Source organism: Eumetopias jubatus, unplaced genomic scaffold (assembly GCF_037043125.1).
Source record: "Eumetopias jubatus isolate StellerSeaLion01/CBP00866 unplaced genomic scaffold, mEumJub1_p1.0 scaffold_16, whole genome shotgun sequence".
NCBI classification, from domain to species: domain Eukaryota; kingdom Metazoa; phylum Chordata; class Mammalia; order Carnivora; family Otariidae; genus Eumetopias; species Eumetopias jubatus.
Window position 1 is genome coordinate 19,055,846 of NW_028274822.1, and position 144,179 is coordinate 19,200,024.

The following is a 144,179-nucleotide window of genomic DNA, read 5'->3' on the forward strand; positions in this document are numbered from 1 at the left end:
GCCTGGGGTCATGCTCGCAGAAACAGGAAGAAAACAGGAGGCAAACACAAAGGACTGAATCCCTCTTCCCTCCTTCTGCCTTCCAGTCTTCTTTTAGCAAGCCTTTGGCAAAGCCTAACAGGGAGCTGGCTGGCAAAGAAAAAATGTGCTTTGCAGAGTCCCAGCCCAAACATCACAAAGCAGAATGTGGGGAAGTGAGGGGCGGGGTGTTGTATAATAAAGAATATGACTGGCCTTTGTCCCTGGCTTCCGGAAGGAAGATTCTGAATCCTTGGAAATTCCCAAGTAACAGGAGTGTCTTTGTTATTCAAGAGCCCCTTGGATCACCCCTGAATTTAGGCTATCAGGATGACTCAGATGGGGACTGGTCACCAGAACGACCAACCGCGGGATGAAAGGGTTGGGACTTCAAGTGAACTTGACCTCCAGAGAGGGGAGAAGGGCTAAAGATTGAGCAGTCATGTGGCCAATGATTTAATCCATCGGGCCTATATAATGAAACCCCAGTAAAAACTGGGTACCAAAGCCCCAAGGAGTTTTCTGGTTGGTGAACACATCAGTGTGTGGGAAGGGTGATGTGTCCCGATTCCATGGAGAAAGGCACAAACGCTGTGTGTTTGGGATCCATTCAGACCTTGCCTCTGTGTCTCTTCATTTGGCTGGTTCTGATTTGTATCCTTTATAATAAAACTGTAATCATAAGTATGGTGCTTTCCTGAGTTCTGTGAGTCATTCTAGCCAATTCTTGAACCTGAGGGGAGTTGTGGCATCCCTTGGATTTATAGCCAGTTGGGTCAGAAGTGCAGGTGGCCTGAGCAACGCCAAAGTTGCAACCGGCATCCGAAGTGAGGGCAGTCTTGCTAGGGACTGTGCCCTTGAACTTGTGGAGTCTGGCCCTAACTTGGGGTGGCTTAGTGGTCAGTTGAATTTCACTGCAGTGTCACAGGGGGAGGAACAGGGGATGGATCTGAAGCTTTGAAGCAATTATTAGATAAATTAGCCCAGCTTGGAAAACTACTGATTCCTGTGACATGATTGCGTTCTCATGATTTATGCCTGTGTAACAAACCACCCCAAAACTTATGGATTTTTGTGAATCAGAAATTCAGGGAAGGCTCTTTGCTGCTCCATGATGTCTGGGGTCACAGCTGGGGTGACAGTACATAACTATAAAGCACAGAGCTTACCTACATGCTAAAATTAAAAGTGCGTCTTTTCAGATTTTTTTTTTTTAATCACAAAATTTGGAGTTAAGTCTTCCAACTTGAGCTTCTCTCCTTTCTTGGTTGCCCCTAGTGCTCTTTGCATGAGTTCGTGTGGCCTTTGGGCAACCCTGCTCTGCATGTCAGTAGTGCTTGCTGGCTTCTCTGCGCGCCAGCCAGTCTGGGGAGCTCATGATTTTGGAGCTGCCCTTTTGGCATCTGTGATATTGATTACAGTATTATTACACTCCTCCCTCAAATTATGAGAGCCCATCTCTCTAAGCCAGGCCCCAAATACAGAAGCAGAGCACCAGAGAGTATATATACATTGTAGTGATTGAGGAATTTGGAGCCAGATGGCTTAATTTTTTATATTCCAGCTTTATCACTTACTAGTCTGTGTCCTTGGACAAGATATATAACTTTCTCTGTACCTTGGTTTCTCCGTCTGTAAAATGGGGTCCTGACCTCAGTTCTCATCTGACTTTGTCACTAACCAGGTATGTGACTTTGTTCATCTCAGTTTTGTCATCTAGACGGGATGGTCTCTGAACTCCCTTCCAGTTCTGCATTTCTAGATGTGAGAGTGTTTTGCAAACAAAGGAATAATGCATTATAAGGCATTTGTTATTTTCTGCTCTGCTCCCTAGTCATTCCTGAACGCAGGTGCAGCTGCTGAGCCCATCAGTTGGGGCAGCCTCCTGATGCCGCAGTAAGAGTGCAAGCTCTAGAGCTAGATGGGGTTTGGATTCTCATTCCCCTGCCTGTCTGGCTAGCAACATTATTCAGCCTTTTGAACTCTGTTTCCTCGTATAAAATAATATGTGTAACCTGGGATGCGTTTGGCCACAAACAACTGACTGATAGTGGCTTCCCAGAGGAAGGACATGCATTATCTCAACATCATGTTTGACAAGAAGCCTGGGCATAGGTGGTTCTAGAATTGGTTCAGTGAAACTAGATTGGCTTTTCTTGGTTTGTTCCTTGTGGTCACAAGATGATGGCTATAGAAGGATGTCAGCAGACAGGCAGCATGGGGGAGGGGGCTTCTTATTGTTTAAAGGCAGGAAACCCTTTCCAGAAGACACCAGCAAAAATTTCCTCAGTTTCCAACGGCCGCGGTTGGGTTCCATGTTCTTGCCTCAGCTGCAAGGAATGCTGGGAAAGCCCACATAGGGCATTTGCAGCCTCCATCAAGTGGAGAGGAGCCCTGCCTGCAGGAAGGGAGAGGAGGAGTGGCTTTTGAGCCAGCAACCAATAGTGTTTGCGACAAATATCTAGCTCGGAGGATTGTGAGGATTGGATGGCTTTATTTATTTAATTTGTTTAAGTTAATTTTTGGCTTACCAGATGCTTATATAGTAGTTATTCTGTGCAGACACTGTTTAATATCAACCTATTTACTCCTAATGCTGTGGGGGAGGTACTGTTAGGATCCCCATTTCCCCCCATTTTAGATGAGGAAGCTGAGGCCCTGAGAGATTAGAATAACTGGCTAAGGGCTCACAGCTCAGAAGTAAGTGGTAAAGGCAGGCTTCAAACCTGGCTCCTGAGCCTGAGCTACAAATCCCTGCACCACACTGTCTCCCATAACGTGTGTTCTAGCACATGCGTCAGGCTGCCTGGTTCCCATCCCTCCCCTGATGCGGCCACAAGAACAGATGGATGCCGAATGGAAGGGGCAAGAATTAAAGCAGAATGTTCCCCTTTGAATGCCCCCCTTCTTCCATCCGTTCCAGTTTCTTGTGTTGAGTTTTCCTCCTCTGGTGGATTCCTCTCTGTTTCAAAAGAACCTGTGAAATCTATTCTGAACTTCTCTTTATTTAAGGTGCATATGAAAAGGGTGATTTTTCCTCCTGATTTTTGGAAGCTGGAACCAATGGGGAATACAGATTTTCTGTTTCTAAGGATGAGTAGAAATGGGTTGTTGGAGAGACCCACAAGGCCTTATGGGGAGTCATCTCTGAGTGTTCCCTTTTCCTGCACAGAGGCAGCTCGGAGTGTTGTGAGAACGCTGGAGGGGCATTGTCTTACGGCGAGATCCCTTTAAAATGGCCTATTCTGAGTACGCTGCTAATTAACCCGACTGGGGTGGCATTGAAAAAGGATGAGCCTTGTCATGGTTTGTGCTGCGGCATCAACATAAAGATAGAGAAGCAGCGATGGGGGTCATTTTTGGAGGACCCCCTTCCTCAGGACTTGGAGGAAGTGAGCCAAGCATTTGTGACACAAACCAGTGACTCAAGAAGGAACAGGAAAGGACTATCACAAGTTTCCTAGCTTGGGACACTGAAAACACAAAAACAACGTCACGTGTCCACACAGTGAAGAAAGGAGTCTCTGAAAAGAGAGGAAAAAACAGCCAAATATAACTCCACATAAAGACGATCAGAAAAACATCCTCGCTGGTTTGACAACCAACCAAGAATAACATATGAGTTCACTGAGCTCCAAAAATGGGGGGAAAGATAGAAGCATAAGCCAGCTAATTTAAAAATCAAGAAGTGCATTTCTCATCTTCATGCAGAGGAATGTTCCGGAGCAGATCCTCATAGAGTAGAGCTAGCCCCTTAAAGCGGGGGTTTCCTGTAGAGACAGAGCAGCTGCACCTTTGATGACTCCTTGGATATTAGCAAAACACTTGCTAAATATAGAGGAACGTCAACAAGTCATAAATAGGGGAACAGGAGTGGGAAACTCCTTACAAAAGGTGAGTGGGCAAGAACAAAGACATCCTTTTCTGCCAAGGCAATTATCACGTGCAGCGTCGAAGCATTAATCACTGAGTCATTTTAAAGTTCAAATGCCAAATAAGAATAAAAGTCTCATGCAGGAAACTGTCACATATCAGGGCACTGGAGGCAAAGTACCACCTAGTATCGGGCTCCAGCACTCTATTCCGTGGAGTGGAAAGAAAGCTTGACATCGGCAAGGAGTCTGAGGACGTTACAATGGCCAGGTGGCAAAGAGCTACTCAGGCTGCTGATGTTTTTACCTACCTTAATTCTTTCTCTGTTTAAGTTTCCTTTACTCTAAGGGAATCCATAAAATCTCGATCTTCATTTCCCTCAGGGATGTGGGATTCGAGCTACCTAGACGGTGAGCGTGAGCAGGTTGGACCACATCAGTGTGGACCATGCTAGGTCAGAGGAATGTTGTTTTCTCAAAACAAGCCAAACATGTGCCCATGGATTTCTGCTCTTCCTGTCCACCCAGATTAAATCCATTTAAACTCTGAAGAGTCTATACTTATTAAGTGCCTGGGTAGGTGGTGTGGCGCTTGGGTCTACATCATATATCACATCCACATCATAACACATCAGACACAAATAAGCACGGCCCCACTTCTAGAAAGTCCTGGTCTAGGGAGGCTTTGCCATAAGCAAACGGAGAGCTGTTGAAGCCACTCCCACGGTTTAGGTGATTCCTGCGGAACACAGAAGAGCATCTTACCTTGATATCCCAAGGAAAACTGGTATCCAACCCCACAAACACAGCATATAATTTCTAAACTGTAACCTATCAAATAATTCATAAGCACTCAAAGGATCTGTAGAAACAAATAACTCTTTTTAGAAACCTTATCTAAAAAAAATATCTTTACATCATTTGGTCAGTCCTCAATTTAGTTCTACACATTGGTGACCAAGTTACTGAAATGAAACTGGTAAGCCAGGTTGGGGCGAGTTAGTGAAAGAGGGAACCCGAGTAGTTCTCAGGTGTGGGTTTTTCCAGACAGTCACTTCCAGTCTTCTCTAGGGAGTGTGGCAGCTTTTGATCTCTCTGTTCTGGGACCTCTGCTTTTCTCTCTTGTCTGATGGGAATCCCTGTTGAAACTGGATGTTATATGCCAGAGAATCTAAGAAACCGCCCATGTAAAGACAATCCGTTATTTTGCATTCTCAGAAAGAAGAAACTACTGTCAAACTATGTCATGTCTTAGATTGTAAATGCATTCTGATTTCAGAGATGTTAAAATAGCAACAAAGAGTGCATTTATGATTTGAGGGAATACATATTCATCATTTTCTTGGAACATAAGGAAATTTGGGGTCTAACAAGCATAGACTAAACAAAAACACACCAGGTAAAAATCCTTCTTTGGCAAAAACTTCCTTTAATACCTGTGTCCCCCAAGTGCTCAATTGAGACTTCAGGACAAGATTCTTTGTGGAGACTTGTTTCAAATGTCAGCCACCGTAGCGGTTATTAAAATGCGGCTGGTGAATCAAGTCAACGAACATCAAACGTTTCTGTTTTTCAACCTACGACATGGCAGAAAGACGAGCAAAATCGATGACAGTAGCAAGAACAATAATGCGTCAGCCCCAGTGAGAAGCACGTGTGTGGGCACGGGGATCTCCCTGCTCTCTGGATGCCACTGTCCCCAGCTCTGTTCTCCTCCCAGCTGTGTAGTGAGGAGGAAGCCACATGACTTTTGGAGGACAGCTTTGGAAATAACTATTTAAGATAAACTGGGATAAGGTGTGAAGGGAGGAGATACTTTGTGTTTGTACTGTTGATTTGGCCCTCACACATCAAAGTTCTTTAAAAACCTTTTTAAAAATGTTACATACATAATAAGTACAAGAGAGCGTGTTTAACATCTATTGTATAATTTCAAGAATAATAGCAAAATAAATCCAGTCAAAAGAAAAATGGTACTGGTATTTTTGAAGCCTTGTGCATGATATCTCCAGATGGTATTGACCCCTTCTTTGCTCCAGAGATATTGACCACCCTGAATTTTCTGTGAATCACCTTCTCGCTTTTCTTTATGTATAGATATTCCTAAACAATATATGATTTCATTTTGCCTGTTTTGGAAATTTAGGGAAATAAAATTATATCACATGTAGTTTTTTAAAACTTGCTTTATTATTGTTCAACATTATACATTTTAGATTCAATCATGTTCGTATGTAGCCATATTGCATTCCGTTGTATGACTCTGTCATAATTGATTCATATATTCTCCTGTTTGCGGATGCTTGGGTTGTTTTGCTTTGAAGAACAATGATACTATGAGGATTCTCATACATGTCGCCTGGTAAACACGTGCATGAGTTTCTCTCGGCTATACATCTGCGAGCGAAGTTGCTGAGTTGTGGGGTGTACACATGTTTAATTTTACTATGTGATGCTAAATAGTATTCTAAAGTGGGAGGAACAAAGTGGCAGCTTACTCCCAACAACAGTGTATGGAGGGGATCCGGTATTCCATAGATCTGTTCCACATCTTACTAATTCTTGATATTGTTAGACTTGAAAATTTTAGCCACCAGGTGGGAAATGAATGGGATCTCATTGTGGTTTCATTATATATTTTCCTGATTGTTAACGAACATTTCCCTGTATGTAATGGACATTCATTTTTCTCATCTATGAAATGCCTCTTCATCTCTTAATACCTGTGGATTGTTTGTCTCTTCCTAGGTTGTTTGTCTTTTTCCTATTGACATAGAAGTTCTTTATTTTCTGGATATTAATGCTTTGTTAATTATAGGTATTGTAGATAACTTCTCACAGTTTGCATCTTGTTTTTTCTTTCTTTCTTCTCTTCTTTTTCTTCTCCTACTCTCGTTTTGGTGTCTTCTGACGAAGGGAAGTTAATGTAGTTGAATCAATCACTATTTTTTCCTTCTAGTTTGTTCTTTTTATGAATTGTTTAATAATCTTTCCCTATCCTGAGGTCAAAAATGTTTTTCTTTCTCTTTCTAAAAGTTGTAAAATTTTCCCTTCCATATGTCAGGGATCTATCTGGAATTGATTTTAGTGAACAGTGTGAGGAGTAGATCTGCTTTCTTTTCTTTCTTCTTTTTCTTCTTTATCTTTAAAAAACATTTTTTAAGAATCACTAATGTATTGTCCCAGCACCATTACTTAAGAGTTGCTCCTTTTCCACTTATTTGTACTGTCACTTCTTCCATAGACAGGTGCCCTTCTCAGGTCTCTCTATTCAGGCCAAGAGACTATTTTTCTGTCTGCGCACCGATACCACTGTTTTGTTTTCTGTGACTTTATAATTCTTGTCTGGTAGGGCACACTATAGTTGTCAAGTCTGACTGGACTATGAATCGGTCTATGCTGATAAATAGAAGACCTCCTTTAAATTCAAAAATCTCAGGAACATTGACTCTAAAATATGCTGGCATTGAGTGTTATAAGAAAATAAAAAGATTAAAAAAAAAGTCTTTTCCTTCAATGGCTCTATTTGAGCCAAATGTACATTCTTTTGCAAATATACAGCAGAAAGCTAGGATACACTTTGCTGAAGTCTAGCGGTGTTGCCTATTTTTATCTTTACAAAGGTGTGAAGATACATTTGGGTTCTCTTCTTACAGGATCCAGAAATCAAACAGTCGAAATGTAAAGTGTTGCTGACATACACACTCGCACCTTCATGGACTTCTACTCCCAAGGACATTCATTTCATGCTGCCCTTCCGGTCACTCCAGGCTAAAAAGACACACCTGGGCGAGGAAGTCCTGCCTCTACAGAGAGTTCTGGTTCACCCAATTTGATCCCATTTTATTTTAATGAAAAAAAATATATATATAACGGAATAGATAATAAAGTTCTCTCAAAGATGCCTTCTTTAGAGTTATCTAAAGTTTATCAGCAAAATAACTTTGACTAAGTTAAATGGCGATGTGTCACACACCCAAAACGTGTGAAGCAATTTGAAAAAATATTTTAAATATGCCATGGATTTGTAAATTAATGCAGGGCTCACTGTGCTTGAATTTCCATTTCTAAACTGCTTCATTTGCATGCAAAGAGTGGGCAATTTTTGTGTGTGTGAAAATTTAGCCTTAAGAAATGAAAATCAAAAACTCAGCAACTTGAAAAGAGCTGTTAGGCATAGAAATTGTTTAATCGGTTTCCAGCAGGGCCAATGGTGTTGGCATTTTGAAATACCAGATTGGATTGGCATCCTAGAAAAAAAAAATCCTCAGCTCAGAAAAAGTCGCCTAAAAAAGCCACCATCTACAGAGTGGTGAAAGAAGATATAGCCGAGCTCTGACAAATGCCAATGGAACGAGTCCTGTGATCGAGAGAGAGCCCGAAGTGTGAAATGAACAAATGTTAGATGGGATAAAATTGCTGTCAGTGCCCCCCCAATCATCGTTTCTGACAAATACAATGCCTGATCAGAAAACCAGGTGCTTTCGTCCTAGAGAGTGTTCGACAGGGATCTCTGAGGAGGACCCAACGCTGGGTGCTGTGTCTTCAAGCCCATGCTGTCCTTTTGGAGTATATTTAAAAGGGGGCTAATAATTCTCTCCATGACAAGGGTGAGATCCTAACTTAGATTTTTCATTCCAGGGTTTTTAAAATGCAAGTTTTAAAATAAGATTTCATTTAAACACAGCTCTGCAGTTTGTGAGGCTTTTGTAGCGCAGACCTTGAAAATTAGACCAGAATACCACATTTGGTTAGAGACCAAGTTTCTTGATTTACAGTATCCCAAATGAAAGGTGCAAAGTTAGATCTTCCTGTTTATAATACTGATGATCATGAAGAATACAATAAAAATAGGAATAAAACCCCCAACAATGATAATAAACACTATTTACTCATTTACTTCGTACATACACACATCTTTTGGGTGTGTGCTCTGTGTTGGGTACTATCCTAGGTGCTTGGGGATGCAAAGTGCAATGCAAAAATGAGTAAGAAATATGTCCTGTGCCCTCAAGAAGCTCAGTGTTTTCAGTGAGTCTCTTCCTAGTGGGTTGTACAAAGCAAGCTGTCTCATTTACTATTTACTTAGCTAAGTTTCTCCCAAAGGACCTGCTGACTACAAAAGGTCCAGATAACAAGGAAGGAGATTCTATCCTTTCTTATTTTTTAAGTCCATATGGAAGAGTAACGAGCTCAAGGAAAGTGATGCTGTTGTCTCACAGTATTTGAGCTCGATGCTTTGCTCATACTGAGTCTTTTCCTGACAAGACGGCAGAGAAAACAGGGCATCAACAGCTCAGGTTTCCCTTCCCAGGGCCGGGGATGGAATTCTTGGGGAAGAACAAGAGGATACCGTGACTTCTTCATGCAAAGATCCCCTCTATTTGTGTTGTCACTGAAAAAGAACAAACGTCGCGGCCCAACCTCTTCAGACATGAGTCCTCTTTCCTAAGTTCTCAGCGCCACGCTCTGCACACATCAATGTTTGTTGATTGAACAAAAGGTTTCTGTGTAAGAAAGTACTGTAGTATAGTGTTTTCTTTTGTAGTATTGTTTTAAAAGAGGGGAATCAAACAGCAGATGTTAATTTGTGCCTACCATGAATGTATTTTTTTTTTAAGATTTTTTTATTTGTCAGAGAGAGAGAGAGCAGGGGGAGGGGCAGGCAGAAGGAGAAGCAGGCTCCTCAATGAGCAAGGAGCCCAATGTGGGACTCGATGCCAGGACCCTGGGATCATGACCTGAGCCGAAGGCAGACGCTTAACCGACTGAGCCACCCAGGCGCCCCCCATGAATGTATTTAAGACCAATTCTAGAATATGCTTCTAGGGAGGTTGAAAGAAAAGCATTGTAGATTTGCAGGGGAAACATTATAAAGATGGGCCCTCTGTAGAGATTCTCAGGCATTGTCCCCTTTTAAAAAAAAATCTTTCTGTGGACAATCTGTAGATTGAAGTGTTTATGGTGTATATCGTTCAGACTGACTTGAAGGGCTAAGACTTGGGTTCTGTTTCAATCCTTATCAACTTGCTATTGAGTGCTTAATAATCTTGTGACTTACCAACCCATGGTGGGTATAAAATAAGTTTTAAAATAGGGCTACACATACGTGGGATATATGCCCTCAAAGAGTCAGAATTTATTCTCTTTGTTGGCTCAGAAGCCCATACTTCAAATGAACACACACTCAAACCACACATCTCTGAGCTAACAGCTCCTATTAGTTAGGAATGTTTCTGGCTTCCAGTAACAGACAATCTGATTAATGGTGGCCTAGGCAATAGGCATGGAAGTTTTTGAAACAATGAGGAATATGGAGGTAGGTACTTTTAGGTTGGTACAATGGCTCAGCAATGTCTTCAAATATCCATGGGCCAGGATTTCCCCAAGTCTTGTTCCTCTATCCTCAGTATATTTGTTTTTTGCCCTCATGGTTGTCACCTCATCTTTGCAATGTAGCTGCCACATCTCCTGGCATCTCGTGCTCATGCCAGCATCCTAAGCAGAAACTGAAGGCCAGAGGCTAAGGGTCTTAGCCTCAGAAGTTCTGTCTTTTTAGACAGTAAGGAGAGACTTGAGAAATCTCCCATTTGCTTCTCATTGTTCAGAACGGTATCATACAACCTCCCTACACAGTCATGGGGACAGGGGAATGAGATCACCGTGAGTTGTTGGATCAATTAGTACTTACTTCGTGGTGCGGGGGAGAGACCCACCTTTCCTGAGACCTAGTGATATCTGCTTGCTACCTGAATTCATTGTCGGAATTCTGTGGTCAGGGAAGAAGGTCATGGGCAGTGTATGTGCAGACTGTGGGATGTGATGGTGTTTGGCATTGAAAAGACGAGAGAAGCAGTTATAAAGAGGCAGACTAAGGAGTGGGTTGGACCATGAGCTATGGAGACAGAGCACCCAAGACTGAATTTTGGATTTGGTGCTTACTAGCTGTATGACCTTGGGCAACTTACTTAACTTTCTGCCTTGCAGTTGAATTGTCTGCAATAATCCCTACTCACAGTGTTGCTATGAGAATTCAATGAGATAATAAGGGCAAAACAGCACGGGGCTCTGCATGTGTTAAAGTGGAGGTGTCCTTTACGGGGTCAGAGTCTAAAGGAACCGAATGGAGGGCTCTCTGGTGTTACAGGCCCATGAGGCTTTGGACTCACTTTGTGGAAAGCACTGCTGTGAGGGACAAGAGGCCACGTTTGGGGACTAACGGCCGTGTCATTAACTTGCTAAGTGTTTCAGACTAAGTTCCATTCTGGGCCTCAGTTTCCTCAAGTTTAAGATGGGAATCATGGTCTCCAGGTTCCATTCGGTTCCAACATTCTGATGTAATGGTGACCTTTTGGTAGCGGACAGCTGGTGGCAGGGGTCCTAGAGGGTTTTTAGGGGCCACTCCCGTCATACTCGCTGAGAAGACTGGAGACTTCCTGTGTTTTCTCTAATGGCACTGTTTGCTGTTGTCCCTATGAAAGTGGCATATAATTGAGGGGCTCATACCCTCCCCGTGGCCCATATGCTTTTTAAAATTAAAAGTAGCCACTGGAATAAGCTAGAGGCCTCATCCTTCAAATGACTAAAGACCTTTATCCAAAAGTGACTCCCTGGTTCTGAAATCCCAGTGGGGCTTCTGTCCCCCCTGTCTCTCATGGCTTGATTTGATATTTGAACTCAGGATTTTACATAAATAGGGTGTTCGGAAATGTTCTTAGTTAACTTTGTACTTATTTAGTTTCAATAAAAACAAGGCAAATGCATAATTAGCATTTTAACAATAAATAAATTAGAACTTGAGATTGCTGTAACAATATACACTGTTAGAGAAGAATCGGAGAACGTAGTCTAAAAATAAAGGCGAACTCATAAACACACTCTTCTTTCTCTCTGGAAATCCAAAACACACCAATGGTTTTCTGACAAAGGACGAATAATGAAGGGAACTGAGAACTTTTCTTTCCACCTAATAGTGGGAAGGTAGCTGTGTGGAGTTGGATAAGGAGCAGTTGTATCCGGAACAATAAACTTGCCCTCAAAGCCTTGATTATTAGTTCCACTCAAAAAAAGCAACAACAACAAGGATAAATGTAAAACCGATGTTAGGAGATTTTAAAAAGCTGCAACCCATGAAAACTAAATAGTCTTTTGCAAAATACTGTTCCAATCAACAGAATTGTTTCCTTCAGAAGAGCTGTCGGATGCTCCCCATGCTCCGTCCTGGTACAGCCTGGAAATCGTTCTTTCTTCCTGTGGGACATGGAGTGGTTCAAATGCTTCATGGAGTCTGTCATGCCCCGAAAAATTCTGAGTGTCATTGTGGAATACTCAGGCTCAGATTTAATGCTACACATTTTCCAAGGCCTTTTGCAATTAAGGAGGATTTGGGGCTAATGACAAAAGCAGTCTGTGCCCAGACGAGGTGTGCGCGCGCCATGAGAGCCCATCAGTAGGGCGGGACCCACCGCTCTCGCCAGCCCTTGGCATTGGCTCAGGCTTTTGGAACTCTGGGTGTTCCATACGCACTCCGATTTAGGTACAACATAGCACGGGGGCAAGTATTAACCTGTGTTTTGACTTTCTCTAAATTGCTTCCTGCCTATGTATCTTGAGGCCTGTATGTTTAAGAAACAAACTAACAAAATGCACAAACAGAAATGGGTAAAAGAATTCCAGAGAGTGTGAAACGATCCATATTCTGAAAAATATTCTTCTGTGTTAAATAATTTATAGAAGAAAATGGATTCAGAACAGAGATCTTGAAAGTATTTTAAAATTTGGAGATACGTGTATGTGTATATGTGTGTGTGTTTGCATGCATATGCACACATTTGAATTTTAACTTCCCTGATCTTGGGGTGAATCTGATCGTGACATTTCTCCTGACATGAACTTAATGACTTGCCTCTTTCCTGTACATGTTTGTCCCTACCCTGAGCCACCGGGCCCTGGCCCCTACTTTGGGAGGAATTTTAGAAAATGATTGTGCTTGATTAAGATCCATGGAAGGACACTTGGGTATGTTTAAAAAGTCCCCATAGCCTGCAGTGAAGGGGGAGTTGGGTAAAAGAGTAGAAGCAAATTAGTAATGAAAAACTGGTCCCAGGGTAAACAATAGTCTAGGGACCTAGGCACAGGCCAAGGGGACTGGGAGACAGGCAGGGTACACTTGGGCCAACGCTCACTAAATAGAAACGGATCAGAGGGAGGAAGAAAGCAAGTGGCTTGGAAAGGCAGGGGAGCTGTGCATCCACAGGGGCTGCAGCTGGCTCCGAGCACTTTGAACCCCATCATAGAGACCCAGATGCAGTCACCAAGTCCCGCCCTGTCACGTTACTGATGAGGAAACCAAGGTCGAGCGCTTTGCCTAAGGTCCCAGGCAAATCAGAACCGAAACAGGGCTGGCACCCAGGCCCCCCGACCCCGCTCTCAGCCTGGGGCAACCCCACCCTGGGGCAATGACCTGCTTCTTCTAGATTTGGTCTCTCCTGCTCACTGAAATTCTCCTACTAGGAAATTAGAAAAGGAAATAGAGGAAACCAGATTTTACAAATGACGGAAAAAATGATGCGGGAATAATAGCAAACAAAGGTAGCCGTATGAAGCCCGAGTTTCTCAACACTAGCGGCACACTGGGACTATCTAGGAAGCTTAAAAATAAATACAATGACAGACGTCCATGTCAGACTAATTTAATAAGAATTGGTGTGAGTTAGGCTCTGACACTGATCATTGTAAAAAACTCCCAGTCGATTATAATGTGCAGCCAGAGTTGGCATGAAAGATCTGGATTTGAATCCTATTGTTAGCTGTGTGCCCTGAGGCAAGTGACCTAACCTCTCTGAGCTTCTCTGCTCATGTGTGAAATAGAGCCGATAGAGCCTGCCTTTTAAGATTGCTATGAGATTAGCTGAGATAAAGCATATGACTTGCCTGACGCAGCGTTGCATATTTGTCATTAACCGTTTTTTTTTTTTTAAGATTTTATTTATTTATTTGACAGAGAAAGACACAGTGAGAGAGGGAACATAAGCAGGGGGAGTGGGAGAGGGAGGAGCAGCTTCCCGAGGAGCAGGGAGCCCGATGTGGGGCTCAATCCCAGGACCCTGGGATCATGTACCTGAGCCGAAGGCAGACGCTTAACCGACTGAGCCACCCAGGCGCCCCTAAATGTTTGTTTTTTTTAATAAGAATCTGAACCTTAGTTCAGTGGTTAAAATTAGAGAATCAGTTTTTATTTTGTAAACTATTAGTGAGTTTCCCTTTCTAGTGTGTTCCTAACTCCCTGAGCACATTCTTAATAATTCTCATCAAAAATTCAAGAACAGTTTTCAATTTCCAAAATAAAGTGAAAGGGCAGAGTATGTAGCCACCAAGAAAGTAATGCTCATTTCACAGACAAGTGGGATTCTGGTGGGTTGCCTGGAGGAGGTGAGCCTCCTGGCTGGTATTAGAGGGTAGCATAGGGCTTTCCAGAATGAAACCACATGGCAGCTGATACACAATTACAACTTTAAATGGCATCAAGTCACATGTTGAGAAAACCATTGCCTTCTCCATTCTCTTTCAGTACTACTTCTTGTACTATGAAGACATTTTGCTTGCTAGTATCGCTCATTAAACAGAAGAGACCGCAGAGCCTTTTTTTTTTTTTAAGCATTTAACATTGTTTCACCTTCATTCTCCTTCTGTGTGTGTTGCCTTTTATTTATGGCAAGTGGCGCTGGTTTTCCATTCAGAATAATGAATGTTTGTAAGGAAAAATGGGCCAGGACTCTTCAGCAGACAATGTAGGAATGATAAGCAGATTGGGGGAAAGTTACAAGGGTGGGAGAGTCCTGGGTTCTCACCATGGCTCATCTGTGAGACCTCAGGCTGGAACATAACACAGTCTTCCTGGGACTCAGTTTCCTCAATCCTAAACTGAAAGGGGTAGACTTGACAATGCCTACGATTGCTTCCAATTTAAGCATATCTGATATTCACATTCCTCACATTTTGGGCTTTTAAGGATAATCTTGTTCATTAGAGATATATGTAAAAACACGCCATGAAACAAAGGAAATGGGATAGAAGTGAACTTTTTCTCTACTTCATATCCCCATAGAAGAACTTGTGGGTTACTGGTTCTTAATAAAGTCATCCTTTGCTGGAATCTGTGCTCCTCTACCAGTTTTCTTCTCTTGCTGAAAGACCCTTATTCATTTATTTTAAAGACTGTTGTGATCTGGCTGATTACTTGCATTCAGGTGTAACGCCCAAGCCAGGTGTATTCTGTTGTGAATTTCCTAGGCAATTAGATCTGTGGATTATTGCTGCGTTCGCGTATTTTCCTTCTTTTTAGCACTCTTGAGAAATCTGAAATACAGGACAGATTCTCGCACTGCAGAGTGGTAGTAAAATGTTAATTGGTATAAACCAGCATTACTTTAGTGGTTTGGATAGGAAGGCGGCATCAGTTCTTTGCCCGTTGCTAATGGTGTGAGTTTTGGTCGGTAGCACACAGATGCTGACGGCACAGGGATTGGTGTCCTGGGCGTGAAGGACGTGGACCCTCTAGGTGTTCAGTGTCGTTCCCCGAGGTTGGTGCCCACCGGGACGGACCCGAACCGGGCCGAGGCTGACAAGGCATCAGGGTGCAGAATTTTCATATGTGGTCCCAGGTTCACAGATGGTCCCTCTGAAAACTGGCCGAGCGCAATCTGGGGTTTTCTGTCAGCACTGCTCTGGGTGGGGAGGACCTAATTCATCCAGCCCGGTCGCCCTCCTCCTTCCGTCCTCTCCACTCTATGCCTTCACCCCTCGGCTGCACGGTCATTGTCAGCCTTCAGGGAAGGCCTCCCTTCTCCTTTCCTAGTGGGGACTCCTGCACCACCCTGTTTTGTGTGGTTCCCTGGGATGACAATGTATCCTTCTTGTATCCCAAGCATTGTTCTAGACCCTTTCTGGTGCATTATTGTATCTAATCCTTTCTACATTATTTTCCCCACCTCTGCAAAGGGGAAACCTGAGGCTGAGGAAATAACCTAGTTTGCCCCCAGCTGATAATGGGTTCTGAAATATGCAATTTTACATGACTCCAACCTGCAGAAAGTTCTTTTTTTTTTTTTTTTTTAAATAGAGAATGAGTGCACGGGTAGTAGGGGAGGGTCAGAAGGAAAGGGAAAGAGATGTTGGGGCTCAATTTCTGAGATCACGACCTGAGCCAAAATCAAGATTCAGATGTTTAACTGCCTGAGCTGCCCAAGTGCCCCCTGCAGAGAGTTGTTTTGGCATTTTTCCAATAGAGGAGAAATGTTCAGGGAATTTCTCCAAAGGCCAAAGTATCTGGGATGGGTGTGATCTTATTTTGATTAGGGCTGGGAAAATACTAGTGACAAAACACCGTAATTGTTTTGGTGGCAAAGGCTTGGAAGAATGAGAAAGAGGTGGGTGCCTTGTTGGGAGTCGATTTTGAGTCAGGGGATTCATGGACCACACAGCTGTAGGCAGCCTCAGAAAGGGAACAGTGTCCTTGGCCCTGGAGTTGCAGGTGGATCCATGACTGATGGTGGGTGGCTCTGGGCACGAGACTAAATTGTTTGGAAGCCTGTGGAAATGTGGTGGTAAGGAAATAGAGTTTGTCAGCAATGTATTCACTCACAAATACTTGGTGAGCATCTGCTAAGTGCCACATGCGATTCTCAGCACTGAGGATACAGAAGTAAACCACCAGATGAGAGGAGAGCCTGGCTCTCTGGAAGCTGGAGAGATAAACCAACATTGGAAGGTGGAGCGGAGAAGGAGTGTGCAAGGAGACCGGGTAGGAACGACCAGGGAGGTGGCTGGAAAACGGGGAGGGAATGGTGTTAGGTAAGCCTAGAGAAAAGAGTGTTTCCAGAATAAAGACGGGCTAGAGCTTTATCAGACGGTATAGAAATCTAAGGTGAGGGGGCTCTCAAGAATCTTTGTATACCCTGCCACCTTGCGCCTTGACAACTTACAACTTCTCCTTGGCCTTTTCTTGAGAGGCTCTACTCTAATGTTCACATCTCTTGAGAGCAAATGATGTGCAAGGTAAGGAGGCATGTATGCATTGATGCATATGCTTCTAAGGGTGCTGGGCTCATGCTGCATTCTTCTGGGAGGCAAATTTTATTGCCTGTGGTGGTGTGCTTTAAAATGAAGCATTTGAAGTGGTATTCTTTTTTGGGGTCAAAACAGATCTGAGCACCATACGTCAGTGTGCCGAGCTGTGAACAGAGCAGCGATTTCCTGAGACGAGGTGTGTGTCTGCCAGGATCAACCACAGGCCCTGCCAGATCCCTGTGGGAGATGAAATGCCAGGGAGCAGCCTGCTACCACAAAGAGAAGCTGAATGGCAGTGACACCTCCAACGGCAGAAAATTAAGAAAACGTTCCCTGGAAACCAGTTCCTCTTTGTGCAATCATGACAATACCAAGATACCAACCCATTTGCTCCAGAGAATAGTTACGAGTGCCATTTGTATAATCTTTGAGAGTTTATAAAGTGCTTCCCAGGATGTTATCTTATAGATTGGATTTGACCTTGGAACATGCGGTCAGCTCAGACGAGGAGTCCTCATGCGCCAGCTTGCACGGTCCCTTGTCTGGTTTCCAAAATGGAGCCATGGAAACTGTGGCTGCCCCCCGGGGGACTGGTGTCATGCCTTTAAATGACTTGCTTCCCAACAGTTTTGGAAATAAGAAATCATGACTCTGAATCATGAGAGTATGGGAGAATTTCTATTTTCTCCTGTATATCTTAGAGTTTTCCAAATTTTCTGTGATAAGCATGGCTACATTTGTAATGAGAAAAAAAAAAAAGTTGTTTAAAAAACCAGGGGAAGCAAGCTTCTGAAATACACCACGGGATTGGCCATCTGCTTTGGTCGAGTTTCCTAGGTCAGAAGAGCCATTGCATTTTTGAAGAGGGGCTGTCGAGGTCACGTAATCAAACCCACTCGTGCTCCCGTGTGCAGAGAACACAACCAGGGGAAGCAGTGTCCTATTTCTTTAAAATAGATACTTGGAAAGCTTTAACACCAGCAAAGCAAAGCCAGACATATCGATCCTCTTAGAGGAAGTGAGATGGATTCTGAATGTGCTATTTTCTCTTTTAAATAGTTTTTTTTTATTAAATAATATGTGCTTCTTAAAGAAAATGTGGCAAATAAAAAGGAAAGGAACAATATTCTATCCATTAAAGATGATCTCGAAATCCGCCCCCCCCCAATCTTTTTAAATGGAAGTGGGTGGGTATTTTGTTTTTGTTTTGCATAATGGTATTTATTTTTATTTGAATTTCTGAATTTCCTTTTCCAGAATCATTTCTTTAAATCTGACTTGCGAGAGTAACAACTCATTATAGAAGCGTTTTTGAAAAGCTTCATCCAGAGAGAAAGGCCACTTTCCACAGGTACAGTTAGGTGAGAGTCTTTAAAGAGATACCCCACTAGATAGCTCATCAGTTTTTTTTTTTTTTTTTTTAGAACTTCCCTGTGTTGAGTTCCTAATTTGAATTCTAAATTTTTTTTTTTTAAAAGGCAGATAAGTGACGTATCACCAGACCCCTTGCTCTCTAAGACTATATTTCTGTACCATTACTCAGAAAGATGACTTGGCAGGGTATAATATGCTTTTTTACAACTTTGTCCTCAAAATATGTTATTCATTGATTCATTGTTATTTAGCATTTAGTATTAAAAAGTTAAGAGGCCAGTCAGACTTTCACTTCTTTGTGTGTGTAAACTGATTTTCTTTTCTGTCTATAGGTATGTAATATGTAAAACTTTATCTTAGTATTTATGCATGGTTGGGTCAGCCCCGGTGGTTTCCCCCACCCCAGTGATTTCCTTGGAACACGATGAGCTGTTTGAACAACACACTCCTATTTCTTTTTCTTTTTCCTCTGGAGGAAGATTTTCTTTAACTCTGATTTTGGATATTGTGTTTATTCCAATTGCTATACTTTTTAAGTTTGATCTCTATGTATTTTTTTAAAGGAATTATGTATTTTTTTTTTAGAGAAAGCGAGGGAAAGAGTGTGTGTGTGCGCGAGCAAGAGACTAGGAAGAGAGAGAGGGAGAGAGAGAATGTCAAGCAGACTCCCCACTGAGCACAGAGCCTGAAGTGGGTCTCTGTCTCACGACCCTGAGATCATGACCTGAGCCAAAACCAAGAGTCAGATGCTTAACCGACGGTGCCACCCAGGCACCCCTCTATGTATGTTTTTAATATTTTCTCCCATCATTTTAATTTTTGTCTGGATTCTAGGAGAAGTACTGGAATTTGTCCTCTGTATTATTGATCAATTTTCTTCAATGACAGTTATGTCCTTTGCTGCCTCCCAATTATGTTCCATTATTACTTTTCTAATTTTCCTAAAGTCTTTAATATCTGACCCATGTCACTTTTAGTCTCGTTTTGCTGGCTTTTCACCTCAATTATTTCTCTTGTAGTGATGTTCTCTTTTTGCCCCATGGAGTGCAGGTCGTTCTCTATTTAAATCCTAATCCCAGATCATTTCTTCCTAATTCCAGTTTTTGTAATAAATATTGTTCAGAAGTCTGCTCATCCTCTGAATTTTTGTAATGACTTCTTTCATATTTTGATCCAATTTTCCCTTGTTCTTTATGTTTTAATATTACTATTTATCCTCAAAGAGAAAGGATATTTCACTTACTCTTGGCCTTGTTCTCTGGTGCTGGTCACATCTCTTTCTCAGAGATCGAGCTTGATTTGATTTCCAGGGTGACTCTTCAGGACTGAGATGAAAGTTCCTTCCATGCTTCCTGGTTTTAACATTCTGAAAAGATGGAATGCACAGACGTGAAAGCTCCTAGTATGTACTGCTCCCAGAGCTCTCCATGTCCCTGCCCCCACCCCCCTTCTATTACATCATCTGGAAAGACGCTATCTCCTCTGATACTAGGTGTTACTTCCAGCTTCTCTGTATTTCTTGAAAAATATCTAATAGGGGCTGTGGTATAATCTAATGGCTCCTTGCTGAGAGCATCCTAATCTGGGTATATGCCCCAGTTCTACCTCTGGCCACCCTTGTGAACTTTGCTGAATTACTTCATATCATTGAGCTTTACTTTCCTAGAATGAAGATAATGATACTGCTATTATTTTGTGTTGCAAGGTTAAAGAGAGATAATGTTTACAAAGTGCTTAGCACGGTGCGTTATAAATAAATTTTAAATATTAGCTGCTGTTATCATTATTAATATTACTATCCTGTCTTTGAATATAGGTATAAAGAGAGGCATTGATTGGAGTGGAGGGTATGAAACAACCCACTGATAGCTTTGAAGAGAGGCACCCCGTGGTGGAAAGGCAGCTGTCCAATTTTGTCATTGACACAGATGTTGAATTCCTGAATCTTGGTGGACAATAGGGGAATATTTCCAATCAGGCACAGACATGGTGAGTCACAAAATGGGTTTTCCAATCTGGTTTTATCTGCTTCTTAAATAGTAGAACTTCCTTAAGATTCTGATAAGAGTTTGATTGCAAATCACAGTTTTCTTACTGCTGTGATGTTTCGTCTTCTGGGTCTTCATAGGTATTTTTGTGGGAAGGCTGATGGTGGTGTGTCCAGAGCTATTATCCAGTTGCAATGTTAAATTGGAAGTCTGCAGGTATATTTCTCAGTTTTCAAATACAGAGTACCAAATTTAACCAGTTAGATGCATGAAAACAAAATATGTTGCATGAGTGATTTCTTTCATTTCTTACAGCTCTATAAGTAATTCTGTTTTTATCCAGATTTTACTTGTTAGAAGTGTTCTAAGTCAGGGATGATGGAACCTTCTCTTTTGTTTTGTTACCATGTTGATATTCTATCATTCTCATATCATACAATAATGAAATTGCATGTTTTGCACTCTTATGTACATTTTAACCACTTATTTGTGATTCCTATAAGCATTCTTCAGGATCAAAGACAGAGTTGAATTCAGTGCCCTTGGCATTGAGATTCGAATATATTTGAAAAGAATGCTTTAACTTCACTGTATGATATAGCACTCCTGCTGAATCCATTGTTATTCTAAAAAAATAGTTCTTAGAATGTGGATTATCTCTTTATATTGTGGAAAGATAGACAAATGTTTAGTTGTAGTGTTTTTTTTTTTAAAGATTTTATTTATTTGAGAGAGAGAATGAGATAGAGCATGAGGGGGCGAGCGAGGGTCAGAGGGAGAAGCAGACTCCCTGCTGAGCAGGGAGCCCAATGCGGGACTCGATCCCGGGACTCCAGGATCATGACCTGAGCCGAAGGCAGTTGCTTAACCAACTGAGCCACCCAGGCGCCCCATAGTTGTAGTGTTTTTGAGATAACCTCGATGTGGCTAACTAGAGTTCAGATTGGAAGCTGTTCTGTTTTTCTGTTGATGGAGAATGCTGGGAGAAGCTTATTCGGTAGTGATGGAAAGAACAGTGTCCCGCTGGGTAGGGGCGGTACTGCCCAGTCTGAGTTTTGCTAAGGCTGTGTCCAATTACCCCCTGATAAATTTAGCACCAACACGGCACTTAATTATAAAATGTTTTCAATTCTCTGAAAAACTCTCCTCAGACGTAGGTCATTACCATTATCACCCCATTGTTCACAAAGTGTAGTGTAATTCCATATGTCCCATGGGTTTTTGGTTTCTTTAGTCAATTCATTTCCATTAATGTTTACTGAGGTGACATTTGGTTGCTTGCCCCATGACAAATAGTGAGGTTAGAATGCCTTGTTCTGTGGTTGGGACATTGGGACATTGGGCATGATGCCTTTCTTTTGAGCATAAGAAGTGCAAGGAAACAAACCAATTAGCCCTTCAAGTGAGTGCTGAGGATGCCAGGGACATGTGGTTAGGTTACATAAGGATGAGAAAGTCAAAAGAAGTACCATCCTAGGGCTGAAGAAAAGAGGTCGCTGTTTGGGATTTGGCCTTATCTTCAGGTGTGCTAACGTTCACGGGACCTGTGGAGGCTCTGGTATCTCAGATATCTGTCCTGATGATAAATATATCAGTGGAAAGTTAGGCACTAACTTAAACTAGAAGGACTCAATATGGCCAAAGATGTTTCCAGCAACATTATGCTGGAAAGTGGCCGTACCTTCTGCCCCCTTGTCTCTTGGTCTAATCTGCCAGTTACGGAGTTCCTTTCTTCTTAAAAAGTCCATGGTGCAAAGCACCATACCCCTTAGTTTAAATTAAAGCCATGTCCCTGGAATTAAAGGCTTCTCTGACCTGTAATCTGGGAGTCTTAGGGGAAAGGGGAGGGAGGAAAAGGAATTGACATTTACTGTGAGGCCACATTGTGAGAGATGAGGCACTGGGTGCTTTTCAAACATTGTTTTGTTCAATTCACACAACATGCTCCTGCTGTGACTCCTCTGGCGTCACCACTCCTGGGATGGTTTTATTATTATCCCCTTTTTCATCGATGAGGAAACTAAGGGCAGGAGATGTGTTTCACCCACTTAAGGTCCCATGGTGTATGTGAGTCTAGTTCAGTCTTGGTGAGCCAATGGTTCTCAAACTTTAGCAGGTATCAGCATCACCTGGAGGGTTCATTAAACCACAGATTGAGGGGACTCATTCTCAGAGTTGCTAATTCAGTTGATGTGGGGTGGGGCTCAAGAATTTGCATTTCTGTCAAGTTCCCAGGTGATACTGATATTGCTGGTTTAAAGACTATTATTTGAGAACCTCTGTTCTATACTGTACTGTATTTTCAGAAGCATGAGTCAAACTGGAAAGGCGGGCCCAGTTGACTGACTTCCTTGATGTTAGCCCTAAACATCAGGCCTTGTCCTCTTCAAGGAACCGAGCCTGCTATTGCCAATGTTCCCTGGGTTCCTGTAGAAGTTCTGCCATGGTTTTGGTCTCCAGTTCTCAAATTAGTCCATTTGGTATTAGATGTTGCCACCAAAGTCTTTGACCATTTAATGAATGAGATGTATGCTTATGGAATATTGTTGATGACTAGATTGATTTGCTTGATCTGGCCTTGGATGAGGCTTTTATCCTGGCAGTTCTGCCCATCTAAATCATAACACCCATAGGGAAGTCACATGAAATTGAGGTGTAAGAACTTGGAGATGAATTCCTGGGTCGTACCCAACCCAGCCAAGGTAACTTCATGATACCAGATAAGGGATCACAGTGGTCCTAGGATAGAAGATCTCCTGTATGATCCACAGTGGCCAGTGATTTCTGGATTTACTACGTATGCTTGTTAATACACATTCTGCATCTTTAAAAGGGAAGTGATTTGTCTTAGTCCCGGGAATGGCTCTGACTGTGGCAGAGGATTAGACTCTGAGTTAAATTTCAAATTCAGGTGGGACCCTGACTCTGACATTTTGCCATCAAAATGGATGCCTATTCTTTTTGGGTCATCTCACCTACTTTAATGGACTAAATTATCACCCACAGAACTCTAGGTCTGGCCTGATCTATGAGATCTAGGCTTGACATTTCTAACTGTATATTAGGTACCTTTTCTGTATGTGTCTCACTGACTCACTACAATGCCCTTTATTGTAGTTACTATGACTGTATAACAAATGAGCCCAAAAGGTAGTGACTTAAAAAAATGTCAACCTTCCTTTTGCCCCCAGATTTGCAGTTTGGGTAGGATTTAGCAGCATTGGTTTATCTCTGAGACAGCTCAAAGCTGAGGGGCTAAAACTATCTTTCTGGGAGTTGATCTTAGTTGTTGGTTAAGCCATAACTGGGACTAGCATCTTTGCTGGCTTGTTTCCCAGGGTGAATGTATGTATACAGAAAAAGAAAACCAAAGAGACTATTGGGCAGAAGCCATGTCATATTGTCTTTTATGACTTAGCCTCAGAAATCCTACAGCATCACTTTCCCCACATTCTCTTAAGGAGACAATTAAAATCCTACAGCATCACTTTCCCCACATTCTCTTAAGGAGACAATTAAAATGCTTATTCTCTCCTCAGATCAGGAGGAGAGAATAAGCATTACCTCTCAGTGGGAAGAATGTTAGTCATGCCATGAAAAGAGCATGTGATATGTATATATACATATGTATCTATGTGTATCTATGTATGCAGCCATCTTCAGAAAATAAAATCTGGTGCGCATTTCTTAGTAAGTCACCAGAAATGGTATTCATGAGCAACGGGATGGCCAATCAGTCATTAACATTTTGCACACATTCTGAGATGCTGAGCATGTATACAGAGGTAGAGAAAATCAAAAGAGAAATAGACTTAGCTCCTGACTTAAGAAAGTATTCAATTAAATGTCCAAAAGGTAAAATAAAAGGAGAGAACACAGTCATTATCCTTTCCATCACAAAACAAACAAAGAAGTAGGAGGAAAACAAAGAATCGTATTTATGATAGTGCCATGCTTTATTATTTACAAAGAATTTTTACATACATCATCCAATTACAACTTCATAAAAATTTTGTGAGAGTATTATATTAGTATATAAAACATATTCTTTTTTAAATTTAATTTATTATGTTACCATGCATATTCTTAACATGTTAAGAGTTTTGGGGGGATTTTAGTAGTTTATAGAGTTAGGAACAGTTAACTTAGATTTCATGAGAGAGGATTCTTTAGTAGAATCCCAAAAGATTAAGAAATGACTTGAAGAAGAGGCCTTTGAAAGTCCTTTTGAGGAAAAGAAATAAGCAAAAATTCAGAATGGGGTAAATAGTTCAGTTTCAGGGAGAGGCAGGGAGAAGCAAAAATGTAGGCTGTTGTGGGCAGAAAAATGGAGACCAATGGGTGAAGAGAGAGGACATTTAAATAGCAGCCCAAATTCCTGATGAGGGCTCTGAATGAACTTCTGAGGCAGTTGGGTATTGTTATAGGGCCATCCAAAGGACCATGATGTGATCAAAGTGGCAGCTGAGGGAGGGAGGATTTTTACTGCTGGGTGTAAGGCTTGGAAGCCCTCTGTCTCAGATCCATGACAGGTAGTAGGGAGGTTAGAGTCCTCACCATGATGTGGAAATGGAGAAAAGTGTTATAATTGAGAAATATTATTGAGAACCTAGCAAAATGGGTGATGAAAGGAATATCCTGTACTTTCTTGAGCTAACTGAATAATTTAGACATCAAGATTCCCTTATGTCCTATGGCAGACACAAGTTTATTACAGACAGTAACATGGATTTGACATTTGCTCTTCAATTAGCCAATCAAGCCTGTTCCTTGAGGGCAGAGACCTTATCTTACACAACACAGTGTTAGCGCATGGAAAGAGCTGATAAATGCTTTGGATTGGCTCCCCCTCCAAAAAGAGACTGAGACAAGGATTTGAGTGCAAGTTATGTGTTTAGGAGGTGGGTCCACTCAACACGGGCTGGAAGTGAATAATAAGTGTGACTTCACGCTAGTTTACCTCTGTGGTCAGCTGCAACTCAGTCTTGCTGGGGGACTTTTAGAGATATCCAGAGTTACCCATATTGAGGGGCAAAGAAGGTAGGGGCATTTATCCCCTACCCCCATTCATAGTCAGTGAGAATTGTTTCTGGGGCATTAACGTGCCCACATTTCTCATTTATTCTGCGGCTGTGGCCAGAATATGCCCTCCGTCAGAATCAGAGAGCAGGCTTCAGGGTGTGGAGAAGTGAAAGCCAACACGTGGTACTGGCAGGTATCAACTGTGTCTGCTATAATAAACACTGAACGGATAAATGAAGGAACAAGAGAACACACACACACACACACACACACATACACATGCGCATAGGGCTCTTCTTCTCACCCACCATTTCCTTCCAGAACACACAGAGTCTTTGGCTTTTTTATTTAGGCCCCTCCTTCCAGACTCTCAAGGTGCCTTCCTGTTACTTCTCTGTCCTTGAGCGTGTTTACAACATCTCCCAATTTAGTCTCATTTGCAAATTTAATTAACAGGCTATTTATCCCTCTTCTGGATCATTAATGAAGATATTAAATAAGACCAGATCAAACAACCATCCCCGAAGCACTCTTCTTTTTCCTCACCCACTACCCCTTCCCCTTGCCTTTTCTCACAACTCAGCGACCATTCACTGTCACGTTGGCCCACGGGTCTTCAAGCCATTTCTTGGTCCTTGTCATAAGTCATAACCAAGATAATCTGAGTGAATTTATCAAAGAACATTTAATGAGCTTTGTGTTAGATGTGCCACTCTAATCACACAATATTAGCTGCATTTCCTTTGCCCAACTAATTTTTCAGTTTTCTCAGCAAATAGTTTCCTGAGGCAAGTATTCAAACAACTTCTAATAAGTCCTGGCGTTGGTATGGTTGAGCTTTATCGTGGGGAAAAAAACATAATGATTTCTTCAAATTTCACTTACTTTGTAGCCACATTTCTATGAGGGGTGTGAAAACACACAGTTCTATTTTCTAGGTGGGATTTAAGACATGCAGACCAACATACAAGTCCTGACTCTATCACAGACTGACTCCCAACCCCCACATGTCTCCACCATGCTTGAGGCCTTTTGACATCTCTAACTGTGGAGACAGCCCCCTTCGGTAACATCTTGACTTCACCATACAGAAGAATGAATCACCCCAGCTTTAATTCAACATACATTTCTTTTTTCTCTCATAACAAAGGGAACAAGAAATCATAAAAATGATAGTTCATTAAGGCGCTCTAGCGCCAACATTTATGGAATTTATGGAATTACAGAATTTGAGAGTTGGGGAGGACTTTAGAAGTGACTGGCCTGCAGCATCTTCCTGGGTTTGTGGCCATCTTAAAAGTGTGTACACATTTGTGTATTGGGGTCTCAGTCCCTCTTTCTATGTCTTTGCATCTTCTAGCCTCTGTTGAGCATGGTGATTGCTTCTTCCAGCATAATCCATCCCATTGGTGGACAGAAGGAATTTTCAGAAAAATCTTTTTTTTTAAATTTCAAATTGAAGTTAATCCTTCTGTAACTTTCACTCATGCCTCCTTCTCTAGTCTGGAACTAGTAGGAAGCCATCTAATGTCTTTTTTCACACAACACAATTCTTGGGCAACTTCTCTGTCCTGCCGAGAGAACTCTGGCCTAAGTGTCTTTGGTTCTTGCCACAGGTACTCATAGGCAGTTGTTTCTGTCATTCCACTGACTGGGCTGAGCTCTCCTGGACATGCTTCCATTTTCCAACATCCTCCTTAATGAGTCAGTCACTTGGAACTCTTAAGCCAGGTGTACTCTAATCTGTAAATGTGCAGTTGATTTTTAAAGCCTTTAAAAAATCAATCAAGCAATCAGCAAGAGTTTATATCCCTTAAATGCTTCATATAAATACTTAAATATAAAGTATGAAGGCAAGACAAGCTCTTCAGAGACTTGGGGATCTATCAGTATGCACAAGTTTAAGGGGGGGAAGCAATTTTATTAAATCTCTATCTTGAAGCTCTCATCAAGAAGGAAACATGTGGTTTTAAAAAAGTGTGCAGAGACATATAAAACAATGGGACTCAAGTGTGGGAGACACTGCTGACACCCTAGCATAGATCAAGTCCCTGGGGCCAAAGGGCACTGGTAATCATGGTCTTGGCTGTTGTCACATGTTCGTGGGGGGCATTAGCCAGTTGTACTTACGGATGTTCTTAATGAAGTAATACAAAATTATGAGATTTTGTGAATCTCAGCTCTTGAGTATATCTTACCATTTCATAAAATTCAATGAGGAGGACACAGGAAGCACTTCTGCTGGTCGCTGAAGTATTACCATCACCTGGAGGAAAAGTCCTCATGAGATTGGTTGAGCTGTGAACTGATCGAGTTGCTTTTTCATGGAATACTGTTTTTGCTTGAAATAATGACTGGCAGAAAAACTAGAGTTATTCAGATTTGTGTATTTGGCAGCCACTTTCTCAAAAATGAAAAAAGTGAACCTGTCACTTCAAGGGAAACAACTGACAGTGTTTCTTGCCTATGATAAAAATTTAAGCTTTCAAGTGAAAATTAGAATTTTGGAAAACTTCTATCCACCACCATGAACTTGACAGCTTCACAATACTTAAAGACTTCTGTGATAAGATTGGTGGTGATATTAACAAATGCAATTTTTTGATATTGTATAATTAAATGTGTCAACATTTGGGAGATCTATACAACTTGGGGAACGAATATTTTCCAAATGACGAATGCTGATGATATAAATTCATGCATGGGCACTCGATCCATTTAATATGCAAGATAGACCAACTGATTTTAATGTACCAGATTATAAACATTTGACTGATATGGTTAGACATTCCGTATTGCAACTGACCTCTAAGAATCTACTCTTGTTGAGTGTTGTATAGTGTCAAAGAAGAAAATTCATACTTATCAGAAAAGGCTATGAAAATACTTCTCCATTTTCCAACTGTATTAGAAGGTCAGATATTCTTAATTTTCCTCAACAAATAGAACATATCTCAACAAATTATATGTAGAGGCAGATATGATAATCCCACTGTCTTCCATTACACCAGATACTAATGAGATTTGTGAAGATATTTAAAAAAAGTCACTTTTCCACTACCTTTGTTTTGGTTTGAAAAGTATAGTTAATTTTCATGAAGATATGTTATTTATGTTGACACTTAAGAGGATTATGATTGTTACTTTAAAATGCATTAGTAAATATTTTAAAATTTCTCAGTTTTAACTTCAAATACATAAGAACTGATAGATATAACCCACATAAACAGAAGCTCATTGGCATCCTAAATAATTTTTTAAGTGTCAAGGGGTCTTGAGATGGGAAAGTTTGAGAACCATTGAACCAAAACAAGAGTGGATGACGAATGGATAACTGAATAGGAGGAGGGAGTAAATCCACTGGAAAGGATGTGGTCAATGGTGTCAAAAGTACAGGCAGTGAAAAGGGCTGGGATAGGAGAAGGGGAGGATTAGTGGTGATTGGTCTGCAAAGAACATGTAGGGAGGACAGAAAGGATTTAGGACAAAGTCCAGAAAAGAGACTAAAGGACTGGAAAACACAATTTATGATAAAAGGCAGAGGCACTTGTATTGAGAGCTTCAAAAATGAGAAAATATTAATACAACTGTTAAATTGCTTATGCCCCTTTGTGCTAATGACTAAATAGACTTAAACAGTAGTGGGGGGATCAGAGTCACAGAGAGGGAATGAAATGAAGCTTATTATTGGACTGTTGAGATATTTATTTAGTAATAATAATAATAATTTCTCATTTATTAGGTGCAATCTATGTGCAAGGTAATATACTAGGTGTCTTTAATTTTCTTCTTTTTTTAAAAGATATATTTTTTTTTTTGAGAGAGAGAAAGGGAGAGAGAGAGAGAGAACATGTGTGCATGAGCACGGGGGAGGGGCAGAAGGAGAGAATCTTAAGCAGAGTTGGTGCTGAGCGCGGAGCCCGATGTGGGGCTCGATCTCATGACCCTGAAAGCATGACCTAAGCTGAAACCAAGAGTCAGATGCCTGGCTGTGGCAGCCAGGCATCCCTTTAATTTTCTTCTTTAAAAATTTTTTTATAGCTTTATTGAAGTATAATTGACAAACCAAATTGTAATGTATTTAAAGTATACAATATGGTAATCTGATATATCTCCACATTGTGAAATGACTACCACAATAAAGTTAATTAATATCTCCGTCATCTCATAGAGTTACTTTTTGGGGGGTGTGCGAAAATGCTTAAGATCTACTCTCAGCAAATTTCAAGTATACGATACAGTATTAGTAACTATAGACACCATGCTGTACATTAAATCTTCAGAACTTTATTTGCTTTATAACTGAAAGTTGGTGCCCTTTAATATCATCCCACTTCCCCAACGCCTAGTTCCTGGCAACCCATACTCCACTTGTCTTTCTCTGTCTGCCTTGTTTCATTTTGTATAATGCCTTCAGCTTTCATCCATGTTGGCACAAATGGCAGGATTTCCTTCTTTTTTATGGTGGAATAGTATTTACATATATAGACAAAAATAAACTCAAAATGGATTAAAGTTTTAAACGTAAGACATGAAACCACATCTTAAAATGAATTTATTTTCGCATATGTGTGATTATGATAGGTTTCAACAAACTTCGTTTGAGTGGAGTTCAGTCAAGAAAGGTCAAAGTCTTGTATCTCCTAGACTTGGCCTTAGATGGGACTTCAAACTCATATGGACACTTGTCCTAAAACATTTTTCTTTTTTCGGTTTTAGATATTCTTCCTCACTTTTTTTTTTTGTGACATTGTTTTTTAAGCCTCATTCAAATGATGCAGTTCATGGAAAGCATTAGATAGAATCCTTTCCTGTCTGTTTTACTTGGGTACTAGGCCAAAGTCCTCCACTTGAAGGTGTGTCTGATCATTTGCCCTAAGACATCTTTTCACCAAGCCCTCAATCCTGCTTTTCCTTGACCCCTGCTTTTCCTTGACCTAACAGAGCCTTACGTGGAGCTTCTCTGTCAGGACAGCTTTATTTTTTTATTTTATTTTTTAAGTAGGCTCCATGCCCAGCATGGAGCCCAATGCAGGACTTGAACTCACGACCCTGAGATTGAGACCTGAGCAGAGACCAAGAGTCACACACTCAACCAACTGAGCCACCCAGGTGCCCCTGTCATGACAGCTTTATAACTCACCTTTCTTCTCAGTCCCAATTTGACACATGACCTTCTGTCCTTAAATTTGGGGCATATTTCTTTCAGTTTTTTTTTCTTTGAGTAAAGCATATGAGAGTTTTGTGAATCTTTATATTTTTTCTTCATGTTGCATGTATCTATATAACTCTTGATTTGCCTTTTCCCTCCAGCCACTTCTTTGGACCATCATTTCTTCCAGTCTCATCCTTGTAAAGTAGTATAAAATAATCTATCCTGGTGAAGAGATAGACTTTCACTTTCAGCCAGACACTGAGAATAAATCTACAAACTTGGTGATCAGTGGTTGGGGGTGGGGGCAGGCTGGGCACACCCTGGGAATGCTGAGGGCACCGAGACCTCTCAGCAGAAATCACCCACCTGACCCACCACCACTTTTTTTCCTTTAAATTTTTTATTGTTATGTTAATCACCATACATTACATCATTAGTGTTTGATGTAGTATTCCATGATTCATTGTTTGTGCATAACACCCAGTGCTCTACGCAGAACGTGCCCTCTTTAATACCCATCACCAGACTAACCCACCCCCTCCCCCCTCCCCTCTAGAACCCTTAGTTTGTTTTTCAGAGTCCATCGTCTCTCATGGTTCATCTCCCCCTCCAATTTACCCCCCTTCATTCTTCCCCTCATGCTATCTTCTTCTTTTTTTTTTCCTTAACATATTGCATTATTTGTTTCAGAGGTACAGATCTGTGATTCAACAGCCTTGCACAATTCACAGCACTCACCATAGACCACCACCACTTTTTAAAAGCCATTTATTCAGTACTTCACAAAGTTTATCTCACTTAAGTCTTAACCGTGGCCTTATTTCAATTTTTCAGCTGGAAAAACTCACCCTCTGAGAAGTTAACTAACATTGAGAATTCAAAGAGAATCAGTAGCAGAACTGGGATTTGAACCTGGAAATATCTGACTCCAAAGCCTTTGTTCTCCTTTCTTTCTATGGATGTTTAAAATATAGATTCAAATCTTGACTTGTGGCATGTTAGGCAAAGTTAGACTAATTTTAGCCTTGCAAATTTTTATGCTAGGAGTTTGATATTACATGTAAGAAAATAAAAGACTGCCAATTAAAAATGATGGATAAAAATAAATCAAATAGAATCACTTTACAAGTTCTTCTTTTACAGAATTTCTGATTAAATGTTCTAGGTTGCAATTGAACAACTCAAATTCTTTCTCTGCTTTTAGCTTTCTGTAAAATAAGACATTTTTATTTTTCTTGGCCCAAGATATGAAGTTTAAGTACATCACCTGCTCACTAATATCCCTAATCCGTTACTCCTATGGACTCCAGTTGAAATTATGTCCACATGCTTCAATGGAAGAACCAACTTCTTGATTTATATGTGATGTTAATGGATATTGTATAATTCATTTACTTTACATGTTATCTTGGATTGTGAGGAATAACCAAGCAGAAAATCCTCATTTTAAAAAGCATGTATATGGTAAGGAACTTGTATCAAGTTAAAAAAAAAAGAAACAAGAAAAGAGAGAGAGAGGGAGAAACAACTCAACCCCACATACCCAAAACCTTCTTTAAGACACACATGGAATCTCTTAAATTACATTTGTATCAAATTAACTTGGGTGGTCTGAGCGTCATCAAGCATGCAGAAAGGGTTCCCATAAAAAGCTAATTTAGGAAAGTCGTTAGGGCATTGACAATAGAAGCAACCTGTTCCCTTGTTGTCAATGTGTTTTCTTTTAGGGAAGCTTGCTCTTTCCTGCCCATGCTGGAACTCTCTACCACTCTCTAAGAGCTCAGCCTTAACATCTTCATGGGTGGCTCCAAATGGCTGCCATTTTTACCATGTGCAGAATGATAGTTTCTCTTTGTTTTTCAAAGAGTGTAATGACTACAATAATGTCAGGTAGACTCATGTGTGCATTAAAGTCGAGAAGCGCTCAAAACTTATCAAACATCTTTTTCCATATCAGCAATTCACTTGTTCATTAGAAAGTGAATACTAACTCTAGACAATCTTGTTTATTGGGTTGCTGTATAACATGTCTGAGGGAAGTTGTATTAGGAAGATATAAACAGCAGAGGTGGATTGTGAATACTTCCTGCTGTTGGGTTGGGGGAGAGAGAAAACAGTGGTGGGGGGATAAGTTTGCTGAAGTGCCTGTTTGCACAGGATAATCACAGCTCAGCAGGGGGAGCCCCTATTTTGCCTCTAGAAAGGCTAATGGTACTGATCTCAGCTAGAATTTACATGGTGGCTTATTAAAACAAAACAAAATTCACAGAATATAGTTTGCCTCTCAGGACATACTTCAAAGACCTTGGAAATTGGGTTGGGCTGTAGGACTGAAGAACAGATGCTTGATTCCATCTAATGCATTTCTAAATTGTCCATCCAGGTAAAATGTTGGACGTGTTCCATTTTATATACAATGAGTATGTGTTGAATCTTAGCCCAGCAAGTATTTAATTGTGGATATCGTGCCGGGTGCTAGAAATCCCATCAGTCTGAACCTCTCGGTTGGCTATTAGCAACATGTGTCCCTTCAAGGATCTATGTAATCAGGAAAGGAAGCTAAGAAGCAAAAGTTGTTTTTTTCCCTTCCAATACAGGGAAATCCCCGTTCTTCTTTACTGTGTGTTTCTTCTCTGTGTGTCCCCTGTATACTCACACATGATACCCTTTCCCATAAAACATTCAGGGAAGGGAGACCCAACCACCTCCCATAAAGCCTGCTTACACATCCTCGCTTTCCCAATCCTATCAATCTTTACATTTTTATATTCTCTCAATCTAATTGTAGCCTGACTCAGAGCTTCACCAGTGGGTTTTGGTATCAGAGTGCATGGGGCTCCTGTATCAAAGGGTCCTGGAAACTTCTCTTTTGCATCCCCTGATCGTTTTGCCCACTTTTGTGGGAAAGGCTTTGGGTCCCCAGGGAGGGGCTGAGTCAAGGGACCCTGGCCGTTTTGTTGAATTTGCTTAACCAATGCCACAGACACAAGTTGTTGGCCAGATTTCTCATTGTAATCCTTGCCTTCAGGCTTTTAAAATTTCTCCCAACTGGGATAAAGGGACTGTTTGGGGCCCTTTAATGTTGGGAGACGAGTCAGGGTATTTTTGGCCCACACCACCTTTGGTAGTGCAGTCCTAAGACCTTTGTTTTAACCCTTCAATGTCCATTTTAGTCATCCCGTTTCTTCATAACCATATAAAAATTTCCACTCTGCTCGATGAGTCCCATGACTCTTGCCTTTCTGCTTCCCCTTTGTCTCGCCCCATTAGTAATTCCTTTGTTCACCTTATTCCTTAATAACCTTAAAAATTTCCACCCTGCTAAAACCACTCTCTCTTCTCTCCTCTGCCTTTCCCTATTCTCTTGTTAATGAAACTAATTTTTGACTAGCATCTGTAAGGCCCATGAGGGGAAGCTGAGACATTCGATAAGGTTTCCCAAACTGGCCTTTGGTTCTGTAACAAGGTTATATGGGGTGCCCATGTGAAAGGGACCCCACCCTTCACTGTAGCATTTACCATGATAGATCAGGGTAACACTTTTGCGGAGCAGCTGCTCCATACCATGGGTGGTATCCTCATGCCCTCATCCATTCTCTTCCCAAACCACATGTTGCTATGAGCCAGGACCAATCTAGCAAATCTCACTGACCCCAGCTGTAAAGGGGGAAAACTCAGTTTTCCTTCTTCCTGTGTAGGGGAAAACACAATTCTTCCCTATCATGTCTTTCTTCGTCTTGCGTATCTCTTTTCCTTTCACAGAGAACACTTCACTTCTGGTCACCAAATGTGGGAATGGCTTTCCCCATAACAAGCAATTCTCCGTGACAGCAGAGGGGTGTCCTACAATTTAATTCAATTCTGATGGAATCTACCAGGAGATAATGTTGGATCCCACAGGTAAAGAGCTCAGCCCCTCTCCCACCTCACTCCCCAACACACACACACACACACACACACACACACACACACGCACACGCACACACACACACACACACACACACACTCTTCAGGCTCCAGGGCCAGTTTGTCACCTACCTGTGCTTCTGACCAATCAGCTATAAATCAGAGGTTCCTTCCATCCCCTCCTTAGGTTTGATTAATTTGCTAGAGTAGCTCACTGAACTCAGGGAAATATTTATTTACATTTACCAGTTTATTAAAGGATACAATAAAGAATATGAATCAACAGCCAGATGAAGAGATATACAGGGCAAGCTCTGGGAGGGTCCTGAGTGCAGGAGTTGGGGTGTGTTATTATCCTCCAGGTTTGGATGTGTTCCCCAGCTTGGAAGCTCTCCAAAACTTGTACTTTTAGGATTTTATGGAGGCTTCGTCACGTAGGCATGATCTATGCTTAACTCCCTTTCCAACCCCTGTCCCATTTCTGGAGGATAAGGGGCGGGATCGAAAATTTCAAGCTTCTAATCATGGCTTGGGCTTTCTGGTGATCATCCCTAATCCAGAAGCCATCCATAGGAGTCACCTCATTAGAATAAAAGGTGCTCCTACTGCTCTTATCACTTAGGAATTTACAAGGGTTTTAGAAACTCTGTGCAAGATCCAGGGGTAGGGACCAATATATGTATTTTCTCTTATCTCAAAGAAGCCCTTCTATTATTAATATCCTACACTCATTCAACAATTACTTGGTTCTAGGCACTGTCCTGAAGTCTTTCCTTCAGCTAAATTCATTGAATCTCACAATCCCATAAAGTATAATAGTAACTCTATTATCCCCACTTTACAGATGAGAACTCTGAGGCACAGAGAGGTTAAGTGACTTGTCCATGGTCACTTATAAGTGGCGGGATTGGAGTTGGAACCTATGAAGTTTGTTTCTGGTGTCCATGCTCTTAACCCCTGAGGGGTTTTGTTCATGGGTAAAGCTCCCATACTACTTGGCTTCAAAGGTTGATGAGTGGCCCTCGATGCCATCCGGACATCCTGATTCACTGGCTTTCCTCAGAACAAGAGTGTACACTGACCATGCTTCTCTGTAGCGCTCAGTAAGAGACCTGTCCAGGTGCGGACTGGCTCTTTCATACACTCTGCTTTGTGTAGGCTGGGTGTGTCAGAGCTACATGGGGGGTGGGGGGTGCCAGTTAAAATGCAAATCCTGCCCCTGCTTCTGGGGCAAGGCTTGGGAATATGTCTATATGACGAGTGGTCCTTCTTGCTGAGGTAGGTGACCCATGACCACATTGGAGAAACTGATAGCATTATAAAGGCAAATTCCCAAAGTCTGATTATCTTTCTTTTTTTTTTTTTAAGATTTATTTATTTATTTGTGAGAGAGTTGGGGGGGGAAGTGGCAGAGGGAGAGGGAGAGAGATTCTTAAGCAGACTCCATCATGAGCATGGGGCTCCATCTCAGGACCCTGAGATCACGACCCTGGGATCACGATCTGAGCCAAAACCAAGAGTTGGCCACTTGACTGCTCCACCCAGGTGCCCCAGTCTGATTATCTTTCAAGTACCTTCCAATGGGTTTCCTGAGGGCATCCTGTATAGTGCAGAGAACGGTGACTTTGTGGGTCCAGGAATTCTTGTTTTGTCTTATCCCTTTAGCCCTTCTGAACTCAAATGTTTTCATGTGCAAAATGGGAAAATAATACCCCTTTTGCCTATCTCAAGAGTGTTATGACAGCACTTTGGAAACTCTAAGGTGCTATACAAATATAAGACATTAGTATTCATTGTTGTTTTTCCTGCTTATCACAAGTACCACCAACTTCACATATGCACTGTTAATAGCTGCTTTCAAATTGTGTTGACATTTTAGGTGATTCTTAATGGACTTTAGTGTATTTCAATTGGGGGCTCTGTACTGCTGGGTGTGGCTGGTTCTGGGAGCATCAGGATGAAGGAGGAAAGAACCCCTGAGAAAGGAGGTTAGAAGCTACTGAATAGAGGTCGAGACCAAGGTCCGAGTCAAGGCAGACTTGGAGTCAGTTTAGTGAGGTGCCCAGACCAGAGTCTTGGCAACAAGTGATCCAGGTCTAGAACTGGGATTTGAGGCTTTGGATGTAGGACAGAAGCCTGAAGTTACTGTGAGGCTGGACCTTCTTATGCACACCCTCTGCCCAGAGCCTCTCCTGCTGTTGGCCCACAATGGTCCTGTGTCAGCCACAAGGGAAAGTGAGGGCCACACGTGGAGGAAGGAAAAGTGGTTCTGGAAGTGTGACTCTCTGCAAAGGGGCTGCTTCTGCCTCTCCCACTTTAATTTAGCCTGTTTAGAAGGAAATCACCACCAGGCTGATTGCCAAAATGCCATTTAATTATTTTTAGTGTATGTGCTGCCGAAGCGAGCACGCCATTTAATTATTTTTAAACACCACAAAACCACGCTAAAAAATTGTGAAGTAGCCATCATTAAGGGACTCTCAGTGAATGCAGAAGACTGATCAAACTTGCTCTGATAGTAGTAGCAAAGCTTGAAGTGAATGTATACTTCTGAATTGCTGTAGGATATTAGAAAGAATTTGTTCTCAAGTATTTTAATTTTTTTAAAGATTTATTTATTTGAGAGAGAGAGAGCACAAGCAGGGGGAGCAGCAGAGGGAGAAGGAGAAGCAGGCTCCCCGCTGAACAAGGAACCCATTGTGGGACTCAATCCCAGGACCCCAAGATCATGACCTGAGCCAAAGGCAGCCACTTAACTGACTGAGCCACCCAGGTGCCCCTGTTCTCAACTATTTTAAGCAGTTTTCTTTACATTCCTATATACTAAAAGAAAAAATAAAGGGCTTAATATTAGCAGTGATTACATGGGGAAATTTCAGGAGAGTCTGTCTCCAATTTTTGTATTCAGAAAAAGCTGATTTACAATTGCTCCTTAAATCAGCCTCTGCTCTGTGATAGCAACAGTTCTATTTGGGTGACAGAGGGGCTGTAAAAAAGTCAATGTCATTATGGTCAAGAGAATGTTAATTTATAAATACATTATTTCATAAAATCCTACACCTTCCTTAGAGAAGCAGAAAATCAACCCAAATTTAGATTTGTGCATGACTGCATTCTTGACAAATGACAGATTTTTCAGTTCCTTTGAAAGGTCCAAGTTGGAATTATCAATACCGTGGAGGAAGGGGCTCAAGATGGTGCCTTCACCTGAGATATTACACTCCACAGGCTCTGAGTATTTTAATCTGGTTCTGAAAGATAGAGTGGTCAAGAGCAGGAGAGAAGTCCATCAGCCAAGGAGCACCTGGGTGGCTCATTCGGTTAAGCATCTGACTCTTGGTTTTGGCTCAGGTCATGATCTCAGGGTTGTGAGATCGAGTCCCATGTTGGGCTCCACACTGGGCGTGGAGCCTGCTTAAGATTCTCTCTCCCTCCCTCTACCCCTCCACCCATGTCTCTCTCTCTCTCTTCCTCTCTAAAGAAAAAAGTCTATCAGCCAGGCATTGGACCCAATATGCTTGCTGAGCACAGCCTGCCTGCACAGAGGCGACTGAATCTATGGGTGTCCAGAGCCACATGGGCAAATGGCTTTAGAATTGGAGAACAATGACCAAGCAGCTGCAAAGTTCCCCTCCTTCTGGTACTTCCTGGAAACAAAGTCCCTTTGCTACTTCCTGTGGTCAGTGCAGGCGGCAGACGGGAAGATTGGGGGCCCTTTGGCCTCTAGTAATTGCCAAGTCGTTATAAGTATTTGTATCTGGAGTAAGAACAGTGTACTTGCCATATAGATCTGCTTCCAGATGAGCCCCTTAGATGTCTCTTTCTGCAGAGTACAACCCCAAGGGCCCCCACATAGACATTTGGAAGCTCTGGCCAGTGGGGCTTGCTTCCCCCAGAGCAGCAGGACAAACTGGAGGGGAGATTGAAAAGGAAAGGCAGATCTTCTCTTCTGGGTGCTGGTTTCTCTTCTGGGTTCTTCCTGTCGCCGGCCATCCTCTCTCACACAAATGCCCAGTGCCTGCCAGCCTCGCCCTTCTTCAAGGGGGCCCATTTTCCTTCCCTTCCCCTTACTCATCCTTTCTCTTCCTGTTTCCCTACCTTCAGATTGCAGCAATCAGCTAGATGCCTCTAGGGTCAAGGGCGTGGAGAATTCACAGGAAAGCACAAATGTCTGTTAGCAGGGGAATGTATGAACGCCTTCCCAGAAGAATTTGCTGTTAGAAACAAGATACCTGGGCAACCAAAAAAAAAAAAAAACAAAACAAAACAAAAAAACCCCAGCATCTCCAAAGGCAGCATTTCAGTCATTGCAGCTGGCACGCGCATGCGTGCGTGCGTGCGTGCGTGTGCGTGTGGTGGGACGAAGGAGAGAGAGAGCGCCATTACAGAAGCGCTTCTCACGGAGCCAATGTGTAAAGCTTGCCTTAACTCTGAGTTATTTATTCAACTGTTTAATTCATTTTCGTATGTTGTGTGTATTCATTCAACGATATCTCCTTTAGATGTCAATTTTGCCTCCTTTGGATGTACCTGAAGCTGGGGTTATATGATGCTACTGGATCAATGGTTTTGCACAGGATGCCTTGTCATTTCAGTGAAATAACCAGGCATTTAAGTCAACAATTGATTTGACTTCCCTCATAAAGAGATTCTTTTGTGGTATAGACTAAGTATGGAGAGCCTGAGAAAGCAGAGGCTCCCTCTATAAAGTGCTGGGTCCCTAACACAAACTTATGTATAAAGAAGAGCTTAGATTAGCTATAAATATATACTTTCTGGATGATGAAAATGACTTTTGAGGCAATTATGTAAAATATTTCAGGTGAAGGAGGTTAGTATTATTTTGTATGTATGTATGACCTGTGTTTGTAATAGCAAACAGCTCAGCGTTCCTAATCTGTTGGGAAGCCAATCTGTTACGGTACTCAAAGCATATGTTTCTATTTATTTCATTACATTTGCTTACTTGGAACATAGGGCGAAATCAGTAGAATTTAGAAATGATTATAGAGCTGTGTGGTGACAAACTCTATGATCTTAGCTTTTGGTTCTTTCATGTAAAAGTAGTCTGCCAAAGTACCCAAGGGTTTCTCAATGGAATACTTCGTTCACCCATTTACTTCTTCAGTGAAGAGCATTGATTCCGTGGCGTCCTAGGTTAGAGTGTTCCACAGGGGAGAAAAAGATTTCTAAATCCCAGTTCCTCCCACCCAAGTGTGAATCTCTAGAAGGATGGTGTTCAGGTTCAGAATTAAAACAAAGAAAAAACCAGGGAACAATAAAAATTTCTGCAAAAATGCTAATAATTTTCAGTATAATTTAAGGGGGGTGGTGTATTTTATACAAATATTAATTTATGTCAGTTTTATAACAGTCACTATTTTTTTTGTTAGAGTTTTTATTTTTCCAAGACTTGAGACACTTTTAGGAATAGAAAATTTCTTCACATGTTGAAACCTTTTGGTGATTCCTTCTTTTGAACACTTCCATTCAGATGAATGTTAAAATGTTAAATGAAAGAAGGGAATAGAGAAGTTACAGGCCAGAGAATTATAGAGCTGGGAAAGAGAAAGACGCCTGCCATTCCAGAATTCAATAGTCTAAACTCCAGCCAATTAAATTAATATGAAAGTGCAAAGCAGCTAACCTAGATTGCTTACACAACTTTCATCTTGTCAAATTCCTCCCAGAATTCCTGTTTCCATGAATGTGTAGCTTTCCTGGACTCAGGAATCAATCTGATTTTCACCGTGAGGAAACACATACCATATATGTCCTGAAAAACAAAAATGCAAATTCAATGAAACTCTATAATATTGAACCCAACTATATTGAATCCCTGTATATAGCAATCAAATTGGAAATCCAGGTCTATTACATGCACATGTAATATTTCTAGAGTATATCAAATTCCATCCTATATCAAATTTTTTCCTCGGGTTCCTAGAAATTTAATATAAGCAAGTTTCACTCTATTTGAAAAGGACATGATGCAATATAATGTGTTTTTCAATGAATAGAATTCTTGGTAATTCAATTTATGTTCAGAACTTCTTAAAGGAGACTCACTTCCTAGAGGCCTCGAATCAGAGTTCAGTTCTGAGAACCTAACTCAGGTAATATATATATATATATATATGTGTGTGTGTGTGTGTGTGTGTGTGTGTGTGTGTGTGTGTGTGTGTGAAAGACTGTGAAGGAAAATCAGAAGGAATTTTGGTGATTCATATACAATGATTTTAAAAATAACCATGGCACATCCCAGTCAAGTAGAGAGGGGTTATATATTTGAGAGGAGCTTCTCATTGGTAGAAACTTGTGCCTTCTTCCTGTTTATATCCCCAGCACACAGAGTAAGTGCTCAGGAAGAGTTGGCTGAAATAATAAGTCATCTGGTGACAGGGCTGCGGTTACAGGCCCAAAGAAAGCTTATAAGTCATCACTTTGTTCTGCCTCAGTGGAGCCAGGTTTTTTTTTTCTCTCTCTCTTTTTCATCTACACCTGTAAGTCTGAAGTTTCTGTCCTTCAATAATCCAAAATTGTTAGTTTCTATTGTTTTACATTTTCTGCTAGTGTTTGCTTTTATTTATCTTTCTTAGATAACTAATCTCTGATTCTAATTGGTTCTCATTTTATACACACATCTATATGTCATGTAACTTTGATTTTGATTATTGTTAAATGAAATAACTGTTATATCCTGTGTTCAGCATCACCTGAGTAGTAAACCTGGCCCGTTAAAAATGATATGCACTCATTAAAGAAATTCCATTTAAAATCTTGGAAAGCCTACATTAAGAATACTTTCTCGTATCGCTCTGTCAATCTTTCCTGCACCTGTTAGCATATTTAGAAAATGGCTTTTTATAATTCACTCATCTTGTTGCAAGTGGAAAAAGATCCACAAAAGTAATTCCGATTATTCAAATTGTTTTGTAAAACATAAAATTAAGAACATATCCTATAATAAGCACTAATAAACTCAGCAACTAGATATAAATAAAATATAGGTTATTAAAGTATTCTAATATGATGGGAAGGAGTTACCGGCTCATATAATTATCCTTGCTGAATGTAAACCGTTTCGGAAATAGTTTTAACTATTTTTAGTGCTTGAAATCTTGAAGCTTTCCTGGGTAAACCAGTGGGATTGGTACAGCTCCCATTGTTACAGTTCTTGGTTTTTAACTCCCCACACATAATAAACCTATGAACTCTATTAACTGTAATCGATATGCGTGCAAGGATGTAAAGGCCTTTCCTTGGCCCTCTCGCTGCCTCAAACAAGAAGCCAAAATGAGTATGACGCCAACTCCCATGCAAGTAATCAGGTACGCCATTTTTCATTTGAAAAGAAGTCCTCTCCAATAACAGAAATGCTGAGAGAGGTTATTACAATAATAAATGAGTTGGCAGGGTGATTTATGCCTGAAACAAATGTACCTTGTGATGGAATCCTCTTTAATTCCTTATAAATCCTGGGCTTAGTGGACAGGGTCTGACTTTGGGAATCCGCCAGTTGAATGCCCGCAGTACTTTGGATTCACTTGGTTCATTTCTTGTGGACCAAACAGCTGTTTTCGATAGTCTTCCCGGCAGGTATCTGTTTGGGGATTAGTAATGCCTCATATAGTCATACATCACAAGAAATGGATGTGTAATTACATTAACTATGCTTCATCTCTTTGGACTCACTTATCCCAAATCACTGATATCAGAGCCATTCAATGAGAATGTTCCATAAACTGGTTTACTTCTTAAACAGCAATGACACCTTACATTAACACAGTGGTTTTAACTCTTCAAAAATGCTTCTGAAAGCTTCCTCCTTAGATTTGTCTCAGAGTGTGCGTGAGTGTGTTTATCTGAACCTAGTGTTCCTGAGTGAGAAGATCCTTCCTGAGTCTCCCTCAAAATAGAACCAGGTATGAACATCTCTAGGATCTGAATTAAGTTCTGAGGAGAACTTGGAACCTGGAAATGGTCTGTGCAGGATCATGGAATTTTAGGCTGCTGTAGACCCTATACACAGGGTCAGATCACTGGTGGTCACTGAGAAAGGGTCAGGAAAATACTCCACCCTGTAAGTAACAGTGTCATTCATACCTATGAGTCTTTGTTGTGTTTTCTCTCCTCTTAGAATATGCAGTTGTCAAAAGACAAATGTATCCTAAGTTTAGCTCAAAATGTTGACCCAAATTTCCCCCAAGAGGAATTTCTTTCAATGTCCTTAGAAATTCTGTAATATTTTGTGTCTTTCTAATAGCTTTTCTGTTTATTATAGTTGTCGCATCACCTGTCTGTAGCTTCAAAACACTCAAAATTATTAATTCTGTGAGGGTAAGCTTTTCATATCCCCACTATTACTGGATAGGTCTTTCCTTGTCCATTCCCAACAGGGGAAGAGACTGTGACAGTATTTTATTCTCATGTCACACAAAACATCTACCACAGTGCTTTGTATGTAGTAAGAAGCTTAATAAGTTTGTCCTGAGTTAAATTACATTCAATTTAAAGAAATGAATGATAATTGAAAAAAATGACTATCAAATCTGAAACAACGGTCATGGTTACAATTGTTGCATTATAAAATATTGTTGGTTAATTTGTTGATTTCATTCACTCATTCAATTACTAAGTGTGTACTATGTGCTAGGTATTGTTGTAGTCATTGGGGAATACAATGGTGAACAAATAAAATTGTGACTCCCATTTTAGTGGGAAAAGACTGAATAAACAAAGAGACAAATAAATATGATAATTTCAGAGAATAATACATTCCATGAAGAAAATGAAATTGGGAGATTGTGATGGAACATGCCTGGGTTAGGGAGCGAAGGGGGACCTTTCTGAGAAGATGACATTTAGGCTGATACTTGAATCATGAGATGAAGTTGTAACATGGCAACAAGCATGACAAGTTTTTGGAAGACCTAAGGAAGACCTACATGACTGAGGCAAAGTGAACCGGGGAGAAAAGTGTGGAAAATAAGAATGGAGTAGTGGGAGTACTTAACAGGGCATGCTGTGGACTGAAGCTGGTTGGAGTGTGGCATGAGCAGATAGGACAGGAGGAAATGGGGGTACCACTTTTGAAATGTGGGCAATGGAGTAGTAGGGTTGAGACCGGACTTCCCCTCCCCTCTCTGCTTCCTTCTTTCTTTCTTTCCTTTTTTCTTTTAAGTGGGCAGTATTAGAGGTTGTTGGTGTTCTGATGGGGATGCATCTTTAGATGGAGGGAGAACAACGTACATGGCAAAGAAGATTACATTCCAGGAGGGTGGTTCATGAGAAGGCAGAATGCAAGGGCCGGCCAGGGAGGTGGGGCAGAGATGTGACAGAAGGGATGCGAGAAGGTGTGGACACCTTTGCAAGCGGAGCTCTTATGTTAACGGATGGGACTGTGAGGAGCTCCAGGTTGGTATTTAGTTTTTCAGAGGCATATGAGGCATGACCATCAGCAGAGAGGAGGTATAGGCAGTTTTAGAAAGGAGAAAGTATGAAATTATCATTTGGGAGAGTGGGAAAGCCAACCTCCCAGGGTGCTATAGTAAGATTGTCTAGAATGGTTGACATAGGTGTTGATCACTGTATGTGGTTCATTTTGAAGTTGATACATTTTAGCAGGGGTATTAAGAGAGTTTTGTAAATGGAACAGGATTGAAGAAAGGTCTGGAACATGTTCCATTTGAGGAACGACTAAAGGAACTGGATTTAAAGTATGTTTGGCTTAAAGAAGGTATAGCAGTTAAGAGCATGGCTATGGAATTTGGCAGACTTTGGAAGCCTGGCTCTTTTATTATTAGCTGTGAGGCCTTCGACAAGTTACCTACCCTCTCTGAGCCTCAGTTCTTGCATCTGTGAGCAACATAAATACACCACCTACTCTGGGTTCCACATGAAGGATCCAATGGTATCTGTTATTTATTATGTGTGTGTTGGGGGGAGATATTTCTCTATAAATAACCAAAGAGCTGTTATGTAGGAGAGACATCAGACCTTTTCTATATAGAACTAGAGCATAGATCTAGACCATGAAAATTAGAAAGCATACAACAAAATAACTTTCTTGTAGCTGGAGCTGTTCTAACAAGAAATGGGCTTCCTAATACTGGAGCTGTTCACAACCGTAGCATGGTGACCAACCTTGGAGGGTTTTGTAGGAACTATTCCTGCCTTGGTGGGAAGGTTGGATTAGAGTGCCACAATTTTGTAGCAAACGTGTTGATATGCATGAGTGTATTCAGTATGTATGCCTGTAAAGCTTCTCATTGTAAATAACCGGCATCACAACTTTGATGTGCGTGTGCACAAACACTTTGATTCTTATAAAGCCTGAGAAGTCAATAGTATTATATTTTTGCACGTTATATTATTGGATCATCTTAAGAATTCTTTTAGGTAGATATTATTATTCTATTTTATAACTTGGAATGAAAGTAAAGAGAGATGAGATTATTTGCCCAAGACCTTACAGGAAATTATATGACAATCCTATGATTTGTCCAATAATTCCCACCCAGCTCCTTCAACTAAGTGTCACAGACCTTATAGGTTATGTTCAAAGTTAACTTTCCTTATTAATTATGAAAAAAGGGGAAGATTGATTTACCTTAAAGATTATCTTGTATTGAGTAATTTATTTTAAAAAATATTTTATTTATTTATTTGAGAGAGCGAGAATGAGAGAGAGAGAGAGAGCACATGAGAGGGTGGAGGGTCAGAGGGAGAAGCAGACTCCCTGCTGAGCAGGGAGCCCGATGTGGGACTCGATCCCGGGACTCCAGGAGCATGACCTGAGCCGAAGGCAGTCGCTTAACCAACTGAGCCACCCAGGCGCCCCTGAGTAATTTATTTTTTATAATGCTTAATTATTTAAGCTAATTTATCTCATCAATTCTGTTATGTTGATGAGCAAGCTTAGACTCAATTTGTAGAGTACTATTGTAAATTACTTGTAGCGTAGTATTTCCATAACACAACACTAAGGTGCAAAGTATTCTTACATCTAAATTTTATGATGAACAGGGAAAATGGCTGGAGACATTCATGAGAGATACTATATGCAGACTTTAAAAAATCATTTTATATTATTAACTCAACAGAAAGACTTCAGCTAATAGAGTCACATAAATCTGAATGGATTCGAGTTTTTGCTGAGAGAAAGACCAGTTCTTATAAGACTTTCTCCATAATTGAAGGCTTTTACCAATTATGCTCAAATATTGTATAAAAGGAAAAGATTTTCCATCATTATTTCTGGTTACATGGAGAAAATATTTCACTCTAGTGAGAATCAGAGTAGCATTCAGGTTTTTTTTTCCTTTAATATTCAGTGCAAGCTGGCTAATGCTTCTTTTTAAATTGGAGAGGAAATATTACAAAGCTCACTTTCTTAGAGATAGAAAATAATACTCTTATTTAGAGGAAAAAATGAATACATTGTGAAGCAGATCAACTTCTGAGTTTTCTGGAAAATTGTATAATCTAAGGAAAATAGCTGGAGCTTCAGCAGCCTGTGGTAGAAACTGGAATGCAGTCAAAGGTAGTTGAATGGGGGAAATTAGAGGAAACGGACAAGTAAGCCATGCAATAGAGATAATTCAGTTCTGGTGGATTAGATGTGATGGTAACCAGATCTTTTTATTCAGTAATCAGCCTGATACTAAATATCTTCAGAGTATAATGACTTACAGAAGAACCCTGTTTGTTTTGTTTTTTTCCCTCTCCAACAGTAATAGGAGGTAAAAATAAGGAAATGTTCCTTGCAGTTTGGAACAAGAGTGGAATTTAACCCAGTGATGGAAGAAACAGCATCTTTGGTTATTGGAATATTCCCTAAAAAGAAGGATTCCTAGCATTAAAATGGCTAAAGATCGACTCATGCATATTTGCCTACATCCTTTACCATTTATAAAATGATTTCAGAAGGGAATTTAAAAGAGTGCTGTATTAGTTTCCTAGGGCTACTGTAACAAAGTACCACATACTGGGTAGCTTAAAAGAACAGAAATTTATTGTCTCACAGTTCTGGGGGCCAGAAGCCCCAAATCAGGGTGTCGGCAGTGACTTGCTCCCTCTGAAGGCACTTGGGAAGAATCTTCCAGGTCACTCTCCTGGCTTCTGGTAGCCTACAGTGTTCCTTGGCTTGTAGATGCATCATTCCAGTTACGTGGCCATCCCATCCTTTGGTGTCTTCCCATCATTTTCTCTCTGTGCACGTCTGTCACTGTGCCCAAATTTCTTCTTTTTATAAGGACACCAGTCGTATTGGATTAGGGCCCACCCTAACGACCTCATCTTAACTTTATTACTTCTGTGAAGACTCTATTTCCAAATCAGCTTGCATCATGAGGCACTGGACTGTTCTAGACTGAATCTTTGTGTCCCCCTCACTCTCACCACCCCCCCCCCCGCAAATTCATATACTGAACCTAATTCCACTGTGATGGTATCTGAGGAGGGGCTTTTGGGATGTGATTAGGTCCTGAGGCTGGAGCTCTCGTGAATGGGATTTGTGCCCTTAGAGAAGAGACACCAGAGAACTCTCTCCCCTCTCCACCATGCAAGGACATAGTGAGAGACAAACATCTAAGAATCAGAAAGCTGCTCATACCAGACACCGAATCTGCGGATCTGCCAGCACCCTGATCTTGGACTTAGCTTCCAGAACTGTGAGAAATAAGTTTCAGCTGTTTCTCAGCCCCCAATCTATGGCATTGTTATAGCAGCCCCCAAATGACTAAGACAGGGGAGTTTGGACTTCAGCATATCTTTTTCTGAGTGAACACCATTCAACCTACAACAAGTACCTTAAACGTCCCTTTTATTCCTTTTTTGAGAAGAGTTGACCATGTGTAAAGAAGGCACAATTCTTTCAATTTCTCATTATAGCAACTGAAAGATAAATTAGCATGTTAAGGTGCTTTTTAGTGTTATTATAGGAGTTTGGCAGAAAGTATGTCCCAGTATACTTTGACTGACTGATGTTGTGATCAGGTAGTGTGCTCATTTGTCAAAAGCTCTTTACACCCTTTAGCTCACTGTGGCATCATCAGGGTGTGAAGGATGGCTTTGTTAGATCTAGCCAGAGACCATCTCTTCTAGTGTCCTTGCCACCTTTGAACAATTTACCAAAAAGCACAGCTGAGCAGAGGAAATTTGAGGTAAGAGAATATGGACAAGTGAATTTACATGGAGTTTAGAATCTTTGATTCCAGGGCTTTGGAAGAGCTGGAAGGAACCTTAATGATGAGTCGACTGGTTTGTTTTTCCTTGGATCTTCCAAGGTTCCCAAGCTTTCCTACTTTTCGGGTCTTTGATATGAGTAGCAGGTTGCTTGACCCCCACTGTCTGCCCGGGTGGGTTGCCTCTCCTCCCTCCCCTCTCTTTGCCCATCTTAACTCCACCTACCTCCAAGGCCTGCACTTACTCATTTCTGTTGTATGAATTCCTCCTCTTCTGATTTTTCAGCTCTGGTTAATGACCATTTCGCACATCCATTTGCATTTGTCTCAACTTGAGAAAAACTTGTTTTGTTGTTGTTTAACTCCTGAACATTTTGTGTATATTCATAATATCTCCCCAACAGGATTTGGAATGTCTTGTGGCCAGAGAGAGTTTCTTTCTCCAGTAACACAAAGCATGGTGCACAGTGGGCACTTAATGAATGGATCGTTGAAACTGCAAAATGCTACTCATTTCCAGTGGGGATTTTCCTTGTGATATAGTCTCACTTAATGCATGTGTTTCTCAAAATGGAAATGATTGTCTCCAAATAATAGGTCACGTTTTCAGAGAATCTCATATTACTTTCATTAATCACACCAAATGAATCCTTAGAAAATTCTACCAACCCAGGAAGAGGGAATGTCAACCTCCCTGATTTTTATAAGAGGCAGTATTGTGGATTGAGATTCCTTGCCAAGATCCTGTGATTCTTGGTTAATTACAAAAATAAAACTATAGAATACTTGATATGATTGGATGTTTTGTGGAAACCAGTGAAAGAGCTGGTTTTATATCCAGATTGCCTTAGGGCTAAAACAGAGCAGCACAAGTAGACAAACGACCAGCTAGCATCTGGATGACATACCCCATAGGGCTATCAAGATGGTTCAATGTAGTAATGTATGGAAAGCTCAAAGACAAAATCAATAGGAACTATTGTCATTATGATGGAAGTGCCATTTATTGACTGTATATATACCCATATGCATACATCTATGAAATGGAATTAAACACCATTGAAATAGATATTTTAATTTCCTGAAGTGTGTCTATCCTGAGACTCACAGAATTGGTAATGTTGGCTTGATAGTCCACAGGAAATTGAAATAATGGAGTCTTTTGGTAGCATATGAGTTGACCCTATGCATGGAGGCTGAACCTAAATGCCAGATTGAGGAATAAATTCTAATTCTTTGATTATAAAAGCCTTTTCCCTGAGCACAGCACCTTGCCATCTGTCTTTTTAATCTCTGCAAGGAAAACCTCAGCCTGATTCCAAACTCTCTCTCTCCATAATGGGAAATCTCTCTGTGTTTGATGAACCTAAGTGAAAAATGCAGTCTCATATCCATGTATTTATTAAATCTCTGGTTGCATAAAGGCCTCACTCCAAAGTAATGTTCAAAATAAATTGCTTCTATGATTGTATTGTTAGAATGCACATGTATGATTTCTCCTCTCTGCATTCTAAAATGACAATGTATCCTGGGGAGCGTTAATGATGCAAATTCAAACTACCTGGGCAATCAGCAATAGACAGATCAGAAAATTGTAGTGATTGGTCTAAAGACTCCTTCTGAATTCTTTTTAGAATCAGAAGGGCCCAGAGGCCTCTTCAAGGAGATTTGGCTTAACACTTCTTCTTTTTTTTTTTTTTCCTTCTACAGAGACTCTAAGTCAGAAAAAATAATTTTTGCTCAGGGCATGACAGTTTTCCCCTGTGCTCAGGGGTTCACCTGAGTGCTTGTACAAGATGCCAAATTTGCCATCACAGCCAACAAAACTACCATGGGTCTCATAGCTATGCTGAATCCCAGATACTTCATCCTTCCAGCAGTACATGTGAGAGTGTGGCTTCTACAGCAGATCATTTTCCGTTGAGTCTGATGCTTGCTACATGAGAAAACTAGTCCTACCTACTAATAAGTTTGAGAACCAGTGGTGTGTAGGTGTGCTCTTGAGGGCTTCTTGCCGCTCTTGGACTGTTAGTATCCAAGTGGTCAGAAACACTCTCCTATATGGCCAATGTTTTTCCATTGCTTAGCAGGCATTAAGTGTTTTGCTTTCTTATCTCATTCAATTTTCATGACAGTCATAAGAGGGAAAGATATTTTTTATCCCATTTTACAGATGGAGAAACTAGGGTTTAGCATGATTAAGATACCCACCAATGTTTATATAGTAAAGTAAATAGTAAAATTGAGATTTGGATTCAGGCAGGCTGATGCTAAAGATTGGAGGCTTGCCCATCCTGCTATACCTTTCAGGTATGGTAGGGAGCGGTTAGCATTCCTACTGGCTAGAACCAAAAGCCAGCTCTGCGGCTCCCTCTTCATGGGATCTGGGGCAGGTTTCTAAACCTCCCTGAGCTGTCCCTTCCTTCTTGTGAAATAAAGCTAATGAGACCCTGCTATCCAGGACTATTGGGAGAACTAAATGGGATAATGCATGTGATACACCTGATGCATAATGCATTACATAATTGGTAGCTAATGTTATTGTAATGATATCCTGCAGTTACCTAGGTGTCTGTGTCTAACTCAAGTTTAAGGGTGAGCCCTGCTGTTTCTTCCATCCATAAGGGACAGTCACTACGTTGACTGTGTGAAGGGAATCTAATGGAGGTGTCCCTACCTTCTTAAATACAGTGATGTGTTGACTCCATGTGCTCATTGGCCTTCAAGGTCCAAAATAGAGGGCTTCGATTCCAGGGATGGTAACTCCAATCATCCTACCTCTTAATGGAGAGACAGTTGAGAGTGGGACTCAGAGTCTTGGTGTGAGAGCAAGGAGACCTGGCTTCCAGTATCTAATGGGTCAGAGCAAGCAGAATTTTGTTATAGTTGGAACTCAGGAATTCTCATTTGTAAAATGGGAGAGCAGAACTAGGTATTTGCTAAGGTCCTATGTACTCCTGATGTAGGTGAAGGGAGTCTGAATCTTTCCTAAATCTCTCTTGCATCATTTGCATTTAACAAGGGCTGTGGGGGGTGGGTTATGGAAGAGGGGCAGCAGAGGGGGAGCTAGGTAGGGAAAGAGGGAAGTATCGAGAATGTAGATATTCGTGGGGTGGTAGTGGTGGGTTTAGGCTCAGGCAGATGAATAGGAAAAATGAAGGAAAGAAAAACCAAAAGAAAAGGCCAGACATAAGAAACAGTTGTAAAGCAAACAAGGAAAGGCTTGAAAAATAATGACTCCTATATTTGATGAAAAACACTGTGATTTGATGCCTTTACTAGAACTTGACAGGGGATACATCATATTTGCCTCAGTAAAACTGAGAGGAGATGGTGCTGGACTTGTTTGAATCAAAAGAAATGCTTGTAACAGATAAGAAGTAGGAATTCTTCAGGTGACCCAATATTCTTTAAAAAATTTATCTAATAATTTAGGTGTAATGAATAATTTTAAGATGAATTGAAAAGAGAGTCAGGAATAAAATCATTAAGGTCTATGTTTAATAAAACATAATAAATAGTCTAGAAACAGACTAAATTATATATATATAAGCTATCATATCATAAAGATGATATTTCAAATCAATGGGGAAATAATGATTTAAGTAATTGACATTAGAACATTTGGCCAATTATTAAATGTTAATAATTTAAATCTAAAATGTTAAGATCTAAAATGTTAAATTTCTAGTTCATGTATTTCACCTAAATTAAGTTCTGGTTAAAGATTTTCAATATAAAAAATGAAGCCATAAGTAACCAGAATAAAATTTAAGGCAATATTTCTGTAATATTGAGATGGAAAAGGCCTTCATACACCTGATACCTTGGATAGAAATAATAAAAAAAAAAAGATTGAGAAGTCAGACCACATATGGTCAAAAAAAAACCAAAACTAAAATACAAGAAGAACACTCTTATATGATCAAAAATATCATTCACAAAAAAAGGACAGGGTAAGAAATATTTGAAGCATACATGTTGAAGGGGTTATCTTTAAGTCATATTGAAGTCTGTCAATTCGATAAGAAAAAGATGAATACTCCAATAAGAAAATGGGAAAAGGGATATAAATGGGAAATTTACACAAAAATTTATTCTAAGACCCCCCCAAATTAATGAAGAAATATGAAAGAAAATATTGAGATATCATATTGTACAAGATGAAGAAAAGATCAGTCGTATTATTGGTGAAAGTGTCAGATAATGAACAATCTACTGTTTTGGGGATGTAAATTATGCAGTCATTCTGAATGATAATCAGGCAAGGGTACTCTATTATCTACTGACTTTAATTATAAAATTTTCCTATGAAACTAATAAAATATATGAAACAAAGGCAATTATTTCAATTGCAGGAAGTATAAACCCAAATGACTATCAATAGGGAATTGACTTAAAATATATATATTTTTGGAATACCATGGAGCCATTGCAATGCTTGGGTAGATCTATCTTTAATCATATGGAAAGGTGTCCACAAAGTAAGAAGATACTTCATGAAGCAGTTTGTATAGATATAAGAATTCATCTTTATAGGAAGACATGTAAGTTTTCAATAAAGTGATTTTAAAAATAAAATAAATAGGTGAATCACAAAAACATGTAAGTTTGTGTACAAGGATAAAAATGTTAGCTGATGTCCACCAACCTATTAAAGATGCTAATGTCTATGTGATAGATTATATTTTTGTCATTTTTTGTCATATTCTGGAATTATTTGTGATGAGTACACATTACTTTTTGTAGTAAACATTAAAGCTATCCCATTTGAAAGATAAATATATTTGAAAAACATTTGTAAAAAAAGTGATAGCTATTAACATCAAACATGTTTTTGCGAGTTCTTGAAGAAGAAAGAAGAAAGTTTCCAAGTTCTAGCCCAGCCCAGGTGCATCTTTCTGGCAGAGCTGTAGGTGCCATAGTGGGAGGGTGTGGCTCTATTAGAAGGGTGGCTGACTAAGGCATGGGAGTAGAGCACTGGTAACGTCTGCTGCAGGGTCTGAGCTAAGAGCAGAAAGGGTGAAAATTTGGACTTGAGGTCGCTCTCAGTTTGATTCACTGTGAACCAGCAAACTAGCAGTGCAGAGGACATATGCAGGATTAGGGTTTAGGTAAGTGAATGCAGGTATAGAGGATGCCTCTCCGCCAATCCCCCACACATCCTGCCTCTCTAGCTTGTCCTTGACATGCGCTTGGAATCAGTGTTCTTTGCAGCCCCCTGGAATGAGGTGCTGACCATGTAGATGGAGCCATAGACTCTGCCCAGTTTAAGCCTTCGACTGAGAAATGCATTCTGTCAGTCCTCAGGGTTCCTTCTATTACCTTGTATGCTAATTCTTGGACTTTTATTTTCTCCTCTATTCTAATTTTTACTGCGTCATTGGGCTTATAGCATGTCTGGTTCTGACCTAGCATGGAACCAGTGTTATAGATTGATGTATAAATTCATCTTGCCCCTAAAATTGATTTAAGAAGGCTAAGAAAAACACACAAAAGGTGACTTATAAAAATACAAAGGTAAATAAATGAGAACATCAGGGCAAAGGGAGAATATGAAAACAAAATAGAATAAATCTAAGGGGGGAGTTAGTGTATAAAATCCATGACATGTTTATAGTGTGACATATATTTGTGAGAATTGAGCCACATTTTTGGGCTCTGAACAACCTAACACTCAAAGGAAAATGATCCCTTAAAAAGTGACATAGTGTTCCTAAGTTTAGAAAACAAACACACACAAAAATCCAAAACAAAACACAGTTGACTGGAAGCACAGCTTTTCCGAGACCCAAAGGAGGGCACAATATGACATAGTAAGATACCATCTTCAACACCAACCTCAGTAAATACCATAAATACAGCGGTGAATTTTGTTCTGTTATCCCCTGTTCCATTGTTTCACTGATGATTCTATTTGTGCTGTCAAAGCAAACTTTGGCATCGAGCCAAAGCAAAATTTAATAAAACTATTTTAGGATGCAAATCAATGCAATCCAAGCATGCAGTTTTCTGATGGGTTGGTTTGAACTGAGGGCAAATGTAGATTAACTAGAGAAATCAATAGATATTCTTCAGGCAATATACGAGGAATATTATTTTTCACAACCAAGCTTTTGATATCTCTTTGGACAGCAAAGAGTTCAAGGTGATAGGCTCTGGAAAAATCATCCAGTGAGGTTTTGTGTGTGTGTGCAGTTGGTTAAAGATAGATTCCTATGTTCTGGCAATCAACCAACCAAACCAAAATGTAGAGTGGCATTTTCTTAAGAAAATTAAGAAGTGCACCTAGAGCAGGTGCTTAATAAATGACTCCTACTGTCTATCCATAGAGGTATCTCCATACTGCCTGTTGGACTGCTAACATTTAAATAATTTCTATATTGATATTTACAGTCTAGTTAATTCTATGTCTACCGATTTAGTTCTATTTCATCCTTCTAATTGCAGGGTGTTTTTGTTTTTGTTTTGTTTTGTTTTGTTTTTTATTGTGGTTTTGATATGCTATCCAAAAGACAAGTGCCTTGTAACAAAAATGTTTATGAGCATGAACGTTTTGATATCTTTTTGAAACCTGTGCAATGAATTGGCTTCGCGGCCTGGCATTTTCAGGGGATGTGTGAGCAAGTAGCCTCATTATTGATAAATATTTTAAAACACGTGGTATTTACCCAGAAGGTCCCAATGGCTCAGTGTGCCTCCTGCAGAAATGGCATGTAATAAAAAACTCCAGAATGAAATTTCAGAGGAAAAAAGGATACTGCACTTAAACAAAAATTCAATAAAAGAAATGTTAGAGAATCCCCAAAGCCTTCCAACCAAGTTATGGATTAATTGCTTGGCACGTTTCCGTTTTTAATTCCAAGCTGCCTTTTTGTTAGCTGAGTAAACAAAGCATCTAGAATAAGTCAACTTCAGCCAACGATGACAGCCCATTAACATCATGACTGATAATAATGAAATCCCCAAAGGGTTTGACAAGATCCACATATAAGCAATATATTTGACCAGCAGGGACCGTGTTGAGAAGGAAGGCAAAAAGGGCTCTTGTTCTTTCTGATAAGAAAAATAGTGACATAAGTGGGTGCAGTAAAAAGGGCCTATTTTTTGGCTGTGTTTGGACTCCTACGCAGTAGATCCAGGAACCCTTATGAAAGGGATGTAGGGTTATAGGTTTGGGGGTACAGCTTGCAATCAGTGCTGTGGGGTCAAGGAAGGAAGAACTCTTAAATCCTAAATCCAGCAGTCTTTATAGTGCTGTTATACCAGAGGGTTTCAGGGCTGGAAAGGGATTGATTGCTATATCACAGAATTGGTAGTTAGTACACGTGTTCACGCCCCAAGGAAAATGTTTTCATTAGAGATCATTTTATTTACATAATGTAGATCCTATCTCTCTCTCTCCTCCCTGAATTCTCTCTGATTTCCAAAAGAGTGAGGGCTCTGCCTTGCACATTGTTTGCAGAAGGTGTATAGTGAATATTAAATAATGTTCAGTTGCAAACAAGAGGTATGCAGACTAGGTTCCTTTAAAAAAAACAAAAGCAACCACAAAGCACTTCTCCCCTCCAAAAACCCCCCCAAAACAAAAAACTCCTTCAAAATAAATCAACACTTAAATTTTGTTTCTAATTTTCAACAATGCCCTGTTGTGTACGTTACCATTCTCACTACATTCTGAATTTTCCAAAAGATAACACGATGGAGAGATTTATGTAAGAAACAATTCACCTGATGCATCGAAAGCCATCTCTTGAGTGGAATGGTGTAAGATGAATCAATAGGCAACCAAGCCAGAAGCTCTCTGACCTTCAAAGTCTTGATATTGTACCCATATAGTTTAAAAGAAAAACTTCGCCCAGATGAATCAACAGAGAATTCAGCTTTATGCCTACATTTCATGATTGATATTGCTGCTTGCCTATGTGAATGCCTAAAACTAGTGGTGAATTTGGATGCTTATTTTTCTTTATCCTCCCTGGGTATTGCATTCACACTGAAATCCTGAATTATATCCACCCATCCTATTTTAATCAAGGTAAAAAAGGAGTGTTCTTAAAAAAGTAAGTCACTGGGGTTTTCAAGCTGAAAGAGACAGCAGAGGTTAGTTAATGCAATTCTTTAATTTGGCAAATAAGGAAACTGAGTCCCAAAGGGGCTCAATCTGATCCAAGATGATGCAGCTACTCAATTGCAGAACTTGAACAATCACGTACTTATTAGGGAGCTCATTAAAGCAGTAAAGGATGGGGGGGGGGAAAGTCCATCTTTTTTCTTTTGGAAAACAATATACACCAGGATTATGACCAGATATTTTTAAAGCTACATTGACCTAAAGTTTAAGTTTAGGATTAGCCTTTGGTTCTTGCTAGAAAACTCCTGTTCAGAACTTTTATAACAATACATGGTTCTATTTTCTGGACTGAGAGACACTTTGATGCACTTCTTTCTTCAGCAGATGTTTATGGAATAATGTTGCGGGTGAGACACTGTGCTGGGCGCTGGGAGGATATGTAGCAGTGCGAGCATCCTAGCCTCGTTCCCCAGAAATTATAAATCATTAAACTGCTTAAACAAGAGGCCGTGAGACTGAGGCGGCTCCAGTACCACGGCTGCCTACCTACGCAAACCAAATCTAAGCCCCTAAATGCCTCGAAGTTATGAAATTTAAAACCTGACAACCACCAATCACAAACTGCCAACGAGGCTTTAAGCAGCAGCCAATCAGATAATCTCCTTTCTTGTTCCCATACTACTTCCCCTGGCTCCTCCTGGAGAGCGCTTCTAACCACTTCTGCTTTTGTGCTGCCTGATTTAAATCAATTTTTGTTCAAAATAAATCTTTGCTCAAATAAATTTTTGCTCAAATAAAATTAGGATTTTATAAAGCCTCAGTTTATCTTTTTCTTTTTTTTTTTAAGAGAGAGAGTGGGGTGAGGGGGAGGGACAGAGGGGGAGAGAGAGAGAATCTTTTATTTTTTTAAAGATTTTATTTATTTATTTATTTGACAGAGAGAGACACAGCGAGAGAAGGAACACAAGCAGGGGGAGTGGGAGAGGGAGAAGCAGGCTTCCCGCAGAGCAGGGAGCATGATCCGGGGCTCGATCCCAGGATCCTGGGACCATGACCTGAGCCGAAGGCAGACCCCTAATGACTGAGCCCCCCGGGCGCCCCAAGAGAGAGAATCTTAACAGGCTCCGTGCCCCAAGCGGAGCCTAACTTGGGCTCCATCTGACGACTCAGGTCAGGACCTGAGCTGAAACCAGGAGTCCAGTGCTTAACCAACTGAGCCACTCAGGTGCCCCTAAAATGCCTTAGTTTACCTTCTAATAAATTCCAGCATGGGAGATAACAAAAGTGAGTCATTATATAACTCAAATCAGAATGTGATTGGGACCTCTGTAATGACATAAAGTAATATAGGGAGTCTGGGAGAGAAATGAGTAGCTTTTAATTGGGGAAATCAGAGAAAACTTTCTTAAGAAGATGTGAACTCTGGCTGGCATTGAATGAGAAGGCTCGGACAGATGGATATTGGGGAAAATCCTTCTGGAAGGAGGATGCATGAGAAGCAAAGGCACAGAAGCGGGGAAGCTTGGGATGCATTTGGGGAGTAGCAAACTTGGTGATTTGACTAACAGAGTAGAAATTTCTGTAATTGGTGGATATGAGATTAGGTATAAGATAGAAATTAGTAAGGGCCTTCAACCACAAAAATAAAACCCCAATTTGATGTGCTGCTTTTCACTGCATTACATTTTAAATACCCTCAGGAAGCAGTGAGTTGAACAGATACAGACCCTTTTCCTTCCAAAGAATCCTAAGGAGTCTGATATCCTATAAGTTCAAATGTGCCTGTCCTTTTGTCTAGTTCTAGAAGGAATCAGTCATTTAGCTAGTGTGGGACTAGAAGCCGGCAGAATCCAATGGGACCACTTAACAGCAGGATGCAGGTGAAACCAAGCAGTTCATGGCACCCGTGTACATTAGGAGATGTCAGGATCTACATACCGTGTCCAGCATGACACAGCGATCGACTCTGCAAGAAGTCATTGTTATCTTGAGTTCCAATGTTTGTTTCTCCACCATCCATTCATTCATTATTCATTGAACAAAATTTAGTCCGAATTTTTAGGGAACCAAGCAGTGTGCTAGAAACTGGAAGGCAATGATTTAAAAAAAAAAAAAGAAAGAAAGAAAGAAAGAAAAAGGCACTCTTCCTGCCATGGTGGAGCTGAAAGTCTAGCAGGGAGGACAGTTAAAAAAGCCGTAAGTGTGCAGAGCCTCAAGTGGATCAATGTCACGTGGAAAGGGAAGTGATGGGCCACAGGATGGCTTCAGCGGACACAGTCCAGGTGGTTCTGGCACTGGGGAGCTCTGAAAGGATTGCTCTTTGGCTGGACCGCCGAGCTCTCGGGAAGGGGGAGGGGGAGGGCGGGAGGTGGCATGACGTGGCACGGGGGCCAGGGGCCAGGCCATGACGCCCCTGGCAGTCAGGTTAGGAAACTAGAGCCAAGTCATCTTTCTTCCCTTATTTTCCTTCTTTTTTGTTTCTTTGGATGGTGATTTTAGAGTTTTATGTGCCAAGCTAGAAATCCAAATAGAAGTAGTGTTATGGGACGGCTGTGATAAGTACTGTAATTACTTAGAACTGTGCTGTTCTGTACGGTAGCCACCAGCTGCCAGGGACCTCCGAGCCCTGGATGTGTGGCTCATCCAGACTAAGATGGGCTGTAAGTGGCAAACGCCAAGTGGATTTCGAACCTGGAGTCCAGTGAAGAGGACACGAAACATCTCAGTAATATTTATATTGATTATATGTTGAAATGATAATATTTTGGGAGCACTGGGTTAGGGAAACTATATTATTAAAATCAATTTTACCTGTTTCTTTATACTTTTCTCAGTGTGGATGCTGGGAAAATTTAAAGATGGCATATGTGATTCCCATTCTATTTCTGTGGGACAGTGCTGGGTTAAAACAGTTCTGATGTCGTTTTTAAGAGTAAGGCAAGTTATGTGTGTGGTTAAGTACTTCACTGAAATGTCTTCCCGAGCCAAAGCAAATTTGCTATTAAGATGGCATCATTGTTGTTAAGGTCACTAATTTAGACAAAGGCTGGTAGTCAACTTTGCCTGATCACCGTACAAGGAGTTTACTAAGTGAGTGACCCCAGGCTCGAGTCTATTTGAGAGTAATAATGTAGCAATCACCTAAGAGCATCCTTGCATTTGAGTAACTAATGGGAAAATTACGCAAAATACAAATGTGCATTTATTATCAGAGAATCTTTACTTTGTAATAATTTACAAATTTACAGCTAAAAATAATATAATTAGTAGTCAATTCCTTCAAAATTGTATAATTCATACTTTAAAAAACTCATTCAGGCCCTCCCAATAAATCTAAATCTAAATCTAAATCTAAATTTGAGCTTATTTCTTGTGGTGTAATCCATTGGCCTCTCCTTATTCATAAAGCTGAGTACTACTGTTATAAAGATGAGGCCAAATAAACAGACAAACTGTTTCCCAGTGAAAACCTGCGAGGCCATGTGGGTCTGAAAGTACCTGACACAATTCAGTTTTAAGAAATGGCCATGTGGGCTCATTAAAAGTGCAAAGACTCAGAATTCTGGAATGGGGTAGAAATTATTATTACTGTTTTAATTCTTATTATGGGCAATTTGCTTTAGCTGTCACTGCAATTCATTTCAAAAAAACAATCAGGCATGCATGTCAACTGGAACATTCACTCCAGGGTGATAGCAGAAACACACCCCACCTCGTTTTAAAGTCAAGGGCTCTAGGTGCTGATCTCAGCAGAGGAAGTGGAAGAGATGTTCTCAAATGTCACCCACAAATTTATGAAATAACAGCCCATTAAGCTCAAAACTTCAAGTACCCTTTTTAAAAGATGCAATACTCACACTTAAAAAACCAACTGTATTTTCCTCTTTCCTTGGGGGTCTAGCAGAAAATTCGTGATTGAGCTATACCGAGACAAACAGGCCACCACTCATTGCCATATGCAGGAGCAGAGACAGGCATAAGTGTTTTAATATGGGGACCTTATGTCTCTACCCTGATTTATTCCGTTGCTCGTTCTGGTCTTCCCTACTCCCATGACCCCTCAGAGTTCCATCGAAGAATGCCATAATTATTTACTCTAGACCCAAACAGGACCTCCCGCAAATTCATTTTCAAGATCGAGCGTCTTTAATTGAATCGTTGTTTTATCTAAGCTTAGAAAATAAAACCAGAGAATTTCCTCAGCTGCTGTCATACAGAAGCTGAAGGAAATTGATTATAGAGAGGGCACAGAAGCTGTTGTATTAACTTTCTTAAAAGAACGCCTGATTGTTTTAGGATTTCAGTATGGTAAATGGATTCCTTTGGTGAGTACAATTTTAGTGCATCGAAGAGTGTTTGTGATGGCCTATTCACTTATAAAGTAAGACATTTGGTAATGTAATAGTCCTAACATTTAAACCTCAGATGTATTTCCATGCACAAGTGGTTAAGAACTTAAAAACAAGTAATTATCAATAGCATGTGTATGCAATAAGAGAAGAATCAGCTGAAAAAAGTTATATTTATGTCATTGGCAAGAAGGATACATTAATTGACTGCAGAAAGGAGCCAACATAATGTTTACTCTGCATTTTTAAAGTGATATGAAGAAGATTCTAGTAACTCAAATGCATTAGCTTTATTTTGTGAAGGAAAGCCTGAAGGAACACTAACCAGAGGAGCGCTGTCTGGGGCAGTGGTATCTGGAGCCTTGAAATTTCATTTTAATCACTCAGAAGGAATCAGTAAGTAGATAGTCTCACAACTAATGCACAAGATAACATTTTTGGGTCTGTTAAGAGACCTGTGGTTTTCAAAGAGATGAGTAGTTAATAAGAGACTTTTGAGTTGGAAGTTTCTGTAATGCTTGACATGATCCTGTTTTCCCTCAAATGAGCTTCTTTCTGGAATGAATTCCCTTCTATTCCTAACTCTGCTTACCAAAGTTCCAGCTACATTTTAAGGCTTCATTCGAACCTATATCTTCTAAGAAATCCCTGAGTTGACTCCCAACACCAGCCTTGCTGAAGGTCATCTTTCCTCCATGTCAGAGCCACAGGCATATTGCTCTCTTGCACGTTTTCTCTTCGTTGTATTTATATATTGGACTTATGTCCCTTATGAGAGTGTAAATTCCAAAAGGTCAGCTCTGTGTCTTATTTAATTTTGTTTTCTGCCTCCTCCTTACCCTCCCGCCCCAAAGTGTCAAGTAGAAGTCTTACACACTGAAGTTACTCAATAAATATTTGTTGAAAGAATCAATGAAATGCAGTGCTAAGCGTGCTGTGGAAGGAATAACATATCAAGGACCTTGCTTTCAATTAATTTAAATCGACGAGTCAGCTATAATGGGTCCTTGACATTATGATTACCAGTCTTGAGTGATCACACTCTGAAACTGTCCATTTTATTCTGACACTTATTGCTGCAACCCTCGACTCTCTTTACTGAAGTACTAAACAGATGGAAGAAAAGTACCCAAAATGAAAGAACAATAACATAGTTTTGAGAATTTTGAGCTAGCTCTTGAAATGATTGACATCCTATCAGGGTGACTGACATGAAAATTGAAAATTACTATTACCTTATGACCAGACAAAATTTAAAAAATCATTAGTAAGCAAACGCTGTTTTCATGTACATAATTTATGGGAGACAATTTCTATTCATCAAGTATACTCCAGGAAAGCTGAAAAAAATTATGGGAGGAAGAGAGGAAAAGATCCCAGATTTCATAATCTGAATCTTACTACCCAATTACCTCTGTGTTGTGTGTATATATAATGCCAAATAACAATTAAGACATAAAATACTCAGAAATTTCTATCTAAAACAATTTTTGTATACTATATAGCTAGTAGCCAAAGTGCTTAAAGAAATCCCTGAGTTATCTTGAAGATTTTCTCAGTTTTATACTAATTACTAGAATGAGAAGATTAATGACCTAATCACTCCTTAAGGAGAAATTGTTTGGCACATCAATTTCTGGTAGAAAGCTGTAGCATATACCATGATTTTAAGAACATGTGGCTACTAACCCAAGTTACAAAACTTGGAAGAAACTACGATGGAAGAGAGACATCATCTTGCTATTTCCAGGTCCTTCTGGCCACGTTTTACATTTAACCTCATTCTTTATTAAGGTTTCCTTAGTGATGCCACCAGTTTATGTGTTCTTTATGTCTGGTTTCCTCTACCATGTCCTCCAACGAGTGCTTCAACTTTCCTTCTGTTTGTTATTTCTTGCACTTCCCCTAATGTCATGTGCTTCTCTAAATCAGCTTCACCAAAGTGATCAGATTGTTTTCTCTCAGCTGGAGAATAATCCTTATTATCCCAGGGGTGGAGGGAAGATGTGTTCTTTGAAGCTGGGGCTCTCCCAAGGACAAGACTGTGCTCCATGGCCATGGCCAGACCTATATCATTCCCGGCAGAGGGCTGGACTTTATCTGCCTTCCTCTTCAGGGTGGTCCTTCACTTTCCTTTACCTCACATGGTGTGGCAATATGCTCCCATGTGCAATTTTGCAATATTGCTAGACTATGTGTGTGTGTGTGTGTGTGTGTGTGTGTGTGTGTGTGTTTGCTTTTCAACTTGCTTTCTGGATCAATGACATTATTATTTATTACTAGAAAATTCTAATTACAGAGGGCACCATCTTGCTCAGAGGGAAGGAATATTTCCTTGTGTTTCAGTTTGTTAAAGGAGGTGATATATTCTAGGAGGGTAGAGGTCTGATGATCTTAGTTGGTTAAAGCCCAATGATAGAAAGGCCAATTTTACTGGGTCTCATTCCAGATGTGTGGATTAGTAGGCTTTGTTCTATTTCTATTTTTTCAAGCATTTTCTTGACCTCTCTATCTTCTCCAATATAAGATATAAACATAGTGTTTTATACTTCATGAGGGTGTTGCAAACATTAAATGAGTTAATACTTTTATCATTCTTAAAACTGGCTCATGGTAAGCTCTCATTAATGTTATATGCCATTGTTGTGTTATTATTATTCATTCAGTATTTTAACATATGATGACTTTGCACTTACTGTGAGCCAGGCTCTGTGCAGGGTGCTGGCCATTCACAATGGATCGACCAGTTATGACCATGAGGGGTACCACAGAGAAGTTTAGGGGGCTGTCCGTCTAGATCATACTTAGTCCAGGGGTCTTAGGGAAGACTCTTCTGAAGAAGCGGCACTGCCAACTTAGAATTAGGGATCCAAAGGTGATCCTTCTTGTTTTCTAAAAGATCTAGCTCACTCCTTTTCAGTGCTGTGTAGTATTCCATAGTAAAGTATACCACAATTTATTCAGCCATTGTCATGACAGTGTTGTGATGAACATCCTTGTTCATATCTCCCTGTGCCCTGTGCAGGATGTGTGTGTGTGTATGTATGTGTGTGTGTGTACAAGAATTTTTTAAGGACGATATTGTGAATTGGAATTACCAAACCAAATGTCTTCATTGTGGCTTTGTAAATATGTCATGAACATGTTGGCTAAATAAATAAAACTTGTAATAGGTGTGGTTCTGTGAAATTTGGATTTTGCAGTCATTCACCAAATGTTTATGAAACACTGTTTGGGCCAGGAACTGTCCTAAGGGCTGGGACATGTTGCTCTATTTCTAGATTTTCCTTTTTCATGTAACAGTACTTTCTAAAAACATTTTGGTTTTTTTTTTTTAAGATTTTATTTATTTATTTGACAGACAGAGAGACACCATGAGAGGGAACACAAGCAGGGGGAGTGGGGGAGGAAGAAGTGGGCTCCCTGCTCAGCAGGGACTCTACGTGGGGCTCGATCCCAGGCCCCTGGGATCATGACCTGAGCCGAAAGCAGACGCTCAATGACTGAGCCACCCAGGCGCCCCTAAAAACACTTTGGATAAGGCCTGGCTTTGAGCATTTGGTCAAAGCTAGCTGCTTCTTGTCCTTCCTCATCTTCTTACCACTTTGATGGAAGTGATTACTCTTGTAACTCAAACTATTTTCTGTTATTATTTGTTTAGCATTTAGTGCTTATCACTTTGCCTTTGCTTTGTTATTATCTTTGTAGGCTTGTAACTGGAATAACTATTAGTGAGCTTCCTGGGGGCGGTTCTTATAGCATTGCTATTAAAGGCTGGGACCATGGGGGAGCTGACAGGGGTTTGGCAGCACTGTTTTCTTCTTTTCTTGTCTTGTCTTTCCTCTTTCTTTCTCCTTTCTTTCTTTCTTTCTTTCTTTCTTTCTTTCTTTCTTTCTTTCTTTCTTTCTTTCTTTCTCTCTCTCTCTCTCTCTCTCTCTCTTTCTTTTCCTTCCTTCCTTCCTTCCTTTCTGATAAAAAACACATAATGTGAAACCTACCCTCAACAAATTTTTAAGAGCATCGTACAGTATTGTTAACCATATGCATATTGTAATATTCCAGATCTCTAGAGCTTTTTCATCTTGCATGACCAAAACTCTGTACACACTGATACCAACCCTCCATGTTCCCTGCCCAGGCCCTGGCAACCATCATTCTACTTTCTGCTTCTATGAATTTGACTATGCTAGATACTGCACATAGTGGAATCAGTACAAATACAGATCAGTATTTGTCCTTCTGTGGCTGGCTCACTTCACTTAACATAATGCCCTGTTTTCTTAGGTAAGGGTTATGGTCAGGGCTGGTCTTTGTGACCCCATAGGATCCCTCTATTGGGCTAGTATTATAGGGCCTGAGTAGAGGGAAAGCTGTATAAAGGGCCTATTTCTACAATAGAGGCTTTCTACACATTACCTCTTTTGAGTCTCTTAAAATCCTGAGACCTATATTCGATGATCAATGTTTGAGGACAAGAAAGAAACAGAACCCAGAAAGGCTGTGCTGCCTCATTGCAGGTAACAGACAGGAGGTGGTGAAGCAGATCTTCTATGGGTTTCTCTCACTTCAAAGTCTGTTTTATTTTTTAATTAAAAATATATTTTTTAGAGATTTATTTATTTTAGAGAGAGAGAGCACACAAGCAAGAGGACAGGGAGAGGGAGAGGGAGAGCCTCTCAAGCAGACTCCTAGCTGAATGTGGAGCCTGATGAGGGGCTTGATCTCAGGACTGAGCCAAAAGCAAGAGTTGGATGCTCAACTGACTGAGCCACCCAGGTGCCCCTGTAGTCTGCATTTTAAAACAATATTCTCATGCTGCTTTTCTGTGAAGCTCTGAGTCCTCCAGTTTCTAGCTACGAGAAAAAGACATGCATGGTTTCTAAATTCATCATTCATCATTCATTCATTCTTCGTGTGTTGAGATGTGCCTTTGAAAGTCAATGATTCAAGGCACCACCCCCAGCGACCACTCCCCCAGAGACCTGGGAGTCGTATTTGATTCCTCTCTCTCCTCACATCTAGTCCATACCAAAACCAAGCAAGGGCTATTACTTACTTTGACAGACTGGGCTAATGTTGGATGGTTGGCTTCCCATGCTTCCTAAAGTTAAATTTCGGCTTTGTAAGTGAGACCATCCCAGGGGTGAAGTCAGTGCTCTTCTGGTCATGGGTGGGAGGAAGCAGGCCCGCTCCTCACCCTCCCTCAAGCCCCCAGCCCTCTCCCGACCTGTCTGGCATTTTCCTGACCACCAAGCTTGCTGGCCTTTGGGAGAATGGATCAGCCTTCTAGTCACTGTCCTTGCAATGAGTGAAGGCAATTTGCTTGGCCCCTTTTACATGAGCAATAACAGACACGGTGGCTCATTACCTTTCCTTTTAATTTCCTGAAGATTTCTTCCATTAAGCATTCTGTTCTCCTGTCAAAATTCAAAGTATGCTCCAGCAGCCCTTGTGTAGCCAAATATACTCCGGGTCCATTCATTTAGCATATTGTCGTTTTCAGACTTTATGTCCTATCAGAGAAAGACACTCACAGAAATAAAACAAAAGAACAGAAGTCTCCAAATGAATGGGCTTGCTTCATGGAGGAGAAAGTTGAAGTATTAAAATCGCTCATCAGATGTTCTGAAAAATCATTTCAGCTGCTCAAAAAAAAAAAAAAAACAAAATTTTATTTTGAAGGATGTGTTCCAAGAACTTCCCCTTTGATTTTTTTTTAAAACCATCTGTCATGTTTGTTTCATTCCAGCCTTGAAGTAAATAGATTTAGAGAGTATACGGCGGCCATTGAAACCTTCCGCAGAAGAACAGAAACAGCCTGCTCTGTCAGTGCCCTTCTGGTATACTTTAATCAAAAGGCTTTGAAATTAGAAAAAAAAAATCCATAGACATTTTGCTTGAGTTGGAATATGGTGTGCAGAACACAGAATGTTATTTTGACCTATTGTGGAATGTCTTGAAACTTTTTCTTTTACTTTGGGGTAGCAAGGAGACTCTAACACAGAGTGACTTCTTATTGGCACCGGGGAATTTGTTTTCCCCTTTTATACTCTGGTTGAGCCTTTTAATGTGAGACTTCATTTTCCAGTAGAGGTGAACCTTCACCTTCCAATTGAGGTGAACCTTAGGAGTGCAGTTCTTCACTTAGAATGAAGAAGCTTGGCTTTTCAATTCATCTTGTCTACTTAACCTCATGATACAATTTTTACTTTCTCACTGATTCCACCATGAGGAGCTTGTTCTCCTCTATAAGACTCCCCAAGGTATTGGGATGCTTTTCTTGATGATTTCTTTTGACCTCAACACTTTCGTTCCTTAAATGGCACCTGGAAAGAAGACCCATGAACGGGGCATCGCTCCCTCCTATAAGACAGAATAATTATTCCCTGGAATGAAGGGGCTTTCATAGATCAATGCCTCAGAGCAGGAAAGACAACAAGAATGTGAGAAACTCATTATAATATAAAAATATTCTAAATAAATAAATGGCAAGTACTAACATGCTCAAAATAATAGTGTGGAAGTGACTGACAAAGTGCGAGCTTGTAAACTCAGATACATAGCTGTGCAAAAGCTCCATGATGATTAAAAATGATGATGCTTATAGACTATTTCCATGATAATTTGTTTAAAATAGATGGGCCAATTCTACCACTTATATGTGTTGATAGAATGAAAATTAGCATATGTTGTAAGATGTGAAGTCACCTGATTAATACTTAAAAATATCAGGGACTCATTAAAATGTAAATTAAATGTAAAACTTAATGTGACAACACTGAAATATTTACTGAAGAAATTATATGATGTTTGGGATTAGCCCCCAAATAATCTAGCCTGTGTGTTGGGGAGGCGCTGAAGAGAATTCAGAAGAAACAAGGTAGACTAAGCATGGCTAGTCATTGGGAATGGGTGAGAGGTACACAGGAGTACAGTATATACTCACCCTACTTTTGTATATATTTAGAATGTTCCAGAAGAAAATAAAAACATAAAGATTGGGGAAGAAATCAATGTGACAAATTGAGGGGTTTTTAGGTACTGGAGTGTTTCATCAGAAAGCTTGAGGTAGAAAAGCATAGTGTTTAGGCAGTTATAATTTATTTTACAACTTTCCCTTAAATATTGATAAATGGCAAGGTCGAGACATTCAGGATGACCATGAGTGAATCTGATGCCTGGCTCAGTTCGACAAACTCAGGAAGAAAAGAGAAAGATGCCACAAGCAATTTTTTTTTTAAAAGGAATAATGTCTTGTAATTCAGATATTTGAATGATTGGTTTTCTCTGCTAATAGAGGGGTGACCTCAATTCATGAATAACTTTAAACCTGTCCCAGGATCATGCACAGAATGTAGTCTGCAATCAGCCTTAGTAACTGTCTGGGTATGGGGTGAATTATAACTTTAAAAATGTATACCTGATTGAACATTTCAGATTCATAAGTGTGCCTGATGCCTTATTAACAAATAAATGTACCCAAACAATGTGAAAAGCTGGAATATATGTCATTGTTTTTATTGATGAGTAAGAAGAGACGAATGAAAAAATAGATCTTTTTTTTGCTACCCTCACTCTCCCACCCTTTTATTGTCTCTTGGAATGCCCTGTGCTTTGTTTACATCAGCAAATATATATAATTTAGAGATGCTTGACACAGCAAGTTCTCATTTTCAAGCTAAACTGAAGGGGATGGCTTATGTCACTGACAGATCCATGAGAGTTGGTTTTTCTAAAACAGTATTCTGTGAAGCCTTCAGATTTTTCAAAATGCTTTCAATTTGGTGATGTTGTTGGAAAAATATTTGCTTCCAAATCAGTGTGCAGCGTAAAACAGAACGGCTCAGGCCTCGCTGCTTTGCATTAGCAGGAATGAGGAATATTATTACTGTCTCAATGCCATAGTAATTCCTGCTGCTTTGGAAGCTGAGCAGTTCCCTGAGAAACTATTGCTAATGTTCTTACAGCACTTAAAAACACCAAACCTGTGTTGTCATAGTGGACAGATTGATACTTCAAACTGCGACTTGTAATACTTTGGTGAATATCTTGATATTTTTGCATCACGTCTGAGGAAAGATTTGAAAACAGAAATTTGCATATTTGTAATAATTCTGTTATGATCACAGCACAAGGGACCCTCACCCCACAGCCAGGCACATGTTACTGTTTCTGTAGGACCTCAGGGACCAGTCTATGTCCTTGGAAGTCTCTGCTATTTGGCACCAAACTGAAGCCAACTACAGTCTATTTTCTTTTCTGAGAAAGAATATTCTAGAAGGATCAGATAAGAAGAACTTCTATGAGTAGTCTTCTGAATGACTCTCAGAACAAGGGTTAAAATCAGGTATTGGTACTTCAGATTGTATCACCCTTCCATGCTGAGCATCCTTGGAGAGGCTACCTGATTCCCAACCCTGGAGCAGGATCCTCAGGGTGAAATCAGTGGGGAGGGGATAGAACAGAGCATGGCCACTCTCCGTCGGCGTCAGTCTTCAGCAGTCAGCGTGGGCTTCTTGAGGGCAGCTGTTTTCAAAGGAAATATTTATATGACCTTAAAAATAAAACACTAAGACAAGAGAGAAATGACTCAGGGAGTTTTACTTAAGTTATATTTTAAAAGGATCCAATAGAATCTTTACTTTCTGCCTGGAGATCATTGTGGACCTGACTCATTTTCAGCAATTCAGGGAAATTTGACTTGTGAATCTAAATGCTCAGACTGGACTCAAGATCTTTGGGTCTGGAAAATTTCTCTCAGTAATAAATGTTTGGGAAGAGGAGATAGAAGATGCTAACCTAGTCTCCTCTGGGAAGTAGGTAAGACTTACCACTTGTACCTCCCCAGTTTCCTCTTTCTAGAACCCATGGCATCTCTTTCCCCTCCTTCCAACGGCTCCCAGGCTCTTCTCTTTTTCCTTCTTCTTTCCCTCCCTCCCCTTTTCTCATTCCCTCTTCCTGACTCCCTTTCTCATACACAATCCCATTCTCTGTCTTCTTTTCAAAACCTGTTTCCTGATAAGGGTGTCAGAAAACTTCACACATAAACAAAAATGTTACCCCTCCTGGAAACAAATATATTTGAGTTATTTGAAAAGAAATCAGAAGTTCAAAAAAGGAAAAAAAGAAATGAAGCCTTAGAGTTTGAGGAATCAGAAGTAACAGGTGTGGGAGGTATATTCTGGGGTAAAAGAATTGTCCAGGAGGCAACTGCCTCCCCGTGAGACCATAGGGTATTTAACTGCTGTTGTCTATGGCTCCAACCTGGGAGATGCTTGTCAACGTGGCTCAGGAGGAAGGGCAGGCTAAAGGGAAAGTAGAAAACCAAAAAAACAGACTTGAGAAAACGTCCTCATATGCCTGGAAAGCCCTAATGTTTAATGTATCTTGTGTGTTGTTGTTGTTGTTATTGTTGTTTTAATGAAGCAATTTACAACTAGATAGCGAAGAACAGGTGAAGTTTGAATCCAAGTAGCTGAACAGCCCTTCCAAGTTTGCTTGGTCACGCCCTTTGGGATTTCCTACAGAAAACCCAGTGCTCAGGGTTTTAAACCTGTTGACAAATGCACCTCAGGGCCTGGTTAACACATCTGCCCAGCCTGTAATTTGGAAGGCAAAATGAGTCTTATTTACAAAGAGCCAAGAGCACATTTGGTATTCTGCAAAACACAGATGTAAAACCTGGAGTTTTCTCCCCAGCAAGTTGGGGTATGACAACTCCTGATCCTCTGGTTGCCAGCACTGTGCCTTTGATCTGATTTCTAAATTTGAAAAGGCTCCTTAACCAATTTGAAGCAGGCAGCACTGTTAATTGAGAGCCACATCCATGCTCATGCTTGGGAAAGGCTTTAGAGTCAACTAATTTCAGAGAAAACTCAGAATTTGGAAATTGAAAAAGAGGGAGTTGGGTGGTTTCCATAGCAACTTTGCCATCTGCCTAGAGCATCATGGGGTGGCCTTTCCGCACTTTCACAAGAAGAAACTTAGGTGTTCTTAGTGGAAATTCCCAGGCTTTAGCTTTAATTCAGGCAAGACCCCAAATTTGGGTCTGGGTAGAGAAGGTAAACTGGGAAGAGAGAAGGGTGGGGCAAAGAGAAGGCAGACACGTGATCCACCGAGAATGAGAGGGCAGAAGAGCTTTATTTAGCCTGAGAAAGTACCAGTTTGAAGCAGGAACCGAGATCTACAAAATTCCACATTTAAATAGTGCCTTCCTTTAAAAGCTCAGAGTTCCAGTACCTGATTCCACCACCTGATTCACCATGACCTAAGGCAGAGTGGGAGTGTGCCAAGAGCATCGGACTTTTATCCTGAGCATTCTCTGACTATTTCTGATTCTGAAGGCTTCAGAAATAGCAAAAATGATGCTCAGGGGGAAAAGGAGGAGGAGGAGGTGCAGGACCTTGTCACTTACCAAAGTTTTCCTGGTGGCAGCAAGCTCTGCACTAAGAACATGAAACTTGTGAAACCAGAGGACTGGGTGTGAGCAGGTGTTTCAGAAATTCCACCAAACTTGTTCTGCGGATAAAGGGCAATTCTTATAAGTTTTGGGGTTTCTCTTCTCTGATTGTGTTACCACTCATTTTGGAGCGATGTTTAGCCTAAGGGTTTGTGATGTGCAAACTTTGCAGTTAAAATATATTTCTGCTTTTATTTCTCCTTCCATTTACCTTGTGTTGAGATGCCTACAATCAGCATCTAGAAGTGTCTATGATGCCTACCTTAGACTCTTCAATATATTTTTCTTAAAAGACAGTGCAGGGTCATTAATGGGCTTGCTGGTTACCAGGCGGAAAACAAGCTCAAGCATTAGAATCAATTAATAAAGACTTCAGAACTTGTTTCTTTACACAGGCTAAAGGAAGGGAAGCTTTAGATTCTCCTTCCAAGAACTCCAAAAAGAATAAATCCCAAACTCTTATTACAAAAGAGATTATAATAAAAAAATAGTTACAAAAGAATTTATAATCGAAAGTCACATGTCAATCTTTCTCCTTTACTTTCATCTTGATGAACCCTGTTTTGTTACAGGTTGTTAGTGTGATCCTCAGACATGGTGTGGGGCATTTCCCTCTTTAATCCCAAGCTCACCTCCTCCTATTATAATGGGTCCCTCCATGTCATAAGGTGATATTTCACAAGGGAAAACCACAGAAACTGTATGAAACAGGTGAGAACGTAAAACAGCATGGTGCATGAAATCACCTACTTAAATGTGGGATGGTAGTTATTGCACACATCATCAATTTTTCTTCAAGGCAGAATGCTCTATAGTGAAGAAAAAAAAAAGAGATTGCTCAACCACATTCCCACGTAGAGTTTTTTTGCATGAACCTGTGCTGGGATCCTGGGGACCCCCAAATGGAGTAAAGGAGTTTGAACCCCTGTTAATGTAAGTCAAAAAGCCTAATGGATATTGTATGCTTAGCAGAAATGAGATTGAATGAAAGTTATATACATACATTCATACATTCAGTGTAGTGACCTTGCTATTGTGATATGATCTAGTCTTATTGACGGTTTTCTGGGCCTGTAATAACTAAAATACTAGAAAACAAGTTAATTTTTTTTGCTTAAGATTTTTTTTGGAAGACTGTAACTTTAAAAACACAGGGTCAATAGAATAAAACATAACTAAAAAGGAAAATGTGAGTTTCTGTACTCTCATAGATCATTTTTCATTAAAATTTTTGGCTGTGTAGTGCCCCCAGCATTTATAGTTCTTTGATTTTATGTCAAAATATAAACACAAATATCAGATTAGATTCCCTAATTAAAGAATTAAGATGGTTATCCAGTAACATTTGGAAGACAACTCAACCAACGAGCAGACCCAGCAAACCAGCATGATTGCATAGCATGCAAATTTTAATCATCCAAATTTGCAATAGCATTATATAAAATATGAATGATTTTATGCAGAGAAATAAAAATAATATGAATTCCAAAAAAAGTTAAAAGCCTTAAGAAATGATTCTATAATTTCAAAGCTGAGGGAGCTGAGTGATTTATAAACTGTGTGATGTTATTGTCACCTGGTAACCTCACTTGAACTTGGGATAGAGAGTCATTGACTCTTCCTTGTCATCTTATGTTTTTTACCTTCTTGGCAACCTCTGTGAGTGATTCTGATGATGACAGATAGGGGGATTTTAACATTCACCATTATTATAATTTAAAATCTCCTGCCTAGAACATGTCTGATTCATAGCTGGTGCTCAATAAATACTTGTAAATGAATGAATAAGTTAACATTTTTCTTTAACTCTTATATGAGCATCATATGAGCATTCATTAAGTGGTGGTGGTAGATGCTAGTCTCAAAAAGTGCTAAAAAAATAATATGGTAGTGAAGTTAGATGTGATAAATACTATTATTGTGTATCTATGATTTTGATTGCATATGTATGAGGGGGAGAGGGGAAGGGGGGGCGTTTTAAAATTTGGTCTCAAAGCAAAAAGAAGCCACAAGGGTTGAAGATTTTTGTATCTTTTATAGTTATTCATACGAAAGCTCAATCTTGACAAGTATGAGTTTTGGTTCCGTGAGGTCTTCAGCCACACATTCTTTTCATAAAATGTATTTGGCATATAAAGTTGTTTAGAAGAGTTTAACTCCCCCAGGAGAGGATGTTGGGAACAGATGTTCACTCTGTTGAACTTAAGGCAGTCCATCCTTCCCTTTGTGTACCTTTGAACTGATGCGGAGTTTTGATCAAATTGCTGACTTGTACCCCAATTTCATGTGTGGGGTATTTGGTGATCTTTTGTCATGACTTCTTCCTTGATATTGTTACGTAAGATACAACCATGTTGGCAAAGTAGGACTGCAAATTTGGCAGCTTCTAAAATCCAAGATTCTGTTTTTTAAGTGTATAGATTAAATAGAAGGAAGAGGTCAGGCTTAAATGAAAAGCTTTTTCTTACATTGTTATTGAGCTCCCTGAGGATGTGGAAACAGTATCTGGTACTATTTTAAAACTAAACACTGAAACTTGGGTAGATGCATTTGGAAGACAAACATCATTATTAAAGATAGCAAGGCAGAGCATGGATCTCTCTTTACAGTTTAAAAGGAAATTCAACAAGTTCCATTTTTCAGTAGCTGTCTATTTCTCAAGGAGGAGTGTGCAACCCATCTGCCATTTGTCCACCCTATTCTCTCTTACTCCTCTTTGGGTTGAGGTTTATAGAGTTTAAGGCCAGACTTGCAGACTTTCAGGACAACATTCAAGTTGGGAATTTGAGTCCCATAGAGATGGTATAGGAGGCCATTTAATCACCCATTTTTGGGGTGAAAATTGGGCAAAATGATTGATCCTAATTAGACCAAACTTTAGATTACTCATCTATGGGAACAGCTCTATTCAGTGTTTATAGAATGGTTTGAGATCTCTTCTGTGAGGCTGATTTAACTTATTAAGATAGTGTATCTTCACAATGTGATAATTTTAAGTGATTTATTTAGGAATTTTAGTATTTAATTAGCAAACTATTAAGCTTAAAGGTGTCCTGTAAAAGGAGAGAGTATCCATAGCTCAGATTTTTCTTAATTCAACTACTTCAGGAGTCCAAGAAATATGTACTACAAATCTGTTTAGCAAACAATATATGTGTGTATTTATTTAAATAGAACTTAGATTATAATAGTAAACACTTTAATATCACAGTCACATTAGAATTTTTGCAATGGGAACAGTGGTCAATTTTCATAATCCTCAATTCAGATGATTTCTGTGCTTGGCTATTTAGATTTATTTCACGCTGACTTTGTTGTCATCAGTGTGTTTGGATGATCATCAATTTTGCAGAGCTTAACCCTTCAAGATAAAAATCCTCTTGCCTCTCCCCTGGGTGGTTAAATGGGAAAATCTGCCAGGACTGATGAACAGCCCATCAACTATACATGGTGAGCCACAAAAAGACTATAGAAAAGATTATAAACATCTATAGTATTAGTTACAGGGACATTATCCATAAAGCATGTAATCCTATCCAAACCTTCCTATGACAGTTTCACAGTGTGCCAGAATTTTTAGGATACTTTCTATTTTCAACCCATGATCCCATGTAATACATAGTCTTGGCATTTCTTATCACTGCCAACCATGCATTTCTCATTTTTAAAAAATGTTTGTTCCAAATTTCAATACTGTGCATCCTTTTTGCCTTAGACCAAATGCCTATCACACATTCTCATCATTTTAATTAAACTCGGGCCAATCCAGGGCAAATGTTTGATTTTGACTCAAAAGGTGCATGCAAATCATAAATTCTATATGATTCAGAATGGAAATACTTCCTGTAGCCTTCTTGCAGTGTGTGGAATAAAACAGCCTGCCGGATTTGTGATTGCACATCGTCGGAGAAGACCTGCTGATTCAAAAATAGAAAAATAAACCCATGTCCTCCTGATAAGTAAGCATCATGTGTCTGTAGTTGTAAGATCATCAGTCTAAAGAAGGAAAAGCCTGGGCCTGGAATGAGGCAGTCCTCAATTTTAACCCAGCATCAGGTGAGCAAAAAGGTAACTGGCCACACACGTGAGAACCACTGGGCCCTGGGAAATCATATATGAGATTGGCAATCAGAAGCTCCGGAGGTTCTTTGACTTCCAGCACTCTCTACGTGGACTAGGACAAGGTAATTATTGCTTTTCCGGGCTTATAAAGTGGAGGAAACACTAAGCAACCATGCCTATTACACATTTTTTCACAGCTTGTATGGTCAATTAGAGCCTTCAAAAAGGCAGTTCTATAATCGCTGAATTCATTTTCATGAATCAAGATTTTATGTAAACATTGATAACTGGAAGGTCAACAAAGAGAAATCCATTAATAAAGAGTGTCATCAAAATAGGTGCCTTAAAATCCCTTTTGGTCTGTTGCCACAGTGAGTTATAGCAGTAATATAAAAGTAGTCTTTTCTCGGTAATATAAAAGTAGTCTTTTTTTGTGGGGAAAAAGTTTCTGCACACATGAATTTGGGATATATTTGTCTGTTAGGCACATCCTAAAATTCAGATCCTTACAGGCAAAGTGATTGGGCTTTCTAGACTTTATCATTATGACTTGGAGGAGGGGTGTGGAAGATCTGTGGGGACCTGAGTTTGTAGAATGGGTTATAAATGTTAGAGCAAGGAAGAGGTAGGTTCTGCTAGTGTTCATGGAGTAAACCCTTAGGGTGATTACAGCTTGAGCAGAAATGAGAAGACTCACCCTTGAGTTTACTTGAGCTTCCTTCTCACCCTATCACCTCCATCAGAGGTACTCTGACCAGTACTTCTGAATAAGTATCTATGCCCTGAATGAAATACCAATGTCAACCCCATTTCTATAAATTATTTGGCAACTTGTAATCAACTGGCTCAACCTTCCACCTAGTTCAACAGTCAGTTCAATAATATATTGTATCTGCTTTGTCTCATGACTATTCATAACATATCTATGATGTAGATGCTATTATTGTCTCTGATTTCTAGATGAGAAAACCAAGGCTTAGAAAATTTAGGTCGCTTACTCAAGAGGTCACACAATAAGAAGCAAAACCAGAATTTGAACTCGAGTCTTCTTACTCCACATTCAGACTTATAATCACTCTGATGACCACCTTCATCTTCATTTTCCTAATCGAGATGATTGTTCCATTATTACGTAACTCAAATGAGAATATTAAGCTGAAATCTTCCTTCTTGGCCTTGTTTTGTACTTTAAAGTAACAGAGGATTAAGCTAATCCTCTAACAGAAGATAAAGACTACTCCCATGCTTTCAATGCTTCAACAACACATCTTGGGCCTCTGCTATGTTCTGGGCCCACTGAAAATTTAACTTCCTAAAACTATTTTTACTCAGTATGTTTTTAAAAGAATTTTTTCGAGGAATAGCTGACAAATAATAAACTGCACATATTTAAAGTGTACGATAATTTTTGTTTATATCTGTGAAATCATCACCCAAATCAAGATAACAAACATACCTACCACCCCCCAAAGCTTTCTTGTTCTCCTTATAATTACTCCCCCAATTTGAACTGTTTTGAGATTTATCTGTGTTGTAGAGACTATTGATAGCTCATTCTTTTTTATTGCTGAGTAGTAATTCAATGTATGGCTAGATCGTACCTTATTTATGGACATTTAGGTTGTGTCCAGTTTTTGCCTATTACAAGTAAAGTTCTATGAACATTAATGTTAAAGTCTTGGGATGGACATATGCTTTCATGTCCCTATGATACATATGTAGGAATAGAATTGTTGGATTATATGGTAGATGTGTGTTTAACTTTTGAAAATACTGCCAATCTGTCTTCCAAAGTAATGCTACCATTTTGCATTCTCACCACCAGTGTGTCAGTTTTCTAGCTGCTCCACATCCTTGCCAACATTTGATATAATCTTTTTAGTTTTATTTTTTCTTTTAAAAAATCTTTAATTTCTCTCAGAAGTATTTTTTTAGTTTTCAGTGTACAAGTCATTCATATTTTTGTGAAGATTTTTCCTATTTATTTTATATTTTTGATGCTATTATAGCTGATATTTATTTTTAAATGTCAATTTGCCATTGTTCCTACTATGTAGAAATACAATTAGTTTTATATGTGAATTTTGTAAGATACAACCTTGCCAATCTTATGTATTAGGTCTAAATTCTCTTGGATTTTCTACATAGACTATCATGTCATCAGTAAACAAATATAATTTTACTTTTATCCTTATGACCTAAATTCCTTTTATTTCTTTTCCTTGCCTTATTGCACTGGCTGGCATCTCTAGTATAACACTGAAGAGAATATGTGTAAGAAGATGTCCTTGTCTTCCTCCTAATATTTACATCTGTCTTTCTTGTTTTACATTCTACCAGGTCAATCTAAGTCTTTTGTCTTTATATTCCTTGTTCTAAGTGCAATATTTTGGACATAGCAGATACTTAGCAAAGGGTGATTAACAATTAGTGAAAGAAAAGTAGGATCCACTTCCTGCCCACAGCTAAATGGGTGAGAGAAGAGAGATAGACACTGGCATGCAAAATTTTACTGTAACATGAAAGCGTTTTTCTGGCTCATGATAAGGGTGCAGAGAGGAAGACTTTTTAGCCCTCTGCTTGTGGCAGGAAGAGAAAGGGAAAAGGGACTCCTGGAAGATTATCTGGAGAAGGTGATGCTGAGTTGGATCTAGAGGAATCAATAGTCAGGAGAAGGAGGAAGAACATTTTAAGTAGAAGATATATAGATAGCTCAGAGTGTACTTGGGAAAATAGAAAAAATGCAAAATGAAAAACTTTAAAGAATTTGAAAATTTGGCCTTCATATTTCCTCCCTCCCCTATTCTTTTTTTTCCCCCCAGATTTATAGTCCCAGTCCCCCCAACTCTGCTTCTCATGAAAGAATTCCTGAATCACCACTCCGGAGCCTTTCTGGTTTATGTACATGTCCTCCCTCAAAATGTAGCCTCCAGAATTGTACCCAGTTCCAGGTGTGACTAACAAACCAAAGTGCAGGTACATATTGCTCTCTTGGTCTGAACATTGTAATTATAGGATCCAAATGCATGTGACCCATTTACCTACACCTGCTTTCTCCTATTATAATTTTGATGTTTTAAAGGAACTAAACCTGGCAGCAAACTCTATGCCACTTTCATAATATTTGATTCAAAAACCCAAGGATTCTTGTTTGTCTTCTTAATATTTCTTGTTATGCAATCTAGCCTGGGCCTAAGTATATATTTCTTCTTTCATTTAATAAGCTGTTTTGTCTTTTTAGGATGAAGTAGACTTTTACTTCAGGGGGAATTTCTAGGAGATATTTGCATTCATGCAAATGATCATCCTGCTGTTTTTAGGGAACCTTGATGGAGTCTGGTGGAATTCCATATAATTGTTTTACTCCATATAATGAGAAACCGATATTAAATCCTTCTGACAGAAAATAATTACAAGAGATCAGCATCTAGCATTCGTCTCAATAATATAGTGTCTGAAGGACTGAATATCTCCCCTGTAAATTATTCTTGGCAAAACATGCTTTCAAATTTTTCTCAGAGCTTGTAAGGATGGATGATAAAGTCCTATTTCAACACATTTCATTACTATTCATTATTTCTTATTTACTTTTTTCTCTATGAAGCTTGCAACCCAGCAGGTGGTCCTTTAAATAACCCCTACATACCTTCCCATGTACACTCAAACACACATGTGCACATACATATGCATATGCACTACACACACACACACACACACACACACAGAGGGCGCATTTACCCATTAGTGTAAGCTAACGTGTCTTTTAAAAAAATATTTATTTATTTATGTTAGAGAGAGAGAGAGACAGCATGAGCGAGAGGGGCAGAAGGAGAGGGAAAGAGAATCTCAAGCAGACTCCCAGCTGAACCCGAGGCGGACTCAATTTCAGGACCCTGAAGTCACAACCTGAGTTAAAACCAAGAGCTGGATGCTAAACCAACTGCACAACCCAGGCACCCCTAAGCTAATGTGTCTTAAGAGAGGGGGTGCCCTCTTGCCTTTTCCTTCTCAGACACCAGGGTAGATTCTGAGGTGGGAGGAGTTTCTCATAAGGACCTCTGGAATAACATCTCAGTGGAGCTGCCTTGTTTTGTTCGAAGTGAGGTAAATTCCCAAACATCAGATCTTCATTGACATAAAGTCATGGAAACACATTTCAAATTTCATTGCAATGGAGAAAAATAGAGAAAAGTCAATAGCTGACTAGTTGTGTGATGATGGGTAGTGACCTCTACAATCCCTTCCAGTGCTTAATTTATATAGCATATTTAAATGACCAACTGTGTTTATGTATCCTGGCCTGTCAGGACATAGAAAGGAAGAAGGGGAACTGAGCACAGCCAGACTGACCTTCAAATCAGGATCAGATAGGGGAAACCCCATTAGGTGGCAAAGCATTGGCAAAGCTTTTAGTAACCATATCACCCTATAGAGCAATGAGCTGTTCAGCCTTGAATGTTCTTACTTTCCTCTTCCCATTCTTCTCTAACCCTAAAAATTGAATCGAACTGAACCAGATCAAGTTGAGTTGAAGGCACCGTCAGCTAGTCTTGAACTAGCCTTCCTTTGTTTCCTCATGCTGTAAGTTTCGTGGGCCATGAGGAACCAGAGATTTTTTGGTCAACTCTCAGCCATTGATTAGGCCTTGTATTTCCTCTAGAATAGTGACTTCTCTGTCTTTTGGGGGCATCTCGGGAATAGATGTCCCTTATGTAGCTGAAGACTTATGGACCAAAGTCAAGAAGGAGATGTTCCTTAGCTATAAGCTAGCTGGTGTTGGGCTATCCCAAACCGATTGCATTTTTCACACTTGTGCTGTACTGTTACCTTCTTTAGCCAGGTCTTGATCCTGCTTTTTAGAGCTGCAGAAATGCCTGGATACAACCACTTTCCTTCTGGTATACTTAAGATTCTTTTGTTTTCTCTGGGAACATATTTTCTCCAGCCAGCTATGTCTAAGAAGACAATGTCCCAGGCTGCTACACTATGGGTTTTTCTCTGATTCTAATGGAACAAGAGTGGATTAATTCAAGAAAGAACTATAAGTCTCTCACCTCCTGAGCTGTCTACTAAGTTGCTACAGAGTCTTTGCTAAACATGCACGGGATGCCTTGCCCACATTATTCACATTCTCATGCCAGTTAACAAGAGGTGAAGGGGTATTATGGGTCTAGGGATATTGTTTCTAACTCTAGCAAAGAAAAGTCCTAAATTCACTAGGGCAGTGATACAAACAAATGACAAGTGGTGACTTTCATGAACTTCAACCAACCACAGCTGCATTAAACTAATGACCCAAGAAGTCTGGTATTTTGTTATCATATAGGATACAGCCCAATATCAACAGTCTGAAGGAAAAACGTGTGTGGGAGAAGCAACCCAGTTTCTGCCAAACATTGGGATAAAGGCTAAACAAGCAGCTGGTGATTTAAAACAGAGATACAGAAAACACAAGTTTGATGATTCCTGACCATGCCTCTCTTTCCAATAGTCAGAGCAAACTCAGAGACAATTCCTCATCATACAGAACTCTACCACCTCCTCCATTGAATTAGAGAGCTATTTATTTCACATCAGCTGAGAGTTAAAAGCTCCTGATTGGCGGCACATAGTTTAATTGGGGGATCATATCTTTCTCTTAGTCTAGTTTTGTTCAATTCAGTTCAGTTCAATACAAAAAAAAAAAAAAGAAAAGAAAAGAAAAAAGAAAAACATTTATGGAACCCCTACCAGGGACTAGACTATGTATTATGAAGAAAGTGGAGATGACTAAATTTCTGCTTTCAAAGAATTTAGCATATCTTAGGGAAGCAAGAGATAAAAACATCTAATTATGAAAGGAGGGCTGTGTTATAGACCCTCTGATGGAGAGACAAAGTGTTGTGGATCCAGCAGAGAAAACTGTAGTATCTTAGTGGAGAAGGAGACAATTGAATTCGGGCTTGAGCACTGAGTAGAATTTAACACAGTGCAAGTGGGAGGAGGTGTGGGGGCATGGAAAGGAAGAATGTTTGGGAATTAATTAACAGTCTAATAAAAAGCACTGGGTCATGACGTTCATTGCATGTTTAAGAAACAGTGACTAGTCTGACATGGCTTGTATGTAGTGTATTGGGAGATAGGCTACCATAACAGGTTAGAGCCAGTTATGAGTGACTTTGGATGGCATGCAATGAGTTTGGCTTTCTTTTTGATTGAGAAATTCATTCCTTCAATGAGTATTTATTGAACATCTACCACATAAAGATTTACATTGTTGATACAGTGGTGTATGAGAGAGAAGCTCTCTTCTGTAGGGCTCCTATTCTCGTGGGGGGCCTAAGCTATTGAAAAGTAGACAAATCAAGAAGATAATTCTAAGGAGATATAATTGCTGGGAAGGAAATAAGGCAGGGTGATGAGAGAGAGACAGAATGGTGATGGTCCAGGGTAACCTCTCTAAGGACATGATATTTGTGTTGAGACCTAACTGATGAGAAGACATCAGTCATGCCAAGATGAGGGAGAGGAGAGAGTTCCATGCAGAGAAGCAGAAAAGAACAAGATCCAAGAGAGGAATATGCTTGGCATGTTTGAGGAACAAAAGATGAGAGAGTCAAGATCATAGAAAGTGAGGGCATGTGGCAAGAGATGGGTTAGAGACGGGGGCAGAGCTTGTTCATGTAGGGCCTTGCAGGCCATGGTAGAATGTAGGCTCTATTCTGGGTGCAATGAGAAGCCTGTATGGGGTGGAGCAGGGGAGTGTCATATGCTGGCTTATGATCTGCTCTGTAGTGAACTGATTGTAGTGGATCAAGAGTGGAAATGAAGAGAAATGCATGGACAGGCTCCTGAATTTTGGATGAGGTGTGATGATGACGGGGACGAGGATGGTACCAGTGGAAAAGAGGCTACCAACTCGGCATATATTTCAAAGTTAGTTCCAACAGGACTTGGTGTTGAATTAGATGTTGGAGAGGGGGCAGAACAATCAAAATGGCCCTGAGGGTTTTAGCTGGAGCAGGTGGTTTTGTCATTTGCTGAGATGAAAGACTAGAGAAGAGATTGATCTGAGGTATTTTTCGATACATCTTAGGTATTTTTGGAATAGATTATTAAGTTCGAGTAGCCTATCAATCATCCAAGTGGTGATGTCGAGTGGGTGGCTATCATAGGAGTTGTTATTCTGATACCAGGGCAAAGGTCATGGTTGGAAACAATAAACTTAGGCACGTACTTAGCATAGAGGACTATATAATGTGGATTGATTCCTAAAACCTGTGTGTTTTTTAGGTGGCTTACTAATAATATCAAAAGTTCTACAAATATTGATATCTCTGTGAAAAGACTATTTAACCATCAACTAAATTTCCAGGCTTAAAAACACCATCATGTCAGTAAGAAAAACATTAACAAAAATGAACGTATTGACTAGTTTGTAAATTTTCAAGGCCTTGTGTATTGTAAATGCCTGCATTTGCTACTATGGATTCACTTTATTACAATGAAATATAAGAAGGTGTCTGGTCGGTATTTTTTGGGTCAGTAAAATCTTATAAACTTTGACGTTGAAGAAAGTCTTGTTGCTTATTCATGAAATATTTTAAGCTCATTAGAAAAAGCCAGATTATAAACATATTAGCCTAATCATGACACTGTTTAAAAAATTTAGAATTGACGTTTCCTTTTAACAGTCTCTAATTCCTAATTATTGGGCCACTGGATTCATGTAGAGAAAATGATTGAGGAATACACCCAGGATGCCTTAGGAGAGAAGACATTACCACATAAAGGTTCTTTAGAGCTGAGGGTATCATAGGAATGCTTCATCCATGCTAAATAATAATTACATCAACAATAATAAACTTTCTCAACAGAAATTTATTAGATCTTCCATCTCTATGTGAAACCTTCAAAGGATTCTTTATTCAGCTGCAATGTTCTCTTGCATGATGGGCAAATGAGGATGAAATAAAGCCTGAGAATGTGGTCAGGGAGACTGAGATGGGATAAACAGACCAGAAAATATTGAACCAAAAAGTAATGCATGAGCTGAGGTACATCTGGTGAGTATGCATACCATTGCTCTATGCTAGAAACCATTACAAACCATTTGGAGTGATCAAAAAAAAATTGCTGCCCAGGTGCAGCAGTTTATATTTTGAAAATGAAATAAATCTAGTGGATACTGTGGACGAAGAACTTGCAAAATCTTATTAGAAAAATAAATCTGTTTTGAGTTAGAAGAGTGAAAAAATCCCAACAAATTACTGGAGAAGAAGTGTTGCAAAACTCAATACATTCATGTTTATTCAATAATCACACACATGTTCCATTAAGAAATGCAGAAAAAAAGTGCAATAAATATTGACTTTCACAGCAAATTGTAGAAGTATATGTGCGAGGAATAATGAATCTTTTTCATGACAGTTTGAGAAAAATAGAAACGCTGAGGCATTTACCCAGGTTGAAGAATAAGAAAGCTGTCCTCTTTAGGAGTAGGGGGAAAACGTATTTCAAGTTAGCTGGAGAGAGATGATTCATCTGAGTCGATTCTTCATATAAAGCAGAACAAATCTGTGTTTGGTTGTTTCTCGAATGTAGGAAACCATGGGGCAAGCCCTGGTCTCGGAGTCCCTTTTGTTTGGGAGTGGAGCAAAATCATGGGTGGACTCTTCCTCCCATACTGTTGATTTTCCCAAAGTTCCCTAAATAAAAACTCAAATTCAGTGTTGTTTGCCTTAAAGGGCTTGGGGCTTTGGTGGAAATTGCACTGTGTTCTAAATATCTCTTACCACCCCCTGGCCATATTTCTATCCAGAAAAAAAATCACCTTAAAAGGAATTTAAGAGCAAACTTGAGTGTGTGTGTGGGGGGAGATGACAATAGAACATTTTGGGAACACTTATGCTTTGCTAATCAGAGCGTAATGGGGTACAGTCTTTTAAAAGGGGTGGTGACACACTAAGTCATGTGTATCAAAGACTTTTAAAATGTTCATGGCCTTTAATCCATTAATTCGATGGGATTTGAAGAAAACAATCAGAGATATATAACAACTTTCATGCAAAAGTATTTAGCTGCATTATTTATAATAATGAAAACTTGGAATTGGCCTAAATTTCAACGGTGAAATGATTTGTAAATTAAGTTATGATTCATGGTAACTACTGTGAAACTTTTGGAAATCATGTGGTAAAGAATATTTATTTACCTGCAAAATTATTCATGATGTATTGTTAAATGCAAAAACCAAAACAATATATATCACACATATGGTTTAGCTTCTGTTCCGTTACATGTGTTACATTATTTATATGTAAACTATGTAGAAAAAAGACTAGAAGAAAATACTTAAAGAATGTTAACTGCTTACTTTTGGGAGCTGGAATTACAGATGATTTAAATGTCCTATCTTTGTGCTTTTGCCTATTTTCAAGATTTCTGTGCTGATAATTGTTTTTATACTTAGAAAACATCGTGTTATTAAAGAGAAAGCAACCGAAAGGTTAGAGGCAGAGTTCTGCCTTAGTTATTGTGAGAGGGAGGCAGAATCTCAAGTTTTGTCTTACTGAATCAGTGGGTGAAATCAATCCTGCTCTCCTTAAGTCTCTACCTGACCAACAGTAGAGTGGAGCCTTAGAATGGGTAGGATCTCAGTCAACAGCTCCAAAATGTGAACTATTGGTTGGACCTAAAAGAATATCCATTTATTCAACCACAAGGAGCTAATCTCTGGAAGTAACAAATCTGCTGTGTGATTCCTGGTGGGACAACTGAATGGCAGTCTCCCCCTCCAGAAAATCGCTTAACCCCTAACCCCCTACAGTGCAGAGCTTCCACTGGCCCCCTGCTGATTTCTCAAGAGTTCCCAGGGTTATCATCAGCTTGGTGGGGCATAACACAATAAGAGAAATGGGCCCTGGGTTTCACAGCTCCATGTGCAAATGTGGACACAATCACTTGCCCTCAACATTATAAGATCATATAATGATCCTTGGTAAACTGTTGTGAGATCCACAGGCAAGACTGTAAAATTCCATCACCAGTCTTTAATCAGTATTTATATTCACTCATGTAAGAACCATTGAAAATCATTGATCCTGAACTTTATATAGTCATCAGCAAGTGAATCTGGGAAAGTTTTAGGTGCCAAGATCTCAGCAAACTAACAGGATAAGCAATAGCTTATAATATAATAGCATTAGGCAGCTAAAGCCAATGTAAACCAGTATTAATATGAAGATAGAGGAAATTATTAAGGAAATAAATCTGCTGAAAACCAATGCCCTATGAGAACAAATCAAGATGAATGGGAATTGGGAATAACTACTACTGATTTGGACTATCATTTTGTTTCTCCTTCTATTGGAATGATACTTGAGAGTTGATTTTATCATCAAGAACACTAATTTCCGATGTTGAAAGTTTTTTTTTTAAAGATTTTATTTATTTATTTGACACAGAGAGACACACAGTGAGAGAGGGAACACAAGCAGGGGGAATGGGAGAGGGAGAAGCAGGTTTTCCACGGAGCAGGGAGCCCAATGCGGGGCTCGATCCCAGGACCCTGGGATCATGACCTGAGCCGAAGGCAGATGCTTAACGACTGAGACACCCAGGCGCCCCCCATTTTGAAAGTTTTTGACCAATATTCTATACAGAAGTGTGAGCACTTTAGCTATTTAGCAATAACAGTTAAGAGGAATTCTTTCAATACTTTTTTTTCTATGTCATATTAACATTTATGTAAAGGTGGTTTGTACTATGGATTTCATTGGCTCTACCTTGTTCATTAAAAAGTCAAAGTAAAAAAAAAATGTCAAAGTCAGCCATCTATAGTGCTACTGGAGCTCTACTGTGAGGGAATGGTGATGCATTCTATCAAGGGTTTCTGTTGGTTTTATGTATAACTGTTGATTTTTGAGAATTTTTCACTACTGCTATTTGCCTTGTTTATCTATTAATAGAGCACTGGAGCTAGTTTTGTAGCGATTCATCCATCCATCCATTTACCTTTCTTATGCCTTGTGACAGAGACAATTTCAGATGCCTTAGAAATATGAAATAAAATTAAGAAGTAATGGTTAAGGAAAATAGGACAAAGGCAGACGAGTAAGAAAGATTAAATAAAGCCAAGAGTGAATTTAGTAAGTCATGAGTCCTCTATACTTTCTAGAAGTGGGCCAAAATTCTAGTGGCCAATGCAGAGAGAGAAGGAGAGAGTCAGAATCATCAACCCTTGTTTCACACAGCCCTTGGCTTCCCAGGAGGTAACCAGTGGCAGGTACAACAGGTGAGACCAAGGCAACAGTGAAGCTCCCTCCAGTGAAGCGGGGAGACCAAGGCAACAGTGAAGCTAAACTCTGCTTAGCCAGAGGAATTCTGAGTTGGTTTTATATGGTATGGGTTCTGTGAAAGATTTAAGATTAAAAAAATCCTCCTCCACTAAAAGACATGCTTAACAACCACACAACTCATAGTGGTCCAAAGAGTAAAACTGAAGGTAATGTGCAGGTAATGCATATCCTTTCTTGGTACCAACGCTGAAGATGTATCTCCCATGGGAACTCATGGACAGGATGCTGATGTTACAGTGAGCAAGGAACTCAACAACAGCCTCAAAGAGAATTGTGCAAGGCAAGTATATGTTCCTAGCTAAAGGTTTAAGCATAACATTCATCTATTCATTTATTAAACAAATATTTATCAAATACCTACTATGTGAATCGCATGCAGCCTGGAGGTAGGAGGTAGGTAGGTGGTAGATGGTACACTACAAAGTATAAAGTATATTTTCTGATTTTGAGAAATATTCTTTTTTTTTTTCATTTAAATTCAATTAGCCAACATATAGTACATCATTAGTTTTTGGTGTAGTGTGCAATGATTCATTAGTTGCATATAAGAAATATTCTTTTTGATATTAGCCATTCACGAAAAGTTAAACAATAATATAGACAATGATTAGAACCATCAAACTGAGACAATGAGAGTTTTGTAATCAGAGAATAGAGAATGAATTTTGCCACAGTTATCATAGGATCTTCTTAGAATGAGGTCAGCCTGACATCCTTTAAGGAATGTCCAGGGTTTGCATAAACAGAAATGAGGAAGGCATGCAGGTATGTTGGGGTGCTGTACATGTAGCTCACTAGAGAGAAAATAAAATAAACCATTCAGAAAAAAAGCTGAGCATGAGTTTTTGATTGGAGAGGGAAAATGAAGGAAGTGAAGAAAGTTTATAACTTCTGTGTAAAAACCCAGGGGTTTACTGACATTCTGCAGTGGATGATATTGGTATCTGCCAATGTGAAGGATTATATTTTCCCCCATGGCATAGACAGTTACATCTATTGTTACATCTTTGGCTAGAGAAGGAAAGAAGACATTCTGGGGGGAAGGGAGGGTGAGAGAAAGAGCACAGTGGCTTTTGGGATCAAGGCTATCCTTACCAATGAGCCTTGGTCAGTCATTCTCTTTTTTCAAAAATTCCAGCATATGATTCCATGTTTCATTAGATTTGTGATTTTTAAAAAGTCACCCTTTTGGAGTTGGTGTATTATGTAGAAGAGTAGGGATTGGAATTCTAGCTGTTAACTGTGTGATCTTGGGTAAATAACTTGGCTTTCTTGAGTCTCTCTCAGTTCCTTCATTTCCAAAATGGTGATGATAGCTGGTCATCTCCTTATTCATAGAGCTGTAATGAAGGTTAAATCAGGGTTGTATTTGTGAAAACTTACAAGATTTACATAGCTTTAGAATATCACTGAAGGACAAGGGTTGCTTTTGAGCTAGCTACAAAGTTACAATGGCAGAGACAGTGTAGCTCCCAGAGCCTGAAATATTTACTATCTGGCCCTTTGCAGAAAAAGTTTGCTGATTCCTAGTCTAGATGTTATACAATGCTGTGTAGTGTAAAGATATCTTTTTCTCCTTTTTGAAAAGTTATCCTTTAATTTCTCTCTTTCTTTCCAGTTTAAGAGGGACTGTAATTGTACCTTTTACTACATCCTTAGCACATAACAGCTCCATTTTGTTGACTCTGAAAAGGTCAGAGGACTCTGAAAAGGACAGTTTGATGGGGGCATTGCAATCAGCATGTGGAAAATCAAGAGACACCTATGTTCTGCTGAAAGACTGGTGCCAAAGTATAATTAAAATGAGCACCATTTAGGCACAATATGGGCTGAGCCAAATGGTAAGAAGGGGAACAAGAGGGAGTATTTATTTTACAAAGGTAATTCCCAGGTTTTAAAGTGATGTTATTGGAGATTTTACAAAGTTTTGTGGCTTTTACTTTTAACCTCTTCCTTCAGATTACAAATAATGTCTTAGACAAAAAGGGATTGTTATTAAAATTTAATCTGTTCCGAATGGCTAAAATTAACAAGGCAGGAAATGACAGATGGTGACAAGGATGCGGAGAAAGGAGAACCCTCCTATACTGTTGGTGGGAATGCAGGCTGGTGCAGCCACTCTGGAAAACAGTATGGAGGTTCCTCAAAAAGTTGAAGATAGAGCTACCCTATGACCCAGCAATTGCACTACTGGGTATTTACCCCAAAGATACAAAGGTAGGGATCCAAAGGGGTACATGCACCCCAATGTTTATAGCAGCAATGTCCACAATAGCCAAACTATGGAAAGAGCCAAGATGTCCATCAACAGATGAATGGATAAAGATGTGGTGTATATATATATATATATATATATATATATATATATATATATATATATAGACAATGGAATATTATGCAGACATCAAAAAACCGAAGTCTTGCCATTTGCAATGATATGGATGGAACTAGAGGGTGTTATGTTAAGCAAAATAAGTCAATCAGAGAAAGACAAGTATCATATGATCTCACTGATATGAGGAAATCTTAATTTCAGGAAACAAACTGAGGGTTACTGGAGTGGTGGGGGGTGCGAGGGATGGGGTGGCTGGGTGATAGACATTGGGGAGGGTATGTGCTATGGTGAGTGCTGTGAATTGTGTAAGACTGATGAATTACAGACCTGTACCTCTGAAACAAATAATACACTATATGTTAAAAAAAAATAGTAGGAAGGGAAAAATGAAGGGGGGGAAATCGGAGGGGGAGACGAACCATGACAGACTATGGACTCTGAGAAAGAAATTGAGGGTTTTAGATGGGAGGGGTTGGGGGGATGGGTTAGCCCAGTGATGGGTATTAAGGGGGGGCATGTATTGAATGAAGCACTGGGTGTTATATGCAAACAATGAATCATGGAACACTACATCAAAAACTAAAAAAAAAAAAAAAAAAAAAAAATTAATCTGTCCCTTTTGCCCTGGCACCAAAAGGAGTTAGAAAAAGGACACACAAAACCCAAAACCAGTAGAAGGAAGACAATAATAAAGATTAGAGAAGAAATAAATGACATAGAAAATAAAAAAAAACTTAATAAAGAACTGGTTCTTTAAAAAGATCAAGAAAACTGATAAACCTTTAGCCAGATTCATTAAAAGAAAGAGAGGACTGAAATAAACAAAATCAGAAATGAAAAAGTAGGAATAACAACTGACTATAGGAATACAAAGGATTATAAGAAAATATTATGAAAACTTATATGCCAACAAACTGGACAACGTAGAAGTGGATAAATTCCTAGAAACATATAACCTTCTGAAACTGAATCAGGAAGAAATAGAAAATTTGAACAGACTGATACCAGCAATGAAATTGAATCAGTAATAAAAAAAAAAAACTCCCAGTAAATAAAAGTCCAGGACCAGATGGCTTCACAGGTGAACTCTACGAAACACTCAAAGAAGAGTTAATACCTATTCTTCTCAAACTATTCCAAAAAATAGAAGAGGAAGGAAAGCTTCCAAGTTAATTCTCTGAGGCCAGCATTACCCTGATACCAAAGCCAGATAAAGACACTACAAAAAAGAGAACTACAGTTCAGTGTCTCCAATGAACATAGATGCAAAAATCCTCAACAAAATATTAGTAAACAAAATCCAACAATACAATAAAAAGTCATTCACCACAATCAAGTGAGATTTATTTCTGGAGTGCAAGGGTAGTTCAATATTTGCAAATCAATGAATGTGATACATCACATCAACAAGAGAAAGGATAAAATCACATGATCATTTCAATAGAGGCAGAAAAAACATTTGATAAAATCCAATGATGATAAAAACCCTCAACAAAGTAGAGTTAGAGGGAACATAACTCACCATAATAAAGACTACATGTGAAAAAGTCACAACTAACATCATACTCAATGGTGAAAAATTGAGAACTTTTTTTCCTAAGATCAGGAACAAGATAAGAATGTCCACTTTCATCACTTTATTCAACATAGTATTGGAAGTCTTAGCCACAGAAATCAGACAACAAAAAGCAATAAAAGGCATCCAAATAGGTAGGGAAGAAGTAAAAGTTTCACTATTTGCAGATGACATTGTACTCTATATAGAAAACCCTAAAGACTCCACCAAAAAACTACTAGAACTGATAAATGAATTCAGTAAGGTTGCAGGATACAAAATCAATACACAGAAATCCATTGCCTTTCTATACACTAATAATAAAGTAGCAGAAAGAGAATTTAAGAAAACAGTCCCATTTACAATTGCACCATAAATAACAAAATACTTAAGAATAAGCTTAACCAAGGAAGTGAAAGACATGTACTCTGAAAACTATAAAACATTGATAAAAGAAACTAAAGATGACACAAATAAATGGAAAAATAGTCCATGCTCATCACTTGGGAGAACAAATATTATTGAAATGTCTATATGACCCAAAGCAATCTACAGATTTAATGAGATCCTTATGAAAATACCAATACCATTTTTCACAGGACCAAAACAATCCTAAAATTTGTAGGGAACCACAAAAGACCTTGAATAGCTAAAGCAGTCTTAAAAAAGAAGAATAAAACTGGAAGTATCACAATCCAGGGTTTCAAGATATGCTATAAAGCTGTAGTAATCAAAACAGTATGGCACTGACACAAAAATAGACACAGATCAATGGAACAGAATAGACAGAGCCCAGAAATAAACACATGATTATATGGCCAATTAATACATGTCAAAGAAGCAAGAATATACAATGAGGAAAAGACAAGTCTCTTTGATAAATAGTGCTGGGAAAACTGGACAGGTACATGCAAAAGAATGAAATTGGACCATTTTCTTACACCCTAAACAAAAATAAACCCAAAATGGGTTAAAGACCTAAATGTGAGACCTGAAACCATAAAAATCCTATAAGAGAGCACAGGCAGTAATGTCTCTGACATCAGCCATAGCAACATTTTTCTAGATATGTCTCCTGAGGCAAGGGAAACAAAAGCAAAAATAAACTATTGGACTACGTCAAAATAAACTGTTTCTACACAGCAAAGGAAACAATCGACAAAACTAAAAGACAACCTACTGAATGGGAGAAGACGTTTGCAAGTGACATATCTGATAAAGGGTTAGTAACCAAAATATAAAAAGAATTTGTACAACTCAACACCTGAAAAACAACCCAATTTAAAAATGGGCAGAAGACATGAACAGACATTTCTCCAAAGACAACACACAGATGGCCAGCAGACACATGAAAATATGCCCAACAGCATTCACCATCAGGGAAATACAAATCAAACCACAATGGATATCACCTCACACTGTCAGAATGGCTTAAATAAAAAACACAAGAAACAACAAATGTTGGTGAGGATGTGGAGGAAAAGGAACCCTCTTGCACTGTTGGTGGGGATGCAAACTAGTTAAGCCACTGTGGAAAACAGTATGAAGCTTCCTCCAAAAATTAAAAATAGAATTACCATATGACCCAGTAATTCTACTGGGTATTTACCCAAAGAATATGAAAATGCTAGCTCAAAAAGGGTATATGCACAATATGTTTATTGCAGCATTATTTTCAATAGCCAAATTATTAAAGCAACCCAATTGTCTGTCAATAGATGAATGGATAAAGAAGATGTGGTATATATGCACAATAGAATATTAGTTAGCCATAAAAAGAATGAAATCTTGCCATTTGCAACAATGTGGATGGATCTAGAGTCTATAATGCTAAGTAAAACAACTCCTCAGAGAAAGACAAATACCATATGATTTCACTCAGATATGGAATTTAAGAAACAAAACAAAAAAAAAAAGAGACAAACCAAAAAACAGACTCTTAACGCTAGAGAACAAACTGATGGCTACCAGAGGGGAGGTTGGTAGGGGAGTGGGTGAAGTAGGTGATGGGGGTTAAGAGTTCACTGATGATGAGCACTGAGTAATGCATAGAATTGTTGAATCACTATATTGTACACCTGAAATGAATATAACACTGTTAACTCTACTGGAATTGAAATGAAAAAAAAAAAAAGAAATTTAAACTGTCCCTTTTGTCCCTTGCCTACAAATTAGAGATAATAATATTTCCTTTTGATGTATACCACTTGGGGACTGGGGAAAATGTTCTATTTCTCGTTGCCATCATCAGCATCATCATGATCAGCAGCAGCAACAAAATGTATTAATTACTGAATGCTTGTATCAGGCATAAACATAAAGAGTCATCCAGAAAATAGTCATCCTTCCCTCCCTAGCCTTCCCTTCCTCTCTCTCTTTTTTAAAAAAAATCACGAAAAATCACTCCATTCCTAGTGTTTTGCTGGCTGTTATTTTGTTTGAGGCACATTACCTTAATGCTTTAGTAATGCCTGACCTGCAGTAGTGCTTAATACATGGTGGATATTATGTTTTTAACAACTTAGATGAATGGGATATGAGAGTATATCCCCCCTCAAATAAGGAGTCCACCTTCCAGTGTAGAATTTTTAGGCTGTCATTACAGTAACTTAAGTCAGTGTGTTAAAGAAAATTCAGCTAATTACATTTCCAGTGTCACTACATGAGGAAAATCAGAATACCAAATATAATGTTTATTATTTCTTCATACAAAAGGGAAAAACACATTCTTTTTATTGTATTTTTAATAGTAAAAAGGAACATAATCATTACTGGCAGAAGATGTATTACTTTCACGGGGCTTTGCACACCAGCATTTTGTCCTGTTCCCTATGATAGTCACAGCATTAATTATTGGGGCCTAATTAAGCAAAAATACATGATAGTCCCTAATGAAGTCTCTAGATTCTTTAAAAAAAAAAAAAAACAGCTCTCCGCCTACATAATTTTGAAGTTAGCATTAGTAATATATGTCAGCCCAGCCCCCTTTTTCTGCTCAACTTATCTTTGAAATACTTGTCCTTTTTTTGGTTTACTGGTCAAAGTTTGGGAGTTGTTTTTTAATTTTGTTTTGTTCCTAAATCTACCTCAGGGGCACCTGGGTGGCTCAGTCAGTTAAGTGTCTGTCTTCAGCTCCGGTCATGATCCCAGGGTTCTGGCAAAGATCCCCACGTCAGGCTCCCTGCTCAGCGGGGAGCCTGCTTCTCCCTCTCTCTGCAGTTCCCCCTGCTTGTGCTCTCTCTCTCTCTCTGTCAAATAAATAAAATCTTAAAGAAAAAATAAATCTACCTCAGTACTGTTGAAGAACTATCCACTAAAAAAGATTCTGAAGCAGGAACTAAAAGAGTAGGGTGCTAGAGAGGGGACTCAGAAGTTGTGTGTGTGTGTGTGTTTTCCTGAGAAGTCATTTGAGAAGCTGAAAGTAGAAAGATGCCAATAGACATCAAACATGGTGCATCTTTTCCTTTCTAAGCAGGAATGGTGGTACGTGTGATGGAGACACTTCATTATTCTCTTCTTTGTTCTCTTATCTACTGGCCTTTAGACCTCTGTGTATTTGTCTGTTCACTCAGTTTTTCAACAGTCTTTGGCTGGGGTGCCCCATGGGTCAGGCCTGCTGGGGTTTGTCTCCACCTACCTCCATGCACAGGCTCAGGGTAGGCTGCTCCACACTCTTTTAGCTCATTCTGTGGGGCCTTATGGCCCTTTCCTCTAGAGAGGTTCTTTGATAAAAGCAGTTACAAATTTCTTCTCCTCTGGGAGGTACCAGTCCTGGATCAAAACCTTTTCTAGTCATCTTGTAAGCCTAAAATATTCTTATCTCCAATGCAGACATTTGCTTGTCTCCTTTCCTGAATTCTGAATTCCTTTTCTTTTCCCACACTTCCCAAAAGGGGAAATTTGCTCAGGCTCATCCTTGATTGTGTGTCTCTCTTGGCACTCTTTCTCTTGGTGCATACAGCATCTCTGTCCATTGGTCCTACACTGACAGTTCCAGATCTGCTCTCCTTCTGGAGGGCTCTGCTTGCCTACAGGGCATCTCTTCTTGGAAGTAGCTCCACAAGGCAGAGATTTTATCTGCTTTATTTACTGTTGTATGCCCAGCTCCTTCTCTTCCTTCCTCTCTTCCTCTTCTGTTTTGTCATTTCTATCCCAGTCTAATCCATGCCCTCCTTGCTGCACCTTAACTGATCTAGCCAAGGGCCCAATGAGCTCCATCTTGTGAAGTCTCTAACCAGACCCCTCCCCTGCTAGAGCTTCTCATAATCGCTTACACCTTTTCTTCAGAGCAGGACAATTTGTAACATATGGCATAAATTGCTCAATGTCTCTTTCCACATTAGATCATAAACTCCATGAAGTCAGGACCAGATCTGCTTTGCTCACCAGTGCTGGACAAATAATAGGTACCCAACAAATATACATTGAGTAAATAAATGGATAAGCTCCCTATGTAACTGTTAATTGAGTATGTTTTTAACTATTTATTCTTGGTATTGTAATCCAACGTCACAATTTTTGCAAGCCATCACATTCCTCACATGGCTTCTCTACTGAAAAAACTCCAATGACCTCATTTTACTGGTAAAATTAATGCATTCAATCATTACTCCTTGTTTGTGAGGCACCCAACCCAGAATAATCCTTTAAGAGTTTCATCCATATAGACCCAGCTTTCCAGGTCCTCCCAAAGGCTGTGCTTGACCTGTATGATCCATGCTGGTCTCCTGTTCAGGGGTCTGTGCTTTTATTTAGGCACATGCTGATGTCAGTGTGTATACTTACAATCTAAATGTCAAGTTAGGATCCTAACAATTCTCATGTGTAAAGTTATGAACAACCCCTTCCTCCCACCCCCACCACCCCTTGGAGATGACCATTTGTTGGGGATATGCTCTGATGAAATTTCTCGGTGAGGCGTGTGAACCTTCAGAACCTAGATGTCATGTCTGGGTTTGGAAAAGTGGAGTTGCGGGAACCTGCAGTAGGAGACCGTGGGGAGAAAAAGAGAAACTGCCTTGTGGAGGAGGAATTTGAACCAGAGAAATGACAAGTAAGAAATTTCTTTGTGAAAGACTGCTGGCTTCTTTATACACCATCTTTAATTAAGATTATTTAAAAAAATCCCACAATACTTAGTGTCATGACTTTCATGCGGTCGGAGTGCCATATAATGTGATACCTATAAAGAGTTATTTTAACTAAACACAGAGTTACTCCATACATGTATGAGAGGTACCTGGTAAAACAGAAGGGAAGTTTTGGGAGCAAAGTTTGGGAGCAAGTTGCATGGCCCATGTTCCATCCTGATGTGCTGGCTAAGATCGTTAAAAATGAAGGCACGAAACCTGTTCAACTCGCACACAGAATTTTTAGGGAGAAAAAGATGGAATTTAGTTTATTGTCTCTCATCATGCCATTTACACATATAGATTATATTGTCAAACCAAGCCTTTTATGAGAAGAAATAAAAGCATTATTTTAAGTAATGCAATTTTCCTTCTGGCATGCCATCTATGCCTAGTGAGAATGACAACAGAGAGCATGCATCCTAACACATGCCTGGTGTTCACAGTCTTTACATCTTGTTCCACTTAACCCTTGCACTCTTGGCTTCTCCACTGAGACATCATTGTTCCTTATCATTATGTCCTGGTCTCACCTATGCAACTACATGCATGATCCAGTCTCTTCTTGCTACTTTGGATTCCTACCTTTACATCTCCTTGGCTCAGGACCCACTTAATTGCTCATGATGCAACACCCTTCCTGTCCTGACTGGTTCCTGGGAACTTCCTTTCTTACATGCTGCATCTGTGGGCAGCCCTCTACCCGGTCTATTGTTCTACAGACCCCATATCTTACATGAGACGGTGTTAACTGTTTCTGAAGGAGGATAACTGCAGTAGCAAGTCAGCCATGATGGTGTGGTAATGACTTTGATGCAGGGACCATGGCATTGGTAGTAAAGGAATTGGCAACCTCTTGAAAAAGTTTGTCGCTGCTCATGGAACAGAGCAATTTGAATCAAAGGGAAAAATATGAAAAAAAATGTATGTGTCATCCCTAAGTGAAGTAGAAGAGGAAAGTTTTCTGGCTAGTGTAGGCAAAAGTGCTTTTGTTTTTCATTAATAGGGGGTCACCATGCACATTGCCAGAGATAGTCTCTCAACATTGGTTTTTAATTAAAATCTTCTCAGTTATTATTATGGTTTTTTTCCTGCTTGGATTGTTAATAGCCCTAAATAATCACCTATATTGGGTTCATCTTATCTTTTTTGGAGGCCCATGTAAGCTCAGATACCTAGAGACTTAATTACAGAGCTCACCCCTTCTCTGTTATTTGCATAGACTGGCCCCTGTAATCAAGCCAATCCTTGGCAACTCTTCACTGGAAACTCCTTTGACACCCATCAAGTCATTCTCTTCATTAATGCCTTAATAAGTCTTCAGAATCAAAGGATAACTGAAAGATAAACATAATTTCAGAGACTAGAGTAAAAATGAGCCTTAAGTGACAGGGTGTTTGATATGCCATGAATGGGAACAAGAAAAGGATTGATTAGGGGAACAGGGAGGGATCAGTAAACCTCAAGGGATATTAGACAGCGTGGTGGTGACCTCCTCATTTTGGAACTTCTAATCCCATGAAAATTTGGAATTTGGGAGATTTGTGTAAACTTGAAGGTTAACCTCTAGACTACCTGGAATATTTTTACTACATTTAGATTTAGACATTTCTGGAAAAGCAGAAAATTTTGAGAGACCACCTCCTTGCAATGTTTAGAATCTGAGTGATTGCCTTGAAGTTACATGGGCAGTAAAGTGTTGTAGTAATAATTGAAATGTAGCATAACATTGCCAAACCTCTCAACAAGACCCAGGAAGCTGTATCTTGAGTAATGTATTCTGGTAAGAAAGTTATTGATAGTGTATTTAAGCCCAGTCCTTCTGAAAATGTGATTTGAAATTGTGTCCCTGTGGCTAAATGAGATTATTTTAGTAAACAAAAAACAAATGCTACCCAGACCCAAGGCAAGATGATTGAATTCAGTGAAGTAAGCCATTAAAAACTTATGTGATATTTAATATACAGATTGACTTAAGTTTTTTCACTTTTCTTGCTAAGATCATGAGAATACAAGCTTGAGTTTCTGTACTCACGAGAAAGACACCCTCAAGTAAAAGAATCTACTTCTATTATTTCCACTCTCCATATCTGCAAGTGAACTCACCTTCCATTCCAAAAGAAAGAAGCCATTTTAAAGGAGTTCCCCTACACACATGCGCAAACCAACTTTTTCCTATCAGACCTACAATCTATTGGCATCTGAATCCATCCTTTCCTCTCAACCTCCTGTTGGAATAAGGAGCTATCCTTCCTCTTATCTAAAGCTACCTCCTCTTCTTGTGTTCTAGATCCCATCCACTCTTGCTTTTCCCGTACCTTTACCCATATAATCTCTCTTCTCTGTCATCATGATTTACCTTTCCATCAGCATTTCACTGCTATAAAGTCTCATCCATCTTAAAATCACCCTCCCTCTACTATACCTTATCTTTTAGCTCCTGTTCAATCTTGCCCAATCTTTTATAGTTAAATTTCTCATTATTCGCTCATTTCTCAACCCATTCCAATCTGCATTTAATTCCCCTAAAACTTTATTGAAATGACTCATTTAAGGCCACTCATGACCTTCATGTCACTAAATATAATGAACATTCTTCACATTTCATCATACTGTACGTTTCATAAATGTTGACAATTATCACTTTGAAACATTTGCATATCTCTTCCCTCTTGATTTCCATTTTGTATCTTTGACTAGTCCTTGCCACCCTCCCTTATTGAGTCATCCTCCTTTGCCTGCCTATTGGATATTGAGGTCCCTTAAGTTTTGGTTCTGCTCTTCTCACTCTACATTTTTTTCCCTAGATGGTGTCTATCACATCTGAGTCTTCAGTTGCCACTTATGGGTCAAAGACTTCCAGATGTTCAAAAATCTCTTCTGACCTCCAAAGTATATATACAACTACTATTTTGTCACCTCCAATGGGAGGTCCCAAAGGCATCTCAACCTCAGCTCATAATCTCAGCTTTGAAGCCTGACTCTCCCCTAGTGTTTCCCTGTTCAATGAAAGTCACTGTCATCAACTCAGTTGTCCAGCTAGACACTGAGGAGCTCTCCTTCTTCCTAACTTCCCCTGCTGAATCCACCATTAAATATTGTCAGAACTTCTAAATATCTCTGAAATCTGTCCATCTCTCTCCAACTCCATTTTCTCCACCCTCATCAAAACTATTGTGATTTCTTGCCTGATATCCTCCTACCAGCTCTCCTGCTGCCCTCTAAACCCTAGCCAGAGTGAAATTTTCAGAATCCAAATGGAATCATAGCGTAAAACTCTTCAATGGCTAGTTGGAAGGACCTTCCTAATCTCCGTTTGACATTTCCCCAGACTCCTTTTCCACCATCCTTCCCTTACTCTTTACCCATCAAGCATATTGCTTTCTTCCACAGTTTTCTGTTCAGCTCCTAGATATCCTTTAGATCACTGCTCAAATATCACTTCCTCAATGGTGTCTGCCCTATAGTAGAGTTTATCTCCCACTCTATGCTTCCTTTAAAGGAATTGTTGCAGTTGGTAATGATGTATATATTTTCATACTTATCAGTAAATGTCTCTTCTCCAGAGAATCTGTTCAATTAATATCTGTTGAATAAAGAGTATTGAAACATGCTTAGCAAACTGTGTGTGCAGATGGGAAATGCTCTTTCCATTCACAGGTAGTGAGGGAAGAGGAAGGCCGGAGAAAGTACAGCCTGGCCTCTGTAGCTTAGGACAGGAATGAGCCAAGTCCTAGTCTTAGCTTAAGGTTGGAGGTTACATAGAAAAAGTCAATAGTTACACAGTCTGGGAATGTTCCAGAACCCTTGGATGGGAAGTCTCTGAGAGAATGCGGCAGTTAAATTTGTATGTGAGATGGGACACTGAAGGGCTGGTCACTCCACTGCAGCTGAACTTCCCCCCCCCGCAACCAACTCTGCAGTCAGTATGTCATCCTTTGTAGCCCCCACAGATCCATTTTGCAATGAATTTATATCTCATAGCTGGGACTGTTCTCTTGACATTCATCCTGAACTGACTGATTGCAAATTACAAGCCCCCAAAGGCTTTTCAAATTTGGGCCAAAACAATTGAGCATAATTTAAGACAATTGAATGGTAAGGAAAGTATGTTCCATAGACTGTTAGAGCTGAAAGAGAGTATTTAGTCCGATGTTATCATTTTGCAGATGAGGAAACTAAGGCCAAGAATAATTAAATAATTAGTTCACGGTCTCATGCAACAAGTTTTTGGAACTGGTAAATCCAGAATGCGAGTATACACTGGCCTTGCCTGCTACTCTTGCTAACCTTCAGACTCATTTTCATAAGGGCTCAGGGGAAGAGCTTCAGGTTTCAATTCAAGAAATATGGCCAAAGTCTGGAATCTGGTCTGTAACAAAGAAAAAAACAAATAAGGTCTGAGAAAACTTATTAAATCAGATCTATTTAATGTCTATTTTCAGTTATAATTACTTGTTAGCTTGAAAGATCCTATGTTGTGTCTTTAGTTATTGTCAGTGGTAATGTATGTGAGTTGTACAAGAATGTGATCTTCATGCATCTACATCTTGCATTTAAAAGAAGGAATCAGGCTTGGTAAACATCTCCATTTTTTTTTCTAATGAATGCATGGATTTTTACTTAAGCTCGGAGATATTTGTCCTTCATAGTGTAAGAGAATTGCCCTTAATTCATGAAATTGCCAATTGTTTGATTCTCCTTGTAGGTGAGACCATACTGAATAAGTGATAACCTACTTGGAGACACATGTGCAGGGTCATGACAATTAGTTTCTACTACACCAGCAGTTAAGACCTTCTGCTTCAAATGTAGAAGGCATCTGCCAGTGACTAATTGCTTATTTTTTTCTTTTTGTAGTAGACAGACTCTATGATGGTCCCTGATAATCCCCTCCCCCTGGTAGTCATGTTCTTGTGCATCCCTTTCACCTGCGTGTGGTTGGGGCTTCTAACTGAAATATTATAGCAAAGGTGGTGGGATTTCACTTCCATGAACAAGTTACAGGAGTTGTGATTTCCATCTTGCCAGCAGATTCTTTCTTTTACTGGCTTTGATGAAACATACTGCCATATTGTGAGCCACCCTATGGAGAATCCCAGTGGCAGGAACTGTGGGGGCCTCTGGTCAACAGCCACAAGTTAACAGTGCTGTGAACAGTCACATGAGCTTGGAGCAGATTTTTCTCCAGTCAAGCTTTCAGATGGGACTCCAGCCCTAGCTGGCATCTTGAGACACCCTGGAGCAGAGGAGGCAGGTAAGCTGTGCTGGACTCCTGACCCACAGAAGCCGTGATGTAATGTGTGCTGCTTTAACAGCTAAATTTGCAGGAATATTATATGCCACAATAGAGAAGGAATATGATTTTCTTTTCTTTTGGCTATAATTGCTATATCCCAATTTATTTAACCACATAATAATAATAATTAGAACAATTTAAGTCTTTCACACACATAAAGGACCTTTGTGACTGCCAGATCTCTATAGTATCACATCAAAGCTTCTTAGTTTAGAATATAAAGCCCTTCACCATTAGTTATTGACTAATTTTTCCAGCTTCTTCTTCTGTTATGATCCTATCCTTTCTCCACTCTCTCTGCACACACCTCCACACAACTTCTTCCTTCTCATTGTTCCCAGGACACCCCAAAATGTGGGGCCTTTGCACAAGTTTCTGCTTCTCCCTAGGATGCCTTCCTTTTGCATACCCTTCCTTATCTTTTCTTTTTTTAAAGATTTTATTTTATTACTTATTTGACAGAGAGAGACACAGTGAGAGAGAGAGGGAACACAAGCAGGGGGAATGGGAGAGGGAGAAGCAGGCTTCCCGCTGAGCAAGGATCCCGCTGAGCAGGGACCCCGGGACCATGACCCGAGCCGAAGGCGGACGTTTAACGACTGAGCCACCCAGGCACCCTTACCCTTCCTTATCTTTTAAGATCCAGCTCACTGATTGCCTCCTCTCTAGATTACTGTGTCCTCACTTTAGCACATTTAATGGCACTTTATTAATGTACATGATACCACTTACCACCTTATATTATAGTTTATACAGGTGGCAGGGTGATATTTTATGTTAATTTGGATTTTGCTTTCCAAACTTTCCCCTTCATTCTCTTTTCAGATTAGGTAGACATGGTATTGGCATTTCTTTGCTTTGGGGATTTTTTGCAAGGTGGAAAGCAGATCTTTGAAGTTTTGTGATTTTTTTTTTTTCTGTTTGTTTTTCTTCAAAACCAAATGTGTTGAATAGATTGTACTGGATATTTAGAAGAGAGAAGGGAAGAGGGAGGAGGGCCTCTGAAGTACTGAAGGGGAGAGTGCCTTGGAGTGGACAGAGGCATGACTCTATTGTGGTGCTCCAGGGGAGAGGAGCAGACCTTGGGAGGTAGGAGAAAATAATAGACCTGGGGAGATAGGTCCTATCCTAGAGAGAGGAGCTCAGGCACAGGGTTCTGACAGGCTGAAGTGTCCCATGTGCCAGGCACAGATTGAAAGTAGCATTGGTTGTGAATGAGAACGTTGGGTGTCACCATGGCAACCAGGGCATGCCAATGACCCAAGGCTGGAGAGGCCTCCCCATCTGCGTACCACCCAGAGAACGTCCCCTCTCCAATGGGGGGAGGGAAAATAATGACCATGATTGCATTTCACCACAATGTGTTAGGGAAGGGTTGACTCTGAGTTAAATTTAACTTGAGTTAAAACAAAAACAAAACAAAACACCAAATTTGATATTTCCTGCACACCTATTTGTAGATTAAGATTCATACCAGTATGAATGAGCCCTCAGCACAAGAAACATGCAGAAAACTGTACTGAGGCATATCATGATCAATTTGTTCAAAACCGGTGATAAAGGGAAAAATCTTAAGAGCAGCCAGAGGAAAAAAACAAGCATTACACACAGGAGCAAGGACAAGGATGACTGTAGATTTCTTGTCAGAAACAAGGCAAGTGAGAAGGCAGCGGAGTCATATCCTTAACGTGCTGGACGAACAAAACTATCAGCCTAAGATTTTCACGGCGGGGAGCAAATCTCTCTCAAAAATGAAGGCAATATAAAGCTTCCCCCCCCCCTTAGAAATACAAAAACTAAAAGAATTTATCAGCTGCAAATCCGCAGTACACAAAATGTTAAAGGAAGTCTTTCAAGAAGCTAGAAATGACACCAGATGGAAATGTGGATCTGCACCAATGGTTCTCAACTGGAGGTGGGTTTGCCCCTCCCCCACTCTGGGATGTTAGGCAATATCTGGAGACGTTTTTGTTTGTCACAACATAAGGGAAAGGAGGGTGGAAGGTTACTAGCATCCACAGAGTAGAGGCAAGGAATTCTACTAAACATTTTACAATGCACCAAACTGCTCCAACCCCACCTCCCCACCCCCAGCAAAGAATGTCAGTTGTAATGAGGTTGAAAAAGCCCTTATCTAAACAATGGATTTACATGGGTATGTGTGACTATTTTTCTGACTATTTTAATCTCTTTAAAAGATTATTGGACATTCAAGCAAAAATAATAGCAATGTAATGCGGGTTTTATAACAAAAGTAAAAGTAAAATATGTGGCCAGAGCACAGAGGGCTGACGGCTGGGAAAATCAATTGTACTATTTCATACTATGCATCTTACACTCTATGGGAAGTGGTACGCCCTCCTTTGGAGGTAGATGGGTAAGTTAAATGTGTAAGTATAGGGACACCTGGGTGGCTCCGTCGTTAAGCGGCTGCCTTCAGCTCAGGTCGTGATCACAGGGTCCTGGGATCGAGCCCCGTGTCAGACCCCCTGCTCCGCGGGAAGCCTGCTTCTCCCTCTCCCACTCCCCCTGCTTGTGTTCCCTCTCTCGCTGTGTCTCTTTCCGTCTAATAAATAAATAAAATCTTTAAAACATAAATAAATAAAACATGGGCGCCTGGGTGGCTCAGTTGGTTGGGCGACTGCCTTCGGCTTCAGGTCATGATCCTGGAGTCCCTGGATCGAGTCCCGCGGGCTCCCTGCTCAGCGGGGAGTCTGCCTCTCCCTCTGCCTGCAGCTCCCTCTGCTTGTGCTCTCTCTCTCTCTTCGACAAGTAAATAAAGTCTTAAAAAAACGTTAAATGTGTAACTATAAAGGCTAGCGTAACCACTCACATAACAAAAAAAGAGATAGCTAGGAAGCTACTGAAGGAGAGAAAATGAATCACAAAAAATAATCAATTAAATCCAAAAGAAAGCAGAGAAAGAAAAGGGCGGGGGGGGGGGGGAGAAAATGACAAAGAACAGATGAGAAAAATTAAAAACAAAAACAAAAACGGCATGATAGACACAAACCCAAATCATATCAATAATGATTTTAAATTTAAGGTCCAGACACACCAACTAAAAGTTGATATTATCAGATTGGATTACAAAAAGACCCAGCTACACACTACCTTCAAGAGACTTCCTTTAAATAAAGACACAAGTAGAATGAAAGGTAATTGAAGCAGACAAGAAATGCCAACACAAATCCAAAAAGGGTCGAGATAACTATATTAATATCAGAGAAAGTAGACGTCATAGCAAATAATATTATCAGATATAAAGAAGGTTCCTTCATAAAGGAATAGTGTTGATTCCTCAGCAGGACTTAACAGTCCAAAATGTTCACACTACTAATAATAGAACTTTCAAATGCATGAGGCAAAAACTGGTATTGTTTCAAGGAGAAATAAAGTCACAATTATAGTCAGAGATTTTTGATACTGTACTCTTAATAACAGATGGAGCAAGTAAGGTGAAAATCAGTAAGGATATAGAAAACTTGGACACTTGCTCAACTGATGTGACCCAACTGACATTAGTCAATTAAAGAACACTCTACCCCCAGATTCAGAATAAAAATCCTTCCTCAAGTGCACACAGAACATTTATCATATCCTAGGCCATAAAACAAGTTTCTAAACATTTAAAAAGTATGCAAGTCATTCAAAGTGTGTTCTCTGACCATGATGGAATTAAATTAGAAATCAATAATAGGAAGATTTCTGGAAACTCCCCAGATATTTTGAAATAAAATAGTGCACCCTGCCTGCCTTTGGGTCTAGTGGGAAGTATTAGGTCACATTACTCTTCTGCTTGGGATTTGAATAGATAAACCAGTAAAGACATCAGGATGATTTAGATTCAGTCTTGCCTTCCCAGGAACAGTGGAAAGAACAATTTGTTCCCCAATGGTCTTTGTAGTCCTAGGTCTTTATGCACAGACAATAAAATCACATAAACTCTCAGAGAGGAAAAAGCTGACTTAAATTTCTAAAACGCACGTAATATGATAAAGACAAATACAATTTTATTGCCTTAAAACCTAATATATGATTATTTAGCCAACCATTTTAGGTAGCACACTTTGAGAGGTTTTTTTAAAAACATATAAAATATAAATATACAAATATTTTTAATGCTTTATAATTAGTATGGTCTTCCTACGTTTGCTTTAGGGAAAAAATATAAAATGTTTTACAACTGTTATGGTGTTCATAAGTTTGCTTTAGAGAATAGATAAGAATGTTTAAAGGTAAGTGGATGCCTCCAATCTGTTCATAGAGTATATGAAGATTTATAGTATAAGTAATTTGCTCTTTTAAATATGATAAACATAAATAAATATTTTATTTTTCAAAAAATTGGCCCCAATATTATTTCCAGTCCCATTTGTTTTTCCCCAGGACCGACATTCCTACCAACAGGAGGTGGAGTCTGATTCTCCTCCTCTTGAATATGGACTGGCTTTAAGTGATTTGCTTCTGTTGAATTGATAGGGGTGGAAATAATTCTGGGAGCCTTCCAAAGCAAGATCAAAAAAGGTGATACAGCTCTCGCCTGGCTTTCTCTCTCTCAGGTTGCTTGCTCTTAGAACCCAACCACCATACTGAAAGAAATCTGTGGAGATACCCCACCCCACGGAGATGCTCACATGGAGAGGAACCGAGGCCCCAGCTCACAATCCCCAGACATGGAGGTGAGGGAGCTTTCAGGTGATTTCAGCCATCAGCCTTAAGTCTTCCAGCTGAGGGCCCAGACATCAAGTAGATCAAGGACACATTGTTCCCACTGTGCTCTCTAATTTTGGACCCAAGAATTCACGGGTCATAAGTGGTTGTTTTATGCCACAAAGTTTCAGGGTAATATATTCCACAACCGCAGTACCATCTTTTTAATGTCCAGTTTGTTTAATAAATCCATTTTAATTTCATGCTCTTCATAAGTAATCACAAATTTTGAGTCTAGATTCTTAAGGTTTTAGTACACACTGTTTCTATATAGAATGTAAATACAGTAACTGCTTGTACGGTTATACTTGTATAATTTGCTACATTTCTGAGTATCTTATTGAATGGAGAAATAGTACACATGGATCTCAGAAAAGGTCACAATCTCCTATGGACCAGTGTGTGAGCAGATCACCTATCTCAGGAATAAGGCCAGATACACTGTGGAGTGTCCCCACCAAGTTCCCGGAGCCAGATAGGACTGGGTTTGAATCTCAGTGCTATTGCATTGCAACTCTGTATACAAGAATGAGTTCTACAACATCTTTATGCCTTAATTTCCTCACTTGATTTTTGGGAATAATAGTAGCAACGATCTTATAGGATTGCTACAATGACTAAATTATATAATGCACATGGGAAGTGTTCATTAAATGTTGGTTACTAGGGTTATACATATGAAATCTGTCCGTTTGAATGCATGCCTTTTCATACCACCTTAACTTCCAAATCTGGAAAATTTCCTCCAATGACCCACTGCTGAGCAGAGCTTGTAAAATGGACCTTTACAGGAACTCACTGTGCTGTTAATTGGGGTGACTTTCCAGGGACTGATCACTACTGTTGCCCCCTCAGGACACCCCTAGAGAAGTGCAAAGTGTCCCCATAGGGCCCTGGGCTAATGCCCACAGGCTTCCTGGTAAGCTGATTCGTGTCTTTGTGAACGTCAAGTCTGGTCCAGAGATTCCCTTCTCCTGGCTTTTCTCACTGAGAGAAACACAGGAACAATTTTGCAGGATGATAATTTCCTGCAGACTTTTTGAGAAGTTCCACTGTTTGTTTTGGAAAACAGTGAGGGTAAAATGAAACCAAAAGATTTGCTTTTCCCCTCTAACAGTCTGGCTGGGTTGACTTAGTGGCACTCACTTTGGGGACATGTCCCTGTCTCTCTCCCTCAGCCCTTCCAGGGAGAACAGTCTTGTGTGATTTTAATATGATCATGTCTTTACCATGTGGTCTATCAGCTGTCAGTGACAGTGTGTTTCAGAGTGTCTAAAAGGGGTTTTAATTGGCAAGATCTTTAGTAAATTTGCAAATTAGTGATCTGCCGGCTGATGTTATGACAATGTCTAAACACTATCAGTACCATTTAAAAATAATCTTTCATCGATACAACATTCATCTTAATTAGCCAGAAAATGTTGGTCCCAAAAGAAGCTCTTTACAGTTTTGTGGATTCGGCATAGGGTTATGGGATGGCTTGCTGAACTTATTTGGAAAAAGAGATTTATTGAAGTTATTTGTATTTTATTCAACTTATGAAGTGCTGGTCAGTATCCTGAATTATTGGAATGTAGACGCAGGGATACAGGTGGACAATAACCTTCTCTTTGGTGATGTGGCATGGGATGAATATCAGCCTGACAGTCCTTGATACCTGGGTTTTAATCCTGGCTCAACCAGAATTTGTATGACCCGGGGAAAGACCAAGAACATGTGATTGAACACTTACTCTATATCAGTTACTCTGCATCCCTTGTTTTGTTCCTTGAAAAACAATGGGAGGTGAAAATCATTAGCATATCCGTTTTAGAGTTAAGGAAACAAATGGAGATGCAGGGAGTGGAATTAACTTGTCATGGGTCATGGCCATCCAACTAGTAAGTGGTAAGAGACCCAGGTCTGATTAAGTGGATTAGTATCCTCAAAAGGACCACTTTTCTTCAGGTTAACACCAAACTGGACATGACAACTTTTCTCACTAGCTTAAAGATGGGATTCACGCCAGCCAAAAGGGCCGCCATTTTCTTTCCTTCCAGTGATATCAGCAAGTTCCTGGTAGTGCTCAGCACCCTCTGGGTGCCCTATCAGTATTTACTAAGTTTACCTGATTAATATCCTTTGTAGTATCAGCATAGGGGTCGTTTAATTTAAATCTGAACAAATTCTTGGCTCTATCCAGCTGCAAAAAATGCATTAGGGAATATTTTTCTGGTATGAGTTTCTGCCCCAAAGCATGAAATTCAGTACAAACTCAGCACAGGCTACAGGCTAGGGATGCCAGATGGCTGTTAAAATGGACCCTTGCTTGGCCTTTTCTCTTATAAAAAGAATTTATGGCCTGCCACTCTGAACTTCTGATCATGGGCTTTGTAGGCACCCTGACAGTTTTTTCCCACATTGGTAACTACCCTACGCTGCCTCTAGGACAACATTGTTCTTGGTAGCAACCTTAAAATATCACAAAAGGGGATCATCGAGATCACTTGGCATTCTAGCCTCCTCATTTTACACAGTGTTGTTATTATTTAGAGACAACTCCGGCTGATGGACTGTCAGAACTCAGGACTTCTGGTTTCTTTAGGGTTCAAGGCATGAGTTGAAGTTTCTCTACTCTCCAGGCCTTATTTGTTTTTTTTTGTTGTTGTTGTTTTGTTTTGTTTTGTTTTGTTTTCAGGCTTTATTTGTAAGGTGGGAATGGTCAAGCCTGCTTTTCAGATACTCGGTGAATTACCTGAAATGGGTTTTCTGGCTGTATCAGTTTCCTAAGGGCTCTGTAACAAATTACCACAAATTTGATGGCTTTATTGTCTCATAATCTGAAGCCTAGAAGTCCAAAATCAAGGTGCTGGCAGAGGTATGTTCCCTCTGAAGGCTCGAGGGAAGAATTCTTCCCTGCATCTTGGCATCCCTTGGCTTGTGGCTACATAACTATTTCTGCCTCTGTTGTCACGTGGCCTTCTTCCCTATAAGTCCAAGTCTCCCTCTTGTCTCTCTCATAAGGATTGCAGTCATTAGACTTAGGTCCCATTCTAAATCCAGGATGATTTCATTTTAAGATCCTTAACTGATTATATAGCTGCAAAGAACCTATCGCCAAGTAAGGTCACATTCTGAGGTTCCGGATGGATATGGATTTGGGGGCTGGGGGACACTAGTAAAGCCACAATACTGATTTCTGCCTGGGAAATCTTGGAGTTTCCCAAACACAGCAAGAATGCTAAAAATGTGCTGGGCCACCAAAAAGCATGATAAATAGACAAGTTAAGGGAAGAGAGGGTGATGCAAGGGGGTGGGTGGAGGTTGGTCTCCTGTAGCATCTGGGACAGAAGGCTTCTCTGCAGAGGTAATATGTGGGAAAATTTTGGACACAGTGGAGGAGTGAGCAATGTGAAATGTTTTGAAAAGAGTTTTCCAGGTGGACAGAGCCACAAATATCAAGATGCTGAGGAAGGAATCAGGTGATATGTTTTGAAGAACAGCGGAGGCCAGAGTAGTTGGAATTGACATGAGATGAGAGGAGATGACATTGGAACAGTAAATGGTGGTCTGGCCATTTGTAGGCCATTGTAAGGCTTTGGGCTTCATTTTCAGGGTGTGAAACACCAGTGGGAGTTTTTGAGCATGAAAGCAGGCCAGCAAGATGTCTTGAAGGCCTATGCCCCTGCTGGTAATACTTACAGTCCACTCTACTTCAACTCCTCATTACTGCTTATCTTTGTAAGATTCCTCTTCAGGGGTCCTGATAGTTTCAGTGTCTTGGTTTTGAGATCAGCTATCTGGCCAAAAACGCACTGGTTGTCTTTTTCCTATATTTCTGAAGGCTTTGGAGCAAGAAGCAGGTTCCTTCTGGAAAGTCCCATCTGCTATGTTCTTGTTCTCTACTTGTGGATTTGCTCTGTGTACCTGGAGACAAATGAGGCACGGATGGCTGAACGGGCCTGTCTTCTCTGATTCAGAGTCTCATTCCTCCTCCTGCATTCCGTGTCTGCTCAGGACATATGGCTGGAGCAGCCACCACACCTGCATGAGCACTTGCTTTCACAGATCCAGCTGTCTGGGGCTCACCTGAGCACACCTGTTACCCTTTCCTTTGAAAAGCTGGCCATTGATTTCTGACTTCAAAGCTTCAGATTGTATTGAAGGTATTTATCTGCCTCCAAGTGCCCACATTCCAAATGGCCTTAGTTGGCCTGGATTTTATCTTTTGCTTTTGGATGATTTGCAATTTGGTGACATGAGAGAGTCTGGGAAGCAGGCGCACAGGGGTGGGGGCGGGTGCTGAGATGCCTGACTCCACCAACCACTGACTCTGCTACAACCGCCTGACCTGGTTTATGGGAACTGAAACCAGACCTATTGAAAGTCTTGATGGATGCGGCATGCGGGGCAGGTGGGAATTGGTTAGAAAAAAAGGAAAAGGGGAACAATGAACATTCAAGTGTGACCCACAACACATTTAGTGTTGCAAATGCTTCAGCAGAGTCCTCTTATCCATTTATGGAAAACCTGGCTCATTCCCCATTGTAGCAAAGATGTATGTTTCTCTTGGACACACATACGCACACACATGCATGCACATGCTCATGAGTGCGCGCGCGCACACACACACATGCATACACACACACACACACACAGCCTTGCTTCATACCAGGCCTTTGCCAACAATGACTTCTTATTAAGTACTTCAGGTTTAGGATAAAAGACTATGTAAGAACAGGAACATTTTTCCCCTGAGCATGAAAGAACTTTGTGCCTGCAGAATGTGTACTGGCTTGCATTCAAACATAACTATGTACCGCAACACAATTCCCTCCAGCTCAGAGCCGGGTTGCAGGAGAGCCTTGGATCTGAATGAGCAGTGCCTGAATTTTTATCCCATTACCCAATGAAATCCCATCCCAACTCAGTCTTATTCCCTGTATAAAACATCTTCGATGACTCTTGAGCTCCCCTCTGAAGCAGTAGATTTCAGCAGATAACTAACTAATTCCTCGGGTTTTGTTATCAAAGCTGTGCCCCAACCCCCATCTCTTACTCATTCTCCAACAGCTAACCTTTCTCTGTAAACCGCCGTTTCTCACTTTTTAATCTGCTTGTTCCTTCCTCTCCATGTTTAAAATGCAAAGGCCTGTTGTATCTGGACTATAATAACCTCCTTTCTACTCCCCCCACTCCTCCCTTCCCTTGCCATGCGTACAACAAGCTCTGTGTTTCTTTTGTCCGCCTTGTGCTATTGTCAGCTATTGGCAGTGGACTTGAGCTATCTCAAGAGTAGAGGAAATCCAGCCCCAGTCCAGAGTGCTGGGGACCCAGGTTGTGACTAGAGATTTATAGTCATTGCCTCTAGGGAGACACCTCAAGAGGCCAAAGAAGATGCCTCCTCTTAGTAGGCACCTCAAGCCCCTGAGACTCAGTGCGTGTGTCTTTGGCTGCATATCTCCCCCTTAGCCCCCCTGTGCCAACTCCACTGAGCCATCGTGGGGGTCCTCAGCAGGCCCTCTGTGTGTTCCTACAGCCCCACACTAATTCCCCCCTTGCATTACTTATCATATGTGGGTCTGGGAATCATCTGTTGTTTCCCTGGACCCTCTGTCAGGCTGGGGCTCATTGAGTCACTGCTGCATTCTAACATCTAGAACAAAGACTTGCACATTCAGGCACTTAGTCTATATTTGTTAAATTCATTCATTTATTTGGTCCATCATTTCTTTATATTTTTTTTCTATTCTATGCCAGACACTGTTCTAGGTGTGGAATCAATGAACAAATGAGCAAAAGTGGGTAGAATTCCCACTGTCCCCTCAGGCTGCTGCCCCTTTGTGTTCCCCTTGAAGTTTATTTTAAAGTTATTTCACTTGGTTCATTAACAAACTAATGCACTGTAGAAGGGTGTTGCACTGGTGAGTGGTGAGAATTGTCTGTGTCAGGTTGGGGTGTCCGGTGGCTTCCTTCCCCATGACTATGCTCCATGTCCATTTCGAGATCTGTCTTCCCTGAACCTATTCAGTTGTTGTTTCTGTTGGAAGAAGAATCTGCGCTGTATTCACGATTAGGAGACAGACATACTGGCATGTCTGGTGAACCAGCCGGGTAGGAAGGGGAAGGGACAGAAACCAAAATACATCAAGACATCAGGGAGTCCTGGAGAGAATGAATCCCTATGAGAAGACTTGAGGCCATCTCCATAGGGGGATCCAAGGATGTGGGGGGATGAGGGAGGTCTCTCTAAGCTCTGTACCCACTGAAATCTGCAGCTCAGCTAAGGGATCGAACAGAGTGTTATGGACTGAATGTTTGTATTCCCCCAAAATCCATGTGTTGAATCCTAACCTCCAAGGTGATGGTGTTAGGAGGTGGGGCCTTTGGGAGGTGATTAGGTCATGAGGGTGGAGCCCTCGGGAATGGGATTGGTGCCCTCTTAAAAGAGACCCCAGAGAACTCCCTTGATCCTTCTGCTATGTGAGGACACAGGAGGAGAGAATATAGCCATCTATAAATGAGAAAGTTCACCCTCGCCAGACACTAAATTTGCCTGCACTTTTCATCTTGGGCTTTCAGCTTCCAGAACTGTAGGAAGTAAATTTCTGTTGTCCATGAGCCACCACCCTGTGTGGTATTCTGTTACAGCAGCTCCAGCGGACTCAGACACAGAAGTAACTTTTATTTATTTATTTTTATCTCGGAAGGAACTTACGGGCTGTTGGACCTCAAGGACAAGAGCATCCACGTGGCGACGATGGACCCAAGAGTGGGGCAAGGGGTAGCCCAGCTCTGCAGGAGACGTCAGGTGGCTCCCGGGGCCTCTCAGAACATCTAAGATGGAGAAAGTCCTCAGAGAGATGGAGGCTCTGGAGCCACACTGGCAGGGATTAGCGGGCAGGACAAATCATTATTAGTGTGACCGTGACCTTTTGCATCCATGAAGGCAGATGGACAGGCAGCACATTCTTGTTTTTAGCCTTTAGATTGATTCTGCTTATATAAGCCCTCGCTCCTTGGAAAAGCCCCAGGGGGAACCACAGCCTCTGTCTCCAGCTCTGCCCTCTCCAGCCCTGGCCCCTCCAGCCCTGCTCCTCCAGCCCTGCTCCTCCAGCCCTGCCCCTCCAGCCCTGGCCCCTCCAGCCCTGCTCCTCCAGCCCTGCTCCTCCAGCCCTTTCCCTCCAGCCCTGGTCCCTCCAGCCCTGCTCCTCCAGCCCTGCTCCTCCAGCCCTGTTCCTCCAGCCCTGCTCCTCCATCCCTGGCCTCTCCAGCCCTGGCCCCTCCAGCCCTGCTCCTCCAGCCCTGGCCCCTCCAGCCCTGCTCCTCCAGCCCGGCCCCTCCAGCCCTGGCCCCTCCAGCCCTGCCCCTCCAGCCCTGCCCCTCCAGCCCTGGCCCCTCCAGCCCTGGCCTCTCCAGCCCTGGCCCCTCCAGCCCTGCTCCTCCAGCCCTGCTCCTCCAGCCCTGGCCCCTCCAGCCCTGGCCCCTCCAGCCCTGGGCCCTCCAGCCCTGCTCCTCCAGCCCTGCCCCTCCAGCCCTGGCCCTCCAGCCCTGTTCCTCCAGCCCTGCCCCTTCAGCCCTGGCCCTCCAGCCCTGCTCCTCCAGCCCTGCCCTCTCCAGCCCTGGCCCCTCCAGCCCTGCTCCTCCAGCCCTGGCCCCTCCAGCCCTGCTCCTCCAGCCCCGCCCCTCCAGCCCTGGCCCCTCTAGCCCTGCCCTCTCCAGCCCTGGCCCCTCCAGCCATGGCCCTGTTTGCTCTCCCACTTGCCCATGTCAGCCTGCCTGGTCTCACTTTTATTCTCATGGCCTCCTGGACTTGATTCTCTGGCTCTTGGGCCCTCCTGGATGTGGCTAGCTATTTGGGAAGATAATTTTTTAACTGTTGAAAGTCTGCCACTGTAGGGACTCTGTCTCCCACATCTGGATCCAGATAACACAGGGCAGGCAGCAAGAAGCCTCACCCCCTTAGCCTGGCCTGCCATCCTCAGACCAGGAGACTCCCGTTTGCACCCTGTCCTGGAGTGCAAAGCATCAGCTCGTTCTCTTCTTCACTTTGCAAAAGAGCAGATGAGTTCATTCGGGCATCTCCATACTAGCAGCAGATTTGCCTTAATAAACTGTTCCTTTTGGGTAAATTTGCCGTTTAAAGGTGAAAAAAGCATGGGTCACCCCTATCCCATGGATCTCTACAATGAGCATTTCAGGCAGAAGTGACAGATTGATGGGAGAAGGCTTTTTGGGGGGGGTGGAGAGAGCTCTCATAGGATGCTTATGATCAATATTAATGTGTATATGAATCTCTGGGGATCCTGTTAAAATGGAGATCCCGATTCGGTGGATCTGTCGTGGAAATGGAGACCCTCCTTTTCCAGCTCCCAGTTGATGCTCCGAGGCCACACTTTGAGTAACAAGGCCTTAAATCACAGACACCACCCAGGCAAAGTTTACTCTTCTACACCTGCGATGTCTTCTTAAGATCCAGGCAATGACATCCTTACTCAAAATGTTGAATGAGCTTTTTCGGTTGGCTACTAGAAAGAGGAAGGGAAGTTTCTTATAACCGAAAAAGAACTCATTCCAAACTGGAATTCAGTTACATAAACAGTTCTGTGAATGATGTTCTTGTTTTCCTACAACTGGTATTAATACTGTTTCAAAAATGCTGCCAAGAGGGCCAGGGAAGCCGCCGTGTGTGCGGAGGGGGTGGGTGATGATCATTAAGGCCATCAATACACTAGGCAGAAATGATCCCTTTCATCAGAGAAGTTTTAAAACAGGCTGGGGTCTCTAATGTGGAGCCAGGTTAGGAGAATCGACAGATATAAAAAAATAAGTCCTTTGCAGAATGAGAGTGGGGATAACCTGCTGCCTGTCTCCTCTTCCACCTCTTTGCCCTCCTGAGCGCTCACAGGGGAATGTGCCACCTTGCCAGTGAGCCTCCCGGGGTGGGGGCTGCTGCCCCACCTCCTGCAGATGGCTCTCCTTCAGGGCAGGAGTGGGAAGGGGGTGGAAGAACTTCGGGTTTCTTTTTTTCCATCTGTGTTTGTTGCCTAGGGTGTCCTCTGGGTGATGCTAGAAGATAAGTTCTTGTCATTACTGGAGCACTGTGATTATCCCCCTGCAGTACCAGCAGGGAGCCCAGCCACAGCTCCCCCCGCCCCCCACCAGCACCGAGCTAGGCCCAAGGGGGGAGGCAGACAGCAAAAAAGAGCTGCTTCTTGCCGCTGCAGATCTTATAAGGTAGCTGGGAATGGAAGAGCCACATTTTAAAGATCACTAACCACATCCAGCAGGAAATCGTACGTTCCAAACGAGTGATACGCACAATAAGGATGTGGGCTGATGAGGGCATGGGGAAAGTTTTAAATGAGGTGATCAGAAAGGCTTCATCAAGAAGGTAGTAATTGACTGAGTCCTGGAAGGAAAGGAGGAATTGAATAGTGCCTGGGAGGTCTGAGATGGTGCAGTTTCCAAAAACATCCTCTTGCCCAAATCCCTTTGTGGGAATGGCTTGGGGAGAAGCAGAAAGCTGTGCATTGATAGATTTGGATGACAGAAGGTGCCAGTGGCCCTAACTGTGGCCCACCCGAGTGTTGTCAGCCAGGGAATGCACAGCAAACCTTGCTAGGTCTCTTTCCTGCTGGATGCTACAGAGAATCAGGGGCAGATTAGGATACAGTTCAATTCTACCATCTTCGTTATTTTCTTCAAAACCTGCTTTATGGGGAGATGCTCTAATCGGGTAGCCCAAATTTCTCTCTGTACTTCAGGAAACCCCTTAGCACCTGATTTTCAGCTTTAAAAATTGTTATTTAAATTTTAAACCCCAAAGCATTCCATTTTTTAAAACATTGGCAGATACAGATTAATAATGGCAGGGCTAGAAAAAGTCTATAATAATCTTAAAAAAAAAAAACCCAGCAACATTAAAGCTATTTTTTTTTTATTTTAAACTTCAGGCTTCACATTTCAAAGTTTTATCAAACTGCTCCCCCCCCAATAATTTAAACCATTGTTTTCCAAGGGAAATTTAATAATAAGAGCCGCCATGTGTTTTTGCTTAATTTTGGAAGCCTGTGTTATGCAGTCAAAGATTCTCATTTGAAAATAATTCCTGTCCTTATTCTAAAACTGCCAGGGGAATAAAATTTAAAAAACATGTTGCAGCTCTCAAGTTTATGTTTTGCCTAAAGCCAAGTAGTGCTGGAAGATCAAAGTTTGGAGTGCCGTTCTAAAGTTAGAACCACAGCCTTGCAAGGCGCTCACAAACCGAGAGCCGGGGCCCAGCAGCTGCCGGTCTAGGGCCTCCAGTAATTAGCTCTGGTGCAAACAGACGCCCCTGCTCCTCCCCCCGGGCGGGGCCCTGGCCTCAGGGCCCCGGTGGCCTGGGAAGTGGATCCCCAGAGAGATGGGACAGGCAGGGTATTTTTAGACCACATGTGTGCACCATACAGGCCTCCTGCATTCCACAATTTGCCTTTGTGAGAAACAGGAGCAACCACTCTGCCCGTGCTTGCTGTCTGCTGGGTCTGCCCTTAGTGGGGGCTATTTGTCAACATGATAGATTCATCTAGTCATATTTAAAGATGGGCAAACTGGGGCATGTTTGCTATTCTCAAGCCGTCTCTTGTTTGCTCTTAAAAAATGAACATAGGTGTATGTGTGTGTGTCTGCATGTGCGTGTGTGCATGAGTATGTGTGCCGCTGTGTTTTTTCTCCCTAAGCCCCAAAGATCTGCTTCCTCACTCCTTTATCAAGGCCCTAACTTGACACTTTTCAGCCTCTGTAGAATTGAGGGTCAAGTAGGATTTCTTAAAGCCCCAGGATGACACTCAGGGGCAACTTGGAGAACTTCCAAAGGCTGTCCACGTGTCTCCATTCACCTCCTTTGGGAAGTTGTACTTGTGAGTGCCGAGTCAGGCTGAAGGGCCCACCGGCCACTTCAAGTGTTATGGTCTGGAAATTGTAGGTGTCCGAGCAGATATGTGAATCAGCCATAAACGCGTCTCCTTACCGAAGAGGTACCTGGCCTTGTCCCTCCTGAAAATGAACTTGACCCCCAGATGCACCTTGGGCTAGCTAGAAACCACAGTGAACTTTGGAAGACTGTCAAGACACCATGGGAAGCCCAAGCCTTTCCCCTTCACATGCCATCTGTGGCCAGCATTTCCCGGTGCCTTCCCCGACCTGTTCCTCGTGCCACCGACTGCCATTCCCCCAGCAGCTGCTCAAGGAGAAGCATGCAAAACAGCTCTTTCCAACCCAAGCGAGCTCCCCAGCACTTCTCAATTTCAGATAGACGGTTTTCCCACAGAGCCTTGATTTTACAATGGCTTCTAACCTGGCAGCCCTTGATACATTCCCGTGTGCAGTTGATAATAGGAAAAACAGGTGAAGTGCTAAGTCTCACTCAAGCTGTCCACTTAGCTATTTTTACCCTCGGTGAGCTGAATCAGCTCTCTCTCTGTGTTCCTTTCCTAGAACAGAGGAAATCAGCACCTTTTGAACAAGAGGCCAGAGGAGCTGCGTTCTCCTGCAGCACAGACGCTCACCCAGTTCATCCTTGAAATTTTGTGCCGTGGTCTTGGAAGAAACACACTTCCTTCTCCCAGTGGCATTGCTCTGAGCTGTGGAGGCCTGCAGGAGAGTCTCATGCCTCTCCTGACAGAAGGGGCCCAGGTAGCCAAAGCTCTCTGTGGTCTATATGCTGGTCCTGGGGGAGAATGACAGGTTATTTTAATTCCTCTTTGCCTCTTCGAATTCCTACCCTAAAAGCTGCTCAAGGTCGAGGCCTCAGCATTGATGGTGGAAGGGTTATGACATTTGGGGCTGTTGGGATGGAGAGAATGTATTTTGCATGGAGGAAGACACGGATTTGGTAGGGAGGGTGTTATGGGCTGAATTTGACCGAACGAACCCCCAGCACCTCAGAATCTGACTGTATTTGGAGATGGGGTCTTTAAAGGTATAATTAAGTTAAAAGAAGGTCATTAAGAGGGGTCTGGATCCAACATGACCAGTGTCCTTATAAAAAGGGAAAATTTGCTCAACAAAGATAAGCAGAGGGAAAATGATGTGTAAAGACACAGGGAGGAGATGGTGGCTGTCTACAAGGCTGGGAGAGAGGCCTTAGAAGAAACCAGCCCTGCTGACACCTTGATCTTGGACTTTAAGTCTCTGGAACTCTGAGACAATAAATGTCTGTTCTTTAAGCCACCTGGTCTGTGGCACTTTGTTACAGTAGCCCTAGCCAACTAAAACAGGTTTCGGTTTAGCACAAGTGTGGTACAAGGTCACACCAGAGAGAGCTATTGGACAAATCCACTCTCTAAAAATGTACCTGGACAGGTGTTCCTACAATGATAGGGAATAAATAGAGTCCATTTTGTTGGGTGTATTTTACACACCTAACTCTTCAGGGGATTCATTAAAGAAGAAGGAAAAGGGAGTGATGTACCCTAAGGACATGACACTGTGCAGTTTTTATTGTGGGGGAAAAAAGCACGACACCACCAAACTGGCAATTTCTCACAATACCAGGTGCGTTACAGATTGGTGTGTGGGCTTTTGTGAATTGGTTGCATATAAATGAGGAACATTTAAATAAAAAGGAGATCTAGAAACTTTCACTAGTTTGGGGCTTTTATTTATAGCTACTTCTGCACAGTGCTTATTTCCCTTAGCCCGTGAGTTTTGTGTCATGGCAATCTAAGAGGCTTTTACATGAAGTGCTATTGGTTTCAGTGTTCAGATAGGGCTCTGCTAGCCCCTCCTTTGCATGGAAAACAGAGAGAATGGCAGGAGAAAATGGGGATGCTGAGAAACCTGATTTGCAGAGGGTGTGATTTAGTGGAAAGACAATGGAGTGAGCATGAATCTTAGCCCAAGTAGGACTATCGGGGCGATGTTGGCGCATTCTTTAACTTTCCAGAACCACTGAGTCCTTGGCTCCAAAATGAAGGGCTGGCCTAGGAGAAGGCTAAGGTCGCTTCTCACTCTGATTCTAGGGACTCAGGAAGGTCGAGAGCCAGTGCTAGCCAAATTACCCTATCTGACCTCCCTGTTTGACCAAGCAACATTGTCTTCTCCTTAAATAGTCCCAGGGGACATCTCTCTCAGGGCACTTTCCAGCCTGGTGCTGTCTGCATGCAGTTCCCAAGCCCACCATCCCCCTTCTGTGCCACACCATTCCTTCTTTGCCTTCTTCACCGCTCTGCTCAGATATTTGCTGCTCAGTGTCATCTTTTTAGCTCTGGAAACTACTCACAAGGGGAAGCGTTTAATCCTGCACTTTTGTTTTAGGGTCTATTCCTCTCCTGTTCTAGGAAGACCTGACTAAGAGTGTGTACCACCATCTTCCATTAACTCACTTCTCTTATCTCTGAATGGCCCCGTGATATGAAAATCAAGCTGCTGGACTGTGTAAAGGAGGTGATGTCTGGGAGTGCAGTGAGCACATAGTAAGCACTCGTGTGTTATGTGTCTTTCTCTTTTGCAAAACTTCTGTACTTTTTATCTGTTCCACATATTAGTAGGCATAGCCTTATGTTGCCAATGCATGTCTACCAACTTGATAGCAAACTCCAGGTTGGGCCCATGTCAGACTTGTTTATACTGTGACTCCACTCGAAGTTACTATTTTGCATAGCACATAGTAGGTCCTGATGGATTAATTCTTGGTTTGTGATCTTTACCAAAGGACTTATTCCCTCAATGAATCCAATGTCTGGATAGTCAAGATCCAGACACTCATCATTCATTCTCAGTGTTGGTTCAAATTGGCCTCTCAGCCTTCTGAGCATCTCCTTTTGCCATGGAAATTTTAGACTCACTTTAAGATGTTCACACATATTAATGGATATTTACTTATTTTTAAATAGATGTGACAGTGTTTAACATGCATAAGAAATCAAACGCCAAGTGTTAATTGTAGACAAAATCATCCCATTTCTAAACAACCCATTGTTAATGATGTTAGGAAGGAAACCAGGCTCCCTGGGATGGCAAATCGAACCCCCTGTGGTTGTCACAGGGATGCAGGGATTTTCTAGGAGGTATAGACCCAAACAAACAGAATCATAGGAGCACAAGTGAATTTGTATTTTTCCAAAGGTACATAAAAATAAGCCATAAAAAGTACTGCTCTTCAATGGAAATTTACAGAACACATGGATTTGGGGATATTTGTATTCAGCTTATATGGAGAATGGTCAGACCCATGAGCTGATTTGGACCGAGGCTCCTTGATTTAAGGCTAAGGGAACTGGGGATGTTTAGCATGGGGAAGAGAAAATTCTGGGTTACAAGGTAGTAGTCTTAAAATATCTGAGAGCATGTCTGTGAAAGAGGAAATGTGTTTGTTCTGCATCCCCATGACAATCACAGGGGGTTCACTTTGCCATCCCAAGGAGCCCGGTTTCCTTTCTAACATCATTAACAATGGGTTGTTTTGATACGGACCTATTTTGTCTACAATTAACATTCAGCACCCACTGGCAGAGCTATAACCTGTGGGTGAAACAGGCAAGAAGAAAGATTTTTGTTCCTATGTTCGGTAGAGCTTTCTAACGATAAGCTGTGGATGTGCTGAGACACAGACGGAGTCACTGGACTGGATTAATGTAGGAGAGGAGGTTGAAGCTCCTTCTAGTCCTAGGATCATGATTCTTTATATCTGAGTCCTTAATTTTATTTATTTTTTACTTTTTTTGTTTTTGTTTTTTAAAGATTGTATTTATTTATTTGACAGAGCGAGACACAGCGAGAGAGGGAACACAAGCAGGCGGAGTGGGAGAGGGAGAAGCAGGCTTCCTGTGGAGCAGGGAGCCCGATGCGGGGCTCGATCCCAGGACCCTGGGATCATGACCTGAGCCGATGGCAGATGCTTAATGACTGAGCCGCCCAGGTGCCCCCTGAGTCCTTAATTTTAAAGACATGACTCAATTATAAGACAGTTCAAAAATCACAAGAACTGGAGTCTGAGATGATTTGAAAACGAAACTAGGACCATAAGCTGGGTTGGTTGTAAAGTTTTTTTGGTTTCTCTTTAGTTCTTGAACTAGAAAAATGTCCAAGAATCAATCACAGGCCCAAAGGCAAGCTGAGACTGTTTAAGATCTCAGAGTTCTCTATGTGGAAGGCTGTGGACTGAGAGTATTGATAATGACTCACCCAAATGACATAGGGAGGTCTCTACAAACACCGGCAGGAGGGCAAGAGGCAATTATTTGAGCAATGAGGCCAAGAAGTGGTAGCTTTGACTTGAGGGAGCCAATCATTGTTCTTCATATGGCACTGAATGAAGTAAGCTGCACCTTGTATAGTCTGCGAAAATTCATTTACCATCTTCTATTCCATCTATGACGTGAGGACAGTGAAGTCTTTTACAAAACCACAAGGAGGATTGTTGTGAGGGTTTATCACTTGGTAATTGTATACCTTGTGGCATGAAAATGGCTATGGAAGTAATATCCGGGAACAATAATATCTTAACTGTTAGCGTATCCACGCAGCTAGTGAAGTCAAACTGTTTGCCCTAATAATGGGAAACAAACAAGCAAGCAAAAAACAGTATGGTAGGGCCAGGGATGTGCATCTCCTCTGTTTGCACAAGGACAGCTTGGTATTTTTATAAGATTCCTTTTCTTGGGAAAATATCAATGATCGGGTCCCTTGAAAATTTAGCACAAAATAAAATAAATGCAAGTGAGGTGGGTGCAGCCTTCATTTGTTATGAAACAGATCCCTCAAAGCGCCCACAGGAATTAATTCAGCTGAATCTACTTAGCTACTCATGGTCCCTTCATGAGAAACCACACTTTGTCTCACTGCTTGCAACTTCAGGCTTCTTAGTTTAGCTAATATGGTGTTCTAGTTCCAGCCCTCATCACCAGCTACCCGGGGACGTGGATGGAGAAATGAAACCTCTCTGACTCTTCACTTTCAACATGGATCTCTCAGGATGTGTTTTGCTGCAAGTGACAAGAACTCTGACTCAAGGCATCATAAACATTAAGGTCATTTGTTGTCTCACATAACGAGAGGCCTTGAGATAGAGTGTTCACTCTGTAGCTCCATGATATCATAGGGACCCTTTCTGTCTTTTGGTTTGGCGTCCTCATGAGGTGGCCTTGGGCCTAGGCAGGCTGGCCTCATGCCTGCCTGCAGGATGGCTGTAGCAGTTCCAGGCATCATATCTGGTTATTCCTTCTTGTGAGCAAATAAGCCTTTCCCATAAGCCACTAGAAGAACTTCCCTTTTATCTGACTGGTCAGACTGACACCATCTTTAAACCAATCACTGACAAGGTGAACAGGATGAAGAAGATTGATGTAGAACAGATATTGGCAAACTTTTCCTTAAAGGGCCAGACGGTAAATATTTTAGGTTTTGCTGGTCATGAGGCAAAATCAAGGACATTACATCAGTGGTTATATAACAATTTAAAATATAAACATTTTAAAATTTAAAAACCACTGTGCATTAGATAGGGTTTTCCAGAGGAACAGAATCAATAGGATTGATTTGTTTATGTATCTCTCTATGTATCTATGTATCTATCTATAGAAGGATTTATTTTAAGGAATTAGCTCATATATTTATGGAGGCTGGCAAGTCCCAAATCTGCAGGGTCGGCCAGCAGCTCAGCAACCCAGGGAAGAGCTGATGTGGCAGTTCAGGGCTAAAAGCCATCTGCTGGCATAATTCTTCTTGCTCAGGGGAGGTCGTTTTTTTGTTTTTTTGTTTTTTTTTAATTCAGGTCTTCAACTGATTAGATGAGACCCACCCACATTGTGGAGGGCAATCTGCTGTAATCAAAGTCTACCAATTTAAATATAAATCCCATCTAAAAACACCCTCACAGAAACATCTGCAATGATATCTGGGCCCTGCAGCCTCACCAAACTGACACATAAGTTTAGCCATCACACATTCTTAGCCCCAGGCCCTGCAAACACAAGTGGCAGGGTGGATTTGGTCCTGGGCTATCCTTTGCCAAACTCTGGCTTCAACTGATACCTGAGATGGGAAGAGGATCATTTTTCTTACGAGTGGGTACCTGAACAAAACAGTCAGTCAACAAAGAACAAAGCCGATGGATAGACAACCAACCCTGCTATGCCAGTCCTACCGATTCAACAGAGGTTTTGGTAGCCTAGGAAAGAAATGCGTTGAGAAACTCGAAAACACTGCATCAGAATGTAGAGCAGAAATCCCTAACCGACACTTCCCTGCCTCAACTGTTGTGTTGTGTTTTGGTTTTTGGTTTTTGGGTGTTTTTTGTTTGTTTTGTTTTTTAATGAGTGACTCAATATTTCTATTTGTCAGCACATGTGTTGCTCTCTTCTTCCCTTCCTGTGCAGGAGGCAGGCCATCCTGTTCCCCAGGCATAAGAGAAAGGCAACCTGTGACTGCTTGTGGAGGGAGTGGGATGGGCTGTGAACATTGCTTCTGTAGATGGTGAGTACACCAATTTGGTGCAAGCAGATGCCCTCCATGAAGAGGAGCATTTGAAGGACCAGGCGCTGTGAGTTTTGGCAGAGGTGAGTTGCATGGGTTCTCTCCCAGCAGGCGAGGTGGGGGTGCTCTCTAGTTGCCCTTTGTGCAAGCATGCATCCTGATGTGCTCCCTGTCCTGCCCAGTCTCGCAGGGTTCTTTTTCAATTCATATCAGATGACAGGTATTCTAGTGCCAAGTACTGGGCTGGGTACTGTGCCGGGCATTGGGAATGTGGATTTGTGTAAGATAAGGTGCTGGCCCTCCTGAAGAGGGAAATTTGGAGGTGGAAACAGATATAAATTGACTATCATATGATCCTTGACTGTGATGGGTGGGGGGATACTAGCATCTCAGTGCACATTTGGAAATGTGGGAGGGATGTTTTTGGTTTCCACAACAACTGGGAGATATCCGTGACATTTGGTGCCTGGTTGCTGGAGTGTCAAGTGTCCCACAATGCATGGGACAATCACGTACAACAAAGAATTGACTCCCTTAAAATACCACTAGTCCATGAAAACGAGCTAAGGGATTGAACAATGATCTTTCAGTTGAGGGAAGTAGAAGGAAGCTATAACAACGAGCCCCCTTCCTCCTTCCTACCTGAGGGGTGTGACACCTACAGGGCAAGAAAGCTGGAATCCACTGGGCTTCTTACTTTAGATAAAGCTCATGTTTCTGCTGAAATCCAGGGAAGAACTAGGAATAGCTTTGGTGAAACAGGGACTCCACTTACAGCTTTGTCAATTGTGAATTGCACAAGTCCAGGGGGAACCACGCATGTTTCAACGACTATTGGTTTATGTAGCTATTACCACCCTTTCCTGGCAGCTGACAATAAGGTACCTTGAGAAAGAGATCCTTACTAATTCTCACTGAGCCCAAGGCAGGGCTGGGCTATAGGGTGGCAAGAGAGAGTGACATAGAGGTGGCACCCAGTGTGGAGAAGACTGGGTGGTGGGACTCAGGCAGCCAACCACGGTAGTGACTGGTCTAGTCTCTGGTCAACCTGTTGTAGGAGTGGCAAAGTGACGGGCCTTCAGGAGGCTTCAACCTGACAGGGGACATATTCAAGTTTCCACTCAGAGTGAGGGAGATGCCCAGGGGCTTTTGCTCTCCTTCCCTGACTGGTATGGGAGGGATTGGATTGTGGTCTCTGGTGGGAGGAAAATGAACTGTTCTGACCACGTGCAGAGGCAGATGGACCCTCACCCAAATCTGGTGCCCCATGCACACCAAAAGGGGATGAAAAGGTCTGTTACTCCTCCAGGCACTCCGGCTTACATATACAACTCTCCCCAGGGTCCCATTCACCTATGCTCAGGATTTATCTGCCACCAAAATGGGTTTAACCTTTTGAGCTTCAGTTTGGCACCTCATGTTTTTCCAAGTCTCAGGGAGAGAGCAGGGCAGGCCACTCAGGCAGGTCCCTAATAACCTCCCATGACTTGGGGAGGGGGCATGCCGTGGTGGGAGTCCCCAGGCACGAGGCTTGAAGGATTTGACACTCTCACAGTGCCAAATGAGACAGTACCGAGTGCTCAGTATTTCCTTACCAGCTTGCCCAGATGTGGGGCACCACTGGAAGAGGGAGGGGTAAGACTTAATAGCTGTCAGCAGTCACACAAAACAGTGGACTCAGACCCCTCATTACGTATATCCTGTCTTTTTAGGACACAGCCCTGGTTATTCTCAGGCATTTGGGATAATGGCCAGGGAGGAGGGGAACAGGGCTGTTAGAGCCCTTTGTTTTGCACAGCTCTACTTCTACCAGCTCAGGGAAAAATGCCAACAAGGTGGGAAATTGAGGCTGGCTTAATTCAGGGAGGCATGGGGTCCAGTGGCTCTCGTGTCGCTGGGTAACACAGGACTCCCTAGGGCGTGTTTGAGCCAGAATCATTGAAACTGATAGACATAAGATCTGCTTTAGCTCTTGGGTCCTAGAAATTTCCCTGGGCTCAATTCCTGGGGCACATCCATTAATGAGTGCTGAACATTTTCTGGAGACAGGATCAGGGTGGTACACTTAACCAGGGTCCATATTAAGAAGTGATGTGCTGAGACTTGGTTTCCACACCTCCCAAGATGAAAAGTGGCACCGCTCTTAGCTTTCCTCCGGAGGCTGAAAAATAAAAAGATGAATTGAACGCTAAATGCATTGCAAGCTAAATACACTTGGGGATATAAGCGAACAAGAAAAGAAAGGAGGCAGAGTTATTGAGGCAACAATTCAGATTTAATTGCATTTGATATAGACCACCCTTTAAAAATAGTTTGGTCGGTTAAAGGCTGTAGTAATTTATGGAACTATCTTATTGCTTCCAGGGAAGTTGACAAGTCTGGACTGAATCAGGAGAATCAGCATAAATCTCAGCCGATGCCTAATTTTAGAGATGTCTGGTCCTTGAAGGAGTCTTGCCACAGCCAGATGGGGTGGGAGACAACATTTGAGGATGGAAAAGCATGAGGTGCCAAACTGAAGCTCAAAAGGTTAAACCCATTTTTGTGGCTGATAAATCCTGAGCAAAAATAAATCGGATTTTGGGGGAGCGTTGTGTGTGTAAGCTGGAGTGCCTGGGGGAGGCTGCAGGAGTCTTGAAGAATCATAGGGAATTTTTTTAAATTCTTCCAAGCCTGGATGTTGTTCATCTCGAAAAAGCTGAGCTCCTTCTCCCCGAGAGCTGCCCCAAACAAGGTAGAAGGGTGACCACGGGCTCTCCAGGACTTTGCTTCCTTACATGTCTACTACAGACATGCGCTTCTCCTCTGTTAGCAAGACTTCGATGTCCTGCTGAGGTCACTCCTGATCACTGAGATGCTTGCCTTATTATGGCCTGGAGAAATGAGGCCCTTCTTCTGGAGCGTTCTTCCACCTTTGTGTTCTCTGTTACCTGGTGTTCCATGTCAATGTGTTTACATCTCTGCTTCTAAAGGAAAGCCTGCCTCCCATTCATCTGTGCAGAGGCTGTGGTACCATAGCACTTGGCACTTGGGAAGAGTTATGATAAGAACTGAGATCAACTCAAAGGATTCGGCTGGGGTCTTAATGGTAAATGATAGCTCTTGGGCTCTATAATTTTAAATCCAACTCACTGAGGCCCTATGGAGAAGGGTATGTAAGTGCTGACATGGCCTTAGTATGTCTCAGAACATCGGTTCTAGTGCACTTGTTATTCTGATTGTGTTTATTATTGTTATCATTATATTCTTCTAGAGGAAGGGACAACAGGAGCAAAGAGAATTTCTGAAAGGGTTGAACAACTGCTTATTCATTTAAGGACCCAAGTCACTGAGGATCATGTTATAATACATTTGAAGTTTAAGATTGCAATGGATTTGGGAAGTGTCTTTGAAGACTTTGTTCCCAGACCATCTGCCTCAGAATCTTTTGCTTAATGCATATTCCTGGGCTGTGGCCCTAGACCTACGGAATCAGAAGCTCTTTGGGTGTGCCTAGGAATCCGCACTATGAACAAATTCCCCGGGTGACACCAGTGTACACTAAAGTTATTTTATAACTTTGGTGGGCTTGAGGGTGGGGGGGTTTAGCCCAAGCAGCACAATCAGGTGTGGATTTGTTGGTGCAAGGGACAGAGCCAAGTCTTTAGAGTCTGAAGTTTCTGCATGGAAATCCTCAGTGGAATGCTTGTTAGCCTCATGGCCACCAGCAAGTGATGTCATCTGTCTCAGCTTCTCTTTCCCCATCTGCAAAATGGGGATACTAATGTCTTCCTTGTTGTAAAGATTAAAGCAAATATATGTAAAGGGCCTGGATGTAGAAGGTGTTCAATTGGTGGTAGTCACGCGATTACTATTCGGTAACATCCATCAGAATAATGTCATCCCAGTTTTAACGGGCATTTACCTGTTGGGGAAAGGAAGAGAACTTCCTAGTAAGATTCTTTACAGGACTAAGATGGATGGGGATGAGGTGTGTAGAAGAGAGAGGAAGTTAACTTTTCTGATGACATTCCTAAGACTCGTAGAGAATGTTTCTCAGAGGATGTTTCTGGCACATCCTCACCAGAATGATTGCTATAGTGTTTCTAGTATGTCAAGAAATTAAGGAACATCCATTCCTTCTTTTATTTTTATTCATTTTTAAATTTTTGAAAACAGTTCATCATATAAAACTTAAGGATTTATATGAAAATAGATGAGTATAACAAACTTCTATATGCCCATCACTCACGTTCAATGATTATCAACTCTTGGCTAATCTCAACTGTACTCACCACCTCCTCTGAATGGCTTATTTTGGAACAAATCCCTAACATCCTATTCTTGCATCCATAAACATTTTAGGATGTGACTCTAAAATAGGCAAACTCTTAGAAAAAAAAGAAATAATAATACCATTATTAATCTAAGAATAAAGATGTCTTTAATATCCTCAAATACCTGTCAGTGTTCAAATTTCTCCAATTGTCTACAATCTTTTTAATTTTTTAACTTTTTTTGCTAGTATAAGGGTCCAATTTAGGTCCATTAATTGATGTCTTTAAAATTCTTTTTAAAGATTTATTTATTTATTTGAGTGGGGGCGGGGGTGTAGAGGGAGAGGGAGAGAGAAAGCTAAGCAGGTTCTGCGCTCAGCGCAGATCCTGATGTGGGGCTTGATCTCACAACCCTGAGATCAGACCGGAGCCAAAACCAAGAGTCAAACGTTTAACTGACTGGGCCACCCAGGAGCCTTGATGTCTTTTACATTTTTAAAAACTACATTAATTAAGTTCCTCCTCCATATTATTTTGTTCCCTTGCAATTTGTTTGTTGATGAGTTTTCCACAGTCTGGATTTTGCTGATCACATCCCTATGGGGTCACTCCTTTGTATTCTGCATTTTCTAGAAGTAGTAGTGAGATCTAGAGGCTTGATTGGATTCCAGTTTGATTATTTGGCAAGAATACTTCATAAATAGTAGAATTTCTTCCATCAGTAGGCATAGAATATATATATATATATATCAATGGCTGTTGATATATATATAGAGATATAGATATATATTGATAGTCATTGCCTAGATCCATTAATTTACTAGGGACAGTAATATTATAATTTTGTTAATTAATTATCTAAGGTATATCTTCAAAGTGAAACTTTATCAACTATTTGGTTATTCAGACGTATAATTCCTATAGGAAAATCGGTATAAATGCTTTATTTTTATATAAATTATTTTTCAGAATAATTACTCGTTTCTTTAGCATTCTCCAGTTACTGACTTTAAAAAAAACATAAACTCATGGATTAAACATTTTGATGTGTTTCAATCCATTGGGATATTATTTATGTTCTGATTGTGTTATGCTTGGCCAGTGGGAGCCTCTTCAAACTGGCCTTTGAGAGCTTCTAATGTGATGCTAGTAGATTTCACAGCTTCCTTGCTTTCTGTTACGACAGAATGTTTTAGGCTCATTTTGTACATTTTCCCTTCAGACCTGAAATCAGTTTTTTCTCCCAGAAAATGGTGTCTAGTGACCATAATCTGGGGGCTAAGATGCCCAGTGCTGCTATGTTGGCTATTGATGCTAGGCTTTCTCAGTGAACAGAGCTAGAAAATAAATATTTTTTGGTATGTCATGATTCTATACTGATTTTTTGTTTATATTCAGGACTAAAGGATTTTTCCTTACCTTCTTCTGTATCTCTTTCTCTAATGCCTAAGCGATTCTCAATGACAACAAATAATTGTTTTGTCCTACAATATATACAAAAGAGTTTTGGAATAAAATACCAAGACAACCATCAAAAATATCTGGGAAGAGTTTAAGATTATTTTTGCAGCTCTTTTGTCCTTAGGGTGTTTTCCATTAGGCTGTAGAGTCAACGTCTGTGTTTCAAAGTCACTGACTTGCTGTTTGTATGGTTATATTGACTCGTCAAAACACAGACTCATGTGTTCAGTTTTGCTTGTAAATGTCAGGATTTTCTTTTATACAATTTAATTTTCTTGGTAATTATGTAAATATTTACATAGTTTCAAAGTTAAATCTTCAAAACCAGGTATAATCATATAAGTCTTGCTTCTATTGTTATTTCCTCCTCCCTCCCTATTTCCTTCACCTACCAAAGGCAATCCATTTTCTGTATTTTCATGGTTTGGCTTTTTTTTTTTAAATAGAAAAAGATTCATGTACACAAACACCCACATATATATATTTACATCAGTGTTTCTTAACCTAGATGGGATTGGTATTTTGGACTGGATAATTTTTTATTGTGGATGATCATTCTATGTATTATAGGATGCTTAGCAGCATCCCTGTTCTCTACCCATTAGATGCCAGTAGCATACCTTCAGTTGTGGCAATTAAAATTTTCTTTTTTTCTTTTTTTTTAAATTTTATCTATTTATTTATTGGGGTGGGGAGGAGGGGGAGAGGGAGAGGCAGAGAATTCCAAGCAGACTCTGCTCTGAGTGTGGAGTCTGATGCAGGTCTCAATCTCATAACCCTGAGATCATGACCTGAGCCGAAATCAAGAGTCGGACGCTTAACCCACTGAGCCACCCAGGTGCCCCTCAAATGTCTTTAGACATTGCCAAATGTCCCAGTGGGCACAGTTCTTTCCAATTTTAGTATATGTGCTGCCGAAGCGAGCACCCAGTGGGCACAGTTCTATCTGACTGAGAATTACTGCTTTGTATATATGTACATTTGTAAATATGCTTATTTATATATTCATTTCCCCCTCCAACTTCTTAGATGCACAGCAGCAAATTATACCCATTTTCTTCACCTACTTTTTAAAAGTTTATTTTCTAAAAATTTTCAACAAATTTCATTATCCAGATGCAAAATCAATAAGAACATTTTTTACTTGAAGCATACTTTAGAATACATGGTTCTAAATGATATATAGAAACCATCCCATCCAAGAAAAATAGAATACACATTTTCCTCAAGTACACATGGAAGCCCCTGGTTAAATTGCAAAAAGAGACATAACAAATATTACAGATTTAAGAAGACTGAAATCATACCAAGTATATTGTCCAACCACACTGGTACAAAACTAAAGATCAACAATAAAACAAAGTTGGAAAATCTACAATGTAAATATTAAATGTTTAATATGTAAATACTAAGCAACACACTATGGTACAAGCAATGGGACAAATAAGAAATCAAATAGCAAATCAAAATATTCCCAAAACAAAAGAAAAACAAAACACAATATTCCAAAACCTATGGGATGCCACAGAAGCAGATGTGAGAGTGAAATTTATGATATAAATGCTTGTATTAAGAAAAAAAGTTCAAATAGACATTACACCACAAGGAACTAGGAAAAGAAGAAACTTAGCTGAAAAATTCAATAGAGGAAGGAAATAACAAAGAAAAATCAGAAATAAATAGAGATCAGAATAAGCAGTAACATAACATTGAAAGTAATGATCAGTTTTTCCAAAAGAATGAATAAAATTGGCAATGCTTTAACTACACTAAGAAAAAAAAAGAAGACTCAAAAACCAAAATGAGAAATGGAAGAGAAAACAGTACAACAGCTAACCACAGAAATACAGAGTGTGAATAACAGATTACTATGAACAGTTACATACTAACAAGTCGGATAACTTAGGGGGGAAAAAAAAACCCAGATAATTCCTAAAAACACAAAGTTACCAAGATTGAATCATGAAATCTTGATTTCAAGAAATAGGAAATCTTCTTAGACCAATAACAAGAATGAAAGTTGAATTCGGAATCCACCTGACCCTTTTTTTTTTGCTCAACAAAATGTATCCTGGGGATTACTCCTGAGTATTATGTAGAAATAGTTTTCCTTCCTTTTCCCGGTTGTATAGTATTCCACTGTCCCATTTCTTCCTATATTTTAGCATTTTTACCAGGTTTTATACACAGGTATACAGAATAGGTACGTAACTATTTGGGCTAGCACTTAGAGAGAGTTTGTGTTCCAAGTGCTGAGAAAAATTGGACAACACACTTTAAAAAACAGAGTAATAATCTTCCTTTTGCCCCATCAGCATTTTATTTAGTGCAACAAGTTTCACCCTTCCCCATCAAGGACTATTAAAAAAATTGGGGCACTTGAGTGTCTCAGTCAGTTAAGTGTCTGCCTTCAGCTCAGGTCATGATCTCTGGGTCCTGGGATCGAGCCCCGCGTCGGGCTCCCTGCTGAGTGGGGAGTCTTTTTCTCCCCCTTGCTTGTGCTCTTGTTCTCTCACTCTCTCTCTTTCTCTCTCTCCCTCCTCCTGAAATAAAGAAAGAAAATCTTTAAAAAAAATTCTATTCTTTAAGCTCAAAATTTTTCAAATTTAAGAGAAGTACATTTCTAGCATTTTCTTAATTATTGTCATTGCCTTATCATTTCTGAACCAGGATCTAGTTATGTTCTTGTTTGCTAATCTGCAATTTGCACATTTAAGCTGCCCAAAGCCTTATCATTTTATTTTTTAATTTTTCCTTTTCAGAACTTTCTGGACTTTTCTCTCACTGTACCAAGGAGAGTGCTCTGTTCGCTATGGTGGCCCTCAATCCTTCTCACCAACTGTGAGGATCAAGGAATTATTCCAAATTACTAAGTGGGATTAAATTTAGGTATTTGGAATTCCCAGTCACTGCTCCAAATAGCAGCTAAAAATGTTGGTTTCCTCTGAAGATCAGCGGGCAGGAGAATGTTACAGGATATGAGGTGGGACAAGGAGCTCCCTTGGTGCCCGAACAATCCTCAGAATGAGGATTCTGAGGCAAGCCCGAACGGAGCCCCCAGCTGGGCTAGAGGAAATTAGGCCTCAGCTTCCATGGGGGAGACAGAGGAGCCCTGAGCTTTTCAGGGATGCTTGGGCTGATTCTTTTACCCTTTTACAGCAGCCTTGGAGCACATCAACTTGCTCTCCCTGACAAATGAGAAGGCCAGGCTCAAATTAATTATTTTGGCACTATTATCATACAGACCAATTCAGTACATTTACTTAAAGCTGAATATTAAAGCCTATTTATTTTCTCTTCTAGCTCATAAGCTGTCCCCCCCTACCCCTGCCCAAAATGGGTTACATGATGAAAGCTGAAACTTCAGGAAATTCCTCATTTCCATATGAATATCTCATTCTGCAATTTGAAGAAGTACAAAAGTATGAAATGTACCTCATTTTGATGTGGCCCCCAGGAGAAAGAGTTAAAGGAGATTTTGCTAAGGGGTGTGTGTGTGTGTGTGCTGAGTTGTCAGAAAGGAAAGCATGCAATAAAGAGTATGATCTTTCCTATTTTTAAAGGGAAGTATTTTGTAAGAATGAGGTATGAAATCTGCTAACTCACTTTAGGATGTCATCTTCCCAATGACCCTCGAATTGTTTCATCAAAATCTTTTCCTATCTAATCAATTAAACTCACCTCTCTGAACCCTTTCTTTTACAGAACTGCAAATTTCTTAACTTCTGTTTTTAGAATTACCCCTTGTCTACTAATAATGAGCCAATGATAACACATGCTCAAGAGCAAAATCCAAAATACAATTTTGTATAGCGAAAAGAAGAGACAGATTTTTTTTTGGCTAGTTAAAATACCAGCTCGAACAAATTATTTGCCCTTCAGTATTTTTTTTAATCTTTTATTTCTCTGTTCTCAGGCTTAAGACGAACATATCTGCTTACTGCTGTTTTTTGCTTGTCTTTAATCATACAAATAGCATCTAGCCTCTTCTTCCATCTCCTTACTGCTCCCCCACTCTCCTTCATTAGAAGGTTCCCTCTGTTCTCATTTCCTCCTTTACTTCATTGTGAGCAGCTGGGCTATGTGCTTGCAGCAAATTAGCTGTAAAATAAAGCCGTCTTTTTTTTTTCTTTTCTTTTCTTTTTTCCAGGGTGTTGTGGGAGAAAAGGTGGTTAGAGAAATTATCCCACAATAAGCAAGTGTGGACAAGGATCAAATAAGCAGAAGAAATCAGCCTGTTGGAGGGTTCACTCACACTGATGAACCATAGTTTAGTACATTTCCCTCCTGGCGGGGGGGTCCCTTTCGGGTCATTCTGGATGCTTACCCTCAAGTTCTTTAGCAAAGGCAGTTTCCCCACAGTTCTTGATTGCCACAGACATTCACCAAATGAAGTCCCGGTTGCAATGTGTGTTCTTTAAAATATTGAAATCCAACTGCAGTCTTAATGTTGTTGGCCTCACTTTTTGTGTGTGTTTAAAAATGCAACAGCAATTGTCACAGCCATTCATCAATTTAAAAAGGCAGGCAGGCACTGAAATTGTGTATGGTCTCAGGAGGAAAATTAGTTCTAAAGGTAAGGAAATCCAAATAAGCTGGGTGAGAGAGAGAGAGAGAGAGAGAGAGAGAGAGAGAGACATGGGAAAAGCCTTAGTGACTACTCCCAGGCATCTGGTCTCAATGTCCCCATCGTGGGTTTTGTGGTTCATCATGGTCTGCAGGTAATCAACAAGTGCCCCCCATAAAGGTGCTGGATGACCACGTACATTACGATTCTTTGAAGGGTCAAATAAAATCCTCTGTGCTCGGTTTCAAGCACACTGACAAGAAGATGCTAATTATTCTCACTTGGCTTCTCTCCCGGTAGCGTGTTCAAATCTAACGTATTGTCACTTCTCTCTCTATCCCAGTTCAAGTAGCACAGACCCACCTAAAGGTGGGTGAATGGAAAGAACACTCAGATGGAGGCACGAGGTCATCCTACACCTTGCTGGACCCTTCATCATTATATGCAGTGAATGTCAATCTTTTTTATGAAGCAGTGAAATATTTTCTTTTCCAAATGAAACATTACTCGGCATTTAAGTATGCAAAGCAGCAAAAGGAACATTTGAGTACCTTAAATTTATTTTGCAACTTACAAATGTATGCAATTGTGATTTTAAAGTTTGTTTATTTTAAAGGCGCTCAAAGAGAATTCTGACGCCTTTTGCTTGAACACAAAAAATTGAAATTGGGGATTAGGGATGACTGTTGCCATTATAACAACCTCACTTCCCGATTCTACCCTCTTTATTTGTGAATTTTTGTTTGGTTTACAGAGTAGGGAGACAATTTTGATTCAGACACTTAAGTAGAGGGATATGGTAAGATTTTTGTTTTTTATTCCATTTCCTTTGTGACCTCGGAACAGTCCCCATTTCCTAGGAGATGACTGCAGATATGGGATTCCAAAGTTGGCAGAAACACAAGTCAACCTGATAGTACCAGGTTACACTTAGTGATCTCATGTTTGTTCATATCACTTGAGTGTTTTAAATTACTGTTTAAGAGTGGTTAAACTTATTTACGAATGCAATCCTAATTAAATGTTTGCAGAATCTCTGAAGCACCGTAGCAAACTCAGGAGTGAAGAATGTGGTTTGGAAACCATTGTATTTCCAGAGGGATCACTGACAGTACCAGCAGCATCTTAGGAGTGAAGTCACCAAAACTGGTGAGACAGGAGTGTGTGTGTGTGTGTGTGTGTGTGTGTGTGTGCCTCCTTAAGAGCCATAAATGCTCTGAAGGGGGTCTGTTGTCTGTTTTGGAATGTTGGAACAATTTTTCAGCCCCAAGTTTTGTTAAAGGCAGAATTTCTCTAGTTGGTGCCATGCAAATTGAGGATGCTGGAGATGGGAGCCTGGAAGCCCTTCCTGCTTCTAGAGCTACGTGGTGCAGTGTGGTAGTCATCAGCCACGTGTGGCTCCTTAAATTTAAATCCTCATCCTCAATTAAAATTACATAAAATTAAAAACTCATTTCTGCGGCCTCACCAGCCACATTTCAAGTATGCAATAGCCACATGTGGCTATTAGATATCATATTGGATAGGACACATTTGGACTTTTTTATCATCACAGAAAGCTCTTTGGGAAAGTACTGCTCTAGAATGAGAGCCACTCATCATCAGTCTGATGGCCATTTTGAGGTTGCTCTTAAAAATAGCTTATAACCCTGCACGGCATCATCTTTCCAGTCATTGCAAACATCCCCTCCAATTTGCTGGAACTATTTAAATGAAAGATGAGTGGGGAAACATTTGGCAACATCTTCTGATCCCGACGACAGTCCTCTTTCCTAATGGCCCATGATAGAATGAGAGAGAGTATATTGGGGCTTATATTTGCGAATTCCCTTGAAAGACCATAAAGGGCAAGCAGAATGATTCAGAGAAAGAACTCTGGAGTAAGGCTACATTTCTGAATCCACACAGGCCCTTATAGGCTATGCCATCTTGAGGAAGTTAACCTCTCTGTGACTCAGTTTCCTCTTTTAAGATAATGCCAGTACCTACCTCATTAGATTATTGTGAAATTAAGTGAGAAACGGCTCAGTGCCTAACTCCTAGTGAGCATGTGATATGTGTTGGTTGCTTTTATTACTCTTACCACTCGCCCAAACTAGAAATTCCATTATGGAAGTCATTGTTTGAATAACCATTTCAAACACATGAAACAGAAGAAAACTGATTCTAAAAAAATCTCCCAGATAAGAGAGTGGTAATCAAAATGTGACCTGTGAGAAAGGTGTCTGGGTAGAGTTAGGAAACCACCAAATGTCACAAATTCCCCATTCTAGAGTTTCTTTGATTCCTCACTTTAAAGGCTAGAGGTAGTCTTCAAGTAATACTTGAAAGAAGAGTGTTATCTGAGCTCTTGCCTAGTTGGGAAAGCCTGTCATTGTCATATGAACGACAACTTGGCTGAGCATTAAATTCATGGGCCCCAAATCACTTATTCTAAACCCGGATAAACTTGGTACCATGGTTTTCTGATATTTAGTATTTGAAAGCAATCCGACCTGATTTTAGTTTTTCATTGACGATGTGTTTTGAGTTCCCCCAGCAGTAAACTCAGAGGCAAGGAATCAAGTGCAAGGAGTTTATTTGACAAGTGAAGGAGGCAGGGTGGAGATGCAAGACAGGGAAGGAAGGCAGCAGATAAGAGGTATGTCCTAGAGTGGGTTAGCAAGGCAGATACCACTGTATCCATCTGGAGCTGAATCATGCTGGATTGATTGTGGAAGTCAGTATAAAACACATTTCCCAAAGTTACCCTCTCAGAGAAGTGAGGACACTGGGGTATGTAATCACCAAATCATGTCTCTTACTGCTTGAATACAGCTTCTGGGAGTTACTGATCCCCCAGCACTTGTAGACATCTGCAAGGGCAGAGAAAGGGCAGGGTCAAAGAAAGACTGGAAGAGGATCCTGGGGGTTGGCCATTGGAGGTCCAGCTGCTTATGCCAATGTGCTGAGGATGAGAGCAGGTGTGCTGGGACAATAAGGACCACCACAGGGGGCAGCCTCTTTCTTCTGTAGGGATGCTTGATGATTGAATGACTGATTGATTGATTGTAATTCCACATTTTTTTCCTGTGTCCTCTTTCACTTTCTCTGGATCTCACTTTCTCTTAGTTTCTCTCTCTCTTATTCTCCTGCATGTCCCTCATCTCTGTCTCTCTTTCTCTGATGCTCTACCACTTTTTAATTTCTCTTTCTCTTTTTCTTTCTTTTTGACTGGATTAGCCCCTTTAGCAAGCAAACTTGGTCCTGAAAATTTTTCTTTAATTTTATTTTTGCTTATTTCTTTGGCATTGGTTCTTTTTTTCCTCTTGTTTTCCTGCAATAACTATATACCTAAGTTTTAGCTATATGTTCTGCCCTCTCATTGTTTTCATCTCTATGCTTTTTCTTTGCATTCAAAACAAATTTTCTGGTTTGTCCTCCACATTGCTGCTTTTATTTTTGACATTGTTGGATCTGCTCTCTATTCTCTCTAAATTAGATTTTATTTTACCAATGCAAGCTTAGCTTTCTTGCAATTCTTCCTTAAGGATCTAGCTCAACTGTCATGTTAGTTTATTCAAGATTTCTGCTGCTCTTTCATAGATACCATGACTTTTCCAATTCTATCAAAAATATTGAAGAGTTTTCTATTTTTTTCTTGTCCCTACTGTAAATCATTTTCATATTTTCCTCCTAGTCTTTAGGATAGTGTCCATTTCTTTAATCTTCAGTATTTTCTATCATCTGCGTATATATATATATATATATATATGTTTTCTTTTTTACTGAATCTCAAAGAAGGTCACATCAACTCAGACCGACCATTTGCCAAATAAAAAAGCCTGTGGATTTTGCCCTGATTCTATTTGTTGTCCACTGCTGGCTGAAATGTAAGTAGGAGGGCAGGTTAATGTTTGTACCTCTCAGCTCAGGCTCCACTGTTGAACTGGTCTTCATTGGGAGAGGCTTTGATGGGCTAAAGAGAGACCTTCCCTTATTCTTGGCACCTAGTTCTCTTTCCCTCTGAACCCACAGAGTTCAGGAAAATGTAAACTTGTAAACATGTGCTGAAACCAAGGCTATTTGTATTCCCTCCATTGTCCATATTCCTTTACTTGTAGGGGCTATGCTTTTCCCAATGCAATTTTCATCATGAGTTCCATGTGCTTTCTTATATATTTTTAAAAAATATTTATTCTCTGTAAGGGTATTGAAATATGAGGGATGATTGGAATAACGGAGTCAGGTATAGTGATTTCAAACCCAAGTTCTAGACCTAGACTGCCCAGGTTCAAATTCTGATTTGCCATTTTTTAGCTAAAGTCAGTTAACTTCTCTATGCCTTTGTTTCCTTGACTTTGTAATGAGGGTAAGGATGAAGCATCTACTCTTTTGGGTTGTTGTGGATATTAATTCCGTTAACATATGTGAAGTGCTTGGCAGAGTGCCTGCCACAAAGTAACTAATCAATAAATGTTAGCTCAAATTATTGTCTCACAAACACCTCCGGTGTGATGAGAGAAATAGCCACCATGTTTTTTGGTATGGGTGGGTAGGTGTAAGAGAGAAGGTACTGGGGGAGAAATGAAGAATTTTCTGATCCACTTTTGTCTGAATGAGACTGCTCTATCTAGTTCATGAGACAAAGTATGATAGACACAATTTTTTTTTTTACTTCCAGTTCCATCAGCCTTGTAATTAGTAGAAATCCATAATTAATAGAGTTAGAATTCTGACCACAGGTCATCTGCTGAGCTTAGCTTTTGGTTTTGTGGTGAATTTTCCTTTTATTATGTGTTTTCATGTGTATTTTAGTGGGATATTGGGAGAAATTGCATTAGATGACTGGGGAGATGCCATTTTAAACTGGAATGATGTAGAGAGTTTTTGCCTGCTGACCTTGCAAATTACTCCTATCCTGCCTTGGTTCAAGTATCAAAGGAGAGACAGTAGCAAGCATGGAGTGCAGCCTTTATCCATGTGGCATGGGAGAAAAGAAAGTCCACCTGAGCCTTCTCAGTTTTGGAGTTGTGACATTGACCATTTGACCACACATGGGTCGTGAGATGCAGATATGAACACAAGTTCAAAATAGGTACTGGTGTTATGCCATGATTCCATTTAGGAAAGGGGGGAGCTATTTTTTTGGCTGATTTATGAAGTGTTTAAGGGAATGTCTGGTATATAGGAAGTGCTATAAGGGTTTTTGAATCAAAGAACTCTATGAGGTAGGCTCTATTATTATACCCATTGTACAGATGAGAAAATTGAGGTTATATAATTTTTCCAAGGTCACACATCTAGTAGAAGGTAGAGTCTGGGTCCAGCCCCAAACGGTTTGGTTCTAGATTTCCCATTCTTGACAAATGGACAACTGCCATACTTGACAATCATTTGGGATTCTGCCATGGGCCTCATTGAAACCACATTGCTCACCCCCAAATGGAAAATAGATCAGGAAAGTTGCTATTGTTCCCATCAAATGAAGTTTACCAGAGAATGTCCTCAAGTCTTGATGCTACCATTAATAATGTCATCTTCTAAGCCCAAAACACCAACTCTCCATTTTTCTTCCATCACAACTGTTGTTCCCTGGAGCAGAATCAAAAGTAAATATATATGCCATGAGCCTCTCTGTCAAAGTCCATGGGTATGTGATATATATATATATGTACACTTCAGTATATCTGTGGATGCCTTCCTTCTTTAGGAATTATTAATATTCTGAGCACCTTAAATCAATTTTTTTACTTGGTAGAGTTTTCTGTGTGGAGTTTAACTGAGCCCTTAGCCACTCTCTCTCCCACTTTTGAAGTTTAGCTGCACCACCATTTGGTGCTTATGTAGGTAAAATGTCAGCACAGGTCTGAGAAGTCTATCTATGGAGACATCTGCTACCTGAAGCCCCATGAGTAATAGCCTGGCCATGGAGTGAGTGGGAGAAACATCTGCTCCACACACAGAAACTGACTGCTGTGCAGGCAGAACCAGGCCACTGGGAGAAAGGGAGCAGACCAGGGACAATGGGGCTGCAGGCGGCCAGAGGCAATATTCTGGCAGGCGGCGTCTCTCTTCCTCACTCCTTCCCTAATAAGAGTGGGATCCATGCTGTGATAGGTGAGGTAGCACACTGGCAGATTGTCCACCAGATGGTACAATCTTCTATTTAAGAAATATTTGAAAGGGCAACAAAATACAGCAGAAACCATCCGACAGTCCACATGGCTAATGCAAAATTAGCCAAAATGATGGCAGCAGCAGTAGTGGGGGTGTTGTGGGGTGAGATGTAGGAAAGGCTAAGGGGAGACGAGCACCGTGATGTCTGGTGGGGCAGGTGTCGGTGTAGTTTGAGATGCTTCTCCAACATTGTACTGTGGGGCTCTGATGAGCTTCTGTGAACCCTGATCTGTAGACTGTGCTTGAGAATTGCCAAGGCCAAGGGTGATGGACATAACCATGATGATCCAACGTGGCTCATGTCTCATGAGCCAGGGACGTCTCTTGTGTTCTCACTCTGGGCAGAGTGGAACTTTGGTTGTCATTGCTGTTCTGTGGTTCTTTCCTCATTTCTGTCTCCGTTGAGTGCCTTTTCCTTACCGATGTTCCATTACAGCACTATTTGAACACAACTCTACATGTTGCCATCAGCATCCTCAGGGATATTGTTAGTTGAGCTTTTGTTTTTTTCCAGGTACTGTGCTAAGCATTCTACCTAGTAATAGTTAGTACACATTCAGTGGTTATTATATATCAGCACTGGTTGGAGTGATTTACATAAATTGCCTTATTTAATCCCTGCAACAAACTAATGAGGCAAGTACTATTATTACCATTTTAATCATACACATGGGGGAAGGGAGGTTTGGAGTCCTTAGATAACTTGCCCAAGGCTACAAGATTATCAAGGAAATAACCTTAATGGGGAAAAGAATGTGTCTAATCCTAATCTAGAATCCATGCTTTTAAAGGCTGTACTCTACTACCTCTGATATGTACATTTTCTGTTTTCATCCTTATGACCACTGTGTGAAGATGTTGTCATTCCTAATGCACAGATGAGGAAACTACAGCTCAGAGAGGTAAAGGCATTCCCCGGGGTCACGTGTCTAGGAGTCAGGTCCATCTCACTCCCCAGCTGGTGACCGGCCGCCATGCTAGACCACCTCTTCTCCACCAGCTTCTCTAGCTCCCTCTCTTCCCCTGCATCAGCTTCCTCGGCATTCAGGCTTGAAATCCTAGCGATATATTGACATTATGCAGTTAACCCTTGAACAATACAGTGGTGAGGGGTCCCAATCCCTCCTGCAGTTGGAAATCTGCCTATAACTTCTGACTCCCCCCAAATTTAACTACTAGCCCACTGTTGCCCAGAAGCCTTCCTGATAAGATAAAGTGTTGATTAACATGTATTTCGTATGTTTGTGTATTATATACTGTATTTCTACAATAAAGTAAGCTAGAGGAAAGAAAATGTTATTGAGAAAATACATTTATATTACCGTACTGTGAAAAATCCACATATAAGTGGACCCGCACAGTTCAAACCCATGTTGCTCAAGGGTCCACTGTATTTAATTTCCAAGTCTTATTTCTTCCTCTTTCAGAGTATCTCCCTTCCTGTTCCTTTCTTCTCCATCCCCGTGGCTACTAGCTGGCCTAGAAGAAGTTCCTTGGCCCTCACAGTGTTATTAAAATATTTGCCGTCAACTGTCACATGCCTTCCCTCAAAAGGTGTGCCATGATTTCTAGGCATGAGCCTCAGAGACACATACTACCATCCTATATTCTAGAGGTAAGCGATGATAGAATGGCTTCCTCTATTAACTAGCCCCTAAAACTACAGAAGAAGGGATATCTGTGTGTTGCTGTGTGTACAGACATTCACCACAGTGTAAACATGTAAAATTTGGTCATGTTTTCCATTAACGTGTATAAATGCATTTATATACAAATACATTTCTAAGGATGAAAGTGTGAGCAGAGATAAATGCCACTGTGTTGTGATGGCTCCAAGGGGACTGCGTCTGTAGGGGCAAAGCCAGTTTTCTGGGGAACTTTTCTCTTTGACCGTCATAGGAAAAGTGTCAGGAATCTGGATGTTTAATTTTTGGAAGGCAATGAGGCTTCATTATTCATAGAGGATTCTTCCTGGGAGTTACAACAGACAGTGGAACAGAAATGGGGTTGACTAACCCATTGACCTTGTATCACAAGTGCAGAAAGAAATAAAAACTGAGCAGACCCCTGTGTTTTCCATCCCCCTGAGGGCTCTGTCTGTTCTCAGGCCTGGACCTCTTTCTGTTTTCCCCTCTGGAGGGTTCCAGTATCAAGCGTCTCTGTGTTAATTAACTCAGCATGTGGCACATAAAGGCCTGACAGCAGATAGCTAATGTTTTGGATATGCACACAGTTTAAGGATTAGCTCAATTCCAAAGGACAACTTAACGTTGTCACAGTACAGTTGACACTTGGTGATCCGAGGCAAATTTTGGGTTCTGGGCAATCTTCCTTCTGCCGCCATCATGCATATGGGCCTCCACTCCTTACTCTCAGCTCTTAGACATTCAGACAAAGCAAGGCAATTTTAATATTTTAATTCACCGTAAATAAAATCTTGTGATTGCCAATAAAACCCAACAATAAAAAAGCCTTATAATGCACCAGGTTATCTGTGCCGATGTCTGTCTCTCGCACGATGGGCATTTTATGGAATATATTAAAAATATGTGTAATAGATAAAATAAACATATAATGTAGGTTCACATATAAGGTAGCCTCAAAGCCAAACTCCTTAGAATAGGTGTGTAGATGAGAACTCTGTGGTATGAAAATCCTTTGACCTGATTTCCAGCCTTTCTGAGCATTGAGTAATGCAAAGTTTGCCAAGTGGCAGCCCACAGGCCACATCTGGCCTCTTGACATGCTTAATTTGGCTTGTGTAGCATTCTTAAAAAGTTATAATTGAAAATGTGGGGAGTTTTTTTTTAATTTGCATTTTTGGGTTTTCTTGCTCTAGGTTTGTGTTGCCTGATGGCAAAAATTGACAGGGGTGGAGCGACTCTCTCTGCTTTGGGTGGGGCACATGAGACATGGTGTCAGCTTTAGCCCAAGTACAAAATGTTAGAAGTGCCCGTTTCTGAGCCCCAAGTAGTACTTTCTTATTGTTCTGCCAACCCGTTTGCTAAGTCTCCCACTTCATTCCTAATCATTTCTTGTCTATTTTGCTCAAGGTAAGCTGTTGAAGGAAGACAAACTGGCTCGAGTTGGGCAGATTCATCTTAGACTCCCTTTGTAGTTAGCCCTGTACAAAGTGGAGTTTTCACTAATCTTGACCAATTGCCCAGAAATCACCTAGTGAGCTCCTTGTGAAAATTCCCAAAACAAGCAAATAAAATATGTGGAAAGGCTGACAAATTTAGCCATTCGGCATGGCATTTAAAAACGGATATAGAAACATTTTTAATGTACTCTTTCAAATGTCATGACAGCTGTCCAAATTTGTAATTTTAAAATATATTTTATGTTATCACATACATTTGCTATACACTCTATCAAATATATGACTAATATGTGAAAACAAATATGTTTGCCACCCGGCTGACTCATGCTCCTTGGGATGTGGGAGGCTCCTTGAAGAATAAACAAAGAGCCCCTTGTGTCTGGGAAGAGGGACCCCCAAGTTAACATTTTTTTTTTCTCCAGGGGATTTGTTCAGGGTTCAGCTCTTGTTTCTCCTTGGGATGGAAGGCATGTATCATACAAGTTCTTACAGAATCATTAGGCCCAAAAAATGAAGATGTGTCTTATTTTCAAGACCAGGGAATAGTTCCTTAAATCATTCATTCATGCATGCAGCCATTTCTTCATCTGTTTGTTCACTCAGGGAGTGTTTATCGAATACCTACCACGTGACACTGTAATGTTTGATGTTGTAAGGGGGATATGTAGTGAATAAAAATTCTGGGTTGTTTGCTTGTTTGTTTGTTTGTTTAAAGGAACTGCATTTATTTCCATGGGCTGCCATGACAGAGTACCACAGATGGGTGGCTTAAACCACAGAAAGTTGTTGTCTTGCGGTTCTGGAGGCCAGATGTCCGATATTAAGGTGTCAGAAGGGTTGGTTCCTTTTGAGGGCTATGAAGGAAGGCTCTGTTCCAGGCCTCTCTCCATGGCTTGTAGATGGCCATCTCCTCCCCGTGTCTTCATGTCATCTCACCTCTGTGTGTGTCTGTGTCCAAATTTTCTCTTCTTATAAGGGTGCAAGTCATACTGGATTAGGGCCCATCCTAGTCACCTCCTTTGACCCTAATTACCTCTGTCAAGGCCCTATTTCCACATAAGCTCAAATTCTGCAGTAATGGGGTTAGGACTTCAACATGAAGTTTTTGAGGGGAGGATGCAATTCAGCCCATTCAACAGGAGCATATAAGGTGACTGTTTCTGGAAGTCTGAATGCTTCTCTTCTGCTCATTGGTTCTGCTGCTTTTACTAGTAAGGAGGTTCTTTCACTGTTGCTAATGGCTACGTCACTGATTACTAAACTAGGCTGGCCTAGATAATTTTAGATTCTAGAAAGGTGACAATAAACAGAGCTTGATTCCATAAACAGAAAATTTTAGTAACTGGACATAAAATGGGTATACAGATGACAGGGGCCGGATTTTGGATGCACTTATATGTAACATGAAGGGCCAGTTTGTGGCTAGGAGTGGGAACAAAAGATCTCCATGGTGTTTTCCAGAACGATCAGAAACCATGTAATATGGGTGAATAGAGAGGGGAGAGCTGGTGAAGATAAGCCAGAGAGGAAAGTTCTGGAAAGTTGAAATCTCAGTAACATAAAGGCTGTCACATGATCCTGTAAGTCTTCCTGAGTGAGGACAAAGGGAGAAAGAACCAAAAAGGAGAGAAAGAGCCAGCACTAACCAGGGGTTTGTAGGACATGTGTCATGAGAGACGGCACTGTTAAAAGGACCCCTACTGACATCCTTTGACAAGATCATGCTGCAGCCCAGATAGAAAGCAATGTGGGGCCCAGCCCTGTGCCACAACTGTGAGATGGAAGATCATCTTCATTACACTCTTTCTCCAACCCTTTTCCTTGCTTGGCCTTTTTTCTCCAGCATCTTCCCTGCTTCACTTTTCCAGCCTCTAAGCTGGCAGGGGTAAAATGAGAGCCGAGAAAAACCTTAGACTCTCAACAGCATGTGTGTTGTATTATGAAACTCCCAGAGGTTGAAATGCTTCTGTAAGTGGTAGGCACTGGAGGTCATGGGTTTGTCCATGGGTACCTTTCCAGCACATTCTAAATGACACCACCGATTCAACCGTTCCACCTTCATTCAGGTGCAAGCCTGGCTCTGGCCCCCTTCTTTCCAGCAGCATTTCTCCAACTTTCATGAGTGAGCTCATCACGTGGGGATCTTGTTAAAATGCAGATTGTGATTTAGAGGGTCCAAGGTGGGCCCAGGCTGCTTTGCACTTCAAGTTGCAAGGGCCTGTGGGATGACGGAGCCCCTGTGGAGATGCCGTCAAAGTGTCCTTCTGTCATTCAGGAGCTCCGAGCTCCGTGG